Consider the following 144,179-nt stretch of genomic DNA (forward strand, 5'->3'; position numbering starts at 1 on the left):
ATTAATATTTTTTATTATAATGTATGGTTGCCGTCTATGCCCTATAGGTAGCAAAAGTAGAAGGTACAACCGTATGCAAATAATAGTTCGATAATTCTTCATGTATTATAACTTAATTGCTACAATGTGTTCCAAATAATTTTTTATTTTTGGTACGTTTCTCCTTTCATCTCGTGTTGTTACTGAACAAAATATTTTGTAATTCTTAATCGTCGTCATCACTGTCATTAGACGATAAACTATACTAGAAGAATCAAACGTTTTCGAGTAAAATATTCTTCAATAATAACTTTTCCATAATAATAATAATTAATGTTGATTAAATTTGTATATTCTTTTTATTGACTTTCGTTTCTTGTTCAACAATACGAAAAGAAAGAGCCTGTAAATACATTATATTAAATAATTATTTATACAGGGTGTCCCAACGCACGTGGACCATTACTCGTAAAAAGGTAAAAGGGATCGAGATGAACATAAAAGTCCAATATTGTCTTGGGTTAGGTCTTGGGTTAAGTCTCGGGTTAGGTCCACCAATAATCAAGGTATTAATTTTTTAAATTATGCGAATGAGAGCGCGCCGAGAAAAGAGCTCGATCCGCTTAAGCCATAACACGGAAAAAATCTATTATGAATGTTTGATAAGCTTTTATTATTTACTATTCACAATTACAATAGAAATTAATTAAATTATTTGAAAATTCCATACGTTAATATCTCGATTATTTGCAGACCTAACCCAAGACAATATTGGACTTTTATGTTCATCTCGATCCCTTTTACCTTTTTACGAGTAATGGTCTACGTGCGTTGGGACACCCTGTATACTGGTACGCTTAGGGAATCAAGGTTAGCAGTCTAGTATATTATAGAAGTTTGTGGTATTCCCACGTCCGCCATTTTTCTTCAAACTAGCAAGTAACTAGCATGAAAACTTAGATATGTTTTTACGTATATCATAGGCCGGTATTCATAGTCGGATCTTATATTTAAGATCATTTTAAGTACCGTCTTAAGATGCCATCAACCAATCACAGAGCCGTATTAGCATCTTAAGACATTGCTTGAGACGATCTTTAAATAAGATTCGACTATGAATACCGGCCATAGATATCTTATACATATAAGGCAATTTTTGGCGATCGTTTGGTACATGTACCATGGTGGAAGAATACATGGTGTGCTCTTGCGCATATGGGTCTAACAACCAATAAGAAATGTGCTCCAGATACCGCCATCTTGTCGCGGCAATTTGAATTTGGAATACGTATTATTATTGGTTTAACTTATTTTTGTGTTTAAATTGTGATTGTTTCGTTATTTTTACTATAAGATAATTTTTAAAAAATTACGATATTCTAATTTAATATAAATAATACGTTTTAAAATTACTTTCTAATTTAATTTTACATAACTTTTGATAAAGTTAGTTTTTTGTTCATACAATTTTTAATGTAATAAAATTAATTCTATAAACTATTAAATATATTTAGTTTAAAATTTGTTAATTTATACTCAATCTTGATATTTAATAATAAAAAGTAGATTAAAATATACATGTAAATTATGAAAAATAATCATAAACTAATAAAAGTAACTTTTTAAAAATAAAATTATCTAATTTTATTTGCGACTTTTTGTAGTAACGTTTGATACATTTTTAATTTTAATTTAATTAAGTAGAAATACATTGTAATAGTAGAATTAAGAATAGTAGAAAAAAAGTAGAAATACATTTTACAACAAACAAAATATAAACGAATCTAAATATTTGAATTAAATTTCAAATATTTAGATTCAGAAATAAAATAAACATAAAAATAAAAAGTTAAAAGTATTTTATTTCATAAAGAAGTAAAAATTATACAAAATTCAGAGGAATAAATATTCAAACATAATATAAAGAAACTATACAAGTTATACAAAATCTTTGTAAAAATATTCTTATACATATATTTCTATGTATTTTATGATTTATCATTATAAAAGGATTATTTTTTTAAACAAATTACATTCCAAGGTCTGCATTATTTTTTTATATTTGTAATTTTTCTCATCTTTTTTTGTTTTCACTTCATAATGCAATCTCACGTGAATAAGAATAACTTGAAATTTAAGATAATGGAATAGAGATTAAACTTACTTCAGCCAGAGGAAAACATAAGGCATAATGCTGACGAGATTTAAGAAATATTAACTGTCCTGGAGATGCGGCAGCATATGTAACATACGCGATTTTATTAATTACGCGACGTGCGACATGTGTGACGTGCAACGTCCGACCTTGGGCGGCATGGGCGCAGCCATGCCTGTGACGCTGAAATATGGCCGTACCCTGCGCAGAACTATCCCAAATTTGTCTCAAGCACACCTTACATTCTTCCACCATGACATGTACCAAGGTTGATATTGGTAGGGGTGGAGCTTATTTTGGTACGATGTACCACTATGAATGCTAAAACGGACTGGTTCTTTTCTCTTTTCTCATACTGCAGATTTGGAAAAAATTATCTTACTTCGTTGCAAGGTATAGCTGGTTTCTACCAGAAATGTACCAAAATGGTTAGCCACGCCTTAACCAAAAAGTACCAAACACGCAACAACGCTCTGGTACATATTGACGTAGTTTACACCGAGCACTTGGTACGCGTATCAAATAGTAAATAACTAGTAAATGTGTTTAATCATTGGCTGATTAAATTCACTACTTGATACGCGTACCAAGTGCTCGGTGTAAACTAGAACATTGGTACACTTTGGTACATGTACCAAACGATCGCCAAAAATTGCCTATTAAGGCACTATAAAAGTGAGTATTCTCACGTCCGCCATTTTTCTTCTAGCTAACATGAAAAATTAGGTATGTTTTGTATATACGTCAATAATCTTTGAAAACACCAAACTTTATGACAATGAAAACAAAGACACGATATTTATGATCTTGTAAAGGTTATTGCGATGTATTATATATGTAAAACATTATGCTAGTTACTTGCTAGTTTGAAGAAAAATGGTGGACGTGAGAATACCTACTTTTTTAGTGCTCTACTTATATTAACTAGATATCTGATGCCGCCATATTAATGGAAAAATTGTCACGCATGCGCACTAAACCATATTAGAGCATATATATATGTATATATATATATATTTATATTTATATATATTAATTTATATTATATATACATCATCTTATTACAAAATTACAAAATGCACAAAATACCATCACTAATATACACTCTTTGTAAAATATAACGATAAAAAAATATTCAAGTTTGATCTAAGGATCTCAGGATAAATTATTCGATGCGACTTCTACGGTAATTATAGGTAATTAGAGATAAATGTTATGTCAAGTATCGTTAGTATGGTTAACTACAAAGGATTTTCTCTTGTATATGATAGAGAACTTCAAGTTTCTTCTATCGTTAATACATTGTAAGTCACTGAAAATCTAGCGTAATTAATAATGCAATTAAAGGTAAAAGAAATTGTAAGTTTTCTATGGTTATGAAAGAAAATCCTTTGTTGTGTTAACAATACATGATTAAAAATAAAATTTTAAATTGTCGCTATATCTCACGAATGATCGCAACTTGTGCGTGACGATAAAGCGATCCTCTGCAAACTTTTCTTGGTCTCGGCGACCGTTAGAATAAGATTCCTCTTAATTATTTTTCTTACAAGGACAACGAGAAGAAAAACGTTAAGTCCACTGGACGTAAAAATGAAACTCAAATAATATTGATTGGAACTGTTGTTAAAAATGACGTATAAAAATTGCAGCAACGTTCTGCTTTATTTTTATAAAAAACTCTAGAATTGTAGAAGTGTTAGTGAAATTATCTTCTTGATATTAAGTAAGTCACATTTCAAAGCCAGTGCTATTTGGGTTAAACTAAAAATTCTACAGCATTTTCAAATAAAAACATCTAAATAAAAAAATATTTTTACTAGATAGTTTTAACACACTTATAAAATATTTCGACAACTGTTTCATTGAGTAAATAAACTGCAAAAAAATGAATGTATAGTATTAGAATCTAGACATATTCGTTTACGGCTATTAATTCATTAATTGCCAAGGAAAAAAGTTTAGTTTTTACAGTATTTTACAAGTGTTGAAACTGTCAAAGTGTTTTTTCATCCAGATATCTTTTATTTAAAAATAACACGAATAAAATTATAGTGTATTTTTTTCGCTTCTGAAGTCACATTTTCAAACTAACAATTATAATAAACCCTCACTTAATTTAGTGAGTGATATCAATTCTAACGTATTATGTTATTTAAAATGTAATATCGCTACAATATAACTTAATATTTTAATGTTATTTATATAAACGTATAATATGTCAGTAATATTTTTTAAATATTTTACTGTAATATGTAATATTGTTGATATATTGCAATTTTGGTGCGATATTACTGTAATATTCCGTGCTATGTGGGATACTTGTATATTACCAGCCTTTCCTCTGAAACGTTAGTTAGAATGGTGCAGTCATGGCAAAAACATTACGGTGCAGATATATATACTATTGTATTTCTTCCGCGGATAACGTTCTGCAGTGTTGTGCGCAAGTATAATAAGCCAACGTCTGTGCACGACGCTCTGTGAGAGAGAGAGAGAGAGAGAGAGAGAGAGGGAGGGAGGGAGGGAGGGAGGGAATTTAGGGAGGGAAGAGGGAGGGGGTAGGGATGGTAGGAATTTAGGGAGAGAATTTAGGGAGGGAAGGAGTGAGGGCTGAGGGTCTTTAGGTTATGGAGGGAGGGAGAGGCAGGGAGATTAATTTCGGAGGAATTCTTACCGCCGATTCGTCTTGCTTTCTTCAGTTCGGTTCTTGTTGGTTTTTGTTTTTTGGCCGGAGCTCTTCTATCGCTCTCTTCTCGCTCTCTCGCTCTCTCCCCTCCTCTCTCTCTCTCGCTCTCTCTCTCTGCGCTCTCTCTCTCATCTCTCGCTCTTCCTCCTCTCTCTCGCTCCCTCTCTCTATCTTTCGTTTGGCCCATCCACCTTTGCCTGTCCCCCCGCTGTTATTTTTCTGATTGTCTTCCCTTTCAATCTAGAAGTCTTACCCTATGTGAGGCTATTTGTGCTAAATCAATTTCCGTTTTTCCGTCCGGTTCGGACCTTTCCTATCTTACTTGGTATGTCCTTGGGACGAATATAGAACATCTTAAATACGTCTATCGGATGTAAATAGGACATCCATCGGATGTCCTCAGGATTTGTATCGGACATCCAAATTACATCCTAATTATGTCTGCGTGTTGTGTGGGTATAGGCATAGAATACTCTTGATCGCCTACCAAATTCCAATCAAGAGGAGAACGAGCACATAACATAGTTTTAGCTGGGGACAAAACCTTCGACATAACACACCAATGCGCTATCCACTACACCACGCTCGTTTTATGTACTATAAATATTGCATTTTGTAAAAGGTTATTTTTCTCGCCTATGAAATATCATTACCCAAATAGCACTGGATGTTCCAAGGACGTCCATTTTAAGTCCAATTCAGGTCCACATGTCCATGGATATAAAATGGACATTCATAGGATGTCCATTATTTAAATTAAAACGGATGTTCTATTCAAAACGTCTTATGCTGGATATCTGATTTATGTCCGCACTTGGATCTTACTTTTATATAATTTATCTTTATTTTTATTATATAATCTAAAAGAAATATTGTAAATTATATATATTGTGACGTGGCGCGTCCGGCCGCGCTCGTCACAAGGGCGTAAGTCCAACCGAGGGGGTCGGTTTGGGGCTCTTCCTCGCCGAGCCGAGGGGGGACGCGACTCTGTTTTATTTATTTTCTTCTTGTTTTCGTGGTACCGCATTAGGATATTTAGGATTTAAGGCGCCGAGTGAGGGCTCATTTTTTATTGTACAAAGAACGGAGGAGGAGCAGCCGTCGGAGGAATAGGATCGCGAGCGATCGACAGTGGGCGAGGTGCCCCGCCAAGAGTTTCCCCGCCGAGCCGTGCGTCGGGCCCCGCTGCTTGTTACCGCCTTGAGCCGCAAGGATACCGTGGCAGCAAGGATACCGTGGCAGCAAGGATACCGCATGGCGACATAAAAGATTCTTGGGAGGAATCACGCCAAGGGCACGGCACCGAGCTGCAGACCGGAAACCGGGAAGCGACCGTCAAAATGTCAACCGCCCGCCACCCAGATCGGTTCGGTCACGGCATGGCCAGCCGGACCAGCCGAAAATGGCAGAGTCAGAGCGCTCTCACGGCTCTCATCGGCAGAAGTCGTCACGCGCGGACCACAAGGCATTTGGAGAGGCGATGCGGCGCAGCATGGGATTGAGGCGTGCGGATCGACCGAAAATCGAGGCACGCGCATGCGCGGCGGCTTGAGCCGGCCGGCACGGAAACGGGGCTCCTCACTGTTCGGCAAGCCGTGTCAGCGTGCGTTTCGACTAGGACGAGCTCCCAAGTTACCGCCATAGTTACCGCTACGGACTTCGGAGTCCAGGACACCGTTCATTTTGTAAGGCCACTCGGCAGCCATCGATACGTAAGGTTCGGATAAGGCCGTCAACCCTCGTGCGGGACCGGATACAGGATGCCGGATGCCGTTCTAATTGTGATATCGGTCATCCGGAATCCGGTGCCGTTAGTGTTATTGTTGTGTAAAGTAACTCGAAGCAAAGAGTAGAGTTTTGTGGCTGCACGAGGGCTTGGACCAACCGGCCCCAAATATTTGATAACGTGAGTGCGTCCCTCTCGGACTACGCCGGTGCCGACAGTCATAGTTATATTAGAATCCATTGTTACCGCGAATTGTTTCCGCAATTATTAATTTTGTCTCTGTTCGAGCGGAGAGCCTCGTCGGCCTCCCGCCTCGTATTATCAATTTTATAGTTTCCGCATCTTTGTATCTCTAATTCGTTTCTGTCTCTATCAAAGTTATATCCGTGGATTAATGATGTGTAGACACTTTGAGTAGAGCTCATTGTTTCATTGTTACCGTTTTCACTATCACTACCGAAATATAATATGACTCTTTAATTGTTTAACAAGTTGAGTACCGAATCTTTCTACGACCTGCCTCGATCCGACATCTCCACAGTTTCCGTCTCAATAAGAATCACGTTACTCTACCGTCTAGAGTAAAAGAGCTACCGGCACTTGTAACGCTTTCTAGTTGGTTACCGCATTATCGCTAATTGTGTGGCGCGAGAAGTCGCGCCTGGCGCCCAAAAATTTAGAGTATTGGGAAGTTACCGTTTCTGCAAGTTACCGCTATCGTGTCGAGAGCAATCTCGCCCGATATATTTGGGGGATACCGTATGCAAGTTACCGTTACCGCTTCGAGAGCAATCTTGATCGATATTGGAGGATACCGTATGCAAGTTACCGATACCGTATCGAGAGCATTCTCGAGGAATATTGCAGATACCGTTCTCGTAAACTATCGAATCTAACTAAGAAAGCGTTACTCATTACCGTCTATAAAGATTACCGTTTAATTGGGCGTAGCCCCCTCAGACCTGGCGATTCCCGGGGGAAAGCAACATCGCAATATATTATTTACAATAGTTTTAATTAACATTAATTTATAAATAATAATAAATTATATTTTTAATTTTCAAAAGGTTTTTTTAATTGTTCTACTTTTAGATATAATATAAAATAATATGAAATATGTATTATTTTTTTATTTATTATTAACACTATTAATTATTGGTATTTTTTTAAATGTTTGTTATAATACATTATTGTTTTTTTTTCGTTTTTTATCGTTTTGTTTTTTTTATTTTTGTTTCTTATTCTTTTTTATTATTGTTTTTTTTCTTTTTCATTTTTTTTCGTTTCTTTTTCCGACCAAAAGAGGGACACAGCAATTAATCTGGGTCAAGCGCTGTCTCTGTCTAACCAGTAGCATAATGGGCGCTAGACAAAGAAAGAAATTGACCTGGACCATGTCTCCTCTTTGTCTTTCTGCCGGACACTTTTCAAAAGCTTTTTGCAGGAAATGCGCAGTCCATGCTTTATGTCGATGATTTTTACAAAATGTGGATTAACCCACTATTGCAGCAAGCCCTTTAATTGAAAAAGGCCCCAAAAAAATAATTAAATTATAATAGGTCCAAAATTTGGTTTATTTCGGACTTTCTATGAATGTCCGAAATTGTGACAAACATATATCCCATGGATGACCATTAAAGGACTTTCTATGAACGTACAAAGTTGTGCCAAACGTATATCCTATGGACGTCCATCGAATGTCCGACGGACCTTATTTGGACTCTTAATGGACGTCCGAATGTCCAGAAGCGGATATCCATTGGACATACAATGGATGTCCTTGTGCTATCTGGGTATATAATACCATTAATCAAATTATTGGAATTCTATATCCATAAGTCTGATATTATCTGTCCCAGCAAACACAGAACATGTTGTAATATTGCTGTGATGTTGCTACAATGTTACAACATTGCCGCAATGTTGCTGCTATGTTCTGTGTTTGCTGGGATATGTTTAAGTTTAGAGTTGCACTTGATAAACAATTTCGTTTGACAATAGATCGTTAATTTCATTAGACTGAAATCTCAATTCAGTTAAGATTTGTACGGTGTTTTCACCCGCTTGTAGATTTTTATCAGTTCCATGAGAAATGCCAGGTGTACGAGATAAACGAGGAGCAGGATTTGGAATTATGTCGTCTCCTATAATCGTAAATGTCTGCCTCTGCTTGTTGTGAAGATGCGACGTGGCGTCTTTCAAACTTAACATCGGTGTCACGCATGCATCAGTACTATCAAATATAGTGCACCATTCCGCTTGAGTCTTCGTTTTGAAGATTTCCGTGATTTTGCGGCGATTTTCTTCAAAATTGTCGAATTGCGGTACATCGGTGCTTGAAAGACCAAGTTTCTCTAGGAAAATTTTGTAGAACTGTGGTTCTATCGCTCCAACACACATGTAACACTTATCCTTCGTTTCATATGTTTCATAAAAATGTGTTCCTGTATCCAACCTGTGGAAAGAGTAATTAAAAAATTTTCTACAGAAGAAAAATCAAAAGCTCTTGTTTTAAAAAAAAAGTACTTACATATTTCTGCCACGTGGATTTTCCCATATACCCATTTTCTGGGATCTGAATAACCAGGATCCTAAGTATGCTGATCCTTCTACCATTGATGCATCTACTATCTGTCCTACATTACTTTTAGTTCGTTCATACAACGCTAAAATTATTCCAAGAGCGCACATCAAACCACCACCACCAAAACCTGCAGCAAGATTGACGGGTGGTGTAGGTTTCTCATTATATCGGCCAAGTAAAGACAGTAAACCTATATTAACAATTTATACATATTATGTATGTATACACACACACAGAGTTATCTAGTTATTTCGCTACACACACACACACACACACACACACACACAAACAAACACACACGCACGCACGCACGCACGCACACATTACCTGATAAACCTAAATAATTGATGTCATGACCAGCCATATCTGCATAATAGCCATTTTGACCATATCCAGTCAATCTAGCATATATCAGTTTCTTATTTGTAACCATAAGTTCTTTTGGGCTAATTTTTAATTTTTCCATGACTCCTATTAATTATAGATTTGTACAAATTAAAAAATTTTATTCTTTATTAATTATATTCTTTATTAATACAAATTTTTTAAATATTATACATTAAATTAAGTTTAAGATTAGAAATCTTTCTCATTAAATTAACAACTGTTATTTAAATTCAACACTACCCAGATAACACAGTGTCTTCTTAAAGAATTTATAAAGTAGTTTTTCTTTTTGAACAGTAATTCCTGAGGAATTCATAGAAGAATACTTTAAGAATAACGTAGAAAGTTACATGCACAATGATTCGAATTCCTCAGGACTTCTTAAAGTATTCATATAGAATTACTTGTTGGAATTCCTCAGAATTTCTTAAAGTATTTATTAAGACTTCTCCAAGTAGATATCTCAAACGGAATTAAAAAATTTATTTTCAAGATTTCTGATAAATGTTCCGATTTTTATAATATTGGAACGTTTCTCAGAAAAATTTAAAAAATAAAAAATTACAATTAATTTTGTAAAAGGAAGAAGATTATACCATATTTCAGCCAAGCCGTAGTCGTATCTGTTAAAGCATGTTTAATTTTTGTACCTGAAAAAACGGTTACCCATCCAAGTGTTAACCATCGCCAACGTTGCTTGACTTCGAAGACCGTACGCATCTTAACGCCCCGTGATGATCCATGAACACTTCTTGTTTATGCATACATATTTGTTAATATTGTTGCGTGCCGCGTGTCGCCCGATACATCCCTGAAGCGCCAGTCAGCTGACGGACCGATCGATATTTTCGATCGGCCGGTTGCCGGAAGAATTTGTTATTTAAATAAATGAATTAAACGGCTGGTTGCCGGGAAATATTTTGTAAATAAATATTGTAGACAGTTTAACGTCGGACTCCTGCCGAGGAGGACGTGTCATGCGCTTTCTCTGTTGCAATAAAGCTTTTTGAGTTCCATAGACGTTTTGATTTTCTCGACGCGAGTGTGTGTGTGTGTGAGTGCGGGAGTGTCTTTCGACGTTCCGGCGCAACATTTTGGGGGCTCGTCCGGGATCGGACGAGCGAGCGAGCCGACGGGAATTTTTCCGACGTCGTAAGGAATCAAAATGTCGACGACTCACTCGCCGAGGAAGACTCGCTCTCAGCACCAGGCGGCGAGCTCAGACGAGACTAGCGCGATGGAGGCTGTTCTCCTCGAGTTACATCAGATGCGCGAGGAGCGGAGACGGGAACGGCAGGAGTAACAAAATTTCCGCGCCGAAATGGAGGCCCGTTTCGTGGAGCGTGAGGCAGCTTTCCGACGAATGGAGGAGCGACTCAACGATACTCAGCTAAGTCGCTCCAATAATATTTCCGCGGGCGAAGCTCCGACAGACGCGGCGCGTGTGGATTTCTTGAGCGGGAGGGGAAACGCGAGCGGGGATCGGGCGTCGTTCCCTTTAAGAGTAAAGACCGACACTTATGACGAGACGGTGCCGCTGCGCGAGTTTCTCTCACAATTTTCTTTCATTTCGCGCGCGAACGGCTGGGACGAGGCCTCCCAAACGGTGGCCCTTGCGTCATGCTTGCGGGGGAAAGCGCGTTCAGTTCTGGATGGGTTGAGCGCGGAAAAAGATAAATTAACGTTTTCGGAGTTAAAATCTGAATTGGAATTGCGCTTCGGAGAAAGTGAATTGGCGCAAAATTTTTATTTACAATTCACTAATCGTAAACTCCTCCCGGGAGAAGATTATGCTACGTTGGGCGCGGATCTTGAGCGCCTTTCTCGAAAAGTATATCCAAATTGTTCTCACGAAATGCGCGATAAAGTTGCTTGCGCTTAATTCGTGGCTGCTCTGTCGGACGGTTTTGTTAAACGGACCCTCCAAGTTGAGGGGATATCTTTGCTCAGAATAGCGATTGAGCGGGTCAGAACGTTGAAATTTATAAACGAAAATAGTTTCGCACAAAAGCCGGAGAGGCAAGGGAGCGGAATTTCGGGCGTAAAAGAAAACAAGAGCGCGGAGGATCTTGAATCTTTTTAATTTTAATTATTTAATTTAAAGTTTGTGTTCTGTTTTGTGTTTTATTATTGTTTCAGTATTAATGGAGTTCTGAAAAAGGAAAGGGATTTCGGAATTGAGAGCCGTAAGAAAGTTAATTTCCTGGACTGCCTCTCCCACGGTTTTTGACCGTGGTTTTCCCGTGGGACTTGGGTGAATGCCGATGCAGGGGACGGGGAGCTCTTTGAGCGATGGGTCCACGGAAGATATTCCCCCCCCGATCCCGAAGAAAGAAGAACGAAGCGCACAAGACTCGGCGGAAGAGGAGTTCGGGGACGGCTGGAGGAATACGGACTAAGGAATTCTTTGTGGGAGCCTGGCCAGCTTCACGAAGAAGGAAGCCCGTGTGGAGAACCTCCCTGGAAGAAGAGGACTTTGGTGGACGTGGCCCGGTAACTCGCTACAGAAGTACGAGGAGGGCAAGAAATCGTCCTGGAACCAAAGAAGATCCTTTTCCAGAAGTGTCGCAAGCTGCTTTTCGGATTGTCGGGACGACAATTCAGAAGAGGGGGAGCAGTGTTGCGTGCCGCGTGTCGCCCGATACATCCCTGAAGCGCCAGTCAGCTGACGGACCGATCGATATTTTCGATCGGCCGGTTGCCGGAAGAATTTGTTATTTAAATAAATGAATTAAACGGCTGGTTGCCGGGAAATATTTTGTAAACAAATATTGTAGACAGTTTAACGTCGGACTCCTGCCGAGGAGGACGTGTCACGCGCTTTCTCTGTTGCAATAAAGCTTTTTGAGTTCCATAGTTCCATAGATTTTGATTTTCTCGACGCGAGTGTGTGTGTGAGTGCGGGAGTGTCTTTCGACGTTCCGGCGCAACAATATATTGTTTTGTTAATTATATATAGCGCATTTTGTGTATAAAAGTATAAATTAGCATTTATTAAGCGATATACCCAGACAGCACATGTAGATTATGAGAACGATAATAGGATATTGCGAAAGTATATTGCAATATTCGTATAATATTAGAGATACGTCTGTGATATGGCGAGTATATACTCATAACGTACTATGTCCGCGTTGCTTTATCCCATAGAATTTCGCTGGCAGTTTATGAGAATATACCGAATATATCTTAAGAATGTTATACGTATGTCTAAAGTATATCTTCAGTATATTCACAATATGTCTACAGTATGTTCACATTATATGGGCTCATGCATAATGAGAGGAATAAGGAACAAGGAATTAAACATACAGAATTAGCAAGAAGAAATAAGAAGAGGAATTAATCATTTCGCACATCAGGAAGCTATCGCGAGAAATGAAGCGTAATATCTGTTGAATACGCTGGGGTGCTTTGGGAAATTATGCTCAGATAATTGTAGGTTATAACCTAAATAATATATGTATATATACAATATATATATATTATTATAGTTTACGTTACTATATTATATCTTATGTACATACCAGAGTTATCTGGGCGTAATTCCTGAGAAAACCACGTTGTCCGTGAGTTCGTGTTCGCACGTTCACACCCTACACTTCACCACGTGTCTGCATCACACGGCAGACGAAAATGCGTAACGTTACAGATCATAGATAGCGTTGACATGATTCACTTTCGATATTACGCGGATATTTTGGAAATATGTGATAGATATACATGAGATATATCATAGGATATTTTACGGATGTTTTGAGTATATTAGATATAATCTCAGTATATTCGGTAGGAGTTGCGAAGTTCAGTCGCTATATTCTAAGTTTATCTTGAGGATATATCAAAATGACATTCTACTGAGACGTTATATGAATATTTTACGTATATTCGGTATGATCACAGTACATTACGTATGAGAGTATAATATTCGTACGATATCTGGTGCTGTCTGGGTATAATTATAAAAATGTAATTGAGATTATCCAAACACTCGAGTCATTTCTGATGAATACTCAAAATATTCCAAATAATAAATCGCGAAGTATTCATTGCAATAAACTCTTAAGGAATACTTCAATGTGAACTCATTGTGGCTAATTCCTCAAGAATTCTTTATGTATTCATTTTTCTACTTTTCCATTGAAATTTCTTTAGGAATTTCTGTTCATCTCTGTGTTATCTGGGTAATATATATCTTATATACATACCTCTCCTATATGTATCAATAATAACATCACTTTCGTCACTTAATTTTTTGAAAATATTAATACCCTTTTCAGATTTTAAATTTAATGCTATTGACCTCTTTCCATTGCCTAAACAATCTTTTAACATCTGTCCTTTAATCTGTAATAATAAAAGATCATTAAAATAAAAATGTTAATAAAACTTTAATTTAAAATTATACTTTTTATATCATGTGGTAAATATTAATTGGTAAATATTAATAATAAAATGAATAATTTCTGTTATTATTTACATAAATTTTAGCACAATATTCAAATTCATTTCTTAATTACCTTATCTACTCTGATAACAGATGCCCCAAAATCTGCCAAAATCATTCCACAGAAAGGCCCAGGAGCTAGCCCAGCTAGTTCTAAAACTTTGATTCCTTTTAGAGCCATCTGCTTCTATATGATAACAAAATGTCAATTTTATTTAGAAAAGGAACTTGATATTTATAATATCAAATAATTCTTTTTTTAACTTCCCCTATAAACCTGTTTTAACAAAAAACAACCCACATAGCACGGAATATTATAGCAATGTCGCAGAAAAATTGCAATATATCAACAATATTACATATTGCAGTAAAATATTACAGAAATATTATTGACATATTACATGTTTATAAATAACATGAAAATATTAGGTTATATTGTAACGATATTACATTTTAATTAAGTAGCAATACGTTAAAATTGATATCACGCATATTAAATTAAGTGAGGGTTTATAATAAGTGTTAGTATACTTTAAGCCATAAGAAATTGATAAATCGCAGACAAAAATGACAAAAATAATTGTAATTGATTAATTTTTTACGGCTTAGTTTAAAGCTTACTCTAGCTGTTTTTAAACTCAACCTAATGTTAAAATGTTATTAATCAGTACGTTTACACGTTATATTATAAATTAACTATAAATACAAAATTAAACATAGTTTGGAAATGTGACTTTAAAAGCAAAAAAATTACACTGTAAATTTATTCATGTTATTTTTAAATAAAAAATATCTGGATGAAAAAATACTATATATGACAGTTTCAACACTTGTAAAATACTGTAAAAACTAAATTTTTTCTTGACAATTAACGAATTAATGAGAATACTCACGTCCGCCATTTTTCTTCAAACTAATAAAGTAACAAGCATTTTATATATATAATACATTGCAATAACTTTTACAGTCTCAAGATCATAAATATCGTGTCTTCGTTTCATCGTCGCATAAAGTTTGGCGTTTCCAAACATTACTGACGTATATGTACAAAACATACCTAACTTTTATAGTGCCTTAGTTTCGAGTGAGGCGAAAATCTGTTAGAAATGTAGTACCAAATGGTGGCGCTGACGATGCTGATACACAGGGATAAACCGGAATTAAGGTACTATAAAAGTGAGTATTCTCACGTCCGCCATTTTTCTTCTAACTAGCAGGAAAAATTAGGTGTTTTGTATATATATACGTCAATAATCTTTGGAAGCACCAAACTTTATGCGACAATGAAACGAAGACACGATATTTATGATCTTGAGACTGTAAAGGTTATTGCGATGTATTATACAGGGTGTCCCAACGCATGTGGACCACCACTCGTAAAAAGGTAGAAGGGATCGAGATGAACATACAGGTCCAATATTTTCTTGGGTTAGGTCTACAAATAATCGAGATATCAATTTTTTTAATTGTGCGAATAAGAGCGCGCCGCGGCGCGCCGTAGGAAGACCCGAGCCGCTCGAGCCGTAGCGCGGCCCACCGTGTGAAGCATTGGCTGCCGGCAGCGGGGAGAAGGAGGAGAAGCGGCGCCGCTGCCTGTGCTTCGCCTCCCACCGCACCGCGCCTAGACTCGCGTCGTTACGCACATTCGCAATTACTTGACAAAATTATTTAGCAAAGATAGGGACAAATTAAAACCGTAATAAACTTCTGTGATTGAGAAAGTCGAAAGAGAGAAAGCGATGAAAACTTATGGAATCTTCAAATAATCTAATTTCTATCGTAATTGTGAATATAGTAAATTAATGATAGTTTTCGGTACATTGACGATATATTCTTTCTTTTTCTTAAATATCTTATTTACAGTATCATACAACTCGAACTTTGTTTCTTATTGAATTGTATCGTACTGTTAAATCCTTAATGAAAACATTGATAAAAATTCGTAAATTCATTCGTAAAATCATTATCGTAAATTCACGATTGATTCTCAAATTGATAGTTTATTTTTTTGTCTATTATAATATTTGCTACATCGAGTTCTCTCATCGTTATCTTTTTTCTCTTACACGATATATTCATAAATATTTCTTCATATTTAATCAAAATGATGCAACAATGGAACAAACTTTTCTAACAGAAAATGCGAGAACGATAGAAAATAATATCATTTCTTTAAATTTGTTCCTTTTGATTTAGAGATGGATTATAAAATAGAAATCAATTAGATTCTCGTGTTTTTATTTTAAATAAATCACTGAAAATCTATCGTAATTAATAATGCAATTAAAGATAAAAGAAACTCTAAGTTTTTTATCGTCATGAAACAAAACTCTTCGTATTGACAATACGTGATGTTGAACGTTAATCTCTAAGCATAGTTATCGTAGAAGACGCATCGCCCCTAATCTATTGTTGCACGCGTCGCCCGGCCGCGCGAGTCAGCTGGTTGTTATAGGGAAGAACGTTGTCATATTGTTGTTTATGTCGGTTCTCGAGTTGTCAAGCTCATGTATCGGAGTGTTTTGAATAAATTCCGATTTTTTAAGAAAACGTGCTATCCTATTTCGTGCGCACGAGAGTGCGCAATTGTGTACAGAGTTTGTAGAGCTGACGAATGCGAGAGCGCGACGCAAGAAGCGCAACACTATTGTGAAATACTTATCCATAATATGTTACATTCTTTGTAATAACACATAGAAAAATGCCCCCCTGTTGATGTGACGATTTCATCACGTATTGTCAATACAACTCTAAGTTTTCTTTCATGACGATAAACTTAGAGTTTCTTCTATCTTTAATTGCATTATTAATTACGATAGATTTTCAGTGATTTATTTAAAATAGAAACACGAGAATCTAATTGATTTCTATTTTATAATCCATCTCTAAATCAAAAAGAACAAATTTAAAGAAATGATATTATTTTCTATCGTTCTCGCATTTTCTGTTAGAAAAGTTTGTTCCATTGTTGCATCATTTTGATTAAATATGAAGAAATATTTATTAATATGTTACGTCCAGGGTTACAGGAATGTTGGGTAGGGTCGGGTGATTCCCTGGGTATCTTAAGAAACAAGGAAGGGCGTAACAAACTTTACTCCCGAAGGCACCCGTTCGAGGGAAGGTCAAGTGCCTTAGGGACGAGCGCACTTTTTATGGCTAGAAATGTGGGTCAGTGTGCCGGTAGGCTCACTGTAACCCGATCTCCGAGCCGTGCGTCCGTTGGTCCTAATTTTTAGTCAGCAAATTTAATTGCTTTAACTAGGGATTGGACCCGATGCAGTCTTAATCAGGAAGGAGGAGGGTAGGTTGACTAATAAATGAATAAGAAGATTTTAAAATTTAGTCCATATTTATTCTAACACTCACAAGGGAACCTTGCGAACTCGAAAATTCTGATTTTAATGAAACTTGGCATAAATGTAGAGGGGGTAAATACATGAATTTAGAAATTTATCGTAGCTGCCCATAAACGGTTTAAAGGGGTGAAACCACCCTTCAAAGATTGAGACATTTTTCGTTTTCTCGATATATCTCGTAAACTAAACAAAATATTAAAAAATGTTTTATACAAAAGTTTTACAATAAAAGTACTTCTATCTAACTACAGTAATTAAATTTAAAAAAAAATTTGTTTAAACAATTTTTTTTTAATTTTTGAAAAAAAAATTTTTTTTTTTAAATTTTATTAATGTAGTTAGATAGAGATATGGTTACCATAAAACTTTTGTATAAAACATTTTTTGATATCTCCAATACTTTTCGAGATATATCGGAAAAAGCAAAAATCTGCTCTACACTATGCACTGAAAAAAGCATGAAAGAATGCGATAGCACCGCGACAGAGCGTTAAAATATATTTTAAAGAAATTTTTTATTAAGGTTTATTTATGATATTGAATATTATATGAGATACTAAAAATATAATAAAATAAAATAATATAAAATAATATTTTGTATAATATAATAATGTGTAATAATATAATATAATAATGTCGCACGTAAATGCATGCTGATGTGAGTGAGAGAGAAAGAGTAAATAATATTAATATAATATAGCAATATAATAATATAATATAATATAAAATATTTATATCCAGACTTCTTGGTCCGGATCCATTAGCGGTGACATGCCAAAAAGTCGACGCAGATCGACGACATCTGCCAATCCAAATCGGCCATATGATTCGTCAATTAAAGCATTATTTCGCTCTCTGTCGATCTTGCGAAAGTATCGCTTCCAAAATCTTTTTCTTATATTAATAAATCCATGTATGTGGATGTTATCGAGATATATCCATGTCTAGATACAAAATTAACATATTTTAGTGTGGCATTATACATTGAACAACAATATACTTTAAATTAGGGTAATAAAAATGCAAATTAAAAAATAATGCATTAATTATAATTTTTTAATATGTAATTGTTTCTTTACTCATTAATTATTAAAACAATAATGCGTAATAAAAAAAATCGCATTACTTATTTCAAAAGTAATGCATAATTGAGAATCTTCGTATGGGTTATTAAAAAAATATTTTTTAATAAAACCGTAATGCATTACAAAAAGTAATGCATTATTTAGAACCCTACTTTGAATATATAATAAAAAACTTACTCGTTGATTAATCGGTCCGCGCACGGACACTAGACCCTCCCGTAGAGGAATGATTGTCATTTATTGGTATTTCCACTATAGTATTATTGAGGAATGACACACGCTGCATCGGCTCTTCACCCACAAATACATACTGAAATTATATTATTAACATTATTAACATTATAATTATTTTTACACCACTGCACATAAAACTTGCACATACAACTTATACTACTTACTCCATCAACAGGGTATTCGATTCTTATATGCTGCATCTTCACGGTATAACAAATGCACACTTCGAGTTAAGACTAACGTTGAGGATCAGACCCCATTATAATATATTGAAGATCGCAATTTAGATTATTTATCTTTCATTAAAGAAAAAAAGGTAGACTTTCTTATAATTCAATCACAATTAGCAATTTCGTTCTTTAATAAAAGATAAGTAATCTAAATTGCAATTAAAACTGAAATGTATGTTTACAATACGTGACTAATTTAAATTTAATAAACGATACATCACGTATTTATAAAAATGAATACGTGATGTATCATTTATTAAATTTAGATTAGTCACGTATTGTAAACATGACGATATTTTTCAGTAATTTTCTCTATTCAAAAGATTCTAATTAAAGAAAGATATGAACAAGGTTATATAAATGATAAGGCTCTGTATATAAAAGAAGTGTTACTTGTACTAACAAGTTTAACGATTCTAGTGTTAAAAATTGGCAAAGTTTAGTTTGCACTGAAAGTATTTGTATCTATAATATAACAAAGCAAAATGGTACACGTGAATCCTACAAATGTTCTTAATATGTTAATTCTTTCATTCCAAATTTCAAATATTCCACAAACACCTGTAAATAACAAAGAAATAGAATTACACGATACTATAAAGGATATTATACAAAAGTCAATGGATGATATATCATTTATGGTACAAACCGATACTACATTAGAATTTGAAAATTATTGGGACTCAAAATTATCCGAAGCAGAATTTGTCGCGGATGACGAAATAGAAGAACTTGAAGACAATGATGAATATGAAGAAGAAGATAGTTGTACATCGGAAGAAGGCGAAATTATAAATATTCACTATAAAAGGAAAGCTGTCGAATTCTGGAAAAGTGGAAAAAAAGGACGTTTTACTTTATCAACAGTGCAGCACCGTTTTAGAAAGGTAAAGTCATTACCGCAGCTATACCAGTGGGAACAATCTCTACAAAAAGGGGGTACTCATAGAGAAAAATTATTACACATTTCTGGATACGTCTTCAAAAAATTCAAATACGCTAACGAAGAAAACAGTATTATTCATGATTTAGATTTGCGACGATGGGCGTTAGAAGCAAAAGAAGAAATTAATCTTCCTCATTTTAAAGCAGGAGCAACGTGGATATTAAATTTTAAAAGAAAGCATGGGATAGTGTCAAGAAAAATAACAAAATTTATAAACCGTTCATCAAAAACAAATCAAGAACAATTACAAATTGCATGCCAAGAATTTATAAGTTCTGTGAAATCATTTATAGATCTTTTTGAATTACAAAATATATATAATGCAGATGAAAGTGGTTTCAATTTGGAGATACATTCAGGCAGAACGTTAACAAACCAAGGTGTTAAAACAGTCGAAACCATAGTTCAATCACAATCAGCAATTACACACAGCTACACTATTATGCCCACAATTTCTGCAAGCGGACAATTACAATCACCTCTTTATTTGGTATTAAAAGAAGCCAGTGAAAGTTTTGGACCACGCGTAGAAGAAACTTTGTTTAGACCTGCAAATGTTTATATCGCAGCATCAAAATCAGGAAAATTAACTACACAACACTTTCAATCTTGGTTCAAAAATGTATTTTTACCTTCAACTGGAAGTTTCAGTGTATTATTATTAGATTCTTGGAGCGGTCATTGTCCCGCTAGTCTACAAGAATTTATGCCATCTAAAGATAAAGATGTACGGATTTTAACAATACCAAAAAAAACCACAGGAATGATTCAACCTCTTGACGTGTATGGATTTAGAATATGGAAAAACTTTGTGAGGACATTTAGTGATCGAGTTACATTGTTAAATTATGATATTAATTTACATTTAAGAAATAATATCATTAAATTACAATCGTTAACTCATATACAGCTGTCCTCTCCACGATTCCATAATCTTTTCAAATACGCCTGGTTTAAAATTGGCTATATCGAAGAACGGCCGTCAAGGTTTGAAAATCCAGTCGATTTTTGTTTCTCCGGAAAAGATATACATGAAATTCCACGTTGTTCCACATGTGGTGAACCTGCTGTAATACGTTGCTCCTGGTGCATGAAGTATTTCTGCATGTATAATTTTTTTGAAGAATACCATAATTGTAAACACTACGAAATATAAGAATTGTTCGTAAGTAACAAATTTCTTATTTAGATAATTATAATGTTTATTAGTAATGTTTGTAATAATTTAAATGTTTTTTTATACATTATAGACAAACTCTATGTATAAATCGTAAGACAGAAGGACGAAATAATTTTTCCAGAATATTATACAATATATCCAAAGTCCTTCCAGAGCATGCTGAAAGTACACCACCGCAGACATTTTAGGGATGGAAATCATACTCCTATCAGGAACTCTTTAGCATGTCACCTAATGGATCCGGACCAAGAAGTCTGGATATAAATATTTTATATTATATTATATTATTATATTGCTATATTATATTAATATTATTTACTCTTTCTCTCTCACTCACATCAGCATGCATTTACGTGCGACATTATTATATTATATTATTACATATTATTATATTATACAAAATATTATTTTATATTATTTTATTTTATTATATTTTTAGTATCTCATATAATATTCAATATCACAAATAAACCTTAATAAAAAATTTCTTTAAAATATATTTTAACGCTCTGTCGCGGTGCTATCGCATTCTTTCATGCTTTTTTCAGTGCATAGTGTAGAGCAGATTTTTGCTTTTTCCGATATATCTCGAAAAGTATTGGAGATATCAAAAAATGTTTTATACAAAAGTTTTATGGTAATCATATCTCTATCTAACTACATTAATAAAATTTAAAAAAAAATTTTTTTTCAAAAATTAAAAAAAAATTGTTTAAACAAATTTTTTTTTTAAATTTAATTACTGTAGTTAGATAGAAGTACTTTTATTGTAAAACTTTTGTATAAAACATTTTTTAATATTTTGTTTAGTTTACGAGATATATCGAGAAAACAAAAAATGTCTCAATCTTTGAAGGGTGGTTTCACCCCTTTAAACCGTTTATGGGCAGCTACGATAAATTTCTAAATTCATGTATTTACCCCCTCTACATTTATGCCAAGTTTCATTAAAATCATAATTTTCGAGTTCGCGAGGTTCCCTTGTCAGTTTAAAATGAATAATATACAATAATAACCTTAACAATCGTATCTATTTTAACATAGTGCTGGTCATGAGGTTAGAGCGCAAGTTTTATAAAAAAAATGAAAAATTGAAAGACAGTGTTTATTTATTATAGCATCCGGTGTGAAGGACTACAATTTAAATCAGATTGTGGTATTAAGTTTATAGAGTTTGATTGTATGTACATGTTTGTTACACTTTGTTTATTTGTTTTATACAGTGCTAGTGACCTTACACGATAGTAAATTAAAATATAATAACTGTAAATAACTAACATAATTTGGACATGGTTTAGGCTATATATATATATATATAATATTTATACTATCTCCGTTATAATAGTGGTGGAAGGGGGGAAGAAGTTGTAAAAGAAATCTGAGGGTACGGCAAAGGGATCGTAATAGTGAGAAGTAAACACGAGAATAGGATCTGTGGGAGCAAGTGCAGGTAAAATGTCCAATAGGACTTCTAGATCTAAACCGTTAGGGTTAATAGTGAAATCTCGGAGAGATTGAAATAGGGGGTCTATTTTAACTGGAAACTGCTCTAACAATTCAATGAGAGATGTTTGAGTCCCATCGTAATGATAGTAGCGCGGCCGGGGTGGGACTCGCTCAAGTTCGTCGATAAATTCTATGGATGGTGCAGGGGAAGGTGGGGGTGAAATTTCCTCAGGTTCTGGGGAGGTGATCGGAGAGTATGAAGGAGGAAGGACTTGAAGAAAGGGGGACGGAGGTGAGGGAGGTACTATGTTTCGCGGGGGTGAATTCGCTGATTGTATTCGGGGTTCGCGAGTTCTAGGGGCAGTATCCGCGGAGTTGGGCGGGTGACCGGACCCTCTAGTAGTTGGCTTGGAACCCGTTAGCCGAGACGCCTGGTCGGACTCCTGAAGGTCCACCGCGGAATCCGCGTACCGGGGCCCTTGGCCGGACTCTCGAGCGGCTGGCTCGGAATCCGCGAACCGGGACACTCGGCCGGACTCCTGGATGATGGGGTCGGGATCCGCTAGCCCGGACGCCTGGTCGGATTCTCGAAGATCGGGATCGGTGAACCGGTCTCGCCCCGGAAGCGATGAACGCGATGTCTCGTTTAATGCCTGCGCGAGAGCCCGTCTGATTGCCCTCCTCCGAGACCGTTTGTAATTCGACCGATTCCGATGAAAGAAATTTCTTTCCACTATAAGTTGTAATTATTTGTCTAGTTAAATAAAAAGGAAAAAACGAGACCCGGAAGAGAATTGAGATTGAAGACTTACTACTTGTTGAGCTAGCGAGAACCTTGAGTGAGTAGGCGGGGTGGTCGGTTGGATCGCCAATCTCGAGGTGATCGGGTTCCCTGGCTGACTCGTCGGGCCTCTATCACTTGTACACTCAACACGACGTTAGGACAGATCTAAAACTTTAGATGGGGGTCCGAAAGAAGGGACGGAAAACAGTAAGTAATTTTCTTTCGGGTTGTGGATTTTTATAGTGAATTTCCCACGACAGGAGTTTGGGCGTGGGTGGTTCAAAGGACTTTATTGGTAGGATTACTTCTCTTAGAATTGCGTGGGGGTATCACTTAATTCCTTACTGGACGGGTAGTAGGGCTTTTGGGAAAAGATATTAATTTAGGCGCCCAATTATTGGCCGGTTCCTCCTTGTCTCCGCCCCGAAAAGATTTCAAGCTCTGACGGAAAAGAGGGGGTTAGGATTTTCGGATGTTCTTTATCTAAAATGGGGGAGGAATTTTTATGTTTTCCGGCCCGCGCATTTCCCAGGGGTGGCAGGCACATCTGGTTTCCAAAGGAAAATTTTATAGTTTCTTTGACATTTGAGGTGGTCTGGCTCTTTTTCGATAACATTTCGCCCGCAAATAAAAAGTGTTTTACCCTTAAAACCAAATGTGCCATTGCCCCTTTTCAAGTAATTTAACTTTCCATCTGGCACTTATCTGCGGTCGTAAAAGAATTCTGACAGTGCCCTTAGTCCGCTAAGGGTAAATATTTGAATCTTAACTTCGCTGGGGCCTAACCCCCACCGAATTTTATGAGCTTTTTAATGTATTGGGTCCCTCTGATTATAGGAACCAGATGCCATCGCGGTGCAGAGATATTTATTTAGTTTTCTCTCCCGCGACACCCGCAGATAAGTCTCAGAATTTTGTTTGGCTTACTTATCTCTGAAAAGGTCAGCGGGCAATAAAAAGGTGAAGTCCCCTGGACGTAACACCCTCCGCCTTAGACAAATGTTGGGGGTGTATAAACGCAACATTTGCAAAATACGTTTTCCGCTGGCTTTTTCGACTTAAACAAGATTTAATTAAGGTACTATTGTGCTTTCGCCTACACTTAATATTCTGACTTGCTAAACTCGCCTTAGGTTTTTACTAGTTTTAATATTAACGGTTTCAGAGGCTCTACTTCCCTCCACATTACATTCATTTGAATAAATCGTAAGTAGTAGTCGTTAAAATGGGCCCTAATGGAATATACCCATAAAAATGCAGGCGTCCACATGCGTGCGCGTTTCGGGCAGGGTCACAAATACGCTGACCGAAACTCCCGTCTCGAGATCTCTGCTCTCCTTCTGCCCATCTACCTTTAGGTCCTTATGGGACTGTTTCTCTCAAGAGTTGACTGGTCGGATGTTTTCCATATGTTTGTACTCCTTGCTAATAGCAAACGCATTCTTTTACTCTTGATACCCTCTGCTGCATTTTTGCAGTACCATTGTTAAAACCACAATGAAGTAATTAACCTGTTTGCCAAATACATTGCGTATGACAATTAGGTCGTAGTTTTGTACGCGAGTACCCTCTGAGAGGCTCACGTATCGGGGTGTTAAATGCTGATTTGGTTTGTGTTTGCTTGTGGAGTTATTTTCCAGAGAGAGAAAAAAAAAGAGCGAGAGGAGAGAAAAGGAAGACGAGGCCCCGATGTAATTTAACACTCATGATGCGACCCGTACGCTTACACACGCGAATGCGGATCGTTGCCAAGCATAAATATATATATAGATATATATTTTATTCATTTGTCCCTTTTTTCCCTTCTCTTTTTTTTTCTTTTCGCGGTAGAGGGGAAGGGGCATCTGAAATCCGTTATGTGAATTATAATAACGCTAAAATGTGTCGTCGCTTACTAAGTTATTGTTATAATAACGCTAAAGTGTGTCGTCGCTTACTAAGTTATTAGTTGGAATTTTATTTGTTTTACGTCCTTAGGTAATGAGAATTAATTAATCAAGATGGTATATATACATTGTATATGTTTTTATTTCACTTAGTCGCAATATTACAATTTTAATAAATTTTACTTATTAGACATTATTCTTACAGACGTAATTAATTTGGCTTATCGCAAGGTTTCTTTATTTTAATTTGTTTGTTCTACAATTATTGTGTGATAAGATACCTCTTACAAAAAATATTTTTTTTTTCCTTTTTTTTTAGAATATAGGATTATTTGATATAATTATAATATATGCGTAAGATTTTTTTCTCTCCCTTTTTTTTTTGTTCGTTTTACATTATCTTACTTATTTATCATTTGTTTGGTGGGTTGTTAGGATTGGACAAATTGGTTATTATTAATATCTTATTATTATTTGCTCGTGTTTTCTTTTTTTTTTATTTTACTAAAATTGTCGTATAGGTGCGATTTTTTTGACGCGGATAAATTGTGGACAATTTTAGTGTCTTCTTTACAAATAAAAAAAAAGAATTGTCCGATCCTGCAATCCCTACTAGGTGTAAGATAAGTGGGTATACTACTAAAGAAAGAAGAAAAAGGAAAGATGGAGAAGAAGGAAGCAAGGTCCTTTCCTTGTTCTTCTTTGTCTTATTAATCTACTTAATTTATTTGTTTCGCCTTTTTATTCATATGTTCATTATTGCTATTACACACAAATATATATATATATATATATATATTTTTTTTTTACAAATGGTGATTATTTTAAAATCCTCCTACTCCGGGCAACCCTGGAGAGGCTGGATCCTTGGCGGCCTGAGCACAGCCTAGTTGAATGAAGAGTTGCCTCACATCACGAGTCTCATCCTCGGTTTCTCGCTTTAGTTCAAGCGAGATAATCGCCGCGTCGTCTCGGATGGGCTGAATGATTCTCATCCACCCGTCTCGTTTCTCTAGGATCAACCGCGCTAGTTCGCAGGCCCTTCGAGACCATCTGATCCGGTCTCCTGCGGGCCTGACGTGGCCAAGTCCGCAAGGTATGGCTTGCCACGGTTTCTCGCAGAATCGTTCTTCGAGAGTGTACAAGTCAAAGAGATTTCGCCGGATTGTGCGACCCCAGTCTCGGAGTGCTACCGTTGCCTGGCTTCCTTCCTCTATTTTCGTTATTATTCCCCGCTGCCATTTCTTTCCTTCCTTTACGGCGACCACGGTTCCCACGAACGCGTGATGCAGCCAAAGCCGCAGGGATGCTCCTCTCCGAGTCATTCTTCCGGTGAGGTCGTCTATTAGTTCTTCGAGGTCCTTCCGCGCGTGGTCGATTTGCACCCAAAATAATGTAGGTGAATCGACCTTCAGGATTCGTACCCGTAAGGACCCGCGAGTGAGGAAGGTGGTATCGAGGGGTCTAATTTGGGTATCCATTTCTAAAAAGATGTATTAAATTTTTAGTTTCCCATTTTGTCTTTCATCTGAGAGATGGTTACGTAGGGTCGGTTTTATGTATATCGAGATTCTACATGTCGTAGCATGCGGATGAATAATTGGCTACACGTTGCAACGTGTGACTGAATTAGTGTAGTTCGATAGAGGTAAGAAAAATGCTTAGGTGTATATAAATTTATTTAACATATTGTTACGGAAGAACGTCCGGATTGTGGACGTAAACGAAATAATATAATTATACATTGTGAAAGCGTGGGGGAAGGGGCATGAGGCAAAGTCACCGATGAATTATCTTTTCTTTAATAATTGCATTGTCCTTGATTATGATAATTACGAAGGAGATTTGAGAGGTACGCGAACTACCCGGTGTCTCATGGCATGAGTCGCATGGACTCGTGGCCGTCAAGCCCTTGTAATCAACGACCTCGTGGGTTGAAAAACTCGGTTGTGAAGGTCGATAGCGTGCACGGGGACCTCGTATGGAGGACCCGGGGCCGTTCAGGCTACCGAGACGCCGGTGACGCAATAGGGAAACGATGGAAGGATGGAGAAAATTCGGGAACGAATGCCGAGTGGCTTCCCCCACGCTTACCCCAATGACCAATATGCAAGTGTGTGGGCCAAAGAGAGGGAAGAAAGGGCTGGCAGGTCGAGACACGTCCAGGCGTGAGACGTTTTTCGTTTTTAGGACAGAAGCTCAGGGACCGCCGTGAGAGAAAGGTGCGAAGTATTTTAGCGTAGAGTATTGTACCCAGTCGTTATTGTTACTAGTAAAACATTATCGTTTGAGTTTGAATTAATTTCGTTTATCACCTTCTCCTTGCCCAACACAATTTTGGTGCCGAAACCCGGGACTCATCGCCGGGAGAGAAAAGAAGTTGAAGCAAGGACAGGTTGAACGGGCGCACCATGGCCCCGAGGAAGACGAGAGCGAGGGCAGTCCAAGGAGGCCAAGCAGACGAGCCTGCACCCAAGAGAGGGCGACCCGCCAAGGCGAGGACGACGGCGGCGCAGCCACCGCGAGAGGACCAGGCGGCTCAGCCTAACCGAGAAGTACACCTCGACGATGCGAGACCCAGCGGAACGGAGGTCTCGGCCGGCAGAGCGGCCGGCTTACCAACAGGCGACCAGGGCGACGAGTGGCGTCCATCAACGTCTCGACGCAACGCCGGTCCAAGGATATCAGCGCCAAGGGCAGCGTCGACGCCAGCGGCGGTACGACTTCCACCCGATGATGACGACACATCCGCAAGTACCTTCGACGATAGCGCAGATATTGTTACGCGCGTACCATCGAGTGAGGATCCGTTGTCTCGTTTAGCGAACGTGTTAGAATCGACCTTTCATGCCATGCGCGACGCGTCTCGCAATGAGAGTAATACGCACTTGTTAAGTAGGATGACCGCCAAATCGTTACCCACGTTTTCCGGCAACCCGTTAGAGTGGTTGCATTTTAAGCAGGCGTATGAAACGTCGACGGAAGCGGGCGCGTACACCAACCGCGAGAATATAACCCGTCTTTTTAGGGCCTTGCAAGGCGAGGCACGTGAGTCCGTAAATACGTTGTTAGCGACGGGGCGAGACGCCGACACGATCATGAAAAGTTTAGAGCTTCATTTCGGCAATAAACAGGTGCTCGCGCAGAAACTCGTCGCGGAAATACACGACTTGCCCAATTTAGCGTCGGGTAAAACAAATTTGACACACTTCGCGTCGAAATTTAAGAACGCCGTCTCTGCCTTTAGGTCGTTAGGTCTGGTCGGATATTTATATAGTCCTGAGCTTGTGCAAAGTGTCGCGGGTAAAATTCCGACAGCTTTGAAATACGCGTATAATTCATACGCGGCCACGACAACGAACGTCGATACAGAACTCGAGAAACTAGCGGGATTTTTATATCGCGAGGCAGAATTAGCAGTAGCGGGTGGTATATTCTACTTCGGAACCGAAGTGGAACAAAAACGGGGTTCCGGGAAGAAATCGTCCACACAGAAGTCTCACCACGTATGCATGGCGGCCGGGGTGTCGAGGCGCAACGATAATCGTTCCATCAGCAACAACGCGTGCGTAGCTTGCCAGCGCGATAATCATAAAACAGCGGAATGCTCTCGCTTCGCGCGAGAAACCGTAGAGCGTCGTTGGTTCCTTATAAAAAAATCGGGGCTATGTTTCAAATGCCTCGAGCGAGGCCATTCACAAACCGAGTGTAAGACTCAGAATTGTTCCCACTGCGAGAGACCGCACCACGCATTGCTACATAATCCAGCACGCGCCGGGAAAAATCGAGAATCGTCAAATGCGTTACACGGCAAACACGTGGCGAGCGTTAGTTCCGCGGGGGCAAAGGGTGTCGGCGACACGCCGTCGGCGCCAGTCAGCCAATTATGACTAGACGAGACGTTGTTAAAGATAATTCCGGTGCAGGTAGCGGGGCCGAACGGGGTAGAAAAAACATTTGCGTTGCTGGATGACGGATCGACCATAACGGTCATAGGCGCCGGTTTAAGTAAAAGGTTGGGACTGCGCGGCACAAAATCCAACATAAAAATCCGTGGAATTCGAGAAAGCGACGTTGTAGATGCTTGTTACGAAAAAGTAGAATTCTATATCCGCGGAGATGAGAATGAGTTCTTGATAAAAAACGCGGTTACAGTCGCGAATTTAACATTCCCTTCGCAATCACTCTCAGAGGAGTTAGTACGCCACATCGCGAAAGTACAAAGTATTTTTGTACAACCTTATATTAACGCACGGCCGCTAGTACTCATCGGCCAAGACAATTGGCGATTATTACTGAGTCGAGAAGTGCGAGTCATGGCCGACACCGACACAGCGATCACACTCACGTGGCTAGGGTGGACGGTACACGGAAATGTGCGCGGCCGCAAGAGAGGGGGAATTTTTTCGGTTCGTAAGCAAACAACGTCGGCAAGTATAGAAGCCCGTGACGAATCGTGCGATTGTGGGTGGATGCGACTAGATGAACTCGTGCGCGAGCATTTCGATATAGATAGTCTCGGGGTCCGCGAAACCACGCGACCGAATCCGCGGCACGAACGCGCTCGAAAAATATTAGAAAACACGAGCAAACGCGTCGGAACCTTGTGGGAGACCGGTCTCCTGTGGAAAAGCGATACCCCCCCCACGGTCGACAGTCGGGCGACGGCACTGAAAAGACTTCTCTCGCTAGAGCGCAAATTAGATCGTGATCCCGAATACGCGAAACTATATTACCGCGAAATGAACCGACTCATCGACAACGGGTACGCGATGCAGGCAACGGATGAGACGCGGGAACGAATATGGTACCTGCCGCACTTCGGCGTGACGAGTGACGCTAAACCGGGGAAGCTACGGTTGGTATTCGACGCGGCAGCTAAGTCGTCGGGCGTTAGCCTGAACGACCAGCTGGAATCGGGGCCCGACCTGCTGCAATCGTTATACGGCGTACTCATACGTTTCCGACAATTTGCCGTGGCGGTCAAGGCCGACATTCGAGACATGTTTATGCGCGTCGGGGTCCGAGAACAAGATCGAGGAGCGTTACGTTTCTTGTGGAGAGGGAAGGATAGGAAATCGTACCCGGTCACGTACGAGATGACACGCCTCGTGTTTGGTGCTAACTCGTCGCCGTGCAGCGCGTTATATGTCAAAGACGAGAACGCAAAAACATTCGCGAATAGTAAGTCGGACGCAGCCGAAAGCGTCATAAAGAATTCGTATGTCGACGATTTTTTAGCGAGCCGGCCTACCATTAGTGAGGCGAAAAGATTAGTACGCGACGTAATTGAAATAAATTCCCATGCGAACTTCGTGATGCACGGTTGGGCCAGCAACCATCCGCGCGCCATCGACGAAGTCGAAATGAGCGCGCGCCTGCGCGATGACAAAAGAACGCGGTTGTGCGACCGAGATAACGAACGGGCGTTGGGACTATACTGGGACATTGACGCCGACACTTTGGGCATCAACGTAGGTCTTGCGCGTATACCGGGCGAATTAATGAACGGCGTTAGAAAACCCACGAAGCGAGAATTTCTGCGAACGATAATGTCAATTTTCGACCCGCTTGGATTGATTAGTCCTTTCATTATAAAATCTAAAATAATCATGCAAGAGGTATGGCTTAGCAAAGTCAATTGGGATGAGCCGTTACGAGACGAAGAGCACGCGAGATGGATGTCGTGGCTGCAGGGTCTGCGCGATATAAAGAAAATTCGTATTCCGCGGTGTATCACGCCGAAAGAAAATTATTTCGAGAGCGCGCAGTTACACGCGTTTTGCGACGCGAGCCTCAAGGCGTACGCCGCGGCCGTGTATATCCTCTTCACCATACCTGATCGCCCCGTTCACGTAGCGTTAATTATGGCTAAATCGCGCGTAGCGCCCGTGAAGCCCATGTCAATACCACGGCTCGAACTACAAGCGGCGTTGCTAGCCGCACGCTTGATTTGCGCGGTTGCAAAAGAATTAGAAATATCGTGCGGTAAGTGGTACTTATGGTCGGACTCGCAAACGGTTCTGCGATGGCTGGAAACGGAACCGCATACGCGTCAAACATTCGTAGCGCATCGTCTCGGAGAAATTAGCGAGCTAGTAGCTTCCGCGACGTGGCGATGGGTACCTTCGAAAATGAATCCGACTGATTGTGCGACACGCGGAATTTGCGAAGATGCGAAAATTAAAGAGATGTGGTTAGGAGGGCCAGATTTTTTGAAATTAACCGAGCCGCAATGGCCCGCGCCGAGAGAACTTACTAACGCGGAGAAACAGTCCATCGACGGGTTGGAAAAACGTAACGTACAAATATGCACGGTAAACACAGTCCGCGAATACCTACCGCTAGCAGTACGCCTCTTCGGGTGGCGCGGGCTAATTGTCAGCGCGCGGCGGATGCGTAAATACTTCGACCGATGGCGCAAAAAGTCGAGTGAAAAAGATGATTTGACCGAACTTAAACAAGCAGAAGATTACGTCATACGCGTTTTACAAAGAGAGAGTTTTTCCGACGAGATAAAAGCACTTCGCGACGGGACGACAATCAGGAAAAATAGTCGAATTGTCCAAGCGACACCCTATGTAGACAAAAACGGGATTATGCGTGTTGGGGGACGAGTCACTGAAATTATCGACGCATCATTTACTCGAGACCCGATTATTTTAGATGGCCGACACCCGCAGGTGAGACTTTTAATCGAAAGTTACCACCGACGTTATCGACACGCGAGCAGCGAAACCGTATTAAACGAGATGCGACAAAAATTCTATATTACCGGATTGAGAAACGCCTTAAAGTCTATAATCTCGAAATGTTTGATTTGCAAATTAGAACGCGCGAAACCAAAAAGTCCGATAATGGCACCGTTACCTGAGTGCAGATTGGCCTACAGGCAGAGACCGTTTAGTCATTGCGGGGTCGACTACTTTGGACCGTTATACGTCAAAGTCCGAAGAAGCCGAGAGAAACGGTGGGGGGTAATTTTTACATGCCTCACTACAAGGGCAGTACATATAGAGATAGCGAATAGTTTATCGGCCAGTTCAGCAATCATGGCTCTGCGACGTCTCGCCTCTCGCCGCGGTTCCCCTCTGGTAATGTACAGCGATAACGGGACGAATTTCAAAGGCGCGTGTACCGAGTTGAAGGACGAAATGGCGAAAATCGACAAAAATAAGCAACGCGAGTACGCGCTACGAAATGGCATAAAATGGTTATTTAATCCCCCCGATGCTCCACACATGGGTGGTGCTTGGGAGAGGCTGATAAGGTCGATCAAAACCGCGCTGTATGCTACGCTCAAAAACGAGGTACCGTGCGACGAAGTACTCTATACAGTAATGACAGAAATCGAACATTCAATAAACTCTCGACCGTTGACACACGTGTCCGCCGACCCACGCGATCGCGAAGCGCTCACACCTAACCTTATTTTAATTGGTCGTTCCTCCGGCGATGTAAAACTCGGAAGCTACGACAATACGGATACATGTACGAGAAAACAATGGCGCATAGCGCAAGCGCTTGCAGACGCATTTTGGCGCCGCTGGTTGAAAGAGTATGTGCCCACGCTGTTGCCACGCAAAAAATGGACAGAGAATGTCGAGGCAATACAGGTAGACGATGTTGTTATGTTAGTGGACCTGCAGGCCCCGCGAAATTCGTGGAAAAAGGGGACAGTAATCGACGTGTACCCCGGTAAGGACGGCGTAGTTAGAACGGCTAAGATTAGAATTAAGAACAGCGAATTTATACGGCCCACACACAAATTAATTAAGCTTTTCAATACACGAGAGGTACAAAATTGAGAGAATTTTGTACGGGGGGAGAATTGTTACGGAAGAACGTCCGGATTGTGGACGTAAACGAAATAATATAATTATACATTGTGAAAGCGTGGGGGAAGGGGCATGAGGCAAAGTCACCGATGAATTATCTTTTCTTTAATAATTGCATTGTCCTTGATTATGATAATTACGAAGGAGATTTGAGAGGTACGCGAACTACCCGGTGTCTCATGGCATGAGTCGCATGGACTCGTGGCCGTCAAGCCCTTGTAATCAACGACCTCGTGGGTTGAAAAACTCGGTTGTGAAGGTCGATAGCGTGCACGGGGACCTCGTATGGAGGACCCGGGGCCGTTCAGGCTACCGAGACGCCGGTGACGCAATAGGGAAACGATGGAAGGATGGAGAAAATTCGGGAACGAATGCCGAGTGGCTTCCCCCACGCTTACCCCAATGACCAATATGCAAGTGTGTGGGCCAAAGAGAGGGAAGAAAGGGCTGGCAGGTCGAGACACGTCCAGGCGTGAGACGTTTTTCGTTTTTAGGACAGAAGCTCAGGGACCGCCGTGAGAGAAAGGTGCGAAGTATTTTAGCGTAGAGTATTGTACCCAGTCGTTATTGTTACTAGTAAAACATTATCGTTTGAGTTTGAATTAATTTCGTTTATCACCTTCTCCTTGCCCAACACACATATATTTATTTGTGATTGTAGCGATTATTATTATTTTTGTTTATCTGCTCGGTTTTAATTTCTTAGTTCAAGAGTGTACGCGGTTGTTTCCCTTGCGGGAAGGAGGGGATAGGCACGTCCTTCTTCCATTCTATTCCCTATGCAGTCCGGTGGTTCGTCGTTCCTTTCTTCAACCACTGGAGCAGAAGGTTCATTGCCCCTTGGCTTGGTTTGTCCCTTGGCCAAGTGTAATAGAAGGTGAGTTAAGGAGTCCCATATGGCTCCTAACATATATACGGACCATCAATACATCGTATGTAAGGCGTATCCGTGCACAAGTGTGTCTAGAAGCAGCTTGAAGGCTCTCACGAGCAGGTATACTCCCATTAGTCCGGCGCTCACATTTCCAAAAAATATAAATTCTCCCCAAATCTTTTTCCAGGCATTTTCGGTAATTCTTTGAATTGAATTTTCGTCTAGGAGGTGTGAAAGCGAAATTCCTTGGGACATCGTCGGCTCCCCCGTGGCTCCTCGGGCCATAGCGTTCAATATCCCATTTTTCTCAGCAGGAAACATTATGTGATCCCGTAAATGCTCAAGATCTTTATCATTGTATATGCCGCTTTTTGCTAGCGCCCCTGGGCTAGTATAATTCCACGTCGGCTTGGTTGAGGGGGTTAAGATGGTTGGTGGCAACGAGTGTTGGGGGGTTGGTGCCATGCGATACCATCCATCATGCAGGAAATACATTGTTGGTATTATGCGGTTACATGATACTTGAGTCCCTGTTTTTATTAATATGTGTGTTTGCGGAGATAAAAAGTAGGTATCGTTGCCTTTGAGAACAGGAAGCTCAGAGTAGCACTCATTAATGTGATGAATCTTAACGTCTACTGGCATGCATTTGATAATGTGTGCCACTTCTCCTGAGATGACGGCCATGTATCCAGGTCCTTTCATGATCTGATACGCGAATTCGTCAGGTGAATTAACAGCAAGACTAAGCGCCCCCTTTAAAACCTGCTGTTCTAAATCGCAACGTTGTTTGAGGACGTCTCTGTACAGAGACTTCATTTGGGAGCGTATATGCTTTTCCACATAGACAAATTTGGCATTTATGTATGCAAAGATATCAAGATTTTCCGGATTTAAACGGCGTTTTGTCGCGAATGTTTCCCCTTTCCTGGTTTCAAAAATCAGTAATTTTTGATGCTCGGTTCTGATTAGTGTATATCCACACACGAGTTCCTCACCTGTCTTGGTGAGAGCGAAGGTTATATCCTGCGTGGATAGAGAGTAAATAATTTGTGGTCTTTCATAAAATGTGTCAAGCATTTTACTAGCATAGCCTTCGTAGAGGACGTCGTAATGAGTGAATTTGCAGTGATCTACAGGAAGTAGATTCCAGAAAGTGTGTCCTCCGTCAATGTCCATGCAGGTGGTATCTGAGTACGTACAGGTTGTGCCTGATCGTAAATGAATCTGGTTAGCCTCTAAATTTATGCGAGCGTTGTGATAAGTTGCTAAGGTGACGGTTACTGTCCCTTGTACCACGATCCATAAGGATCTGAATATTGTGCACCTGAACATCGCCCATCTGAGCTCGCAGATCCGGCAAATATAGTCGGTCGGCTCGTGGTGCTATTTGTTTTTAAACTATAAATGTAATTATTGGCACTAATGGGAAATATTCCTGTTACGTGCATTTTGATGCATTGATCTTCTGTTATGTCTAAAATATATTCTGCCTGTGCATTCGACACCGTGGAGATGTGGGAATGCATTCCACAATAATATATCTGTCGAGCGATAGAGACCTTGCATTGCAAGACATTGGTAGATTCAAATCTTGATAGCTGAAGCAATTGGATATAAGTTTTTTCAACGTGTGGTTCAATTACGGGGATGTTGCATTCGCCGACATCCAGAAGGGACAGGGTTGTAACATTAAGGTGCGCTGCACCACAATCATATCCTACCAGTCCGTTTGCTTGTCGAAGGCATATGGTCGATATTATTACAAAAACTAGATTTTTAATCCAGGGATCCATCTGCAATTTTAAGATTTTTAGCGTAAATTATATGTGTGAGATCCGTAACCGGTTTGGGTGCACGATTCGGCTATTTTTCTTAATTCGAATCTTTATATTATTTTTATTTACTATTTCTAGTACTTCGTGAGGCCCCGTATATTGATCTCCGAATTTGCCGGGCTTGGGATCTTTCAACAGAAATACTCGATCTCCGGGTTTAAAGGTCCGAGGGTTTATCTTCCTGTCGTAATATTCCTTTGACTTGGTTTTTGCCCCAATGACGTTTTTACGAGCATTGGTCTGTATGGCACGGAGTTGTGTGACGAGACCTATTATGTAATCGTCGTAAGTGGCCAGGCCATCCTTAGGGCCTGAGAGTTCATTGCATGGAATTCTCGCAATCTTTCCGAAAACTAATTCATACGGAGTATGTTTAGTGGATTCATGTACGTTAGTGTTGTAATTAAACATTGCGAGGCTTATCCACCTATCCCATTGTTGTTGGTCGTTGGCATATTGTTTCAAGTATTCCCCTAGAGCGTGGTGTGATCGTTCTAGCGATCCGTTCGATTGAGGATGAAAAGCTGTTGTGCGGAATTTACGAATTTTAAATAATTTTGCTACTTTTTTCATTAATTCACTAATAAAATTTCTTCCTTGGTCCGTTAATATTGCTTTTGGTGCTCCTAATACACAAATAAATCTATCGACGAAAGCTTCTGCTATTGTTTCTGCGATTTGATCCGGTAAGAGTATGCCCATGCTATATTTAGTCAATTGGTCCTGTAATGTGAGAATGTATTCGTTCCCTCTGTCGGTCCTAGGTAAAGGGCCGACAATATCCATTGCCACTTTGTCAAAAGAAGATCCGGGCGTGTCGGTGATGACCATGGGCTGTTTAGTTTTTACGCGAACTAATTTTTTCAGTTGACACTGTAGGCATTGTTGTATGTATTGTTGTATATCTGCTTTTAGATTTTCCCAATAGTATTTATGTTTAATTCTATGATAAGTTTTTGTTACGCCACGGTGTCCTCCCGTGGGTGAACAGTGTATTTCTCCGATTATAATGGGCCGAAGATCTTTAGGTGGGTATTTTATTAATCCATTACATATAATTAATTTAGTCGCCACATTGGTGAATGCTGAGCGTAATTCAGATTTAATATCTTGCCAAGGTACATTATTAACAAAGTCTGTTTTTGCGATGCTGATAGTTTCTAATTTTAAATTATTAACAATATCTCGTAAATTCTTTATTACTATCGTAATTTGATCTAAGGTCATCGTCGGGCTCTCTCTTTGTCCTTCACTAATCGGCAAGGCTATGTGGTAGTATTTCTTGTATTTTACAGCTTTTGCTTGGCCTAAGGTAAGGGGGTTTAAATTCGGGATCTCGTTCCTTTCGAATAATTTCCGCGATCCAGAATCTAACGGCTTTCCGTCAACATCGACAAAGTATGCAACATTATCTTTCCGTAAAAATAACAGATCGCGTGTTTCGATTATGTTACTTTTAACCGTGGCCTTAGAGTGTGATTTATTTATAATTATTTCGCAATTCTCGTCATCAGATTTCTTGTCGTTTTTATCTGTGTCTTCGTTTTTCCTGTCGTTAATTTTATCTGGCGGGTCATTCTTATCGTCTGATTCCAAAATGTTATCTTCATTATTACCATCCGTAACTTCGAGTGATCGTGTCAATTGTGTAAGTTTATTCTTTGTTTGACTTCGTGTTAACACTCCATTACCGCCAGGAGGATCATGAATCACTGCTCTTTCTTCGACTCTCTGGCTAGTTGGTTCGTTTAGTTCTTTACGCGTAAAGGGTACTGAGTCATTATTCTCGTCGGGCGGGTCGCCCTCAGGTAGAAACTCGTCGTCGTCTCTTTCATTGTCTGAAAGATATAGTTCGAAACTCTCGTCTTCTTCTTTGTCACTTTCTTCTAACATTTTGGAAATTAATTCCGCGTCCTGTGAATCATTAGGATCGAGAGTTTTGCGAAAATTGATTATATTGCAATCTGATTCTTCGAATTCTACGGGATTCCTTGACAAGGCGTCGGCATTGACGTTTGTTTTTCCCGCCTTATATACTACGTCATAATCATACTCTGCCAATTTTAATCTCCAGCGAAGTATTCTCATATTCGCGTCTTGCGCATTTTTAAACCACAATAGTGGTTTGTGATCTGTTACTAAAGTAAATCTCCTTCCGTATAAGTATGGTCGAAAGTGTTTGACGCAATATATTATGGCTAGCGCTTCCTTTTCGTAAGTATCATATTCACCTCATTGTCGGTTAAAGTGCGTAACGCGTAGGCTATCGGCCTGTCTCTGTTTATCTCCCCTTGAGACAGTATCCCTCCTACGGCTAAGCCAGAAGCGTCGGTGGTCAAAATAAATGGTTTGGAAAAGTCAGGATATTGTAATACCGGCTCTTCGCATAGCTTGTTTTTTAATATTTCGAACGATTCTTCCTGGTCGCTAGTCCATTCGAAACGAGTTTCATTTTTTAATAAATTCGTTAGAGGTTTAGTTAGCTTTGAAAAATTCGGTATAAATCATCTGTAATACCCCGCTAATCCTAAAAACTGTTTAATATTTTTCAGATTTTTGGGTCTTGGAAATGACCTAACGGCTTCTAATTTTTTCGGATCCGGTTTCACTCCATCCTTACTAATTACGTGCCCGAGATAAGTAACTTCGGTTTTTAAGAATTCGCATTTGTTGGGTTGTAATTTCAGGTTTGCTTCACGGAGGCGATCTATTAATAATCTATATTTTCTTTCATGTTCTTCTAGCGAAGTGGCGTATATCACGATATCATCCATATAAACAAATAATTCTTGACCTTGTAATCCTGTTAACACTATGTCCATTAGTCGTTGAAAAGTGGCAGGAGCGTTTTTTAATCCAAATGGCATTCGATCAAATTCGTAATGACCAAATGGCGTGGTAAAGGCGGTTTTGTGACCGTCCACGGGATCCATTCTTATCTGGTAGAATCTCGAAGCTAAATCGCATACTGAGAAGTATCGTGCTCCGCCTAATTGATCGAGAATATCAACGATGTTTGGTAACGGGTAAGCGTCACCAATAGTTTTCTCATTCAGCGCTCGGAAATCTAAAACCATTCTCCATCTCTTATTTCCCTTCGAGTCTTCCTTTTTCGGGATGATCCAGACGGGCGTATTGTATGGCGACTGAGAAGGTTTTACTATACCTCCGTCCAGTAGTTCTTTGACCTGTTTATTTATTTCTTCTTTATGGATTTGTGGAAATCTGTATTGTCGGGTGTTAATAGGTCTATCATCCGTCGTAGGTATTTGGTGTTGTAATACATGAGTTACGGTTAATTTTTCTTCTGGTATATGAAATCTATCCTGGCTGTCAGTTATAAGTTTTATTATACTAAATTTTTCTCGTACGTTTAAATGCTCTAAACGCAGCAATTCTATAATTTCCGTCAACCTACCTCTGTCAGATTCCTCTGTTATTTCGGTTATGGTGAAACATTCGCGGGGCATCTCATCCCGCCTTTCAAATTTTTCAATAAAATTTCGAGATTGATCTTGAATCATCTTTCTTTCAATAGTTGTTTCGCCCTTCGGAAATTTTACTTTTCCTTGGAAAGAATAAGAGTTTTCTTTTGGTTTCATTGAATGAAAACAATCAAGTTGTGATATTAATTTGTTTATTTTTCCGTTTTCTGTGGGAATTAGAAAGGTTTGAGAATTTTTCTTTTCCTTTATTTTATAATTATCAGGAGGTATTTGATATTCTTCCCCTTTTGTGATATCGAAATTTTTTACTGCTTCAGGAGGGGTTTGGTAACTTCCCCTTCCAATTATTCCTGGATCACTGGTCGGTCCGGAGAATATTCGAAAATTTCCCCCCTCACAGATTTTTAGATCTCTGGTTAATTCAGGAGAGGTTTGGTAACTTCCCTCTTCGAGAATTCTTGGATCTCTGGGCAATCCATGAGAGATTTGGAGATTCACATTTTCGAAGACCTTTGGATCACTACTTAATTTAGGAGGGGTTTGGTAACTTCCCCCTCCAATAATTTTTGGATTATTAATTGATTTAAGAGAGGTTTGGTAATTTCCCTCTCTAAAAGTTTTTAGATCACTGGGTAATCCAGGAGAGGTTTGGAGATTTCCCCCTCCATGGATTTTTGGTTTTTTTAACAATTCGGGAGAGGTTTGGTAATTCCCCCCTCCATTCAAAGGATCTAGGGCTTCCGAAGGGGCATGGATGTCCGCTTTTTGACCCCAGTCAAATTTTTCTTTTGAAATTTCATTTTTATTTAATTTCCTATCCTCTCTTCCAAATCTGTTCTCATTCTGATTTTTATTATTCTCACGCCCGTTTTCCTTAATTATTTTCTCGTTTTCTTGATTAATTTTGTCGTAGAAAAATAATTCGTTTAAGGTTTTTAGGCGCAGGGTAGGCACTTGAACTTCTGTTTCTTCGTCCAACGTACTTATAATTTTTATGTGTGCCTTTCTCGAAATAACTTCCGCTATGGTTTCTGTCGCGTATATTCCATGCGCTATTTTCAGCCTGCCCAGGCAGCAAGGTGACGTCCACTGGACGTCAATAATTCGTCATTTAAGGTCGCGGACGTCATGTTACCAAATTAAGACGTAATAGTAACGTCATTTTTTGACCTATTAATTACGTCAGTCATTTATCCATCCTACAACGTATTTTCGACGTCATATTCTTGACTAATTAATAACGTCAGTTAATTGATATTTTATAAATATTTTATAAATATTGCGTGCTGTTTAGAGTATAATTTAGCTTTATTAAAAGAACAGAGCAAAAATTTTTATAAGTTTTTCCACATGTTATTTCGCATATGTAAAAATCAGAAAAAAACTGTAAATTTATATTTATTTATAAAAATATTAGTTAACTACAAGTTTTATGTTTCTGACTATTGAACTGATCTATAACAAATATGTATTCATGAGCATCAAGTGTTCATGGATCATCACGAGGTGCCAGGTTGCGTACGATCTTCGAAGTCAAGCAACGTCGACGGCGGTTCAGAGTTGGATGGGTGACCGCGGAAGTTAGGCAATCCCAGATGTGACTATGGTGTGGTGGGTAACGATGCTTGTTGAGAAACAACGTAAATTTTTTTTTTACATTATAATTATGTTATTTCAATATTTTCACAATGCAAGTACTGCATATATAAAACATATACCCGAAATATTTTCTAAAACGTCAAAATAACGGTGATTTTTACTACCTGGGATAGTCATAAAAGTGACGTTAAAATGTCGTCTTTATTGTGACGTCAACGGTCTGTGACATTAAACCGTCATTTTAATGTCATTAAGACGTCAATTAGTGACGTCTGCTTCGTCATAAAATGACCAAAAAATGACGTCAATTAGACGACACCTTGCTACTTGGGTGGGTATGTATCCGATTTTTATTTCGGGATTCTCCACTCTAATATAGAATGAAGATTCTGATCGTGGCGCTACCACAATTATTTCGGGCGAAAGAAAAGGAATTTTAGTTCCGGATATATCTAAATGTCCTCCTGTGTAATCTATTTTTGAGGAAGTTTGATTAAAGAAGTCGTTGCCTAGTATGCCAGATTGCGAGATCGGAAAGTCGCTTGCTACGCTATGGAAAGTTACGTCCTTTCCGAAAAGTGATAAATTAATTTCACCTAAGGTATAAACGGGATATTCGTTTATGCCATTTAGTTTTAAAATATTGTTATGATCAACAGTTTTATTTCCGGGCAAGAAATTTTCCTTGATTATATTCGGTCCAGACCCGGTGTCTAGCATAAAAGTTACTTGAGAAGCGTCTGAGTTAAGTGTTGCCTGAACGGTGGGCACGCGACTATTTTTATTTAGGTTTACGGTTACAGGCTGTGCTACTGGTGTGTTCCTACCTACTGTGTTTTTTGTGATGCCGCCGGGTGTGAAGCCCGTTCGGACCCCTGCTGCACACCCGATTGCGAGGGTCCGTTCGAGTTTCCCTGGCTATTTGCTCTCCTTCTGTTATTACTTGCGATCCGTAATTCGCAATTTTCAAGGAGGTGCCCCTGTTCCTTACAATATCGGCAGAACAAGGCAGTTTTAGTAATCGTACTCTGCCTCACTTTAGACCGACAATCTTTTGCAATATGGCCGAAATTATCGCAAGTCTGACAAACGATTCTTAATTTAGTCTCCGAATTTCGCTGCTCATTCTGTTTTTTCCAACAGTTAGCGGCGGAGTGCCCTGTTCTTTCACACCACTGGCAGGTTACGGAGTTTTTAACTTAATTATTAAAATTATTAGCTCGGCAAGATTTAACGTTATGTCCAATTTTTGAGCATAGTTGACAAATTACACGATTATCCTGAATTATCTTAACTGATTGCCGAGCTTGAGGATCGCACATTTGGCATTTATCGGCGCTATGCCCCCGTTTTTTGCAAATTTGACATATTAAAATCTCGGTTCCCAGTTCGGGTCTATTGTAGCCCGTTTGATTAATTTTCCTGCAGCTAGCGGCTGCGTGTCCCTCCTTAGAGCAGATTTGGCAAATTTCTTTCGATCTAATATTTGACGTATTATTTTGGTCCTGTCGCAAATCTGACATAGAGCGTAGGTCTCTCTCTATTCGGAGAGCGTCTTGCACGGTTTCTTGAACGCCTAAATTTCTCGAAATTCTTTGCTCGATTTCCGGTTTTAATCCTCTGATAAAACATTTGCACATATCTTTTTCTAAGGATGCCTTTACTTCGATTTCTCCGTTTCCCGAGACTTTATATGCTTCTAGAATTTGTTTCCCCGAGAGTTTTACTCGGTTAGCGTAAGTTACAACGTCCTCAGTATTTTTTTGGTAAATGCAACCTAATTCTCCTTGCAATTGATAAACATTTTTAGAAGGGCCATAAACTTGTTTTAAGTATTTTGTTAATTGAGCTACAGTATCAAAATTCTGGTCTTGAATAGTGCGACGGGCTTCACCGGTTATTCTTGTTTTAATAATTCTGGCAAATTGAGGCTCAGCCTCACTAGGCAACATAGACTTCGCTTCCTCGCATCCTTCGATAAAGTATGATATCGGAATATTTTGGCCGTCATAGAACGGGACGGCATCGACCGCGTATTTTAAGGTCGCAAAGGGGTTGGAATTCGCCATTATCTTATCTAACTTATACTTAGGTTCATGCACGGTTCGAATAGATTGGTCGTCGGAGTCGTCGCAATCAGAATCGGGCGTGTTAACAAGGGTTTCGGATTGATCGCTCGAGATTTCGGATTCGTTTAGAGAGAAGTTAATATGTCTGGGTGTAGGTTGAGAGAGTCCAGAAGGGGTGGAAGTGTGAACCGTCGATTTTCGTTTGAATCTACCCTGATTTTCTAAGGCTGTTTTGTAAAGTTTATCGACCTCAGTTTTGTCAGAATTAGATCTTGTACTCATTCCTTCCTAAAGACTGCACCTTTTCATCCCGGACGAGCCCCCAAAAATTTTTATGTTCTGTTACGTCCAGGGTTACAGGAATGTTGGGTAGGATTGGGTGATTCCCTGGGTATCTTAAGAAACAAGGAAGGGCGTAACAAACCTTACTCCCGAAGGCACCCGTTCGAGGGAAGGTCAAGTGCCTTAGGGGCGAGCGCACTTTTTATGGCTAGAAATGTGGGTCAGTGTGCCGATAGGCTCACTGTAACCCGATCTCCAAGCCGTGCGTCCGTTGGTCCTAATTTTTAGTCAGCACATTTAATTGCTTTAACTAGGGATTGGACCCGATGCAGTCTTAATCAGGAAGGAGAAGGGTAGGTTAACTAATAAATGAATAAGAAGATTTTAAAATTTAGTCCATATTTATTCTAACACTCAGTTTAAAATGAATAATATACAATAATAACCTTAACAATCGTATCTATTTTAACATAGTGCTGGTCATGAGGTTAGAGCGCAAGTTTTATAAAAAAAATGAAAAATTGAAAGACAGTGTTTATTTATTATAGCATCCGGTGTGAAGGACTACAATTTAAATCAGATTGTGGTATTAAGTTTATAGAGTTTGATTGTATGTACATGTTTGTTACACTTTGTTTATTTGTTTTATACAGTGCTAGTGACCTTACACAATAGTAAATTAAAATATAATAACTGTAAATAACTAACATAATTTGGACATGGTTTAGGCTATATATATATATATATATAATATTTATACTATCTCCGTTATAATAGTGGTGGAAGGGGGGAAGAAGTTGTAAAAGAAATCTGAGGGTACGGCAAAGGGATCGTAATAGTGAGAAGTAAACACAAGAATAGGATCTGTGGGAGCAAGTGCAGGTAAAATGTCCAATAGGACTTCTAGATCTAAACCGTTAGGGTTAATAGTGAAATCTCGGAGAGATTGAAATAGGGGGTCTATTTTAACTGGAAACTGCTCTAACAATTCAATGAGAGATGTTTGAGTCCCATCGTAATGATAGTAGCGCGGCCGGGGTGGGACTCGCTCAAGTTCGTCGATAAATTCTATAGATGGTGCAGGGGAAGGTGGGGGTGAAATTTCCTCAGGTTCTGGGGAGGTGATCGGAGAGTATGAAGGAGGAAGGACTTGAAGAAAGGGGGACGGAGGTGAGGGAGGTACTATGTTTTGCGGGGGTGAATTCACTGATTGTATTCGGGGTTCGCGAGTTCTAGGGGCAGTATCCGCGGAGTTGGGCGGGTGACCGGACCCTCTAGTAGTTGGCTTGGAACCCGTTAGCCGAGACGCCTGGTCGGACTCCTGAAGGTCCACCGCGGAATCCGCGTACCGGGGCCCTTGGCCGGACTCTCGAGCGGCTGGCTCGGAATCCGCGAACCGGGACACTCGGCCGGACTCCTGGATGGTGGGGTCGGGATCCGCTAGCCCGGACGCCTGGTTGGATTCTCGAAGATCGGGATCGGTGAACCGGTCTCGCCCCGGAAGCGATGAACGCGATGTCTCGTTTAATGCCTGCGCGAGAGCCCGTCTGATTGCCCTCCTCCGAGACCGTTTGTAATTCGACCGATTCCGATGAAAGAAATTTCTTTCCACTATAAGTTGTAATTATTTGTCTAGTTAAATAAAAAGGAAAAAACGAGACCCGGAAGAGAATTGAGATTGAAGACTTACTACTTGTTGAGCTAGCGAGAACCTTAAGTGAGTAGGCGGGGTGGTCGGTTGGATCGCCAATCTCGAGGTGATCGGGTTCCCTGGCTGACTCGTCGGGCCTCTATCACTTGTACACTCAACACGACGTTAGGACAGATCTAAAACTTTAGATGGGGGTCCGAAAGAAGGGACGGAAAACAGTAAGTAATTTTCTTTCGGGTTGTGGATTTTTATAGTGAATTTCCCACGACAGGAGTTTGGGCGTGGGTGGTTCAAAGGACTTTATTGGTAGGATTACTTCTCTTAGAATTGCGTGGGGGTATCACTTAATTCCTTACTGGACGGGTAGTAGGGCTTTTGGGAAAAGATGTTAATTTAGGCGCCCAATTATTGGCCGATTCCTCCTTGTCTCCGCCCCGAAAAGATTTCAAGCTCTGACGGAAAAGAGGGGGTTAGGATTTTCGGATGTTCTTTATCTAAAATGGGGGAGGAATTTTTATGTTTCCCGGCCCGCGCATTTCCCAGGGGTGGCAGGCACATCTGGTTTCCAAAGGAAAATTTTATAGTTTCTTTGACATTTGAGGTGGTCTGGCTCTTTTTCGATAACATTTCGCCCGCAAATAAAAAGTGTTTTACCCTTAAAACCAAATGTGCCATTGCCCCTTTTCAAGTAATTTAACTTTCCATCTGGCACTTATCTGCGGTCGTAAAAGAATTCTGACAGTGCCCTTAGTCCGCTAAGGGTAAATATTTGAATCTTAACTTCGCTGGGGCCTAACCCCCACCGAATTTTATGAGCTTTTTAATGTATTGGGTCCCTCTGATTATAGGAACCAGATGCCCTCGCGGTGCAGAGATATTTATTTAGTTTTCTCTCCCGCGACACTTGACCGCAGATAAGTCTCAGAATTTCGTTTGGCTTATTTATCTCTGAAAAGGTCAGCGGGCAATAAAAAAGTGAAGTCCCCTGAACGTAACAAATATATCGTGTAAGAGAAAAAAGATAACGATGAGAGAACTCGATGTAACAAATATTATAATAGACGAAAAAAAAAAAACTATCAATTTGAGAATCAATCGTGAATTTACGATAATGATTTTACGAATAAATTTACAAATTTTTATCAATGTTTTTATCAAGGATTTAACAGTACGATACAATTCGATAAGAAACAAAGTTCGAGTTGTATGATACTGTAAATAAGATATTTAAGAAAAAGAAAGAATATATCGTCAATGTACCGAAAACTATCATTAATTTACTATATTCACAATTACGATAGAAATTAGATTATTTGAAGATTCCATAAGTTTCCATCGCTTTCTCTCTTTCGACTTTCTCAATCACAGAAGTTTATTACGGTTTTAATTTGTCCCTATCTTTGCTAAATAATTTTGTCAAGTAATTGCGAATGTGCGTAACGACGCGAGTCTAGGCGCGGTGCGGTGGGAGGCGAAGCACAGGCAGCGGCGCCGCTTCTCCTCCTTCTCCCCGCTGCCGGCAGCCAATGCTTCACACGGTGGGCCGCGCTACGGCTCGAGCGGCTCGGGTCTTCCTACGGCGCGCCGCGGCGCGCTCTTATTCGCACAATTAAAAAAATTGATATCTCGATTATTTGTAGACCTAACCCAAGAAAATATTGGACCTGTATGTTCATCTCGATCCCTTCTACCTTTTTACGAGTGGTGGTCCACATGCGTTGGGACACCTTGTATATACAGGGTGTTTGGTAAAGATTTATGCAATTTTTATAAGCAGGTAGAGCGCATTAAGCTGAACATAAAATCCTCATCGTTTTTCCATTTTTACAATAGTTAACGAGTTATATAGACTTGTAAAATTTTCTCTATTAGCCCGGCCTACCGGCAAATGCAAGCTTGCCGAGCGCTCGACCGCGGCGGCCGCCCCTCGCTAGCGCTTGAACCTTGAGATTGCTAGGCGTGCGGGGGGAGTTGTTACAACAAGCGGCAATGGCTACACACAATGTATACGTGTACATACATGTGTACAAAAAAATATCAGTTTTAATGCTTAAAGAAGCAATTACTAAATTTATTTTTTTTTAATAAATAATGATTATTTTTAATAAAAAATTTTTTTGTGATAGTCTTAAATGTCGTAAACTGTCATAAATTTTAAAAGAAGCTATTATCATGTGCTCAAAAACAAATTTATCCTTTTTTAAACAACATTAGAAAATTTTATCGATTAAAATGGAAATAACAACCAAATAAAATGTTTGTTTCAACTTTATATTCTTAATTAAAAATTAAATAACGACGATATTTATATTTTTAATAAAATAAATCCTTGTGATAGACTTATAATACACGGAAAAAGCTTTATGGTAAAAATTACTCTGGTAAGTAATAAACGCGTGACAAGGAGAAATTATGAAAATTTTTATTACGTTTTTCATCAAATTACGATAATATTTACATTACTTATATGATATAATTCTCTGAAATTTCTTTTTACAGTTCGTGGTTACTATCATAAATAATAAATCATACATAATTTTACTATAAAATTTTCTCCGTGTAGATTTACGAATATATGAATTTATTAAATGTTTGAAAACTTATAAACAATATTTATTTAATTCAAGAAAATTTAGTATGTAATGTGTGTGTATTTGGTGTGTGTGTGTGTGTGTGTGTGTGTGTGTGTGTGTGTGTATGGTGTATGTACGTACATACGCGAGAAAAGAATAATCACTTTGTGACAGGAAAATGAATAATCATTCCTTAGTTCGCGATTTTATATCACTATTATTATTCATGCTGATTACTATACAATACACGCACACGTAGAAAAATATGATTCTAGTTTTAAGAAAATCAATTATTCATTTTTAATTTTATTCTTTTTTAATAATTATTTTATTTTTAATGGTTGAAAAGAATATTCTATTGATAATAAACACCTCACTTTACACAAAACAAATAATGTTTAACATTTTCGTGTATGTATCACACACACACACACACACACACACACACACACACACACACACACACACACACACACCAAATACACACACATTACATACTAAAATTTTCTTGAATTAAATAAATATTGTTTATAAGTTTTCAAACATTTAATAAATTCATATATTTGTAAATCTACACGGAGAAAATTTTATAGTAAAATTATGTATGATTTATTATTTATTATTTATTATTTATTATTTATTATTTATTATTTATTCACAATTACGATAGAAATTAAATTATTTGTAGATTCCATAAGTATCTATCGCTTTCGCTTTTTCGACTTTCTTAATCACAGCAGTTTATTACGGTTTTAATTTGTCATATCTTTGCTAACTCTTAATTTGTCAAGTAATCGCGAATGTGCATAGCTGCCATCGCGACGAGTGTTGGCGCGGTGCGGTGAGACGCGAGGGCGGCGAAGCACAGGCAGCGGCACCGCTTCTCCTTCTTCCCCCCGCCGCCGGCAGCCAATGCTCGACACAGTGAGCCGCGCTACAGCTCGAGCGTCTCGGCTCTTCACACGGCGCGCTCTCATTCGTACAATTTGAAAAATTTATATCTCGATTATTGATAGACCTAACCCAAGACAATATTGGACTTTTATGTTCATCTCGATCCCGTCTATCTTTCCATTACGGGATGGCTTCTGATTACATTACACCCTGTATATATATATATATATATATAATTTTTAATTAAAAAATTAATTTTTATTCTATTTATAAAAATGTGAAAAATACATTTCTTAAACTATGGTTTTAAAAACGTTTCCGTTGAGACGTTTCTTATTGGTGCTTGATGGTTAAAAAACATTGGATACGTTTAGAAAACGTTTATAAAATAAACATGTGCTACCTGGGATGCATATGCGCAAGTGGCACGTATTTTAAATATTTCGAAATTATGTTTCAGTAATATCTACAAAATAAAAGTAAAATAAACGTATCAAAATTAACATATTGTATATCGCAACTGTAAAACGTTTAAAATATGTACTAAAATTGTAACATTACTTTTGAAACGTTTACGATATAAGCAATTATAAAATGTTTTTCTATAAAAATGTTAATGAATTATCTCATAAACATACAAGTAGAATGTATCTTTTGATACCTGTTTGAGACAATTTGAAATATTTCATGTATGTTTCATGTTTAGTGGGAAGTGTGTAATATAAGTGTGTAAGTGTGTAAAATTACACATTTATATGTGTAAAATTACACATTTATGTGTGTAATTCAGTTTTCTGTGTAACAATAACACACTATGCTGCGTAAAGATAATGAATTTACACATTTGACCGTGTAAATAAATATATCTGCGAGATAGATAGACATTCATGTATTTAAGTTAACCAGCCTAATGGGCTTGCTCTCAAAAGCTTTTTTTTCTTTTATCAGTAATACAAAAAATAAATAGATCGTAGACATCATACAATAAGCTTAGGCATTTGTAAACATAACGCCATCAAAATATTAGTCGATTTGTGTCAGCATCATAAAATTATTCTTGATTGAAAATGTCATCTTACGAGCCAAATTCTTGTCATTTGCGGAAGGCTTTAATTTTTTGCTTCAATATGAATAAATCTGCGGCTGAGGCTCATCGAATGCTCAAATATACGTATGGTGAGGCCGCTATTAGTGAAAGAACGTGCCGCACACGGCCTGGCTGACCAGCACTTCCATTTTTATGAAGAAGTGAAAAATTGGATCAAAAATTCGTGGATTGTCTTAAAATAATTTGAATCGTAAATGTATAACCAGTTTTTTACAACAAAGTCTCTAATTTCAAAAAAAAAAAAAAAACGGCGGAAGCAAAGTTGTACACTTAATAAATAAACTTTGTGAATATATAAAAACAAGAGAGATAAAAATTAATTCGTTGCAATTTGTGTAACTTTATAATCTCTTTGCATCCAAAATTCAGATAAAAAATGGCGGAAGCAAAGTTGTACACTTAATAGATAAACTTTGTGAATATATAAAGACAAGAGAGATCAAAATTAATTTGTTGCAATTTGTGTAACTTTATAATCTCTTTGCATCCAAAATTCGGATAAAAAAACTGTGAATTTACGCAATTGCAATAAAGTTTTTTCTTATTTCTCTTGAACATATATATATATATATATATATATCCTTAAAGTTTACCTATTAAAATCCAAAATATATTAGAAGCATAGTAGAAAATTAGAAAATTATTATTACATTTTATATAGGAATAAAAACTTACACAATATTCTATTATCTAAGTAGTATTATTTTTATTAAGTAACATTATTTTAATTATTGTCAAAAGCAATAATATTAATAAATACATATATATATATAAATTTCTTAGCACTAATATTTATAGTCGATTAATTGCATTTTTTGAGATTTATAATAGAACAGTAAATTGAACAATTTTTCAATTAAAAAAGTAAAATTATATATGATAATTGTCCAGTTTACTGTTCTATTATAAGTCTCAAAAAGATTATAATTTTTGGTATAAATATTGTACACAAATCCAATTATTTAAATCTCACAAAACTATTTAAAAATGTCACAAATGTTTTCTTACACGAAGTTGCACGTATATTAGAACACTTGATGCATATATTTTAATATGTATATTTTTGTAATTTTATAATAATTTTGCAACATTACTGGAACATTTTGGTGTAATATTGATATTGCATGTTTTTGAAATGTCTCTAGAATATTACATTGCGACTCGTAATATTGTAACGTTGCAGCAATGTTGCTGAAAGCTTCTGTGCTGTATGGGGTGTACCTCCAAATAATTCAAATGTGTAAAAACGCATACAGCACCGAAAAATTACAAAAACATTGCAGAAACCCCAGCAAACACAAAGTTACATGTAACGTTCCTGTTAGTTGTAATTTCCCACTCAACAATTTAATTGTAATATAACACAGGTGTTATATTACAATTACATTGTTGAGTGGGAAATTACAACTAACAAGCACGTTACATGTAACTTTGTGTTTGCTGGGACCTTACATTGAAATATTGTAATATTGCATGGACGTTGCAAAATGTTTCTGCACGGAAGAAAAGAATATTCTTCTTTTGATATCTATTCTCGTATATCTATTCTCGACACATAATTATTGAAATGAGATTTTAGACAGCCAAACGGTTAATATTTACTTGCATGAAGAAATTTTATATCGTTCCACCAATAAAAATATATTGTTATTATTGAAGAATAATTTTCTTAAATAAATTGAAAAAAATATTGAATAAAAAATAATAGTATTTTCGAAGCAAGAATTTTCTTTTTTGAAATAAGGTTAGTTTATTTTTATTTGATAATATGTTATTTTTAAAAATTGTTTATATAATTAAATTAAATTATTAAGAGTATTTATTTTCAACAATATCTTCTTCTTGTTTTAAAAGTTAAAATATTAATCGATTAATAAATTTAAGATTAATAATGTTTTACTAAACTGATTATATTGTTGAAATAAGAATTTTTTAATTCTCGCGCGAAACACGTTCGCGCTTGTTTCATCCCAGCAAACACCAAGTTACATGTAACGTACCTGTTAGTTGCAATTTCCCACTCAACAATGTAATTGTAATATAACACGTGTTATATTGCATTTATATTATTGAGTGGAAAATTACAACTAACAAGCACCCCACACAGCACAGGATATCGCAATATCCACCAGATATCCGAGGGATATCGCAATAACCGTAAGACATCCATGGGATTGCAATATGTCCAATTGGATATCTCGATAACCTAGGAATATCCTCAGGATAAAGTGTGCTGTGTGGGACGTTACATGTAACTTTGTGTTTGCTGGGATCATTCCCTCGTCCCAGAGCCTGTGAGCCGGTCATATTACGTCATACGCTCGCGTGTGCTTCTACTGGCTTCTACTTACAAGGGAACCTCGCGAATCCGTAAATTTTGATTTTAATGAAACTTGGCATAAATGTAGAGGGGGTAAATAAATGAATTTAGAAATTTTTAGTTGGTTCCCAAAAACAATTTAAAGGGATAAAACCACTCTTCAAAGTTGAGACATTTTTGCGGTTTTTTGATATATCTTGTAAACTAAACAAAATATTAAAAATGTTTCATACAAAAGTTTTACCGCATAATTTAACTACGCTATTCATTTTTTGAAAAAAAAATTATTAAATAAATAGCATAATTAAATAAAGGTATTTATACTGTAAAACTTTTGTATAAAACATTTTTTTATATTTTGTTTAATTTACGAGATATATCGAAAAACCGCAAAAATCGTCTTAACTTTGAAGGGTAATTTCACCCCTTCAAACCGTTTTTGGGCACCAACTAAAAATTTCTAAATTCATGTATTCACTCCCTCTACATTTATGTCAAGTTTCATTAAAATCTGAATTTTTGAGTTTGCAAGGTTCCCTTGTTAGTACATTTTTTGGTGATTATTTGTGCCTCATTGTGTGCTAGATGGAAAATTTATTAGAAGAATGGGGATTAGGAAACTTAATTCCTGTTTTTAAAGGTATGTATCTGATAAAATTTTATTGTCAGCTGCACTCATCGGTCGTGTAAAGCTATAATTCTTTTGCGTAAAAATACATTGTACGTATACTTGGCACGAGACACGATAGTGTCTCGTGCATGATAACCGGCTTCGCTACATATGTAAACATTGTAAAAGGCATGACGTAATTGTAGCATTCTAAGATTGAAAATAATTTATTTAGAAAAATGTATAATGTGCACTCGTATTATATTTGCTTTCTGTAAAGGACATAACTTATTTTAATATGAATTTTGAGTTAAATAGTAATGAGTAATGAGATACAATTAAGAATGTAAAGTGCATCATTATATTGTAATCCTTTGCAAAAGTATAAAATACTATATAATATTCTAATAACCTAATAAGAAAGATATTACACAGAAGAAAACGTTAGTGTTAATTCAACAATATTATTCTCATATATCTAATATATAAGAATATAAAATCTTCTTTAAAAAATTTGATAATCTTAAACGGATAATAACTTGCTTACGTAAAGAAATTATGTTTTAGTGCAAGATTATCAAATTTTTTAAAGAAGACTACTCTTATTTGCACTCTATTTATAAAATAATATTGTTTTAAAATTTATATTTATTGTACATTAAAACAAACATTATAATATTTTATAACACATGTTTTCATATATAGTTAATATTTTTAACTTTTGTATACAACGTTATTAAGAAAAATATTTGAGCAAGATATTAAAAATAATATTTCTGAATTATAATTATAAAATCAATACAAAAGTGTTTTAAAAAATTGAGCTGTATTTTACAACAAAAATTCAAAAATCTCAAGAAATGTCACTTGATTCTTTTTCGTATGTGAGTTAATTTTATTAGTTATTTATTATGGTTAAAAGTGAATAATAATATCTTTTGTGAATAATATCTTCTGTTTTTGCTTTTTATTTTTTGATATTATATGTACATAATAGATATAGATAAAGAGTTGTTTTTTTTTCCAAATAAAATGAATGGGTATGTTAGGTAATAATGTTAGGTAATAAACCTAAATAATGTGCATTTAGGTAAATTATTGCAATTTTTGAAAAATTTTTTCAGTTAAAAAAGATATTTACTTTCAATCGTGAACAAAAATTAATCATGTAATAATTTACAAAAAATGATTATGTTAAAGTTAATTGGATATATATTAAACAAAAAATCAAGTGTCATTTGACTAATTTTTTTTAAGTATATTTTTAATTAGTAACTTTTTTGCAATTTTGCATTTTGTATTTTGTTTCAGAAAATGACAGAACAATCGATAATATGAAAGATCTTACGGAAGACCACTTAAAAGAATTAAAGATATCTATGGGTCATCGAATAATTTTAAAAAATAAAATAAAAAGATTTATGGAAGAAAAAGAAAATATAAACACACAGAATTTACTGGATATGGAATTGGTATACTAATAAATTTTATCTATTATAATATGCATTTGCTACAACATAATATCTCAAAATTTTATGATTTTCATATTATTGGTTTCATACAAAGCCGTTTCCGCATGTACTTCGATACTTTTTAAGAATATTATAATTTTTGATAGATCATTGTTGCAGAATAAATGCATACACACATATATGATATGCATATATGCAAATATGAAAATTTTTATTAACTGTATTTACAGATATTGTTCTTATTAACTTTCAAATATAATATTCTGATGAAAATGTTTTTCTAAATTTTTAATATAATTTTTAAGAATTTTAATTTAGAATCTATATAATTTTGTAACTTTTTACAAAATTTCTCAGTTTTTTTTATACAAATTAAAGAATTATTTAAAAATATTGAGAATTCTACATTATTTCTGGAATTTTTTATTTGTAAATTCTGAAATATTATAACATTTCTTTTAGTTAAATATTATATAAAATCTGAAAAAGCTTTAAATATTTTTTACAAATCTCCAGAATAAGATATTTTAGAAATCTTAAAATATTTAAGAATTTACACATATAAAAAAGAAATACATACGTAAAAAATTTTTTTGTTTTATTCAGTATTTTTGTAAAGTTTCCGATTTGCATAGAAATTCTGAAAAAAATGTTTACCATGTTTATTTAGTAACAACTGAATATTTAAGAAATTTTTATTAAAAAATATTTTCTGTATGCTTTTTAGATATTCGAACAATCAAATGTCAATGAAATTGAAACTTCAGAAACTAATACTATTATAGAGACTGGTACTGAGCTTAGTACTGAGCCTAATACTGAGCCTAGTACTGACAATGAATCTTATGAAGTTTATACTTGTACCAGAAAGTAAACAAAATAGCAGTAGTGAATTTACTCACAATTAGTCTTTTCTCGATTTCAATTTACAAATTCTTCTGACTACGTCACCACATGGAAACAGCATTTTAAAATATTACAATGGAAACAAAACTTTAAATCCTTCATTAAGAACAAAACTAGTTGATATTTTTGCAAGACACCTCTACAATTACATTTGGAAACAGTAAGCATACATTAAAATAATGTCTTCATAAAAAAAATTTATTTAAATTTTTATGAATATTTTATATTTTTTAGCCGTTTGACTCATGCAAATTATAATTGTACATTTCGAAAATTTTAACCATTTTTCCTAATGAGAGCAGTTCTACTTATCACATCTCATGGATATCTAAACATGAATCGCCCACGGGAAAACCGATAATGGCTAGAGGAAAATTAGTAGATAAATGTAGAAATATGTTATATAAAAGTAGTGATAAGTATTATGTAAAAAAGAGAAAAATAGAATGCGTTAACTCAAATGAACCAAAAGAAAAAATATTTGCCAAAGGTATTTTATTTAAACATCTAACAAGTAAATTTTGTAACAATTGTGTTAAATTATTAGTATATTAATATTAAATGTATAATAATTCACTATACAAGAATAAAATAATGAATATGTTTAGATATTCATCAAGCTACATGTTATGGCTAAAACAGAATGTCGAACCTTGGACTGAAGTTCTTGAAAAATGGTCCATAACTTTTGAAGCGAGACAAAAATCTAATGTTATTAATTTTCATGAGTTTCTTAAAAAGTGGGCGCCTTTAAATTATATTAATAGAGCAGAATGCTTGGTAAAGAATTTTCAGTCATAGAGTGTTTTACAATTTATATATACAAAATTATAATATACATATAATATTTATATAAACACTTATAATTAATTTATATAATTACAATTAAAGATATTTTTATCCTTTTTAAATTATAATATTACTTTACGCATAATTTATTAATGCATAAATAATGTTACTTTTTTCAGATTAATATTGACTTTAATTTACTATTTCCTAATAGAAATTTAAAGTTATATAATAATTGAAAATGGTTTATAGAAAAAATTGTGCATGTAGCAAAAACCGAAAAAACTGAAAAAATCGAATAGATTAGTCAAGATTTAATAAATAAAAGAGACAATACATCTATTTTTGAAGGTAAGCTTTTTATAAGTAATAAAAAAAGAACGTAACTTTTTTAGGACCGGAAATTTTCCATAAAAATTTAAAATTTTTTATGTTAAATTTATATAAATTTGTATATTTTCGAGTTATTTGCTGGCTTATAAAGCCATCCCGACCTTCTAAAGATTAATTGTATCTTTATTAAATAATTTTAATGCTCTAATCTGGTATTACTATTTTATTATTTTAGCTCTATTTGTTGAAGTACATACATTAACAAACATTTACCAATTTTTTTAATTTTTAGATAGTCATTTTATTAATGATATTCATTTGTTGGCTAATCTAATTCCACCGAAGGGAAGAGTTTTTATTCAAACTGACTCTGATCGCAAACATTGGAAATTTTCTACAATAGAGAGTATTGAAGCAATTATTGTACATTGCAAGGTAAAATACTTTTTTCGTAGCTAAATGTTTGTATTAAATATCTACAGGATTATTCATTTATCTTGATTTCTTACAAAACTTTATTCTTACATATCCAAAATTAATATGAAAGAATATTTCAGATAAGTTATATGGTTTAAAGTTTAAAAGAATTAATTTATTCATTTTATGTGTTTGACATTGGGTGATGTCACAGAAAGATCAGAAAAAATTGGAAAAAATTTTTGAAATTTTTAAATAGAATGACTTGTTTTTTAAACTGATTTTCCAAAACACTAATAAAGTTTCTTTCGTAATAAAATTAAGAACTTTTTAGCTATTTAAATTTATGTCATAATAGCTTTGAAAAATTCAGAAAATTTTATTTAAAATTTTTTTAAATAAAAAGTAGCCGTTATAATTTTAAAAACGTTTAAAAACATTTTAATATCAATTACGAAAATGTTATAAAAAATAAGGTTTTATTTAAAATATTCAAGTAACCTTGACCAAACCTGACTTGATGATGCCATCCAAAATTAAATTAATAAAATCAGCATTCAATTTTTTCAATAAGCAATTTAATTTATCTAAATTATATTTTAGTATATTGTATTTATTAATTTATTAAATTAATTTTTTAGTTACCAGGTGATGTGGAACGCATAATTAAACAGCAGAGAGAAAAATTACTTAATAGAAAGCAATTACACACAATTCAACTTTATATACTTGTCGAAGTACCATTTGTGGAAGAAATAAGAACAATTTATATTATTATAAATTCAACTGTAAAGTATCAATTTCAAAGTGTTATGAAAGCATTTGACACTCTATTTAAATTGTTCCACACTTCTCATAAATGTTACCCTGTTGTTCAGTAACGTGAACAATGAGAGGGCTGGTTCGTTCTTAATAAAACACTTTTTTATTGTAGTTTGGAATCACTCATGGATAAATCTTTATTTATGAAAATATTCTAGGAACTATCGCCGACATGACTGAGGCGTGACTGACAAAAGTTCACGCTCCCTCCTTTCGCGTGGCGCCCGTGTCCCGCTTCCGGCGCACCTATCGAGAGCGTCAGGGAACCACGTAGATCGCGAGTCGATAAAGCCAAAAGCGCTCCAGGCGTGTGAATTAAAAACACAACTATAATTCCCCCTGCGGAAAATGACCAAAAAATAATGAAACATTTAAAGAATAATGAACAGACCGGCCGCCTTGGAAATAGTAATTTTCAATACAAAAAAATGAAATAAAAATATGGAACGCTATAATTAATTGGAACAATAAAGTAAATACAAATCCGAATGGATTATCAGTTGCCCAAATTCTCATTATCGAAGGGTAGAGGGCATAAACGTGTCGCTGGCCTTTTGCAAAGGCCCTTGCTGGTTTGGATCGTAGCAGAACGCACGACGCCGTCAGAACTTGGGTGTGTTTCCTTAACACGTGCTAATGGCCAACACAGTGGAGGGGTGGCGTCTTCTCGTACGATTACCAATTGACCTGGCTTCAAAGAGGAACCTCCAGTTTTCCACTTCGTACGCTGCTGAAGTTCGTTAAGATAGTCATTTGACCACCTCTTCCAAAAATGTTGCCGCATCTGAGTAAGCAATAAAGTAGGCTCTACTGGAGCAGTAAGGCTGTCTCCAATAAGAAAATGTGCGGGAGTGAGAGATGCGTTGTCGTTAGAATCAGCTGATAAAGGAACAATAGGACGGGAGTTGAGCACTGCCTCTATCTGTGTAACTAACGTTTCCATCTCGTCATAGTTTAGCAATGCGTTTCCAGCGATTCTTTTTAGGTGAGTTTTCATGGCCTTAACAGCAGCCTCCCAGATGCCTCCAAAGTGAGGCGCCAAAGAGGGATTGAAATGCCACCTTATTTCTTCTTGCGCTAAGAAATCCAGAACTGTCTTCTGCTGAAATTCCTTGAAGACGCAATTCCTTCAATTCCCTGGATGCACCAACAAAGTTGGTTCCGTTGTCTGTGTAAAGATCCGTTGGTTTGCCTCTTCTAGATGTGAATTTCCTGAAAGCGTTCAGGAATGCTTCGGTTGATCCATCCGAATAGGATCCAATAGGTCCATCACTAACTCGAGGTGTATGGCTTTGCAAGCCATGCATACAAATACAGCTATGTATGGCTTTGAACTCTTGGAGTTACGCTTCTTTGAGTCTCTGGCCGGAATTCATAGTCGAATCTTATTCAAGTTCCAGCTTAAGCACGATCTTGAGACGTCAATGCTGTTATTTCATTGGTTAAGTAAGTCTCAAGTCGGCTCGAAGCTAGACTTAAAACAATGCTTGAGCTTAAGATCGGTCTATGAATCCCGTCCTTTGATCATGAACGGCCCGGCATAATCAATGCCACAATGCAAAAATGGGCGAGACAGTGAGACTCTCGAAGGTGGAAGATTTGCCATGATTAACGGGCTTGCTTTAGGTGAAGTGCGAAAACATCTCAAACAGCTACGAGTAACATGTCTGACAGCGCTTCTGCCTGAGATTGGCCAGAAGCGCCGTCGCAGTGAAGCCAGTGTTGCCTGTGCATGAAGTAATCTTTGATGCTCGTAAATAATGAGCATTTTAGTGAAAGGATGCCTTGTTGGCAAAACGATGGGATGCTTTATTTGGTAAGGAAAATACGAATGCGATAGTCTTCTTCCTACCCTTATGATGCCGCTAGAGTCCATGAAAGGTGAAAGCCCAAGCAACTTGCTGTCGTGAGGTATTGCCTTTTGATTTTGTAGAGCCTTGATCTCAGCTGAAAAAGAATATCCTTGAATTATTTTGGCAAGACGTAATATTGCAATGTTCAGCTCAGTAGCTGTCAAGGAACCGGCATTCCTGTTTTCCTTAGAAGTTCTCATATTATCGATGAATCGTAGTATATAAGCTGCGACTCGACGCAAGCGCTGCAAAGATGAGATCGTGTAAAAAATGCTCCATTCTTCCAAAGGCTTGGTGGTGATTAGGGCAGTCTTGCGAATTTCAGGGAGATCCTTCACTGATAATGATGTTGTAGACTCAACTTCCCAATGATTACGGTCGACAGTAAGCCATGCAGGCCCATTCCACCAGAGCTGAGACTGAATTAGCTACAGTGGCGTAACTCCTCTAGAAATAGCATCCGCTGGGTTATCTTTAGTTTTTACATGATTCCAAGAATGTGGATCGGTTGACTCTTGAATCTGTCCCACACGATTTGATACAAAGACACTCCATCGTCTTGAGTCAGAGCGAATCCATGCTAGTGCGATCATAGAGTCAGACCAATAATAAGTTTTATCAATCTTCACGGGAATAATGTCCCTTATTCTTTTCGTTAGTTGCGCCAGCAAATGTGCTGCACACAATTCTAGCCTGGGCAAAGTTGTGCTTTTGGCCGGTGCTACCCGTGATTTCGCACACAGCAAGTAAACTTCGTGATGATCGAGTGCACTCGTTTTAATGTAAACGCAGGCGCCATATGCTTCTGTGCTGGCGTCACAAAAGCCATGTAATTCTATTGAGCTCGGTAGCGCGCTTCCAACAACTTTCCGTGGAATGCTAAATCCATTTAAAGCAGGCAGTTAAGCCTCGTAAGAACGCCACTTCGTTTGAATATCAAGGGGTACTGTTTCGTCCCATTCAATTTTAAGCTGCCAAAGGCGTTGTATCAAAATTTTTGCCGTTACGATAACTGGGCCGAGTAATCGCAGAGGATCAAATAAACGTGCTATGTTTGCTAGTATGGTTCGCTTGGTGATAGACTTCTAGGATTGTTGCTTTACTTCGTAATGTAGCATGTCATTGCTGGAATGCTATTGTAGTCCAAAAGTTGACAGTCTGTCATCCTTGTTTAGAATTGCAATTGAATCTGATGACGATTTCGGAAGTTTCATTAGTAACGCCGGAGCGTTTGACGCCCACTTCCTCAAATTGAAGCCCGCGTGTGCTAATACACATATTACTTCCTTGCAAATATTAGATAATTGATCCAGACAGTCTGCGCCCGTCACGAGATCATCAACGTAAAAATCTGATAATATTGTGGATGATCCTGTTGGATATTCTTTTTGTTTCATATAAGCAATTTCTTGCAACGCCCGAGTTGCCAAGTAGGATGCTGAGGCTGTTCCATACGTGACAGTGTTTAGTTGATAAACGGCAAGATCTTCCAAGGGATCCTCTCTCCATAAAATGCGTAGCTTCTTTGTGCTTCTTCGACCAGTACTTGTCTGTACATTTTTTCCACGTCGGCGGTCACGACGAATTGCCAAGTGCGAAATCTTAATATGATGTCCAACAATTCCGGTTGCAGCACCGGACCAACCATAAGTGCATCATTTAAAGAGACACCTGTAGATGTCTTACAAGAAGCATCGAAGACAACTCTGCATTTTGTAGTCTGGCTCGCATCTTTAAGCACAGGATGATGGGGCAGATAATACCCGGGCTCTGTTACCATAGAATCTTCGACCCTTTCCATGTGCCCGAGTTCTATGTATTTCTTGAGAAACTGTGTGTATTTCATCTTCAAATTGGAGTCCTTTTGTAGTCTTCGTTCTGCGTAAAATCGCTTTTGCGCTGTTGCTTTAGATTTTCCAAGCTGTTCGATCATGTTCTCCCTGAAGGGCAGTCGCACGATGAATTGGCCATTCTTACTCCGGCGAATCGTTTTGGCAAAGTGTTCTTCACAAAGTTTCTCCTCATGTGTGAGATTAGGACGCTCGCTGCATTGTTCGCCTTCCCAGAATTTGGAAAGACTTCGGTCAAGTTCCTGATTCTTATTCAAGTTGCACATTGTTGCGCCGCCACTGTTGGTACTTGCATGTGCCTTTGTTGCAATTGTTCCACCTAGGATCCATCCGAATAAAGTTTTTTGTAAAACAGGATGCAATGATGTAGCTTTAATTTGTCCGACGCATAAAATGTTCCAAAAAACATCAGCTCCCAAAAGTAAATCGATTTCTCCTGGGATGTAGAAATTCGGATCGGCAAGGCGCAGATTTGCCGGAATGTTAATGTTGCAATCCTCAGCTTGAGATGAGGGAATCTGATCAGTTATTTGTCTCAAAACCAGACAATCAAGATTCCTTTAATAATCGTAGAGTCTCGAATAAATGGATACCTTGGCCATGTCTCGAACATGACTGGTTACTTGATTGACACCTACGACTGGAACATTTACGTTTTGAAGCTTGAGTCCTAATCGTTGCGTTAAGGACTTCGTTATGAAGTTCGATTGAGAGCCGGCGTCTAGTAAGGCTCTACATGTCACCTTCTTATTGTCACGATTCAATATCTTAATGATGGCTGTGGATAGCCAGGCGTGTTTTTTGAAGTCGTTGCAATCAGAATTGCTCAAAGAAAGGGATGATGTAAGAGTTAATTTCTTGTCGTCTGCTGTAGTTGTTGTGGGCGATTTCGAATCCCCTTGCGACGTCTCTTGTAAATTAACTGACGCTTCGATATGTAATAATGTGTTGTGTTTCTTGCTGCACTTCTTGCATCCTCCAGAAGTACAATCTTTGGCTCGATGTCCCGCTCTTAAACAATTTATGCATTATCTGCTGCCTTTTATTGCAACAATGCGATCAGGTATTGACATCTTTGATAAAGATTCGCACGCAAATGTGAAATGTTTACCATGGCAAATAGGGCACTCTCTCTTGTGAGTCGCTACGTTTGATGATACCTTTGGAGGTCGTTGTTTGTCCGTATTAGAAGTAGCACTAGTTGGCTGAGCTTTCTTCTGAATGATTTCTAGTGTATTACAACGTCGATCTAGAAATGCCATTAATGCTTGCAAAGTCGGACTCCACTTCGACGAGACTGTCTTCCCATGCCTTATTAGTGACCGTGTCCAATTTACTCGTGATCAAATGAATAAGAAGGTCTCCCCATTGGTCGGTCGGACGTCCTATTGTCTTTAACGCCCGCACGTGTTTCAAAATGCTATCGCAGAGCTCTCGTAATGCTGTGTGATTTTCTCTTGTAAGAACAGGTAACCCGAAAATAGCTTGGATGTGCTTTTGGATTATCAATCGTTTCTTGTCGTAACGCACTGTGAGCATTTGCCAGGCTTCATGATAATTGGCCGCAGATACCTCGAGAGACTCTATAATTTCCGCAGCTTTGCCTACTAGCGCTCCTCGTAAGTACAGAAACTTCTGGATGTCCGGGATAGCTCGGACGTTGTGTACCATAAACAAGAACGTGTCACGGAACGGATACCATTCGTCATATCCACCTGCAAATTTCGGAGGATTAATTTTTGGCAAACGACAATGATATTCTTGATCACGTTGATCTGCTACTTGTGGTTGAGCCGCCCCTGTCTCTTGTGCAACAGCGGCTTCATGATCGATTATTAATTGGTCAAATCTTGAGATAATGCCAAAGTATGATTCTTCAAATTCTATTCGTACTGCAGCGTCGTCAACTTCTTCGATTAATTCGATTAAACTTTGAATATCGTTGAATTGATCCCATGTTTGCACGATTTTATTTTTGCGTTTGCGCAGTTGTGACAGAAAGGCATGCTGAGCATTTTCTGACTCAAAGAATGTAATCGCCAGCGTTAACGTGGCTTTCAATGCTCCACGCGAATACTTAAGTTTTCTTAATTCTGTCATTTTAATGAGGCAGTACTGGAACAAAAGTTAAGAGCGAAAAAACAACGCAAATGAAAATGTGATTGGAGACTGACCTGTGTGGTGCGAGTGCTTGCACCGGAATCGTAATGGCGCGATTCCGTCGTTGTGTTATCTGACACTGTGTGTGCGTGTGTCACGGCTGCGTGTGTGTGTACTACAGACGCTTGGCGATGCAGAACAAACAAATTCTCTCTGTCTGCTGTCGAGAGATACGATTTTGCTGATTTCCGTACGACAATCCTGCGATCCTTCGCACGACGAAAGTATTCCTTGTGCTGATTATGCACCCAAAATGATTATTCTCGATGTGTTATGGCGCGGCCATATTGTCACGCTGTGCCGATCGCTGTTGCGTATTTCCAATCTCGTTATCCGATAAAAGATCTGGCTCGAAGGACCATGTTCAGTAACGTGAACAATGAGAGGGCTGGTTTGTTCTTAATAAAACACTTTTTTATTGTAGTTTAGAATCACTCATGGATAAATCTTTATTTATGAAAATATTCTAGGAACTATCGCCGACATGACTGAGGCGTGACTGACAAAAGTTCACGCTCCCTCCTTTTGCGTGGCGCCCGTGTCCCGCTTCCGGCGCACCTATCGAGAGCGTCAGGGAACCACGTAGATCGCGAGTCGATAAAGCCAAAAGCGCCCCAGGCGCGTGAATTAAAAACACAACTATAATTCCCCCTGCGGAAAATGACCAAAAAATAATGAAACATTTAAAGAATAATGAACACCTGTACAAGCGAAACATTTATACTTGCTTATTCAACGATCAGTATATGAAATTCAGACGCAAATTGATAAATCAATTCCTTATATACAAGACATATTAAAGAATTGTGAAAGGTAATTATATATAATTAAATACAATAAAAATGAACTGTTATTTTTGTGGGAAAAAATTTATTATTTTGGATAAATTTATTTTTTATTTAGAATATGTTCATAATGTACAATATAATTATGTGTGCCTAATGACAAATTGTAAAAGATCTTTTCACAGAAGATTTGTCTACAAAAAGCATATTAAAAGTAAGGATTTAATAAAATCAACAAATGCTGAAGAATTCGATAATTTGTTCATAATAAACAATATTGAAAAATTAATAACTCCGACTTATTCTTCTAACGATAATACTGATGATGAAACAAAAAATGTACAGGAAAAACTGCTTTTAACATACAGCGGAAAACTACTTTCGATATACAGCAGAAAACGACTTTTGACAAACAGCAGGACACTCCTTTTGACATATAGTCTAAATTTGATGAATTTATTGATATTTCGGATAAATCTGTTCTAGAGATTATTGGTGCTCTTAATTCTAATATGATGTTAAATCGTCTCGTAGTTCAAGAAGTGATACAAAATTTCATAAAATTTTTATCCTCAGGTTCTATTACTATTTTATTAGAATGTATTGATTATGCTATGAAATATACAGATATATCTACTACAAACATAAAGTCTAAAATAAAAGCTATGATGCAAATGTTAATAACATCTTTCGAAAAATATGAAACAGACTATAAACAATTTAAATGTTTTTTAAATCATAAAAATTTCGTTCAATCCGTTACTTATGTTGTCGGAACCAATACCGACGAATGTAGAAAAAAACAATAAAGTTTCTTTAATATTAAAAGGTCGGACAGCTATTTATGTTTCTGTGGGAAAAACTTTACGAAATTTTTTAGAAACATCTAACGTATTTGATGAAATTATTCAATATCAGAATAAAATTTTACCATGTGATCCCTTGACTAATATACTTCAAGGTAGCTTATGGAAAAAGATTCTACAGAAATATTTTAATAAAATAGTGGTACTTTTAATATTATATTATGACGATTTTGAAACGTGCAATCCGCTTGGAAGTCATGCAGGCATATACAAATTATGTGCAATATATTTCACAATAGCTTCATTGCCTCTAAAATATGCCAATCAAATACAAAATATTTTTCTTGCATTATTTCATAGTCAAGATTGTATAGAATTTGGAAATACATCGATTTTTAACATTTTACTTACAGAACTAAAAAGTTTGGAAACTGAAGGATTATCTATTGTAATAAACGGTATAACGTTAAATATATTTTTTGCAGTAGTGCTTATTGTTGGTGATAATTTAGGCATTCATTCCATTCTTGGATATCACGAAAGTTTTTCGGCAAATTATTGCTGCCGATTCTGTATTGAAAACAAAGAAGATATTAAAAAACAAATTTGTTTAAAAACTGAATCTATCAGACGATTAACAGATTATGATAAACATGCTCAAAATAAAAAATTTGGAATAAAAAATAAATGTATGTGGAATGAAAATAAATATTTTTCATTAGAGGTACTAAATTCTCGAATTAAATATTTTTCTTACAATAATTTTGAAAAAAATAACCGCCTTCAGTAATTAAAGAACATTTGGCAAATGGTAGTATTATTTTTTCGGCGCCAGAGATGTTGTGTTTAGTAAGAAATTTTAATTTAATTATTGGTGACTTAATTCCAAAAAATGATAAGATTTGGGAATTTTATTTGATTCTTAAGGAAATAAATGATATTGCTACTTCAACACAAATATCAAGTAGTATGTTACAATATTTAAAATATTTAATATCTGAACACCATAAAATGTATCTTACTCTGTTTACTTCACATCTTAAACCTAAACATCATTTTTTATTACATTATCCAAATATAATATCAAAGATCGGACCACTTATACATTTATCCTGTATGTTTATCCCGTTTCGAAGCTAAACACAAAGAATTCAAGAACAGTGCAACTAACGTGAGCAGTAGAAAAAATTTACCATTAACGTTAGCAAAGAAAAATCAATTAAATTTCCTATACAGATGTATGTCAAAAGTAGGATTATTAGACAAAATAGAAATTGGTAAAATATTAAATATTTGTCCAAAACGTTTAATGCCTGATTTACTTTGTAACTTAACTAATTATTACGAAATATCTTGGTTTAAAAAAAAATGGTATAAAATTCAATAAATGTAATATAATATTTTTCGACATTACAGATAATGTTCCTGTATTTTTTTAAATTATGAAAATTTTTCATCATTCAAAAAATTATTCAGAATGTATTTTTTTATGTCAAGAATTAAAAACTACTGAATACAGTTCACACCATAAAGCCTATGTTGTTGAAGCCTCAAATAATCACATCTTTTTTTCTTTGTCTGAAATAGAAATTTATTTCCCACTACAAATTCATATACTAGATGTTGAAAAATATGTTAATGACATTGCAAAATAATATTTTTTATTAAAAATATAAAATTATCTTAGTTAAATGTTTCTCCCAAAATTTATTTTAGTTAAATAAATAAGTTTTCAAATCCTTTCTACAGAGTTTAGTTTTTTTCTGTTTATTATAATACATAATTGAGGATTGTAATTTTTACGTATACCAAAGAATAAAAGTTTATATTTTTTTACTAAAAATTATTTATTTTAATTGAAATTATCTATGTACACTCGTATGTAAGTTTATGTCTGTAATATTATCATCTATGTATATTCATGTATAATCGTATCGTATGTTTATAATATTATATTTATGTGTATGTATGTATGTATATATATATTATATGTATAGTTCTGTAAAATTATTTTAAATATAATATTATTATAACTTAAACTTTCATAAATATGTTTAAATTATTCGTATTCCTTTCTAATTAAACAATACTTAATTTTATTTTAAAGTAATTATAATTTTATAATAAGTATATAAAAACTTTTACTTAAGAATAACATTTCTTGATATTACTATTAATAAAATAACATAAGATTTAATATAATATATAACAATACTAAATTGTAAAAACAAGAGTACCTCACATTTGTGTGAAGACAAATATGTATTGCTATAAAAAATAGAAAATTTGTTTGAGAAATCAATTCTAAAATGTATAATATTAATTATTGTACCAACATTAAAATATATTGTACATAATATATTGTAATCTAAACTGTTTGTCGTATGAATAAACTCATATTATTGAAAAAAAGTTTAACATATACTTGGGATAGAAAAAATACAAGTAATACTTAAATCTTCTTTAAAATTTATGAAAAAATCAAAAGAATATATTATTATAATCAAACTAAGTATATTGTATTCTTTATATGAGTATTATAATATTTAAAATAAAACTATAGTATAATTAAAATTTAAGATTATGCTATCATTCTTCGAAGATTATATATTATTGCTTATATATGAAACAATGATCGCGTTAATTTGAATATATAAATATCAATTCGAGTTTTTTTTTCCGTGTGCAATGTTACTGCAAGCTTGCGGCAACACTGAAATGTCCGCCCTGAGAAATATTACAATGTAAGACTATTGCAACGTTACGATGCAATGTATTTGATGCATTAAAACGCGTTATAAATATGCATAACGCTATAAATATACATAACGCTTTAAATTTAATAGATAAACTTTGAGAATATATAAAGCAAGAGAGATAAAAAGAAATTTGTTGCAATTTATGTAACTTTATAATTTTTCCATCCAAAATTCGGATAAAAAGTTGTGAATTTACGCAATTGCAATGAATTTTTGTAAATTTCTCTTAAATATTTTTATACATTCTCAAAGTTTACCTATTAAAATCTAAAATATATTAGAAGCATAGTAAAAAATTAGAAAATTATTATTACATTTTATATAAGAATAAAAACTTACATAATATTCTATTATCTAAATAGCATTATTTTTATTAAGTAGCATTATTTTAGTTATTGTCAAAAGCAATAATATTAATAAATACATATGAAATTTTTAGCATTATTATTTATAGCCGAGTAATTGCACTTTTTGAGATTTATAATAAAATAGTAAATTAAACAATTTTTCAAGAAAAAGAATAAAATGATCATATATGATAATTTTATTTTTTATTTAAAAAATTGTTTAATTTATTATTCTATTATAAATCTCAAAAAAATTATAATTCTTGGCATAAATATTGCACACAAATCCAAATACGTAAATTTCACAAAACTATTAAAAAATGTCACAAATGTCTTCTTACACGAATTTGCACGTATATTGGAACACTTGATGCATATTTTTTAATATGTATATTTTTGGAATTTTATAATATTTCTGCAACATTACTGGAATGTTCCGGCGTAATATTGATATTGCATGTTTTTAAAGCATCTCTGCAATATTACATTGCAACTCGTAATATTGTAACGTTGCAGCACCGTTGCTGAAAGTTTCTATGCTGTATGGGAATACACGCAAAATATAACTTTACACATTTAAATCTTGTTACACATGAGTTCACGTGTAACTAGCCAAACCAAGTGTGTAATATAAGTGTGTAAATGTGTAAAATTATTATATATGTATATGCGTTTATTATATTTGGAAAAGAGATATTTTATTCATAAAATTCAACATGTTTCTGATTAATAAACAATATTAATAAACATACTTAAACATATACTTAAACACATACTTAAACATAAAAACATTGAAAAAATTTTTTAACTAATTTTTTGATGGTCCATTATATACTGCCGAGCATAGTAATTTTTTATATAAAATTTTCTCCGTGCACGAAGAAAAAAAAATTATGAAAAAGGTACCATGCTTGACATTATAAACCGAATGCAAACGTCAAGTGTAAATTTAGTGGTAAAAACATTTTTTAAAAATTACTATTTGTTATGCATAATTTCAACTAGATTTATTTTTCAAAAAAATCAGGATAAACTTTCTAATTTAGTACAATAAAATATATATAAAAACATTTTTTTACTTGATTATGGCAAAAAATTAATATCTCATAATTAAATACAAAATTTAATCCATATGTATTAATACGTATCTATAAACATCAAGTGTTTATAGATCATCACAAAAGGTCAGTTCTCGTAGGATCTTCGAAGTCAAGCAACGTTGGCGATAGTTTACGATTGGATGGATGACCGTTTTTCTGATCGCAAAAATTAAGCAACCCGATCAAAAATTTTTCATGTAAAAGTATGTAAAAATCTGTAGAATTATGTATCAAAAATGTCCATGCAAAATTTTACATTGTATATTTTTATTTAATTTTACATATTTTTATGTAATTTTATATAATTTTGATATAATTTTATAGATTTATACATACTCTTGTATAAAAAAATTTTTCTCGGGGAAAAAATTGCTTATTTACAATTATATATAATTACATATAATTATACATAATTATATTTAATTATATATAATTACATATGAATAATTTTTTCTCAATAAAAAATGTTTTATGTAAAAGTATGTATAAATTTATAGAATTATATCAGAATTATATAAAAGTATATAAAATTATGTAAAATTATATAAAAATATACAATATAAAATTTTGCATGGACATTTTTGATACATAATTTTATAGATTTTTATATATTTTTACATGAAAAATTTTTGATCGGGAATGCTAGATGTGTAACTGTGGTTTGTATTAAATTGGGAATCTTTTTTTTATATAGTGGTCACACAAAAAATTTTAGCGTAGCGTAGTGGAATTTTTTATATAAACATTTAAATATATAATTTAATGTATAAATGTGTAAAAATACGCATTAAAGCGTGTAAAATTACATAGAAATCTGTATAATTTTACACAGATAAACCGTGTAAAAAAATTACACATATACAAACGCGTAAAAAGTGACTACATGAGTTTACATACTTAAGTGTGTAAAAATTACACACTTGGGTTTGCAGTGCAATTGTCTGCATCGGATCTTACAAGGGAATCCGAAAATTCTGATTTTAATGACACTTGGCATAAATGTAGAGGGGGTAAATACATAAAATTAGAAATTTTTTGTTGATATTTATAAACGGTTTAAAGGGTTAAAACCACCCAACATTTTTTTTTTTTTTTTAAGATTTATGTATTTACCCCCTCTACATTTATGCCAAGTTTCATTAAAATCAGAAATTTCAGATTCGCGAGGTTTCCTTGTAAGTCCGATACAAAAGGAGATGCGAACTCAACTGAAATCACTTTACAGTGGCTTTGAATACCTGTGGCTCTCCTCTCGGCAGGCGGTATTTTCTCAGGTGAAGACGATTAATTTAAATCTACGAACGGCAATAATAAAACTGCTGGGGCCGTTGTATCTGTGCTGTATGAGATCTGCCAAATGACTGATGTGTGTCCAGAACCGACGCCTCTATATATGGCCCTTAGCAATTGCGTCTTGTTTCCCCACTCGAATCCTCGCTACCTAAGGAGAAATAAAAGATCGGATAAACGTCTATTAGACGTCGGAGCCATCTACATCTAAAAAAAAGTCTAGAAATATCTGATTTAGATGTAACGTAATTTGGTGTTATTGTGTTCGTTCAAAACCTTACAATAACAGTCTTTATACAATAACAATAAATTATTAATAAAAAATTATTTTAAGCTGCAAGTCATTTCTCGACGTCTAATAAACATCTAATAGACGTCTGTGAATAATAATAATTTTGAAGAGACGTTGCATTACTTTTTAAATAATTAATGCAAATTTTTTGCCAGACAGCACACAATAATTATAAAATATTTAAAAAATATTTGAGATTTCATCAAAAAATCTTAAAAAGATAAAAAAGATACGCCAAGTACATAAACGCGTGCTTTCCAAAATAAATTTGAAATCAATACAGTTAGCCAAGTATATTTCAAAAAAGACTTAAAGAAGTTTAAAAAACATTTATTTAAAAATTGCTTAAACGGGCTTGATGATTAAATGATTAAATGATTAAAATCAACCAACGGAATTATAGTGAAGCAAAAGCTTGCTGTGCCCGGCTCGTTAAAACGCTATGATTTTACTTCACTATAATCCGATTGGACTTTGATGACAGCAGTATGATTGAGTTTAACACCAATTAAATTTAATGTGCAATATTATATTGATACTCAAAATTCATGATATTCAAAAAATACCGTATTTATTTGCTAAAATACCCTAAAATGCAGTGCAAATTTCAAACTCGTGTGCAATTAACAAAAAACATCGTATCAACATGTTTTTTTTTTAATTGCTTAGAAAAGAATGAATTTTAAAAATCTGAATTAATATTAGCAAGATTTTAACGAGAAACTTGTGCAAAATGATAACAAACTTTTACTTTTTTCAATTAAAAAACACATGTTTGGTTTTTATGCGATACAAAAGGTTCGCACACTTAACAAATCAAACTTTTGCGTAAGGATTCTTAAAGTAGAGTCTTTGCTTTTTAATTTAAAGAAAAGTACATGTAATTTGGATGAATTTTCACAAAGTTGCATCACTTTGAAGATTGCCTAAAAATCGGTCAAAAATTTTGTTTTGTTTTTCTTTGCGCCAGTGTAGATGTTTATTAAATTTCTTTAAGTCTTTTTTTTAATATACTTGGCTAACTGTATTGATCTCAAATTTATTTTGGAAAGCACGCGTTTATGTACTTGGCGTATCTTTTTTACCTTTTTAAGGTTTTTTGATGGGATTTCACTCCTTTTCGTATAAATTAAAGAGTTACTTCTTTTTTTAATTACATTAAGTTTCATTATACATACTTTTAAATGTGTTAATTTGATACGTATGCCTTTATACCTATAACTTTGCTTTTATTACACTTTTTTTCCATGTCTTTGTTCTCATCTTCCGAGTAATTTATAATATGAATTTCTAATTTATAACTGGCATCCGTGATGAAGTCACATTTTTAAATATTAAAAGTATTATGTTCTTTCTTTAAAATATTAAAAGATTTATAATTAAAAATTTTTTTTTACAAAAATAATTTATTTTAGAAAAATTTAAAAAATCTTGAATTTTCAAATATGTTTTCATGTATTTAGTACATCACTTAATTTTTTCGTATTTGGTGTTTCACATTCCCAAGATTAAAGTTTGACATTATTGGTGGTCTAGTTTGTTTTCCGTTTTAATTTAGAATCTGCAAATATTGTAATGTAAATATTTATATTTTTTCGTCACTTCATTATTTTCCATGGCTAAACTTTTTCTGAAGCTTTGTTTTGGAATTATGTTTGTAAATAATTAATCCATTAATGCCTGATACAATGGGCAGTTATAGTTTTTTTTATACTATACTGACGTTTGATATTTTTATCATATTTTTTGCTTCCTACTGAATATCTAACTATTCTAATTATACAACTCTAATTATTGAACTTTATATAAACTTTTTTTAAAAGTAAAATTTATTTTTGACTATAATATTTCCTGAACATCACTGGTTTACCAAAAAATGTTTTCTTTTCCAATTATTAAACTTTATTTAATATTTTGTAAAAGAATATGCGTCTTTAAATTCATTTAAGACTATAATATTTTATGAACATTACTGGTTTTCAAAAAAACGTCTTCTTTTTTATTATACATTATTTATTGATTATACATCTGATATACATTAAAATTTAAAGAATTACATATATTTAATATTATTCTTTTTCTTACCTTTGTTATAACAACATTTTATAACAAGCAAAAATAGTAAGATGTATATAAAATTGCAAAAAAAAATCTTTAATTACTACGCAAAAAAAAATAGGGAACACTTTTTGTATACCGAAAATTTAGGCTATTTTCAAACTGCTGCAACTCAGCAAAAAATCGTCGTAGAAACGAAATCCGAAAAGCATTTTAAGGCTTAAAATTTCTTTTTTTAAATGCTTTTTGGCGATTTTAGTTATCTTTTTCTTTACCAACGTGGCACAATGATAAAGCTTGACCCTTGAAAATAAAAATTCTTTATGCAAATTTGCTGCGCTGCATTTTGCCTAAAAAAAATCGTAGAGTATTTTTGTTAGTTGCATTTTAGAGCGGAAACTTTTCCCTTTAATTTGAGTGGCTGTTCATTGCTGTACAATTTTTTTTGACCGAGTTATTAAGATTTTAATAAAAAATGGTCATTTTGACTTTTATCGCTTGTTATTCGTGAACATATCAACGTATAGCGCTCCGCAAAAAAGCGTTGGAAAGCTGAAAGTTTGCACTTTTGAATGCAGTTATCAATTTTTTCACAGATTTACTTTTTCTAATAACAAATCGCGTTCAAAGTTTAAGTAAAAAATTGCATATTTTACGGTTTCCATTTAGTTCAAGGTACTGTTGTGAAGAAAAATTCAATCACATTGCTAAAGCAAAGTTTTATAGTACGATTACTCCCCAGTAATAAACACTAACGTTCATGAAATAAAACATTTATATTCCACGTGTTTATCATTCTTAAAATTGTTGAAATTGCTTAAAACGTTTTTTCAATAATTTTTCTACACCCTTTTGACCAAGTTACAAAGTCAACCTTACATTTTTTTTTAAATGACGTTTACCGCCGGCATTAGCGTTATCCAATGCGCACCATGTGGAAGATACCGGTCGGATTGTGCACATCACGCGCGCGCGCGTGTGCGTTTGTGTGTATGTGTTTTACAGCAAAGATAAGGACCTCGCGGTTCGTCACGCGCGCGCTTGTGTCTGTTCCTTGCGATTTCTTAAAGCAAGATTCGTACTCAGCGACTTCGAAGATGTGAGAAATAACTATTCACACACATATATCGCAATAAAATATGATTTCCATGTATTTGGATGCCATACTGCATCCACCATCTTGAACTACTTAAACTACTTAAAAAAATCAATTAATAATCATAGCTTATACTTTAAAGAGGCAAACTCCGTCACTTCGATCGTTTACAACAGTCATGGACAAAATTTTTCGAAGTTTTCTACTATAAAAAGTCAATAATCGATGAAAAAATTTATATCAACTTTAAGCCGCCATATTTAATTTCCAATAGAAAATTTTGAAATTTTAACCCCGGAATCTGAAAAAGCAACTCTTTTTACGTAAAAGAGCATATTTTGTTTTAAGTTTTTATGTGATCTCATCACTTTTCTGAGCCGAAAAGCAATCGACTATAAAATCCCCGCTTGGGAAGTAATGGGTTAAGATGGGTCTTGAATAAGATTAGACTATGAATACCGGCCTACGTATTACGGTAAAAGTTCCGGTCGTCTACTACGCAGTTTCCTATAGTGCGCGGCATCGGTCTTTAATCGTCCTCGTGGCGTAACCATAGAACTTATACTAATGGAAGGGGAATAGCGTATAGCGTATATCATCCGTATGCCGAAACTGTGTCAACATCTGTGCGACAAGGATAGATAGAACATGACTTGACATGAAATGAGACGGAACTAGTAGTCTCACTTCTTGGACGGGTTCTTTTCCCCTTCCATTAGTATAAGTTCTATGGGCGTAACACGCTCATTCCCAACGCCTTTCCTGACAATATTATAAATCTACACTAAAAGGGAATTAAACCCTCTCATCCCCCCCTTTTAAATTTACCCTTGCAAATTGCAATAAATAATAATTAATGTAATATTATTGTGCAGTTTAATACCGAAATCACTTTTTATATATATACATATAAAACTGTTCACACATTATCCGTAAGATTCCTATTCCGAATTAGTGTTATACCTTCTATTCTTTATTTGACATATTTCTTAATTTGTTAAATAACGTCAGTACTTTGTACTTTGTTGATGCTTTTGTTGAGATTTTGAATCGCAGTCTAGATGCATATTAAAAAAAAATTTGCAAAAATTCCAACGTACATGTACAATTTGCAGGATATTTCATATTGAAAATGTAATAAACGGAAGTAGTTAATACTAAGAGAGATCTAACGCGGAGCTCCAAGGGCGAGCGGATGTGCGGGGGGAACTTATCGGCGCACGGGGGTATGACGTCACGCGGATCGAGGGGTCTCGCGGAGCGGGGATGCTGACGCAAGATTTTCGGGTCCGTGACCTGTGAGCCTTAGAAGGGGAATCGGGGTCCGCACCCGACGCCGCACAATGGGAAAATAAGGCATTTTTATGGACAAAAATCCAGCCACGGGCCAATTCTTCACCAAATTTGATGAATTTTTTTATTTTATTTTCGTAAGATATTCTACTACAAGATAACACTGCAAAAATTTTGAAAACGCTCAACGATTAGATCGCGCCTTCCAAAATCTCTTCAACTTGATAGCATTATATTTAATCCATTAAGGCCCATGCCTAACACAGTCGTGATAACGCCAAACTACAGGATTCATAGCATAAGCGAAAAAGAAATTACCCGTGTTTTTTCTTTTTGCAAAATTAATTGTTTTAACAATAATTGTTTAAACAAATTGTAAATCTATTGTTTGTTAAACATAACAATTATCATAACAGTAGAACTAAAGACAATCGTATATCAACGTATATGAAAATGAAGCACACGCTCAAATATACATAAAAATATAAACACACACACACACACCACACGCGCGCGCGCGCATTTATGTGCATTTACACGAAAACTGAGCAAACTATAGCAAGATTTTTTACATAAACAAAACATTGTATTAAAAAAATAACAAGTATAAAAGTTTCTTATTTTTCCACGTAGAATCAGATAGCGCATTCAGTTTTTTTTTAAATTAGCACTTTTTTACAATTTGTTTAAACAATTATTGCTAAAACAATTAATTTTGCAAAAAGAAAAAACACGGGTAATTTCTTTTTCGCTTATGCTATGAATCCTGTAGTTAGTTTGGCGTTATCACGACTGTGTTAGGCATGGGCCTTAATGTTGAAAAGTTGAAAAGATTTTGGAAGGTGCGATTTAATTGTTGTGCGTTTTCAAAATTTTCGCAGTGTTATCTTGTAGTAGAATATCTTACGAGAATTAAAAAAAAATTGATCAAGTTTGGTGAAGAATTGGCCCGTGGCTGGGTTTTTGTCCATAAAAGTGCCTTATTTTCCCACTGTGCGCCGCCGCCGCCGCCCGCCAAGCAGCATTTTTCGATTAACTTTCCGACTATGGACTACTTTTCTACTAATCACGTTGTAAGCGGTCCAAGAAAGTTATAAAATGTAACTTATAATTAAAAAATAATACTAATGTTTTTTGGACGTTGTTTTACGTTAAAATTACGACGTGCTTTTTTATCACTTTTCCAACGTCAAATATAAAACGGTTTAAGTTCTATTATCCGACGTTAAGATATTTAACGTTCGCCTGACATTATACTCTGCACCACACTTTTCAAACGACTTTAATACGTCATTTCCCAACGCTAAAGTTCGATATAGTGTCCCAGGTAGCAAGGTGTCGTCTAATTGACGTCATTTTTTGGTCATTTTATGACGAAGCAGACGTCACTAATTGACGTCTTAATGACATTAAAATGACGGTTTAATGTCACAGACCGTTGACGTCACAATAAAGACGACATTTTAACGTCATTTTTATGACTATCCCAGGTAGTAAAAGTCGCCGTTATTTTGACGTTTTAGAAAATATTTCGGGTATATGTTCTATATATGCAGTACTTGCATTGTGAAAATATTGAAATAATATAATTATAATGTAAAAAAAAAATTTACGTTGTTACTCAACAAGCATCGTTACCCACCACACCATAGTCACATCTGGGATTGCCTTACTTCCGCGGTCATCCAACTCTGAACCGCCGTCGACGTTGCTTGACTTCGAAGATCGTACGCAACCTGGCACCTCGTGATGATCCATGAACACTTGATGCTCATAAATACATATTTGTTATAGATCAGTTCAATAGTCAGAAACATGAAACTTGTAGTTAACTAATATTTTTATAAATAAATATAAATTTACAGTTTTTTTCCTGATTTTTACATATGCAAAATAACATATGGAAAAACTTATAAAAATTTTTGCTTTGTTCTTTTAATAAAGCTTAATTATACTCTAGACAGCATGCAATATTTATAAAATATTTATAAAATATCAATTAACTGACGTTATTAATTAGTCAAGAATATGACGTCGAAAATACGTTGTAGGATGGATAAATGACTGACGTAATTAATAGGTCAAAAAATGACGTTACTATTACGTCTTAATTTGGTAACATGACGTCCGCGACCTGAAATGACGAATTATTGACGTCCAGTGGACGTCACCTTGCTGCTTGGGGTGGAACGCCGATTTTGCCATTTTTATTCCTCAAAAAGGAAGACAAATAATCCGCCATTTTCTAGTACATTTAGATTAATATTTTTTAACGCATTTTATTAACAATTTAAAGGATTTAAATAATATATCTGTTAAAGTTAATTTTGACAACATGTCTATTTTAAAAGTAATTTTGATAAAAAAAAAAATAATAAAAATCTACATTTTGAGAATTTCAGTTATTTAATAAAATATTTAGTAATTTGGAATATTTTAGAAGAAATTCGTCTAATTTTGATCTATTATTTTCACATTTATCAATAAAGTGGGTTTTGTTATAAATTTTCAGTGCTGAGTTCGTGTATTTATGAAAAAATTACAATAGCATCAAAGACTACGCAAGCTACATTTTTTCTCTAAAGCCATTTTATTTGTGCCAAATTGATAAGTACATATTATGAGACATTTACTATGAGACACCAATGCCGTTATATGGTTTGTATAGAAGCACGAAAACTACACCTAAAATATTACGTGTTGTAAAAAAATAACCTCGGGTCTAGCAAAGTATACAAAATCAAAGTTTACAAAAATTACTTACACCAACATTAAAACTGGTGGAAAAAATGTAACCTCAATTTAACTTAAATAAGTCGGCTTCCAACGTTGGTATAACTTAAGTTTGATTTCCCAAATTAGTGTAAAAGAGAATCTAAACGACGTAGCAAAAACATTGGATACCAACGTTAAGTGTGTTTATCTTAATATCGGGCGGACGTCAAAATGCTGCTTGGGCCGCCATCGCCGCGGTGCTCGCTATCTCCCTCTATTGAGAATCTGTCTCTCCCTCACCCGTACGCGATATCTTTCAGCGTCCATCGCCGCTGTGCTCGCGCTCTCCTTCTACTGCGAATTTCTCTCTCTCTCGCCCGTACGTGACACATCCAATCGTACAGTTTTATCATTATCTCATTCTTTCTCTTTCATCCGTTGCGTTCTTTCATACGCGGTCTCCCATTCACATACAGGCGTTCCTACCCATCTCATCTATATATGTACCTCCTTCTCAGTTTTGCACACGCCATTATACCGCAAAGGAATAGGGAAGAGAGAGAAAATCAGTTAGAATAATTATTTATATACTTCTTTAATTATTTATTCTATAATGCGTCGTATATCTACCTTATCATCGAATTATTTTGAAATGTTTTTAAGAGCAGATAATGTAATATAATTTTTAAACATTACAACTATAGTAAAACATGTATAATTTTTAATATTTTACTAAAATATCTTTCATAACGTCATATAAAAAATGAAGAAATACATTTTTTTAATGTAAAATGTTACAAAGTCTCATCATAATAATGTTGTATTATATACATATATGTATATTATACATCACATATTTGCATTAACAACTATCTTTACCGTAGGTATAGTTTGAACATTCAGAGGCTTGTAATTTTATTATTGTTATATTAATAATATAATATTTTTGACATTTAATATATATATTATTTGTCTATGTTATTATTATTTAATTTTTTAATTTTTTAAATTTTTTTGCATACCAATATTTATTATTTACATTACAAATATTTATATATATAGGGAGTCCCAGAGCATACTGGTCACTGTTCGTAAAAAGGTAGATGAGATCGAGATGAACATAAAAGTCCAATATTGTTATGGGTTTGGTCTGCTAATAATCGAGATATAAATTTTTTTAATTATGCAAATGAGAACGCGCCTTGCGTGACGAAGGAAGGGCTCGAGCCGCTCGAGACATAGCACGGCTTAGGGCCACCGCACAAACTCTTCCATAACGCGTTACGTTACGTTAAGTACTCCATACGAACCTAAGTTGTACTTAAAATTTAACTTAAATCAACGCACAAAGAAATCCTTAACGTAAGTTCTTAAGTTCTTACGTTAAGGATTTCTTTGTGCGTTGATTTAAGTTAAATTTTAAGTACAACTTAGGTTCGTATGGAGTACTTAACGTAACGTAACGCGTTATGGAAGAGTTTGTGCGGTGGCCCTAAGCAGTAGAGCCATGACACACGAAAAACTTAAGATGCTACGTTAACCAATCAAACACAGTGCGTTGCGTATGAAAACCTCCGGAATATATGCTACTTAACCTAAAATTGTTTAATTTACAATAAATATATGAGAATACATATGAAAATGTTAGTGAAAATTGATCATTGAGCAAGGGCATATTAAATAAATAAATGTTTTAATAGTTCTGTGTGTGTATATATATAAATATTATAATTAATATGTATTAATATATATAATATATAATTTAGTAGATATATAAAGATAATAATATATAAAAATAAATAATGTATAATTTAAACTTATTAATAAAATAATTATAATAGCAAATCGATAAATTCCCAGACAGCACCAGATATCGTACGAATATTATACTCTCATACGTAATGTACTGTGATCATACCGAATATACGTAAAACATTCATATAACGTCTCAGTAGAATGTCATTTTGATATATCCTCAAGATAAACTTAGAATATAGCGACTGAACTTCGCAACTCCTACTGAATATACTGAGATTATATCTAATATACTCAAAACATCCGTAAAATATCCTATGATATATCTCATGTATATCTATCACATATTTCCAAAATATCCGCGTAATATCGAAAGTGAATCATGTCAACGCTATCTATGATCTGTAACGTTACGCATTTTTGTCTGCCGTGTGATGCAGACACGTGGTGAAGTGTAGGGTGTGAACATGCGAACACGAACTCACGGACAACGGGGTTTTCTCAGGAATTACGCCCAGATAACTCTGGTATGCACATAAGATATAATATAGTAACGTAAACTATAATAATATATATATATTGTATATATACATATATTATTTAGGTTATAACCTACAATTATCTGAGCATAATTTCCCAAAGCACCCCAGCGTATTCAACAGATATTACGCTTCATTTCTCGCGATAGCTTCCTGATGTGCGAAATGATTAATTCCTTTTCTTATTTCTTCTTGCTAATTCTGTATGTTTAATTCCTTGTTCCTTATTCCTCTCATTATGCATAAGCCCATATAATGTGAACATACTGTAGACATATTGTGAATATACTGAAGATATACTTTAGACATACGTATAACATTCTTAAGATATATTCGGTATATTCTCATAAAATGCCAGCGAAATTCTATGGGATAAGGCAACGCGGACATAGTACGTTATGAGTATATACTCGCCATATCACAGACGTATCTCTAATATTATACGAATATTGCAATATACTTTCGCAATATCCTATTATCGTTCTCATAATCTACATGTGCTGTCTGGGTTATATATGTATAACATCTGAATTGAGATTTGCAAGAGTAGCAATTTTTTTAAACAGTATATAAATTTGTTTTACAGAAAATGGATGATGAAGAAGAATTATTAATCTATACATTATTCGTATTAATTATGGGCATATATATAATTAAAAAACGACAATCTTTTCGTTGGACAAATAGAAATTATTGGGTGCCTCCAATTAATATAAGACCTAATCAAGGAGATTTTTATCAATTATTCCAAGAATTGAAAGACGATCCTGATATGTTTTTTAGATATACAAGAATGAGTTTGTCTGCGTCAATTAAGATTTCATCGTTTTCTTTCAGACTTGTTTCCACTGAAGTATTTTGCTTTTCTGAATCTTCTATTAAACATTCTGAATTGCTCGTGAAGTATTCGTGATCCATTTTGTAATACAATTATTTTTACTAATAATTCACTATTCTGTTACTTTGAACTTGACAGCTTGTCTGTTATTGGCTGACCATAAGCAATCGTAAGATAAAACGTAAGATAAAACGTAAGAATTTCATCCTTAAGGGCCATCTACAATGGAGTGTTTTAGTCGTAACAACGCTAAATCTACGACCATGCTGTCAATAATATAAACTACGTAGCAATAATATACAAGCCGGCTATCATAGAGAGGTGACTAAAAACTAACCCCGAACACCTAAACGCTCATCGTAAGCACCCACTGAAATGGCTCAATGTCTGTTGTAGGCCGTAATCAGTAAAACAGTACGTAATGAAAATATTGTCTACGACTACTGCTACGGCCTACAACTCTCCATTGTAGATGGCCCTTTATGGAATTTTTCACCTTACGTTCTTAAGTTTTAAGTTTCAAAATGGCTTCTTAAGTTCTCGGCTGTGATTGGTTCAACTGCTTACTGCTTACTGCTTACTGCTTAAATTTTTTCGTGTGCCATGGCCCTTAAAGGGCCATCTACAATGGAGAGTTGTAGGCCGTAGCAGTAGTCGTAGACAATATTTTCGTTACGTACTGTTTTACTGATTACGGCCTACAACAGACATTGAGCCAATTCAATGGGTGCTTACGATGAGCGTTCAGGTGTTCGGGGTTAGTTTTTAGTCACCTCTTTATGATAGCCGGCTTGTATATTATTGCTACGTTGTTTATATTATTGACAGCATGGTCGTAGATTTAGCGTTGTTACGACTAAAACACTCCATTGTAGATGGCCCTTAAGCGGGTCACACACACTTTCCGTAGAACGTAACAGTAAGGTTTTGACCAATCACGTACTTGATTTAGTCGCTTACTGTTACGGTCGCCCAATCCAACATGTCGAAATCTTACTGTTACGTTCTACGGAAAGTGTGTGTGACCAGCTTTACTGTCTCAAGCATTGTTTTCCGACGGCGGCGGCGGTGGAGGGGGGAAAAAGGAGAAACGTGGCGTTGTCGCCGTTCCCACGTCTCGCCGCACCGCGCCTAAGCTCCCGTCGATGACTGCTACGCACACTCACGATTATATGACGAGGTTATGAATCCTATCTAAAAAAGGAGATGTTAAATCGAATCGAATTTATTGTTGCCGCTTTTCCGAGATGCTGATTGGCTGTCTCGCTATAAAGTTGTTAAGTGCGTTGTGACTTTCTTCACTTCGTGTCATTTTCAGCTGTCAAACTGTCACTTTTGATAGTTGATTGAAATAATTACAAAAAATCAGGGAAAAAGAAAAAAGAGCCAAATAAAAAATATACGAGAGGAAGAGAAAGAGAGAGAGAGAGAAAGAAAAAATGGGGGGGGGAGAAGTAAGAATCCTTTCTAAAAAAAGGCATGGCATCGATACTCGCATCTCTCGAAGTATTGTTGTCGCTTTTCCGCGATGCCGATTAAACGTGTGTCAATAGTTTTTAAAAAAGTTATGGTGTTGTAATTAATAAAAACATTTTTTTTTTAAATTATTTTGCCCGGAAAACTTGAATTTTGAAAACTGGACGTGAAGTGCTAATTAAATATCGACAGATTTATTTATTTTAACGCAGTTTTCATATAGTTCCGGACGCGTCCAAAAATTTTCTAAAGAGTTCCAGTGATATAATTAATTAAAACATTTTTTAAACAATTATTTTGTCCGAAAAACTTGACTTTTGAGGGCTAAAGGTGAGATGCTGTTCAAATATCGACAGTTCTATTTATTTTAATGGAATTCTTATATAGTTCCGGACGCGTACAATAAATTTCTAAAGAGTTCCGGTAATATAATTAATTAAAACATTTTTTAAACAATTATTTTGCCCGAAAAACTTGAATTTTTGGGCTAGACGTGAAATGGAAATCGAATATTGACAATTCTGTCTATTTCAACGCAGTTTTCATATAGTTCTGTACGCGTATAATGGTTTTTTAAAGAGTTACGGCGTTATAATTAATTAAAACATTTTTTAAACAATTATTTTGCCCGAAAAACTTGAATTTCTAAGGCTACACGACAAGTGCTAATCGAATATTGACAGATCTATTTATTTGAACCTAATTCTCATATAATTCGGGACGCGTACAATATGTTTTTATAAATTTAGGTGATATAATTAATTAGAACATTTTTCAAACAATTGTTTTGCCCGAAAAACTTGTATTTTAGGGCTACGCGTGAAATTCTAATCGAATATCGACAGATCTATGTATTTTAACGTAATTCTCATATAGTTCGGGACGCGTACAATATGTTTCTATAAAGTTCAGGTGATATAATTAATTAAAACATTTTTTAAACAATTATTTTGCTTGAAAAACTTGAATTTCTAAGGCTACACGACAAGTGCTAATCGAATATCGACAAATCTAATTATTTTAACGTAATTCTCATATAGTTCGGGACGCGTACAATATGTTTCTATAAAGTTCAGATGATATAATTAATTAAAACATTTTTTAAACAATTATTTTGCCCGAAAAACTTGAATTTCTAAAGCTACACGACAAGTGCTAATCGAATATCGACAGATCTATTTATTTGAACGTAATTCTCATATAGTTCGGGACGCGTACAATAATTTTCTATAGAGTTTAGGTGATATAATTAATTAGAACATTTTTTAAACAATTATTTTGCTTGAAAAACTTGAATTTCTAAGGCTACACGACAAGTGCTAATCGAATATCGACAGATCTAATTATTTTAACGTAATTCTCATATAGTTCGGGACGCGTACAATATGTTTCTGTAAAGTTCCGATGATATAATTAATTAGAACATTTTTTAAACAATTATTTTGCTTGAAAAACTTGAATTTCTAAGACTACACGACAAGTGCTAATCGAATATCGACAGAACTAATTATTTTAACGTAATTCTCATATAGTTCGGGACGCGTACAATATGTTTCTATAAAGTTCAGGTGATATAATTAATTAGAACATTTTTTAAACAATTATTTTGCTCGAAAAATTTGAATTTCTAAGGCTACACGACAAGTGCTAATCGAATATCGACAGATCTATTTATTTGAACCTAATTCTCATATAGTTCGGGACGCGTACAATATGTTTCTATAAAGTTTAGGTGATATAATTAATTAGAACATTTTTTAAACAATTGTTTTGCCCGAAAAACTTGTATTTTAGGGCCAGGTGTAAAATTCTAATCGAATATCGACAGATCTATGTATTTTAATGTAATTCTCATATAGTTCTGGACGCCTACAATAATTTTTTAAAAAGTTACGGTGTTATAATTAATTAAAACATTTTTTAAACAATTATTTTGCCCGAAAAACTTGAGTTTCTAAGGCTACACGACAAGTGCTAATCGAATATCGACAGATCTATTTATTTGAACCTAATTCTCATATAGTTCGGGACGCGTACAATATGTTTCTACAAAGTTCAGGTGATATAATTAATTAGAACATTTTTTAAACAATGATTTTGCCCAAAAAACTTGAATTTCTAAGGCTACACGTCAAGTGCTATTTGAATATCGACAGATCTATTTATTTGAACGTAATTCTCATATAGTTCGGGACGCGTACAATATGTTTCTATAAAGTTCAGGTGATATAATTAATTAGAACATTTTTTAAACAATTATTTTGCTCGAAAAATTTGAATTTCTAAGGCTACACGACAAGTGCTAATCGAATATCGACAGATCTAATTATTTTAACGTAATTCTCATATAGTTCGGGACGCGTACAATATGTTTCTGTAAAGTTCCGATGATATAATTAATTAGAACATTTTTTAAACAATTATTTTGCTTGAAAAACTTGAATTTCTAAGACTACACGACAAGTGCTAATCGAATATCGACAGAACTAATTATTTTAACGTAATTCTCATATAGTTCGGGACGCGTACAATATGTTTCTATAAAGTTCAGGTGATATAATTAATTAGAACATTTTTTAAACAATTATTTTGCTCGAAAAATTTGAATTTCTAAGGCTACACGACAAGTGCTAATCGAATATCGACAGATCTATTTATTTGAACCTAATTCTCATATAGTTCGGGACGCGTACAATATGTTTCTATAAAGTTTAGGTGATATAATTAATTAGAACATTTTTTAAACAATTATTTTGTTTGAAAAACTTGAATTTCTAAGACTACACGACAAGTGCTAATCGAATATCGACAGATCTAATTATTTTAACGTAATTCTCATATAGTTTGGGACGCGTACAATATGTTTCTACAAAGTTCAGGTTATATAATTAATTAAAACAATTTTTAAACAATTATTTTGCCCGAAAAACTTGAATTTCTAAGGCTACACGGCAAGTGCTAATCGAATATCGACAGATCTATTTATTTGAACGTAATTCTCATATAGTTCGGGACGCGTACAATATGTTTCTATAAAGTTCAGGTGATATAATTAATTAGAACATTTTTTAAACAATTATTTTGCCCAAAAAACTTGAATTTTAGGGCTAGGCCTGAAATTCTAATCGAATATCGACAGATCTATGTATTTTAACGTAATTCTCATATAGTTCTGGACGCCTACAAGAGTTTTTTAAAACGTTACGGTGTTATAATTAATTAAAACATTTTTTAAACAGTTATTTTGCCCGAAAAACTTGAATTTCTAAGGCTACACGACAAGTGTTAATCGAATATCGACAGATCTAATTATTTTAACGTAATTCTCATATAGTTCGGGACGTGTACAATATGTTTCTACAAAGTTCAGGTGATATAATTAATTAAAACATTTTTTGAACAATTATTTTGCTCGAAAAATTTGAATTTCTAAGGCTACACGACAAGTGCTAATCGAATATCGACAGATCTAATTATTTTAACGTAATTCTCGTATAGTTTGGGACGCGTACAATATGTTTCTACAAAGTTCAGGTTATATAATTAATTAAAACAATTTTTAAACAATTATTTTGCCCGAAAAACTTGAATTTCTAAGGCTACACGGCAAGTGCTAATCGAATATCGACAGATCTATTTATTTGAACGTAATTCTCATATAGTTCGGGACGCGTACAATATGTTTCTATAAAGTTCAGGTGATATAATTAATTAAAACATTTTTTAAACAATTATTTTGCTCGAAAAATTTGAATTTCTAAGGCTACACGACAAGTGCTAATCGAATATCGACAGATCTAATTATTTTAACGTAATTCTCATATAGTTTGGGACGCGTACAATCTGTTTCTACAAAGTTCAGGTTATATAATTAATTAAAACAATTTTTAAACAATTATTTTGCCCGAAAAACTTGAATTTCTAAGGCTACACGGCAAGTGCTAATCGAATATCGACAGATCTATTTATTTGAACGTAATTCTCATATAGTTTGGGACGCGTACAATATGTTTCTATAAAGTTCAGGTGATATAATTAATTAGAACATTTTTTAAACAATTATTTTGCCCAAAAAACTTGAATTTTAGGGCTAGGCCTGAAATTCTAATCGAATATCGACAGATCTATGTATTTTAACGTAATTCTCATATAGTTCTGGACGCCTACAAGAGTTTTTTAAAACGTTACGGTGTTATAATTAATTAAAACATTTTTTAAACAGTTATTTTGCCCGAAAAACTTGAATTTCTAAGGCTACACGACAAGTGTTAATCGAATATCGACAGATCTAATTATTTTAACGTAATTCTCATATAGTTCGGGACGTGTACAATATGTTTCTACAAAGTTCAGGTGATATAATTAATTAAAACATTTTTTAAACAATTATTTTGCTCGAAAAATTTGAATTTCTAAGGCTACACGACAAGTGCTAATCAAATATCGACAGATCTAATTATTTTAACGTAATTCTCATATAGTTTGGGACGCGTACAATATGTTTCTACAATGTTCAGGTTATATAATTAATTAAAACAATTTTTAAACAATTATTTTGCCCGAAAAACTTGAATTTCTAAGGCTACACGGCAAGTGCTAATCGAATATCGACAGATTTATTTATTTGAACGTAATTCTCATATAGTTCGGGACGCGTACAATATGTTTCTATAAAGTTCAGGTGATATAATTAATTAGAACATTTTTTAAACAATTATTTTGCCCAAAAAACTTGAATTTTAGGGCTAGGCCTGAAATTCTAATCGAATATCGACAGATCTATGTATTTTAACGTAATTCTCATATAGTTCTGGACGCCTACAAGAGTTTTTTAAAACGTTACGGTGTTATAATTAATTAAAACATTTTTTAAACAATTATTTTGCCCGAAAAACTTGACTTTTGAGGGCTAAAGGTGAGATGCTGTTCAAATATCGACAGTTCTATTTATTTTAACGCAATTCTCATATAGTTCCGGTCGCGTACAATAAATTTCTAAAGAGTTCCGGTAATATAATTAATTAAAACATTTTTTAAATAATTATTTCACCCGAAAAACTTGAATTTTGTGAGCTAGACGTGAAATGCTAATCGAATATCAACAGTTCTATTTATTTAAACGCATTTTTCATATAGTTTTGGACGCGTACAATAGTTTTTTAAAAAGATACGGTGTTATAATTAATTAAAACATTGTTTAAACAATTATTTTGCCCGGAAAACTTGATTTTTGAGGATTAGACGTGAAATGCTAATCGAATATCGACAGTTTTATTTATTTTAATGCAGTTCTCATATAGTTTCAGACGCGTACAATAATTTTTTAAAGAGTTTTGGTAATATAATTAATTAAAACATCTTTTAAACAATTATTTTGCCCGAAAAACTTGAATTTTGAGGGCTAGACGTGAAATGCAAATCGAATATCAAGAGTTCTATTTATTTTAACGCAGTTTTCATATAGTTCTGGACGCGTACAATAGTTTTTGGAAAGTTACGGTGTTATAATTAATAAAAACATTTTTTAAACAATTATTTTGCCCGGAAAACTTGAATTTTTAAAGCTAGACCTAAAATGCTAATCGAATATCAACTGATTTATTTATTTTAACGTAATTCTCATATAGTTCCGGACGCGTACAATAATTTGCTATAGAATTCAGGTGATATAATTAATTAAAACATTTTTTAAACAATTATATTTTCCGGAAAACTTGAATTTTGAGGGTAGACGGGAAATGCTAATCGAATATTGAGAATTTTATTTATTTTAACACAGTTTTCCTACAGTTCCGGACGCGTACAATAATTTTCTAAAGAGTTCGCCAGAAAGTGAAAATTTTGAAAATTGATTGAAAATTAACAGGTAACATTACATATAATATATTATAATTTTTAATTTATTTAAAAAAGATTAAGTATGGAGATAAAGTATGTAAGAGTGATATTAAGAAACATGAAAATATAATATAATCACTAATTTGTGTTTAGTGAGTGAGTGAGGGTGGAGGGGGGAGAGTGGGAGAGCGTGAGAGATAAAGAAGAGGATTAAATAAGAAAGTAAAGTGTAAGAGTAATATTGAACAATATGAAAATAATATAATTAATATCATTAATATTATAATTAATAATTTAGAGAGTGGGAGAAAGAGCGTGAGATAGAGAAGGGCATTAAATATGATAAAGTGTGTGAGAGTAATATTACAGAAGAAAAAAAAGTGCAATGTTCAATATAAAAATGCTAAGTGGCGCGCGCGAAGCGCGCGCAATGTTGTGTTCTAGTTATTAATAAAAATAGGATAAATTCAAATCGTAATAAATTTCTGTAAATAAGAAAGTTGAAAGAGAGAAAGCGATGGAAACGTATGGAACCTGCAAATAATATAATATTTGCCGCAAATTCTCTCATCGTTTTTTATGGAATATTAAATTAACGAAGATTTATCACGATTGATTCTTTATACATTCTCCTTTCGTAACCATCTTATTACAAAATTACGAAATGCACGAAATACCATCACTAATATACACTCTTTGTAAAATAACGATAGAAAAATATTCACGTTTGATCTGAGGACTTTAGAATAAATTATTCGATGCGATTTCTACGGTAATTATAGGTAATTAGAGATGAATGTTATGTCAAGTATCGTTAGTATGGTTAACTACAAAGGGTTTTCTCTTGTATATGATAGAGAACTTCGAGTTTTTTCTATCGTTAATACATTGTAAGTCACTGAAAATCTGTCGTAATTAATAATGCAATTAAAGGTAAAACAAACTGTAAGTTTTCTATGGTTATGAAAGAAAATCCTTCGTTGTGTTAACAATACATGATTAAAAATAAAGTTTTAAATTGTCGCTATATCGACACGAACTTGTGCGTGACGATAGAGCGATCCTCTGCAAACATTTTTTGGTCTCGGCGACCGTTAGAATACGATTCCTCTTAATTATTTTTCTTACAAGGACAACGAGAAGAAAAACGTTAAGTCCACTGGACGTAAAAATGAAACTCAAATAATATTGATTGGAACTTTTGTTAAAAATGACGTATAAAAATTGCAGCAACGTTCTGCTTCATTTTTATAAAAAACTCTAGAATTGTAGAAGTGTTAGTGAAATTATCTTCTTGATATTAAGTAAGTCACATTTCAAAGCAATACGAAAAATATAAAAATTTTACGGTTTGTTTGTTCTATTATTACGTTTAAATTTTTGTATAAATTGTAAATTTCATATAAAAGTAGCATTACGATTTAAATTAAATTTTTTACATTAAAATGTAAAATTATCTTAAAATGTAAAAAATATCGCTGCAAAAATTCACTTGAATTCACTTCTTCGTTAAAAAGTTATCTATCAAAAATTATCACACACACGCGCAAAAAAAACTACAAAGTTCAATTTTACATACGAGTCAAGAGTAAATAAAAAATTTAATAATTAATAAAAGAATTCAGAATTTAAAAGTTTATACAGAAATTCAAACTTAATAATAGAACAAACCGTAAAATTTTTATGTTTTTCGTATTGCTTTAAAATGTGACTTACTTAATATCAAAAAGATAATTTCACTAACACTTTTACAATTCTAGAGTTTTTTTATAAAAATAAAGCAGAACGTTGCTGCAATTTTTATATTAAAAAGACAAAGATAAAAATATGTATTTCACGAATTTAGCAAAATATCTTTCCCTCTAAAGTATTTACAGAAACACGATAAATGTCATTTTTAACAACTGTTCCAATCAATATTATTTGAGTTTCATTATATGTCATATAAAATTTTTTTAACAAGATTACTATTTTTTAACATTTTTAACATTAAACACGATACGACGCTCAAAGAGAAAGTATTGTGCTGATTATTTATCGCAGTTTTAGTGATAAATTTTGCTAATTTTTCTCTTCGATCGTGTTTAACACTAAAAATGTAAAGAAATGATAATTGTTAAAATTTTATTCAAATTACACATAATGAAAGTAGAATAACATAAACTAAAGATGTTGTTAAACGTGGTAACATTTATAACATTAGTTTTATAAAATTGTATGTGGGCTCATTGTGAAGCCCCTTTGTGGACAAACTGGCTTTGCGTGTGTGTGTACATGTGAATCTAGAAAATAAATCAAGTGAGCTTTTTCGCGCAAGAGATTACGAGATCTCAGAAATGAGTGTACCAATTTTAATCGAAGTGGTCGCAATCAAAAGCTAACATCAATAGTTGTCGAACGCCTTATATATAGTGCTAACTGATTAACACAATATGACACTATACTACACGGAAAGAATTTTCTCTTAAAAATTATCTTGAAAATTGTGGGACAACGTAAACCTTGAAGAATTTTACTATACTTTGACAAAATGTACTAAAATTTTAATAAAATTTGCAAAATTTTGTAAATTTGACTATACTTCTAAAAAAATTTACTAAAACTTTACCAAATTTTATTAAAATTTTATTAAAATTTTAATAAATTTTAGTAAATTTTGTTAAAAGTATGGTAAAATTCTTCAAGGTTTACGTTGTCTCACAATTACCAGGGATTTTCAAGGTAATTTTTAGGAGAAAATTTTCTCCGTCTAGTAATAGGGTATATAGAGGCGGGAGAGAACCGGTCCGCGTTTGGAAAGGGAATCCGTTTGAGATCGGAAGGGGAAAGGACCGCAATAATATCCGGTCCTAGATACTTACCAATAAAGTGTTTTATTAGAAAGCGGTTTTACCCAGACAGCACATATTATTAGACATCTTTTAGTCGTCTTTTACAGTTGCATTATAAACATGTTTTTATTCTTAATATTTTTTTAAATTTGTTTTATGAGAAAAAGGTGTAAATAAAATTTTAAATCTGATAAATATATATATATACATATAATACAATATAATATAAAATTACATAATTATATTTTGTATATTATATACGTTAACGTATATAAAGTACTATTTTATATTTAGGTTTTATTCCCCAACTTGAGATGGTATCGATATCTCCCGCTTTTCTTAGCCATTCAGAGAACTTGCTGGTCAATTCGTCGAACGTTGTGCTTGAAAAGTTTAGGTTTAAAATTGTTCTTAAAATTATTTTTCAAAATTAATACCGAGTTATTTATTTTTTATTAAAAAACTAAAGCGTATAAGATTACCAATAATAATATTGGAAAAAATTATTTTTTTATTTCTTCAGTTTTCCTTAATCCGTTCCATGTTAAATTTTTTGCCAATCTATTTCTAAGAAAAATGACCAAACAATTGGTTAAATGTTTAATCGCAGTTGCTCCTCTAATGGTTTGAATTTTTTTTTCTGTAACAATATATAACACAATATACATTATTTCAAAAGAAAAAAATTACGATTATTTGAAAAGTGTGTAAAACAAAGAGAAATAAGAACGAAACGAATATATATATATATATATATATATATATATAATTTATATGATATATATATTTAAAAGCATACATATTTTATTACAAAAGTATTATATAAATAATTGTTATACGGAAAGTAATTCTATTTTTGTATAAGATAAGGGGAAGCTTAAGACACATCTTTGATTTCGAAAACTCGTATGAAATGAATTACTCAACTCAGTTCTGTTTTTCAATGCGGTTTCTCAACAGGCAGTAGTATACAATGTTGCGTGTAATATTGCAATAGTATGTATACGATGATGGTAACAATACAATGACACTAACGAGCGGCAAAGAGGCGAAAAGAGCATAGGAAGGGTGATGGAGAAAGGAAAAAAGCGAGAGAGAGATAGAGAAAGAACAGTGATTGCAAGAGAAAGACAGGGGACCAACACTAAAGGCGGAAGGATCCATTTCTGTATCCATTCATTATTTTAATTCTGTTGTTACGTCCAGCCTTATAGGATTTAACTCTTTATTTGGTAGGAAGGATATTTCGGGAAGGACAGGTAAGGCAGGGAAGAACGTAACAAAACGTGTAGAATTCCCGTAGGCACACAGATTAAGAGAGGGTAGGTGCCTCGGGTCGAACGCGCTTTTTATGACTCAAAAATATAGGTCAACGTGCCGATAGGCCCGCTATAACCTGTTTCGAGTCGTACGTCCGTCGGTCCAAGTTTTGAGTCAACGAATTGAATCGCTTTAACTCGGGATCGGACCAGGTGCAGCCTTTGTTCGGGAGGGGCGAGGTCGTTGAAACTTAAATAAATGACAAAGTTTACGTAAAATTAACAAAAGTATTTATTCTAATAACAAATAAAAATAAAAATAAAAAGATACAAGTAAGCGTCGAAGTCGTGGTTTGACAATTTTGCAATAACGGTATAATCGAATTTAAACGCATAGTGAGTATATATATAGTTGTACAAGTATTATATAAGTATGTGGTGGGCGGAGAAAAAGGGAAACAAAGAGATTTTTCTTTATTCTATAGTATTAACGGTGAACGCGGAGCAAAGAAATAGACGAAGAATTTACTAAATGGTTTCATGAGGAAAACAGAGATACTTGAAATAGTAAGAGGATGTAGAATAACGTGGGAGAGAGTGGGGATGGAACATCTTCGAGTTTTGGGGAACTGATCGAGGAACAAGTAAGAGAAGCAAGAGGAGTGGGAACGTTTCAAGGATCACACAAGGGTTCCTCAGGGTTGTGGTATGATGACGGGATATCCTGAGAATCACAGGAGGGTTCTTCAAAGTTGTGAGGTGGTGTCGGGAACTTGAGATTCGCACACGGGAGCCTTAGGTTCGTGTAAGTGTGAGGGAATTATTTATAAATAATAGGAAAGTGTCTTAAAGAATTAAAACGGAAGGGAGCAGATGAGTAACGTAAAAAACAAAAGAAATTATGATTGTTGAACTTACTCACTGCTGGTTCTCGAGCAAATCTGTCGGAATCAAAGGGATTTCTTGACCGGATGGAAAGGCACTAAAGTTTATTCGCGCACCGATTCTACATGATTATTTCTATTATTAACTGAACTAAGTAACTGACTAACCAACAACTCTCTTACTCATTGACCAACTAACTAACTCTAAAAACTCTAAACGTTACTAAACTCACAACTCACTATTCTCTTCAAGATTTAGTATTATATATACAGAGTCTTACAGAAGGGGGATCCAGATGTGGGTGGTTAAAATGTTCTAACTGGTAGGACTCTTTTCAGGATTGTGTGGTGAGTGAATTCTAAGTTTTCTTATTAAAGAAATAGTTTTTCCTCTTTGCCCAATCATACGTTGAGTAATCTGTCGAAAGTCTCTCTGTTTCCTCCCACATTCTTTCAATTTTATCGAAGGGATCCGACCTATCGCGTAGGTTATCTTCCCTTTGGGTTTAAGAGATAAATAATTTTTTCTATCGTGTTAGACGTGCTACGGTATGGTTTGCAGATGGAGGAAATGGTTATTTATTTTTTGCTTATGTTTAGGTACTTCAACACTTTATTGCTCATTTTTTTGTGAGGAAACGTGAAACTTTGCTTAGATTCCATGTTTGTTTTTGAATTTCTATCTTCAGAATTCATTATTTGTTGATTCAATATTCAAAAGGAGTCGGAATTATCAACTTGGTCGTTTCGTCTAGAGATACTATAACAGAGATTCGTCAATGTGCCGTCTTGGGGTAAAACCGGATATCGGATATGACGTTTTCGATGGCGGTTTACTCTGTTTTCTTTTGACAGGTGACAGGTGACAGGTTAGATCGGCTAGGCTTTCTCTGTCAGTTATATTTATCTTTCTCTCTCATACTTCCGGTTATACCCCAAGCGACGGGAGCCAATCAGAAATCGTTAACGCATTGGCGAATCTCTGTTATAGTATCTCTAGTTTCGTCCATCCATGTTTGTCACCACGTTTTTAACAGACTAATCCTAGACGCATAAAAAATTATCGGAGACCGTTGAAACGGAATTTCTTTTGTAAATTATTTGTTTCTCTGAAGGGAAATCCTGGAGTCTGCCGGACGTAACACTGTTTTTTTTTTACTTTAGATTCTTTGTTTTCCTAACTTTCTCTTCTACTTTCTCCTACCCAAGGTCTGTAGATGAACGACGGGAGGAGAAGCAAGGTCTTTGCATGAACGCTATTTTGAAGCTATAAAGTGTATGTGTAGTACTTGTTGTACGAGAAGAGTGAGTAGTAGTAAAAGTAGAATGTGGGAAAGGTGGAATTGATACATCGTATTGGCTAAGGCCATGTTGGAGCCAGATATGTAAATATGGATGAAAAGACCTTCCTACCTCTCTCGTCTACAGACCTTGGCTGGGAGAAAAGTGAAATAGATGGAAAAAGAAAAGAAAGATAGAGAAAGAAAAGGGAGCGAAAAAAGAAATAGAAGTACAAAAATAGTACAACAAATAATACAAACAAGAAAACTATCGAAATACCGGTTATAAAAGAATGGAAGAAAGATAAAATACATCTATAGTGTACGCAATACAAAATATAGATTTTTAATACTAGCAATGACTATCGGAATGTGGCTAAAACTAACAAGTTTTTCTAAAATTAAGATTTATTGTTTTTTTACTCTGAATTTTTTGCTCCATTAGTAAACCCCGAAAACTACCCCCAAAGTTACCAAATTTTGTTGCAAAATAGCAACAAAACGTTTTAAAATTATAAATAACCACACATATCAAATGATAATGGTTCCTCAGTTTTATTGCTCGCAATTTATAACAATTCCAATTTTGTTGCTCCATCCTTATCAATTGAAAACCATCCCTGATTGTGCTGGGACGCGTTCAAGAGCAAAGTACACTTACAGAATTTGTTCCTCGACTAATTTTGGTATTAAAGTCTTTCTCGATTTAGATGCTCAAAGAATATGCAGTTTCTGAATTTGTTGCTAATTGTTTATTGCAAAAAACTGGCTGAAAGTGTGGTTGTGGTGAGATGCGTTTAAGAACAAAATACCCTTACAGAATTTGTTGCTCGACTAATTTTGGTATTAAAGTCTTTCTTGATTTAGGTGCTCGAAGAATATGCAATTTCTGAATTTGTTGCTAATTGTTTATTGCAAAAAACTGGCTGAAAGTGTGGTTGTGCTGAGACGCGTTCAAGAACAAAGTATCCTTCCAGGATTTGTTGCTCGATTAATTTCGGTATTAAAGTCTTTTTCGATTTGTTGCTGGAAGGATATGCAAGTTTCGAATTTGTTGCTAATTGTTTATTGCAATAAAGTGACTGTTATAAACTGCAAACAACAAAATCCATGAAGCGCTATCGATATATAGTTACTATTTTCAGTTTTAGTGTCGTGCTAATAAACGTAGAGTGGTTAGAGGTAGTTTTCAATCGATAGGGATGGAGCAACAAAATCGGAATTGTTATAAACTGCGAGCAACAAAATCGATTAAGCCAGCCAGTCGAGATATAGCTTCTATTTTCAGTTTTAGGGTGTTGTGCTAATGTGAAGTGGCGAGGAGTGGTTTTCAATTGATAGGGATGGAAAAACAAAATTAGAATTGCGAGCAATAAAACCGAAGAACCGTTATCATTCCATATATGTGGTTATTTATAATTTTAGAACGTTTGATTGCTATAGGGTAACTTTGGGGGTGGTTTTCGGGGTTTAATAATAGAGCAAAAAATTTAGGAATATAGAGCAACTAATTAGCAACTGATTAGATCTAAAGAAATCCATCGCATTTGTTTCATTAAAAAAAATGATTTTTTTTGGATTGTGCTTATTTAATTTTAAGTTGGCACAGCCTCTATTTTTTACGAATCGACTGGAGTAACAAAATCGGAAATGGAGCAACTAATTAGTAACAAAAGAGCACTAAATTTCTATGTAAGTTTTATTCGATCGTGCTAAAAAGTGGCTGTGCCAGCTTTATAGACTTCATCAGAATTATTGTACAAAACTTGGTTTTACTTGCCTTGGTACGCATTTCCGAATTAACGTTTGTAGAAAAGTCGTGTTTTATTAATGTGAACAAACGTACTTCTACTTCTCTCCCTTTCGATGAATATATGACGCTTACGTCACGCGTACGGAACGGAGAGGAAATACTGGCGGAAGTAAGCATAACGGTATCAACAGAGAAAAAGAGATTCGAAGTCCTGCGATAATATTTAATATTATTCTTTTTCTTAACTTTTTTATAACAACATTTTATAACAAGCAGAAATAGTAATGTATATAAAGTTGCAAAAAAAGATAATCTTAAATTATATAGAAAGAAACATGTAATGTAAAAGTATTTAATAATTATTCTTTCCTCGTGTTTGTTTATTTTAATTTATATATAAATATGCATGATTAAATATATGTGGATATTATTATAGAATCCGACCGAAATTTCGGTTTCGGTTTCGGTTACGGCTAGTCTCGGCCAAAAATCAAGATTTCAACTTGATTTCGGTTTTGGCCGAAATTAAGAGTAAATTTCGGTGTCAGCCGAAAACTGTCGGCTGACATCGACGCCAGCGTCGCCAGCGATTGCACCATCTCTTATCTCTTATCCGTTTTCATTCAAACAATTACAAAAGGCTGCAAATAAATATTCATCAGCTCCACCGACTTCTGTAGTAAGCGAACAACTATTTAGCTCTGCTGGACAGATTTATGCAAATAGAGGCAGTAATTTATTGGGAAAAAATGCCGAGAAACTTTTATTTTTATGTTACAACATAAAATTATTTAACTTTGATTATTAAGTTTTAATATAATGTTAAATAATAAAACTGTGATGTATAACTTTACTGTTATACTATGCAATGTATCTAATATAATTTTTATTAAAAAGTTGACTTTTCAAAAGATGTTTTCCTTTTTTGTAAAAAATACATTTATATTGTAATAAAATATAATAAATAATAAAGTAATAACATATTCTCAAATGAAAGCTTATTTAATAACTGATAAAAAGCTTATTTGACATTAGCCTTCCCCCCCCCTTAATCCGAGCCTGCCTAAACCTAATAGAGGAGAAGATGGTAATATGGCCAGTGCAGATAATATGAGTGGCCATATTATCTGCACTGGCTATATTACCATCTTCTCCTCTATTAGGTTTAGGCAGGCTCGGATTAAGAGGGGGGGGGGGGGAGGGCTAAAGAGAACTATAGCCCCGGGCCTTGTTTGTTAGAGGGTCTCACCCGAGCTATTTCATTTTCGTTAAAGGGCCTCCATGGAGTCAATAACCTCGGGCTTCAAAATACCTTAATTCGGTGACCGGTCCTAGGCTTAGGCCTACCTTTCTACCAACGTAGATTAACTTTCTCGGTTCTAATACTTGACCTTTATCTATCTTTTTCTAATTTTTGAAACTAGAATGAGATAACAAGTAAGTTAACTCAAGAATAAAGCTTATCTATGTTGGAAGAAACCGATCTTAGGCTGCTTTTTTTTTAGAGAACACAAAACACAATTGACACAAGTATCGTTCTATCTTTTTTTATGTTCAATGAGTAACAAAGATAAAACGATACTTATGTCTAATGTGTTTCCTAAAAGGAAGGCAGCCTTAGTTTAATAGCATTGACCCAAATTTTACTGCTGAAATAGCAAGTTTTAATGTCTTCGAGCAGTCATCGACGCGAGCTTAGACGCCGTACAATGAGACGTGGGAGCGTACAACGACGAAGCACGGGCAACAGCGGCACGGCGCGCTTCTTCTTCCCCCCGCCGCCGGCAGCCAATGCTCGAGACAGCAGGCCGTGCTATGACTCATTAGTAGGCTCGAGCCCTTCCCTTGGCGCGCTTTCATTTGCATAATTTGAACAATTAATATCTTGATTATTGGCAGACGTAACCCAAGACAATATTGAACCTTTATGTTCATCTCGATCCCTTCTACCTTTTTTTAAGCATTGATCCATGTAGTCTGGAACACCCTGTATATAATACATAATCCTAATTTCCCAGTGAACACAGTAATATAGCAGCAGTGTAACAGCAATGTAACCGAATATAACAGGTTACGTTACTCTGAAATTACACGTAACTTACATGTAAGTTACAATTTCCGACTCAGCAATATAACATGTTATAATTACATGTTATCTAACCGTTACACAACAGTTACAAAGAAAAATAAAATAAAATAAAAATTTCATTTTTTTGAAATTATTTTTATCAACAGCACATATTACATTTAGGATAAATTTTTATTAATTAATTAAATTTAAATTGTTATTTTTTATTTTACTCTTACTTGCCGCTGCTATGTTTGAACCTGGGACCTTAGCATTACAAACCTTGTACTCTACCTGCTACGCCAATTTGACTCATCGATATGGATACTTGTTATTGTCTACATGTACCTATATGTAAACTGACGCGACTATATTATTTTTTATAAAAGCAATTAAATTTTGCAAAACATTAAAAATAAATAGCATTAATTTATTTACTTATTAATTTCATTGTTAAATTTATCTTTTTTTATAACCTTAATAATTTGATGGAAATTGCGATCTATTTAGCACTAATCTTTGAAGCGTTCAAATGATTAATTAGATGGTTAACTATATAGATCATAATTTTAAGAAAAATTGAATAGTATACATTTATTATTCTGTTTTTGTTTAGCACATGATGAATTTAGATTTTGTGCATTTTTCGTTTGCAGTAATTGTAGACAAACCGTTATTTTTGAAAACATTATCTTTATAATAATTTTTTTTATTATTAAATAGATCTGTCATTCAGGATATGTTATGTCTAATTTCTGAGTCAACTACGACGCATCGTTCCGTAATAACATTGATACGAACGTGTTATGTTACGATTATACAATTTTTGTTGAGTAACTGTAACGCCAAAACGATGTATAACAGCTAGATCACTTGCGTATAACAAATATTACGTAACAGGTTATTTCCATGTCATATAGCACCTACATATAACAAGAATAACAATGTTAAATTACATGTAACTTCCATGTTATATTGCCGCTATAAAATGTGTTCACTGAGTTGTTTTTATTAAACTTTGTGTTCGTTAAGTATACTTAATGCTATCATTTTAACCCTTTCGTATTTCTTGAATAATATATGTCCTACTTACAAAATTCATCATAACTTTTAACCAAATAGTTTTTCCATCTTTACTTGTTTACAAAAAATTCAATTAAGCTATATGTATAAAATATATAATGTAACGTATAAATTTGTACACAAAAAAATACATTTTATTATATATTTACATTGTATATGAAAATATTTTAATAAATATTAGAGATACCTGTTTGTATTTTTTCAGAAATAAATGGTGAGATATTTCCGGTTGATACAACAGATTTGATGTAAAAAACATCCCTCTTGTACCAGAAATTGAAAATCACATCTTATAACAATATATAATGCTCAACGCAAAAGAAAAGTTCCGGTTAATTCCGCAAGTACCATTGTGAATCTGAAACAGAATATGTTTTACTACACAAAGAAATAACCTAATTATGTATACATATCATCACAGAACACGGTGGTAGTGTCGTGCCAAGTGAACGCGAAGCGTGAGATGCTCGAGTATTATACATACGCAAGTATGCGACTTGCACACAAGATAACCATGTAAATCGTAATAACGACTGAACCATCTAAGTACTGACTAAGATCAATCAAAAGGATTCGATTTGTATAAGAAAACTGTGTATAAGAAAACTTCTTATTTTTTATTTTACGTGTCCTATGATAGAAGGTACAAAATCCAAAATACGAAATTTCGTTTTAAGAAAAGACATAGTTCTTGTTCAGTATATAAATTCAACATTAGAGATCTTTAAAAGTTATCTGTGACAGTTTCCTATAAAATATATACTGCATATTGAGATGATGATAAATCGCTGTCATTCGTTTTACGAGTGTAAAAAATAAGTAAATATTAAATAATTTATCTGTAAATTATACGATTAATAATAATAATCCCTTATAAGAAAAGTCGTGTAGATCCGAAAAGTGAGCGTTTTATCATCGCTTTTCCACGTACATTGACGATCGTGTCCGCAACGAGTTTCACGGTGATAATGTAATGGTCCATGGTTAATAACGCACTTATTTAAATCGTTGGTCCTCTTACCACTTATTGAGCCTACGTTTTAACTACAACATAATCAAGCAAGTATTAAATTTAATTTACTGTTTCTCTATCTCGTTTAACAATTTATTACATCAAACACATAATACGAAGAAATCGGTCATATTTACAGCGAGTAAATACATAAATTAAAAAATAAGTTGGTGCTCAAAAACGCTTTGAAAAAGTAAAACTACCCTTCAAAAATAAAGACATTTTTGTCTCGATATTGTGGTATTTTATAATATTAATCAATTTTATTTTACGATGATAATGTATAGTATTTTGGTCTCGGAACCGTTGCAAAATTCAGACAGATGTTAGCGCAAGCGAAGGACGCTGAACAGAAACATGTTATTCTGACGACGGCGCGTGACGATGTATTTTCTAACGTTCCTGTTACGGGAGAACGTTCGGATTGTGGACGTAAACATATAGTGTAATTCTATGTAGATTGTGAAAGCGTGGGAGAGGGGGCGTGTGAGGTAAAGTCACCGATGAAAAATTTTTCTCCTAGATTTCATTATTCTTGATTGTGGTAATCACGGAGGAGATTTTGAGAGATACGTGAGCCGGTGTCTCATGGCACGAGTTGTATGGACTCAAGATGGCCATCAAGCCCATTGTAATGCGATTTCAAGACTTGAAATTCAAGCCCGGGCACGCTCGCGCAAACGTCACACTCCCCCTATCCGTGAAACACGCGCGCTCGGCTGCGATCGGCGCGGCGTGAGCCGTCGCGCACTCGGCTACGTTCACAGCAGGTTCGTCCTACAGAGATATACATATAATATATGTAGAAGCAACCTTCTGTGAGCGGAGCTGTCCGCATCTTCTATTCTATGGGATAGAACGATATGTAGTTAGAGTCCTATAATAGAGAAGCGCGATCTTGTTCCTACTTTCTGATTGGTCGGGTTCACGTGACTTATATGTGTGTTGTTACACAATGTAAATAAATGCACACATGTAATCATGGTAGGTACACATATACGCAACCTACGCGGCTGTCCGATCCTAAGATGGCAGCGGGTGGCAAGGTGGAGGTAGAGTTCGCGCTTCTCTGATTATAGGACTCTACATATATGTAGTAAAGTGTTGTCTTCGTCACTCAACTAGTCTAATGGGAGAGCGCTCCCCGCTCCCCGTACATCGAAGCGTGCGTGGGATACGAAGAGCGCCGTATAATTCGCTAATCTTACGAGTTCGAATATTGACTTTTAATTAATTATTCGTTACAGTAAACAACAATCCATTGTATTTCAATAATTTACCTGTCAAACCACCATCAAATAATTTACCTGTGGAAAAAAATTAACACATGAAACATCCTCATATCTCATAAAAACAAATTTTGTTGAGAATATCTCAACAAACAAAGATATTAATTCTACGTCCCATGAAACTCTTCAACCAAGTCGTAAGTGTAATTTGTGTTATTTTAACACTATAACAAGTTTTTATTAAGTAGTAAATAAAATTCATTTTTATCATTAATTTTTTAAAATAATTTTTATTTGATTTTATTTGATTATTATATTACTTTATTTTAGATTCTCATGTTGCTGCTGTTCTCTAAGTTTTAGTAGAGGAAGACAGGAAGAACTGAATGGGAAAGTAGAACATGTAATCCTGATGCTTCAAAGAATTTATCGCAAGCTAGCCCCAAACGGAAGCCACTCGGCATACATTCCCGAATTTTTTCTATCTTTCTACTGTTTTCTTATTGCGTCACCGGCGTTTCGGTAGCCTGAACAGTTCCGGATTCTCCATACGAGGCCCCCGTGCACGCTATCGAGTTTTTCAACTCACGAGGTCGTTGATTACAATCGGCTCTGTGATGCGATTTCAAGCCGGGCACGTTCACGCACACATTGCACTCTTCCTATCCGTGAGGCACGCGCGCTCGGCTGGCTCGGCTGCGATCAGCGTGAGCCGTCACGCACTTCGCTACTTTCACGGCCGGTTCGTCCCTTTCTCCTCTGCCCCTTCTAACTCCGTTCTAACTCCGAACTCCGAGGCGGTCGCCGGCGTCTAATACTTTTTTCGAAGTATGTTTATCGCGCGGGCGCCGCCACACAGTGGGAAATTTTGGCTAAAACGTGGCCATAAATCGAGGAATCATCAGAATTGCACAAAAATTGGTAAATTTATGTTTTTGGGGTCGCTGATTATGAATCCGATGTGTAATTATCTGGAAACGAAATGGCGGTCTTAATATGGCGGAACGAACTATCAAATACTTATCCGATCTGGCTGAAAATTAATTTTTGGACTTGTCAATTAAGAATTAAATTCAAAAAAAAAATTTTAATCTATGTGCAGCTATAAGAGTTTATTCTTACATTTTTTATAAATAGATATAAATTATTATTATTATTCAGTCCGAATTGAATAATTAATTTGAAATAAATTAAATAAAAATTAATTAATCTGAATCGGAATCGCCAATTCTCTTTATAATTAGAAGTTATTTCTGTATCCAAATCTGGTCTCGACAGTAATTGTATTGCTTCAGGCAATAATTCTTTCACTTTGTTTTGAGGCAGTTTCCTTAAATTTATAAAAGGATCTGACGACACAAACAGCCAATTTAAAACATCCTCCATTGTTTTTTCGCGTGAACATTTCCAGAGAATTCTTTTCGATATTTTTTAATGTCTTTATTCCGAATTTCCTATTATCATATATAATACCTATTATATAATCATATAAAAAACATATATTTTTAGATCTTTCCATATTTAATTATATATTTTTATGATTATACATGATTATATCGCGCCAAATTTCGGATTAGATTATATATGATTACATATTATTAGATCTTTTCGTATCTAATTATATATTTTTACATCTGATCATACTAATATCCATTTTTTTGGGGGGTGGAGGGTAACGATTCTAAAAATTTGTTTAGTAAACATTCTATATATAAGACATTTAAAACTTTAAATACTTTTGACTTTTATCCGGATTTCAAACCCACACTTTCTCTATTACTGTTGTAAGCACAGATGGAATTAAGCGGGACTGCCTGAGATCTCAAACGCGCCTCACCAGGTATCTTTTTAAACGCATACATTATACTGAAAAAACAATTTTCTTGACACAACCAAAATTTGGTAGACTGAACCAAATAATTTGGTAAAAATAGGAACAAACAAATATTTTGTTGTCCTAACAAAAAAATTTGGTTCTTTTTATTTAGTATTGACAACCAAAATTTTAGTACCGATAACCAAAAGGTTTTTTTATCTGAAATATATTTAGTTATCGATAGCCAAAATGTTTAGTATCAACAACCAAAATGTTTTCTTGTCTGAAATAAAAGTATTTTACTGAACACTCGTATTTTTGGTAAAGAATTTTATTTTTATTTTTATTTTGTTACAAAGTTTTGCTTTTATTTTAAGTTTTACTAAAAAACTTATCTTATTTGTAACAAAATAAAAAAATTTGTTACAAAAATGCCTGTCGCTTATTTGGAAACAAATTTTGAATTTTTTGAGATAAAATTTCAAAATTGGCATTCAACAACCCAATCAGCAAGCAATATTTTATAAATGTTTTTTAAATATTTATTTTTGATTATTTTTACATTATTAGCGTTTATTGTACAAATAATATTTATTTAATATTTATTAAACATTTATTTTATATAAATTATTTATTTTTAAATAATTATTTTTAAAAATATTTATAAAACGTTTATTTAACGTTTATTTAATATTTAAAAATTATTAATTTTTTATTAAAAATAATAGTTTAAGAAAATTATTTATCTAACATTTATTTAATGTTTATTCAAAATTTATTTTAAATTTAAAAAAGTATTTAAAATAATATTTAAAAAATATTAATTTAATATTAATTTAATATTTATATTTTAATAATTAATTATTTAAAATAATAATTTAGAGCAAATATTTATATAATATTTAATTAATATTTATTTAATATTAATTTAACATTTTAATAAAACGTTTACAATAATATTTACATAAGATTATTTAATATTTATGTAATATTATTTAAACCTTTAAAAAAATATTTTAAAAATATTAAAAAATGTTATTTAATATTGATTTAATATTTATGTTACAACAATTAATTGTTAAAATAATGATTTAGAGCAAATATTTATATAATATTTAATTAATATTTATTTAATATTAATTTAACATTTTAATGAAACGTTTAAAATAATATTTACATATATAACATTCATTTAATATTTATGTAATATTTATTTAAACCTTTAAAAAATATTTTAAAAATATTTAAAAAATGTTTATTTAATATTAATTTAATATTTATGTTACAACAATTAATTGTTTGAAATAATGATTTAGAGCAAATATTTATATAATATTTAATTAATATTTATTTAATATTAATTTATTATTTTAATAAAGCGTTTAAAATAATATTTACATAACATTCATTTAATATTTATGTAATATTTATTTAAACCTTTAAAAAAACATATTAAAAGTTATTTAAAAAATTTTTATTTAATATTAATTTAATATTTGTTACAATAATTAATTATTTGAAATAATAATCTGGGACATATATTTATATAATATTTAATTAATATTTTTTAGAAATGACATTTATTATTCATTTTTTTACGAACAGAACAAAAATAGATCTTTTCATATTTCACATACTATTTCGCATATGTGAAAATCAGTAAAAAATTGTAATACTTTATATTTATATTTATTTATACAAATATAAGTTAACTATACATGTTTCATCCTTCTGACAACGTCTATTGAAATAATGTATACCAAATATGTGTGCGTTTACATAAAGTATTCATGGATCACGAAGCATTAGGATGCGTACAATCTTCGAAGTTAAGCAACATCGGGAGTGGTTGACACTTGAATGGGTGACCGTTTTTTCAGGCGTAGAAATTAAATATGTCTAACAGGTACTGTGGCTTGGCTGAAACATGTATGTAGTCTTCTCCTTTTTACAAAATTGTCGTAGAAATTTATTAGATTGATGAGTTACGTTGAATGTATAAAATTATTTAATAATGCAATCAATTTTTTGCTTTTGTTGTAAATATTAAAAAAGTCATTTACCAAATGTTAAAAAAACATTTTCTTAAATTTTAAAACAAATGTTTATTAAAGGTTAAAAAAATATTGTCCAAACATTAAAAAAAACATTTTTTTAATTTAAAAAAGGGAACTTATCTCATTATTTTTAACGTTTTTGGAAAGGTTTTTTAAAATGTTTTTTAAATATTATTGAAAACATTTTTTTAATATTGTTTTGCTGGGTTTTCAGGCGTAGAAATTAAATATGTTCTAACAGGTACTGTGGTTTGGCTGAAACATGTATATGTATATAAAGCGTACGACAATTATTGATGAAAGCTTTCGATTGCAACCACTTCGATTAAAATTGGTACACTCATTTCTGAGATCTCGTAATCTTTTGCGCGAAAAAGTTCATTTGATTTATTTTCCAGATTCACATGCACGCAAAGCCACAAACGGGCTTCACAATGTGCCCACATACAATTTTATAAAACTAACATAAAATTATTTCGTAATGTAAGTGGTGAATATTGTACGCAAATATGGTACGCGAAAAAAATATAATAAACTTGATAATTCTGAAATCTCGAGATCTCTTGTACAAAAAAGTTCATCACTTATTTTCCACAGATTTACAATACATACACACATACATGCAAAGCCGGTTTGTCCTTCAAAGGGGCTTTACAATATGCCTACATACAATTTTATAAAACCAAAATATTAAAAAAATTATTTTGTAATGTAAATGGTAAATATAATGGTGAAAATAATAAACGTGAAAAAATCTAATAAGTTAATAAAAATGAAATAAATATATAACATAAACAAATACATGATATATGTATATGATAGAGAACTACGAGTTTCTTTTATCGTTAATACATTGTAAGTCACTGAAAATCTGTCGTAATTAATAATGCAATTAAAGGTAAAAGAAACTGTAAGTTTTTTATGGTTATGAAAGAAAATCCTTCGTTGTGTTAACAATACATGATGTTGAACATTAATTTTTAAGCATAATTATCGTAGCATCGCGTCTAAGCTATCGTGAAATCGTTACATCAAGAGGGAATATTTTTCTGTGTTATTACAAAGAGTGTAACATACTATGGATAAGTATTTCGCGCATTTTAGTATGACACCTCTCTCCCTCCCCCTCTCTCACTCTCTCTCTCTCTTTCCCTCTCAAGTACTACGTAGTACACAAATACAATAAATTTTACCACGTTTAACAACATCTTTAGTTTGTATTATTCTACTTTCATTATGTGTATAATTTGAATAAAATTTTAACAATTATCATTTCTTTTTAGTGTTAAGCACGATCGAAGAGAAAAATTAGCAAAATTTATCACTAAAACTGCGATAAATAATCAGCACGATACTTTCTCTTTGAGCGTCGTATCGTGTTTAATGTTAAAAATGTTAAAAAATAGTAATCTTGTTAAAAAAATTTTATATGACATATAATGAAACTCAAATAATATTGATTGGAACAGTTGTTAAAAATGACGTTTATCGTGTTTCTGTAAATACTTTAGAGGGAAAGATATTTTGCTAAATTCGTGAAATACATATTTTTATCTTTGTCTTTTTAATATAAAAATTGCAGCAACGTTCTGCTTTATTTTTATAAAAAAACTCTAGAATTGTAAAAGTGTTAGTGAAATTATCTTTTTGATATTAAGTAAGTCACATTTTAAAGCAATACGAAAAACATAAAAATTTTACGGTTTGTTCTATTATTAAGTTTGAATTTCTGTATAAACTTTTAAATTCTGAATTCTTTTATTAATTATTAAATTTTTTATTTACTCTTGACTCGTATGTAAAATTGAACTTTGTAGTTTTTTTTGCGCGTGTGTGTGATAATTTTTGATAGATAACTTTTTAACGAATAAGTGAATTCAAGTGAATTTTTGCAGCGATATTTTTTACATTTTAAGATAATTTTACATTTTAATGTAAAAAGTTTAATTTAAATCGTAATGCTACTTTTATATGAAATTTACAATTTATACAAAAATTTAAACGTAATAATAGAACAAACAAACCGTAAAATTTTTATATTTTTCGTATTGCTTTGAAATGTGACTTACTTAATATCAAGAAGATAATTTCACTAACACTTCTACAATTCTAGAGTTTTTTATAAAAATGAAGCAGAACGTTGCTGCAATTTTTATACGTCATTTTTAACAAAAGTTCCAATCAATATTATTTGAGTTTCATTTTTACGTCCAGTGGACTTAACGTTTTTCTTCTCGTTGTCCTTGTAAGAAAAATAATTAAGAGGAATTGTATTCTAACGGTCGCCGAGACCAAAAAATGTTTGCAGAGGATCGCTCTATCGTCACGCACAAGTTCGTGTCGATATAGCGACAATTTAAAACTTTATTTTTAATCATGTATTGTTAACACAACGAAGGATTTTCTTTCATAACCATAGAAAACTTACAGTTTGTTTTACCTTTAATTGCATTATTAATTACGACAGATTTTCAGTGACTTACAATGTATTAACGATAGGAAAAACTCGAAGTTCTCTATCATACAAGAGAAAATCCTTTGTAGTTAACCATACTAACGATACTGGATATAACATTAATCTTTAATTACTTATAATTACCGTAGAAGTCGCATCAAATAATTTATTCTGAAGTCCTTAGATCAAACGTGAATATTTTTCTATCGTTATTTTACAAAGAGTGTATATTAGTGATGGTATTTCGTGCATTTTGTAATTTTGTAATAAGATGGTTACGAAAGGAGAATGTATAAAGAATCAATCGTGATAAATCTTCGTTAATTTAATATTACATAAAAAATGATTAGAGAATTTGCGGCAAATATTATATTATTTGCAGGTTCCATACGTTTCCATCGCTTTCTCTCTTTCGACTTTCTTATTTACAGAAATTTATTACGATTTGAATTTGTCCTATTTTTATTAATAATTCATAATCTCGTCATATAATCGTGAATGTGCGTAGCAGCCATCGACGTGAGCTTAGGCGCGGTGCGGCGAGACGTGGGAACGGCGACAACGCCACGCTTCTCCTTTCTCCCTCCGCCGTCACAGCTGCCGTCGGCAGCCAATGCTTGAGTAAAGGCTGTGGCATACAAAAAAACTTAAGCAGTAAGTCATAATTTTGACCAATCACATACTCGATTTAGCCAGTTACGGTTACGGTACCCAATCCAATGCGTCGAAACCTTACTGTTACGTCTTATGGAAAGCGTGTGTTTCTCGCTTAAGCCGTGCTATGGCTCGAGCGGCTCGAGCCCTTCCTTCGGCACGCAAGGCGCGCTCTCATTTGCATAATTTAAAAAATTTATATCTCGATTATTAGCAGACCAAACCCATAACAATATTGGATTTTTATGTTCATCTCGATCCCATCTACCTTTTTACGAACAGTGACCAGTATGATCTGGGACTCCCTGTATATATAAATATACGTAATGTAAATGATAAATATTGGTATGCGAAACAATTTAAAAAATTAAAAAATAAAATAATAATAACCTAGACTAATATACGTGATATATATATTAAATGTCAAAAATATTATATTATTAATATAAAAATAATAAAATTAGAAGCCTCTGAATGTTCAAACTATACCCAGCAAACACAGAACATAGCAGCAACATTGCGGCAATGTTATAACATTGTAGCAACATCACAGCAATATTACAACATTGCCGCAATGTTCTGTGTTTGCTGGGTACCTACGGTAAAGATACTTGTTAATGCAAATATGTGATGTATAATATATATGTATATAATACAACATTATTATGATGAGACTTTATACCATTTTACATTTAAAAAATGTATTTCTTCATTTTTTATATGACATTATGAAAAATATTTTAGTAAAATATTAAAAATTATACACGTTTTACTATAATTGTAATGTTTAAAAATTATATTACATTATCTGCTCTTAAAAACATTTCAAAATAATTCGATGATAAGATAGATGTACGACGAATTATGAAATAAATAATTAAAGAAGTATATAAATAATTATTCTAACTGATTTTCTTTCTCTTCCCTATTCCTTTGCGGTATAATGGCGTGTGCAAAACTGAGAAGGAGGTACATATATAGATGAGATGGGTAGGAACGCCTGTATGTAAATGGGAGACCGCGTATGAAAGAACGCAACGGATGAAAGAGAAAGAATGAGATAATGATAAAACTGTGCGATTGGAGGTGTCACGTACGGGCGAGAGAGAAAAATTCGCAGTAGAAGGAGAGCGCGAGCACCGCGGCGATGGACGCTGAAAGATATCGCGTACGGGCGAGGGAGAGACAGATTCGCAATAGAGGCAGATAGCGATCACCGCGGCGATGGCGGCCCAAGCAGCATTTTGACGTCCGCCCGATATTAAGATAAACACACTTAACGTTGGTATCCAATGTTTTCGCTACGTCGTTTATACTCTCTTTTGCACTAATTTGGGAAATCAAATTTAAGTTATACCAACGTTGGAAGCCGACTTATTTAAGTTAAATTGAGGTTACATTTTTTCCACCAGTTTTAATGTTGGTGTAAGTAATTTTTGTAAACTTTGATTTTGTATACTTTGCTAAACCCGAGGTTATTTTTTTACAATACGTAATATTTTAAGTGTAGTTTTCGTGCTTCTATACAAACCATATAACGGCATTGGTGTCTCATAGTAAATGTCTCATAATATGTACTTATCAATTTGGCACAAATAAAATGGCTTTAGAGGAAAAATGTAGCTTGCGTAGTCTTTGATGCTATTGTAATTTTTCCATAAATACACGAACTCGGTACTGAAAATTTATAACGAAACCCACTTTATTGATAAATGTGAAAATAATAGATTGAAATTAAACGAATTCCTTCTAAAATATTCCAAATTACTAAATATTTTATTAAATAACTGAAATTCTCAAAATGCAGATTTTTATTTTTTTTTTAATCAAAATTACTTTTAAAATAGACATGTTGTTGAAATTAATTTTAACAGATATATTATTTAAATTCTTTAAATTGTTAATAAAATGCGTTAAAAAATATTAATCTAAATATACTAGAAAATGGCGGATTATTTGTCTTCCTCTTTGAGGAATAAAAATGGCAAAGTCGACGTTCCACACTATATCGAACTTTAGCGTTGGGAAATTGCGTATTAAAGTCGTTTGAAAAGTGTGGTGCAGAGTACAGGCAATATAACGTCAGGCGAAGGTTAAATATCTTAACGTCGGATAATAGAACTTAAACCGTTTTATATTTGACGTTGGAAAAGTGATAAAAAAGCACATTGTAATTTTAACGTAAGACAACGTCTAAAAAACATTAGTATTATTTTTTAATTATAAGTTACATTTTATAACTTTCTTGGACCGCTTACAACGTGATTAGTAAAAAAGTAGTCCATAGTCGGAAAGTTAATCGAAAAATGCTGCTTGGCGGGCGGCGGCGGCGGCGCACAGTGGAAAAATAAGGCACTTTTATGGACAAAAACCCAGCCACGGGCCAATTCTTCACCAAATTTGATCAATTTTTTTTTTAATTCTTGTAAGATATTCTACTACAAGATAACACTGCGAAAATTTTGAAAACGCATAACAATTAGATCGCGCCTTCCAAAATTTTTTCAACTTGAGAGCAATATATTTAATCCATTAAGGCCCATGCCTAACACAGCCTAATTTTGCAAAAAGAAAAAACACGGGTAATTTCTTTTTCGCTTATGAATCCTGTAGTTAGTTTCGCGTTATCACGACTGTGTTAGGCATGGGCCTTAATGGATTAAATATAATGCTATCAAGTTAAAGAGATTTTAGAAGACGCGATCTAATCGTTGTGCGTTTTCAAAATTTTCGCAGTGTTATCTTGTAGTAGAATATCTTACGAGAAATTAAAAAAAAAAATTGATCAAATTTGGTGAAGAATTGGCCTGTGGTTGGATTTTTGTCCATAAAAATGCCTTATTTTCCCATTGTGCGGCAACGGGTGCGGACCACGATTCCACTTCTAAGGCTCACAGATCACGGATCCGAAAATCTTGCGTCAGCAATTCCCGCTCCGCGAGACTCCTCGATCCGCGTGACGTCATACCCCCGTGCGCCAACAAGTTTCTCCCGCACATCCGCTCGCCCTCGGAGCTCCGCGTTAGATCTCTCTTAGTATTAACTACTTCCGTTTATTACATTTTCAATACGGAATATTCTGCAAATTGTACATGTACGTTGGAATTTTTGCAAAATTTTTTTTAAATATTTATCTAGACTGCGATTCAAAATCTCAACAAAAGCATCAACAAAGTACAAAGTACTAACGTTATTTAACAAATTAAGAAATACGTCAAATAAAGAATAGAAGGTATAACACTAATTCGGAATAGGAATCTTACGGATAATGTGCGAACAGTTTTATATGTATGTATATATATCCCAAAAAGTGATTTCGGTATTAAACTGCACAATAATACTACATTAATTATTATTTATTGCAATTTGCAAGGGGATATTTAAAAGGGGGGAGATGAGAGGGTTTAATTCCCCTTTAGTGTAGATTTATAATATTGTCAGGAAAGGCGTTGAGAATGAGCGTGTTACGTCCATAGAACTTATACTAATGGAAGGGGAAAAGAACCCGTCCAAGAAGTGAGACTACTAGTTCTGTCTCATTTCATGTCAAGTCATGTTCTATCTATCCTTGTCGCACAGATGTTGGACACAGTTTCGGCATACGGATGATATACGCTATACGCTATTCCCCTTCCATTAGTATAAGTTCTATGGTTACGCCACGAGGACGATTAAAGACCGATGCCGCGCACTATAGGAAACTGCGTAGTAGACGACCGGAACTTTTACCGTAATACGTAGGCCGGTATTCATAGTCGAATCTTATTCAAGACCCATCTTAAGCACGATCTTGAGACGTCAATGCTGTTATTTCATTGGTTAAGTAAGTCTCAAGTCGGCTCGAAGCTAGACTTAAGACAATTCTTGAACTTAAAATCGGTCTATGAATTCTGTCCTTAGATTGATAGGAATTCAGGCGGACGGCGGAAAGATAAACAGATTCACTAGACTCTAAACTTTGCCGCATTGACATTTGAACGCATTTAAAACAACATAAAACGATATTTAAGAAGTCGCAAGAAACAGCCACAAGCGCGCGCGTGATGTGCACAATCCGACCGGTATCTTCCACATGGTGCGCATTGGATAACACTAATGCCGACGGTAAACGTCATTTAAAAAAAAAAGTAAGATTGACTTTGTAACTTGGTCAAAAGTGTGTAGAAAATGTTTAAAAAAACGTTTTAAGCAATTTCAAGAATGATAAACACGTGGAATACAAATGTTTTATTTCATGAACGTTAGTGTTTATTACTGGGGAGTAATCGTACTATAAAACTTTGCTTTAGCGATGTGATTGGATCTTTCTTCACAACAGTACCTTGAATTAATGAAACTGTAAAATATGCGGTTTTTTACGTAAACTTTGAACGCGATTTGTTATTAGAAAAAGTAAATCTGTGAAAAAATTGATAACTGCATTCAAAAGTGTAAACTTTCAGCTTTCGAACGCTTTTTTGCTGAGCGCTATACGTTGATATGTTCACGAATAACAAGCGATGAAAGTCAAAATGACCATTTTTTATTAAAATCTCAATAACTCGATCAAAAAAAATTGTACAGCAATGAACAGCCACTCAAATTAAAGGGAAAAGTTTCCGCTCTAAAATGCAACTAACAAAAATATTCTATAATTTTTTTGACGCGAGATGCAGCGCAGCAAATTTGCATAAAGAATTTTCATTTTCATGGGTCAAGCTTTATCATTGTGCCACATTGATAAAAAAAAACCTAACTAAAATCGCCAAAAAGCATTTGAAAAAAGAAGTTTCAAGCTTTAAAATGCTTTTTGGATTTCGTTTCTACGATGATTTTTTGCTGAGTTGCAGCAGTTTGAAAATAGCCTAAATTTTCGGTATACAAAAAGTGTTCCCTATTTTTTTTTTTTTTTGAGTAGTAATTAAGATTACCTTTTTTTGCAATTTTATATACATATTACTATTTTTGCTTGTTATAAAATGTTGTTATAACAATGTTAAGAAAAAGAATAATATTAAATATATGTAATTCTTTAAATTTTAATGTATATCAAATGTATAATTAATAAATAATGTATAATTAAAAAGAAGACATTTTTTTGAAAACCAGTAATGTTCATGAAATATTATAGTCTTAAATGAATTTAAAGACGCATATTCTTTTACAAAATATTAAATAAAGTTTAATAACTGGAAAAGAAAACATTTCTTGGTAAACCAGTGATGTTCAGGAAATATTATAGTCAAAAATAAATTTTAACTTTAAAAAAAGTTTATATAAAGTTCAATAATTAAAGTTATATAATTACAATAGTTAGATATTCAGTAGGAAGGAAAAAATATGATAAAAATAACAAACGTCAGTATAGTATAAAAAAAACCATACCTGCTCGTTGTATCAGGCATTAATGGATTAATTATTTATAAACATAATTCCAAAACAAAGCTTCAGAAAAAGTTTAGCCATAAAAAATAACGAAGTGACAAAAAATATAAATATTTACATTACAATATTTGCAGATTCTAAATTAAAACGGAAAAGAAACTAGACCACCAATAGTGTCAAACTTTAATCTTGGAAATGTGAAACACAAATACAAAAAGATTAAGTGATGTACTAAATACATGGAAACATATTTGAAAATTCAAGATTTTTTTAATTTTTCTAAAATAAATTATTTTTGTGAAAAAAGAACTTAATTTCAAATTATAAATCTTTTAATATTTTAAAGAAAGAACATAATACTTTTAATATTTAAAGATGTGACTCCATCACGGATGGCAGTTATAAATTAGAAATTCATATTATAAATTACTCGGAAGATGAGAACAGAGACATGGAAAAAAATGTAATAAAAACAAAGTTATAGGTATAAAGACATACATATCAAATTAACGCATTTAAAAGTATGTATAATGAAACTTAATGTAATTAAAAAAAGAAGTAATTTCTTAATTTATACAAAAAGGAGTAAAATTCCATCAAAAAAACTAAAAAAGATACGCCAAGTACATAAACCCGTGCTTTCCAAAATAAATTTAAAATCAATACAGTTAGCCAAGTATATTTAAAAAAAGACTTAAAAAAGTTTAATAAACATCTACACTGGCGCAAAAAAAACGAAACAAAATTTTTGACCAATTTTTAGGCAATCTTCAAAGTGATGCAACTTTGTGAAAATTTATTCAAATTACATGCACTTTTCTTTAAATTAAAGAGCAAAGACTCTACTTTGAGAATCCCTACGCGAAAGTTTGATTTGTTAAGTGTGCGAACCTTTTGTATCGCATGAAAACCAAATATGTGTTTTTTAATTGAAAAAAGTAAAAGTTTGTTATCATTTTGCACAAATTTCTCGTTAAAATCTTGCTAATATTAATTCAGATTCTTAAAGTTCATTCTTTTCTAAGCATTTAAAAAAAACATGTCGATACGATGTTTTTTGTTGATTGCACACGAGTTTGCACTGCATTTTAGGGTATTTTAGCAAATAACCCAGACAACACAGAATATCCTATGGATATCCGTTTTATGTCCATTTCTTGTCCTGATGTCCATGGACCTTATGAGGATATCCATAGGGTATACATTTGTGGAAATTGAAGGGATATCCTAAAATGGACCACTTTGTATGTCCATATGCTATCCTTATTTGTACTCGCTCCGCCAACACCATCTGCATGCACAAGTAAACTAAAAAGCAATATGGCCGTTTAAAATCAATATGGCCGTGGTAGTGGTTAGTTTTTCGTTGGTTATCGGCATGTTTTACACAGTCAGGTAAGAATCCTAAAAATTTTCAGAAATTAAAAGTTACAAGAGCAGCAAAGAATCTTATTGTGTGCCGTTAGCTTTGCCTCTGCCCGATTGATTAATTCGCTAATATCTTCCAATACAAATTTTTTCTAAACGAAAATAATGATGATGTTCGGCCGACGCTCGCTTGCTCGTAGGCTCTGACCTACGTACGTAAACAGAACGGTTACGTGTACACGGTAGCAGCGACGAATTCTAGACGTATAATCCCAAATAGCACAAAGACATCCATTGTATATCCAATGAATATCTGCTTCTGGACATTTCGACGTTCATTAAGAGTCCAAATAAAGTCCGTTAGACATTCAATGGACGTCCATAGGATATACGTTTAGCACAACTTTGTACGTTCATAGAAAGTCCTTTAATGGACGTCCATGAGATATACGTTTGTCACAATTTCAGACATTCATAGAAAGTCCGAAATAAACCAAATTTTGGACCTATTATGATTTGATTGTTTCTTTTGGGCCTTTTTCAATTAAAGAGCTTGCTGCAATAGTGAATTAATCCAAATTTTGTAAAAATCATCGACATAAAGCATGGACTGCGCATTTCCTGCAAAAAGCTCTTGAAAAGTGTCCGGCAGAAGGACAAAGAAGAGATATGGTCCGGGTCAATTTCTTTCTCTGTCTAGCGCCCATTATGCTACTGGTTAGACAGAGCCCTAATTTACACCGAGCACTTGGTACGCGTATCAAGTAGTGAATTTAAGCTGATCAGCCAATGATTAAACACATTCACTAGTTATTTATTTGATACGCGTACCAAGTGCTCAGTGTAAACTAGGTCAGAGACAGCGCTTGACTCAGACCAATTCCTGTATCCCTCTTTTGGTCAGAAAAAAAACCAAAAAAAAAAAAACAAAGAAAACCAAAAAAGAAAAAAACGAAAATAAAAACAAAACGATAAAAAACGAAAAAGAAACAATAATATATTATAACAAACATTTTAAAAGATACCAATAATTAATAATGTTAATCATAAATAAAAAAATAATACGTATTATTTCATATTACATATTTCATATTATATCTAAAAGTAGAACAATTAAAATGAACCTTTTGAAAATTAAAAATAATATAATTTATTATTATTTATAAATTAATGTTAATTATAAAGATTGTAAATAATATATATATATATGTATATATATATTAAAAATAATAAAGATAAATTATATAAAAGTAAGATCCAAGTGCGGACATAAATCAGATATCGAGCATAGGACGTTCTGAATAGAACATCCGTTTTAATTCCAATAATGGATATCCTATGAATGTCCATTTTATGTCCATGGACATACGGATCTGAATTGAACTTAAAATGGACGTCCTTGGAACATCCAGTGCTATTTGGGATTACAGATGGTAATAGACGACGGTAAAATGTACGCGGATTACGACGAAGGTCTCGATAAAAAACAGCAATGAGATTAGAAATTGCAGCAACGGGAACAATCAGAACCTACGAGCAAGCGAGCGTCGGCCGAGCACCATCATTTTCGTTAAAGGCGAGTTTGTGATAAAATATATTGGCGAATTGATCAACCAGTTAGAGGCAAAGCCAATGGCACACAATAAGATTTTATACAGTCTACTCTATAACTTATGTATATATGTATATATATGTATGTGTGCGTGTGCGTGCGTGTGTGTGTGTGTGTGTGTGTGTGTGTGTGTGTGTGTGTGTGTGTAAAAATAAAATTATTTAATTAAAATTGTTTAATGTATAATCTATCAAAAGAATAATATAATTTGTTAAATTAATATTTATATTAAATATTTTATTCTATTTTTACCTTTTTATTTAATGTAAAATTTAATTTTGAATGCCGCTTTTTATCACGTCCATAGGACGTCCATAGAACGTCCATCGGACATATTTTACGGATATAGCATGTCCACCAGTTTCATAAACCAATATCCCATGGACGTCCATAGAATATCCAAAAGATGTAAAACGGATGTTTTGTGGATATCCTTAATATCCGTTAAGGACATTTTATGGATGTCGTTAGGATATCTGTGTGCTGTCTAGGAAATACGGTATTTTTTTAATATCATGAATTTTGAGTATTAATATAATATTGCACATTGATTTTATCGCTGTTTAACTCAATCATACCGCCGTCGTCAAAGTGACCCGATGTGCACCACGTGGAGAAATGACAAATGGATTTTGTACCAGCAAATCTGCCTGCACCGCCTGCACACGAAATCATACGACTAGCTGTGAGAGAAAAGCAGAGTCGAGAACAGCTCGAGATAAAAAAAGACAGTTCGAGTGGGATAGAGACGGAGTGAGGAGCAAAGGAGACAGTAGATGCTCCCGCCGCTCGACACTGTCCGAGGAGTGGAGGCCCCCTCCACGGGCGCTGCGTGCAGGCGGTGCAGGCAGATTTGCTGGCGAAAGCATCTGAACTGACATCGCTGCTCCGGAGCGCTAGCGGCCGCTGAGCGATTTGCTTAGAGAGCCTCTGAAGGAGAGAGTAGCATACTAATCACGTGAATGCCCCCATCGAATCAAAAGAGACGCAGTCTCTCTGTTTTAGTGAGCCTCTGAGAGAGAGAGAGAGAGAGAGAGAGAGAGAGAGAGAGAGAGAGAGAGAGAGAGAGAGAGAGAGAGAGAGAGAGACAAACTGATCATGTGACCGCATGCTTAACGCCCGCATCGAATCAGAAGAGACGCGGTTTGCCACTCTCTCCCTCAGAGGCTCTCTAGATTTACTCAATCCCTTTGTCCGCGCCCTATTTAAATCAGCGCACAGAGGCCGAAGCGTCACTTTTTTGTCACCTTTCTCGTCAGTCACTAATTCTTTAATTTTCGCGTCAGTTTATAAATTCAGTGATCAACCTCAGCAGTATCAGCGTCTACCTCCGACGACCTTTTGGCTGAATCAAACTCGAACTTAATTATATTAAGTGAGTACTGTTTAATTTCTCTAACCTTTTAGCAATTGTAATTCTCTCAGTGAAAACTGCTTAGTCAAAGTGATGTCAAAATGCCATCAAATTGATAAAAAGACACGATGTCAAAATAATGTCAAAATGATATCAATATGATGGCTTTTTGACTGCAAAACGTCCCATACTTTAAGTAGATTTTGATATCGGATCATCAAACAGATGTCATTTTAACATCATGTCTTTTTATCAATTTGACGGCATTTTGACATCACTTTGACTAAACTCTACAAAAAAAAATTTAAAATTAAAATTAATTAAGTTATATTAAATATAAGCAGAAACAAAATAAATACAAAAATATATTATAATTCTTTATTTTAGTGTCAGTTATACTTTTGTTTGTATTATATCAATTGTACAATAGTTTCGTGTATTCTTTATCGCATCACATTACATCATTCTTTATTTCATACCACAATAGATATTACAAAAAAGAAATTGCACGTATAAATATTAATTATAAAATGCCATTACTAAACTATTGGAAAATCGTAATTTAACTGCACCTGCACATAAAATCAATGCAATAAAAATATATTATCAGAAGAAACACACTGATGAAATGACTGATGAAACACACTTTGCTTTCTATTATTAAATTAATTTAATATTTTATAACTTAATTACATATATTCATGAATAACTGTTCGCAGAAATATTTTTTCTTATATAAAAGTGTCCAAAAATATACATAGTATTACATATAATTTACAAAAAAATTTACAAAAGAATACAGAGAGTTTAAATTCACTAGAACAACACAGGCGCGCGCTACGCGTTAATTTATGTATTTTTTTAATAACAATTGCAATAATAATTATATAAATAAATAATTATATACAAAAAGAAAGGGAAAGGAAATAGGGAAAGTGAGAGAGAGAGAGAGAGAGAGAGAGAGAGAGAGAGAGAGAGAGAGAGAGAGAGAGAGAGAGAGAGAGAGAGAGAGAGAGAGAGAGAGAGAGAGAGCATACTTACATACATTAATTTATTATCTAATTTTCTTTCTTCTTTAAAAATATCATACACATAAAAAAAGAAAAAAAGAAAAACAATATACACAACATACATAAATCTTCTTTAAAGTAATATGATATTGACACTAAAATGTAACGAAATGTTGTCAGCTCTGACTCTTCTTTTTCTTGTTTTTTTTTCTTTAATTAGCATTAGAGATTGACGGCATAGTTTGAAAAACAAAATTACAATTGTTAATAAATTATTAAATACTTTGACATTATATGTATCTTTCTATGTAAAATAAGATCAACATTTTTGGAACTTTATACACATTAATTAATTAACTATTATTCCTAGTTATAAAATAATACGTGACATATGCATGCACACGTACGCGTGCACATATAGAAATTAATAAATTAAAAAATAACCAAATAAAAAATAATCAATAGAGAAAACTAACTTTCGAAAATCTTTCGTTTGAGTAAAATACTCCACAGTGTACACACGCACGGATGCACGCACTCCCCCCCTCCCCCCTCTCTCTCTCTCTCTCTCTCTCTCTCTCTCTCTCTCTCTCTTTCTCCGTCTTTCGAGGTCTCTCCCCGTCTCTCCCGGTCTCCCCCGTCTCTCCCCCGTCTCTCCCCGTCTCAACCCATCTCTCCCGGTCTTTTCCCGTCTCGCCCCGTCTCGCCCCGTCTCTCCCCGTCTCTCCCCGTCTCTCTCCGTCACTTCCGGTCTCTCCCCGTCTCATCCCGTCTCTCCCCGTCTCTCCCGGTCTCTCCCCGTCTCTCCCGGTCTCTCCCCGTCTCTCCTCGTCTCATCCGGTATAGATGACCACAAATTTGACAGCTGTCAAAATTCAATCGCAATGATTACTCTCGCAACATGAAGTAAGCGCAACGAGAGAACCAATCGGCATCGCGGAAAAGCGACAACAATACTTCGAGAAATGCGAGTATCGATGCCATGCCCTTTTTTTAGAAAGGACTAGAACATGCGCACGCTTCGCGCGCGCCAAATGTTATTTTTTTATTTGTTATTACACCCTGCATAAAATTACTATTGCATATAACATATACACAACTCGTTTATTTTCCCTTACTTCTCAAACTTTGAAAGGGGGTTACATGGCATGATTAAATATTTACATAGAATTTTTTATAACTATTTACGCTCATTTCTCGTCTCTAATACATTTTTACATTCCGGTCTTTAAGCATTTTTAAACAATTTTTTTATTAGACGGCTGGCACCGCACTACAATAGTAAACTACTATTTTATAGCAAGTTCCAGACGAGTACATAGCATTTTTCAATAGTTACCTATATCTACCTCTGATAACATTTTCCTAACAAAGAAATTTTGTCTTCGCAATTTTGTAAATTCTTCTAATAAGTGTTCTAAAGTCTCTACTTTTAAATTGTGTAGCAATTTAAAATTACACTTTTTCTTTTTTTCAATATCTATTCCCTAATGCCTCGTTTTCGCACTTAAATCTTGCTATCATTGACTGACTCTCTACTTTTATACCCCATTAAAATATACAAAGGCTTCTCATGTATTTTTATTGCTTTATACACTCTATTATATTTTGCCCATATTATTTTTTCATATCTTTCTTGTTTTTGTTTGTCACTGTTTATCTTTCTAACTCTTGCAGTGAGAAATAACTATCAAATTGATATCAATTTGATTTGATCAATGCAATTTATATCAATTCTCTCTTAATTTGATATCAATTCAATGAGTTATTTTTCACTAAGTGTTATGTGTATATACATAAAGTTTTTTCATGTAAAATATTAAATTGTAATTTATCATTTTAAAATTTTGCAAAATTTGTTTAACTTTTTGTTATTATAAAAAATAATTGTTTTTATTTTTCACAACAAATGATTTTATTGCAGATAGTACATCCTCAGAGTCGTGTTTAATATGTAATATGCACATAACCGATTTGTTACGTGCACATCAATATGTATATTCACATGATAGCTGTCAAAATTCAATGACAGCTACTCTCGACTAAACTGTCAAACCACGACTCTCGCACACGAAGCGAGTCAAGCGCGAGACAGCCAATCGCGATCGGAATAAAGCGGCAACAATGCAATCGCGATTAGCAGGCAACTTTAGGGTTACATGGCTATTTTATAAGAGGATATACAATAATAAAGGAATATCAATAAATCCATATAGTATCGTGTTTATTCTTTGCATGCCCATGACATTTTAGTCTCACTCTTTGCTGTAACTGTGCAAACGTATTATTGAAATCATTCTTTTACATCTTTAATTTTACATATTGACTTCATTTTTTTACACTCTTAGTTTCATACATATTTATTACTCAGTTTTATATATATATTGACTTTGTAATACCTTTTTGACACACAAAATATATAAGTCTTTGAGTTTGCTTACTAATTTTTTAGTTTCTCTTGTTTTTCATTATTTAATTTACTAAACCATAAAAATTTAATTTTATATAATTATTTTATCCATTTTTATTTTATGTTTTATTTAATTTAGTGTGTCATTCATAATTTTGTTGTTATAAACTTATCGACTATATTGTTTCCAAGTGAGTTTTATCTATTACCTATGTATTTAAAAAGGGTTTAGAACTAAGGTTAAAACATTGTACTTATATTTTAATTATTAATAAAATTACCAGTTAATCGATCACATAGAATTACATTTTTGTTAATTTATCTAGCAACAAAAAAATTGAATTTTATATTGCAGATTCAGATTTGTTTAAAATACTATATTTTATATATAAATAGAATACAGCATAAATGTTTTATGGTGTATTCTATTCTTCATTGCAATACATCTTTTCTAATTTTATTATTAGATATTATTATAAGTTTAAAATTGATATGTGATGTATATTTATGGACACTTTAAAGGAGAGAATTAAGAAAAGAAGTACAAAGAATGAAAATTTGGATCTCTGTCTAACTAATGCATTTCAATATTTCACTACCTGAACTGCCAGTACTAAAAATACATGATTTTATATATTATAGGCAATACATATATTATAGGTAAAATATATAGACTGTTTGTCTTTTAATACACAAATCGACATACTTTAATACACTTAAGCACAGTTTGCTACAGTTAAAGAAAACGTGATATAGTAACCCAGTGAACACATTTTATAGCGGCAATATAACATGGAAGTTACAAGTAATTTAACATTGTTATTCTTGTGATATGTAGGTGCTATATGACATGGAAATAACCTGTTATAATATTTGTTATACGCAAGTGATATAGCTGTTATACATCGTTTTAGCGTTACAGTTATTCAACAAAAATTGTATAATCGTAACATAACACGTTCGTATCAATGTTATTACGGAACGATGCGTCGTAGTAGTTGACTCAGAAATCAGACAACATTATAACATCTTGAATGATAGATCTAGTTAATAATAAAAAAATTATTAGAAAGATAATGTTTTCAAAAATAACGGTTTGTCTACAATTACTGCGCACAAAAAATGCACAAAATCGAAATTCATCATGTGTTAAACAAAAACAGAATAATAAATGTATACTATTCAATTTTTTTTAGAATTACGATCTATATTCATCTAATTAATCATTTGAACGCTTCAAAGATTAGTGCTAAATAGATCGCAATTTCCATCAAATTATTAAAGTTATGGAAAAAGATAAATTTAACAATGAAATTAATAAGTAAATAAATTAATGCTATTTATTTTTAATATGTTTTGCAAAATTTAATTGCTTTTATAAAAAATAATATAGTTGCGTCAGTTTATAACATATAGGTATATGTAGACAATAACAAGTACCCATATCGATGAGTCAAATTGCCGTAGCAGGTAGAGTACAAGGTTCGTCATCCTAAGGTCCCGGGTTCAAACCTAGCAGCGGCAAGTAAGAATAAAATAAAAAATAACTTAATTTAAATTTAATTAATTAATATAAATTTATTGTAAATGTAGTATGTGCTGTTGATAAAAATAATTTCAAAAAAATGAAATTTTTATTTTATTTTATTTTTCTTTGTAACTGTTGTGTAACGGTTAGATAACATGTAATTATAACATGTTATATTGCTGAGTCGGAAATTGTAACTTACATGTAAGTTACGTGTAATTTCAGAGTAACGTAATCTGTTATATTCGGTTACATTGCTGTTACACTGCTGCTATATTACTGTGTTTACTGGGAATATTTAATATTGTAATATATAGCATATATTTTTATTACTGAAACACTAATAAAGTCCAAATATATATAATACGTAAGTTTTGCATTAAAAGATTTCATTGAAATACTAAGAGCAAATGCGTTTTTCAAAGGAATACACTTCGACTCTCCTTTCGAATAGAAACCCAAATAGCACTGGATGTTTCAAGGACGTCCATTTTAAGTCCAATTCAGGTCCGCATGTCCATGGACATAAAATGGACATTCACTGGATGTCCATTATTGGAATTTAAACGGATGTTCTATTCTATTATAGAACGTCCTATGCTGGATATTTGATTTATGTCTGCACTTGTATCTTACTTTTATATAATTTATCTTTATTATTTTTATTATATATATACATATATATATATTATTTACAATATTTATAATTAACATTAATTTATAAATAATAATAAATTATATTATTTTTAATTTTCAAAAGGTTTATTTTAATTGTTCTACTTTTAGATATAATATAAAATAATATGAAATAATACGTTATTTTTTTATTTATTATTAACATTATTAATTATTGGTATTTTTTTAAATGTTCGTTGTAATATATTATTGTTTCTTTTTCGTTTTTTATTGTTTTGTTTTTTTTATTTTCGTTTCTTTTCCGTTTTTTTTTTCGTTTTTTTTTCGTTTCTTTTTCCGACCAAAAGAGGGACACAGCAATTGGTCCGGGTTAGAGATACTGTAACAGAGATTCGCCAATGCGTTAACGATTTCTGATTGGCTCCCGTCGCTTGGGGTATAACCGGAAGTATGAGAGAGAAAGATAGATATAACTGACAGAGAAAGCCTAGCCGATCTAACCTGTCACCTGTCACCTGTCAAAAGAAAACAGAGTAAACCGTCATCGAAAACGTCATATCCGATATCCGGTTTTACCCCAAGACGGCACATTGGCGAATCTCTGTTATAGTATCTCTAGTCCGGGTCAAACGCTGTCTTTGTCTAACCAGTAGCATAATAGGCGCTAGACAGAGAAAGAAATTGACCCGGACCACGTCTCCTCTTTGTCTTTCTGCCGGACACTTTTCAAGAGCTTTTTGCAGGAAATGCGCAGTCCATGCTTTATGTCGACGATTTTTACAAAATGTGGATTAATCCACTATTGCAGCAAGCCCTTTAATTGAAAAAAGCCCAAAAGAAATAATCAAACCATAATAGGTCCAAAATTTGATTTATTTCGAACTTTCTATGAATGTGCAAAATTGTGACAAACATATATCCCATGGACGTCCATTATAGGACTTTCTATGAATGTACAAAATTGTACCAAACGTATATCCTATGGACGTCCATCGAATGTCTGACGGACCTTATTTGGATTCTTAATGGACGTCCGAATTTCCAGAAGCGGATATCCATTGGACATAAAATGGATGTCTTTGTGCTATCTGAGAAACATATCGATTATATTTGCATTAAATTCTAAATGAACAGTGATGTGTGTCGACTTGTGTTAGAAATATGATCAACTGTGTTTCGTAAAAGAAAAACAGCTAGAATAAGTAAATAACAATATAACCAAGAACAGCGATAAACCTCTCGTAGGCAAAAATTTCTGCAAAAAGAATTGCATATTTTTTTGCATAAACTTCTGCAGATTTTTGTACAAGATTTTCGCCTTCAAAATTTTTTTGCAGAATATTTTGCAGAATTTTATATGTTTTCTGCAAAATTTGATGCAAAATTATTTGCAAAATTTATATAGATTGTGTGTATTTTGTGTGCTCATGTGCGTTTGTGTATATGTTTGCGCCTGTTTGTGTGTTGGTGTGTTGGTGTGTGTGTGCGTGCGTGCGTGCGTGCGTGCGTGCGTGCGTGCGTGCGTGCGTGCGTAAGCGTCTATATACCGAAAAATTTTACAGAAAAATCTGCAAAGAAGGTAAAATTAGTGCTAACATTTCTGTGTAAAAATCTTTTACAATTTTTACACAGAAAAATATTTTATAATTTTTATACAAAAAAATATTTTACAATTTTTACACAAAAATGTTAACACTAATTTTATAAAAACAAAATGTTATAAAAAACCTAAAAATGATATAAATTTATATACTTTAATTAGTAATGAAAATTCTCTGCATTAAATATCCGCATTGTGAAACAATCCCGGGAAAAAATATTCATATCTCTTCATAAATGATCATGTATATTTTTGGTCACGTCTGGTCATATATGAAAATTGGCCAGATATGATAAAAAATGATTTGGTAATATCATATATGTTCATGTTTGATCAGGTACGATCATATACAATTATATATAATCAGATCACAATATCAAAATTTTATTTTTATATTTTTTCAATTTTCGGAAGCTCTCTCTGAGTTGCAAAGGCCCACGAACTCTCTTCGTATAACAAAAACAATATATACTACACTTTGCTGCTAGTGAGGTACTAACTGCTAAAAGTAAACCGTGAGTGATGGTTTTCTTTTATAACCCTTTTGGAGTAAATTTTCTCACGAGAAGGAGAAGCGCCGTGCCTTCGCCTAGTGGCCTTCTTGCGAACTACTCGCGGCTGTATATATTTAAACAAGCTATTTTGAGATATAGTATTGGACCTGATCATATATAACTCTATATGACTATATAAGTTTGTATTTGATTATATATTTTCAGTTAAAATTATAATGCTTTTACTAATTAAACGATATTCTTAATATGTTTGTCTATAAGAACAATATATAATATTTATTAAATATATATGTATGTAATATACATATATATATATACATATGGTTGTAAAAAAGAAAATTAAACATAATTATTGACAATCGGATTTGTTTATAATTATTAAGATATAAAAGATTTTTAAACATTAAATGTTGCATAGTAAAAATATATTACATAATAAATTATTTATTTCTGTAACATTTTAATTTTATTATTTAAAAACCTTAAAGTTTAAAAAATTGTAATGGTCATGTATAATCATATATGAACATATATACTTGGATCTATTTATAAGCACGGACCAGTTATGGATAAACCTAGTATATATGTTCATATATGATTATATTTGATCATATAAATGCTTCCACATGGTCACATATGATAATATACAAGAACATTAGACCATATATGGTTATATAAGACCATACTTAAATAGGATTTACAAAAATGATTTAATCATATATTCTCATATATGGCCGTACGAAGTATATATGTTTATAATTTATCACATTTTTTGTATTTATCCCAATTGATCATATATAGAGATAGATAATCACATATGAATATATATACTGCATAAGTGGACATGTAAAACTTATAATTATATTGTTCATATTTCATTCACATATGTTCATATACTATTAAATATAAAAATTTATTCCCAGATACGGTGGCATATTTAACTACATGTATCATTATGTTTGATCATATATGAACTAATATGATCACATTTTGTGCCATGTTAAATGTGCAATTTGATCATGTATGACGATAAATAACCACATATGAATGTATATGCTCCATATATGGACATGTAAAATTTATACTGTTCATATTTCACTTATATATGTTCATATACTATTTGATATGAATATTTATTCTTCGGCACGGTGTTATATCTGAATACATGTATCATTATGTCTGATCATATATGAACTAATATGATCACATTTTATGCCATGTTAAATGTGCAATCTGATCATTTATGGCGATAAATAATCATATATGAATATATATGCTCCATATATGGACATGTAAAATTTATATATGTTTATATCTCATTTATATATGTTCGTATCTCATTTATATATGTACATATAGTATCAGAAATGAATATTTTTTCCCGGGATACTACACGTTTTGACAGATATGACGTTTATTGATACTCGTGTAAAAAAATAAAATATACATTTCTGTTATAACAGGATTTTTGATTTTTTTAGATTAAAATTTAATAAATTTTTTTGTAATAAAAAATTTTTTTAAAAGTATTTTTACACACTTTTGCAATATAGCCTTAATATAATAAAAAAAAATTTACTAAATTTTTATAAAATTTATTGAAATGATACTAAGCAAATGCAAATTTATAATAAAAATCTTAACAATTTTACATTTAGGCTGGTATTCATAGTCGAATCTTATTTCAAGATCGTCTCAAGCAATGTCTTAAGATGCTAATACGGCTCTGTGATTGGCTGATAGCATCTTAAGACAGTACTTAAGATGATCTTAAATATAAGATCCGACTATGAATATTGGTACTTAGGCTGGTATTCATAGTCAAATCTTATTTCAAGATCGTCTCAAGCAATATCTTAAGATGCTAATACAGCTCTGTGATTGGCTGATGGCATCTTAAGACAGTACTTAAGATGATCTTAAATATAAGATCCGACTATGAATACTGGCCTTAGAGTACTTATCTCAGTTTTCTTATACCAATACAACAACTGCGTACAGCCTAGCACCACTAGCACGGCTGACTACGCTAAACATAGACTAGACGATTGTATCTAGAGTTGGAATATATTCCGGTAGAGCACTAAAAAAGTAAGTATTCTCCATAGACTAACGTAGACGGAGCCTTTTGAAGAGGGGTAGCTGATTTTTGCGGTAAGGGGAGAGGCTAGGAACTTCGGTCAGTTCCGTCGCGATTCGACTATGATCGGCATTATATCGTCCGTCGCTCACTCGTTCACGCTTTCTTTCTCTCCCGCTCTCTCTCTCCCTCTTGCAATCATATTCTCTCTCGCTCGCGCTCTTGTTCTCTCTCTTTCTCGCTCTCTCTCTCTCCCTCTTGCAGTCGTATGTCAAATTATTAGTCGAATATTATCGAGCGTACCCGAATTCAACCGAAGTTCCTAGGCTATCTCTTCACCCCGAATATCCACAGACTTCTATAATATACTAGACTGCTAGGCTCGTTATATATTCTCCATTTAGTGTGTACCCGAAAAGTATGTACAAATAGGAGCTCATAGGCGGCAGACTGAATTACCGATTGGAATGTGGCTAATATTTTATAGTCCTACGACTATGGATTACTAGAGGAGTGAGTGAGATGTATGATACAATATATATATTACGTGTTATGAGAGCGTTCTCTTTGGATGCTTATGCGTGCTTATGCGTTAAACGTATCATTCTTTTTTTGTTATTGTAAAATATAAAAGAAAAAGATAAAATGACAATAATTAGGGCATGTGATAAAAGGCTGCCCAAATATATATAAGAAAGGGTATACATTTCTTTTTGTTTAAGTATTAAAACTAAAGGACAAATAATATAACCTCATTTTAAGAGCATTTTGTATAAAATAACCTAATATTAATGATATTTATTAGTATTATTAAGTATCATTCTTTAAATATATATATATATATATAAACATTTTAAAAATGTCAACAAATTACTCGTAGCAACTATATGTGACATTTATTGGCATATATATATGTACATAAACATTCCACTTGACGAACAATGTACATACATAGCAAATGACACATTCCGATCGGTTATTCAGTCATGTACAACATGTACATTATATACTGGTACGCCTAGGGAATCATGGTTAGCAGTCTAATATATTATAGAAGTCTGTGCGAATATCAGCTCCTTCTCGCCCTAAGTGATAGGTAATGCTCTGTCTACGTTAGTCTATGGTATTCTCACGTCCGCCATTTTTCTTCAAACCAGCAAGTAACTAGCATAATGTTTTATATATATAATACATTGCAATAACCTTTACAGTCTCAAGATCATAAATATCGTGTCTTCGTTTCATAAAGTTTGGTGCTTCCAAAGATTATTGACGTATATGTATACAAAACATACCTAATTTTTCCTGCTAGTTAGAAGAAAAATGGCGGACGTGAGAATACTTACTTTTTTAGTGCTCTATCAAAACCACATCGGTCCCTTGGTTCTAGTTTTCATAATTATAATATTCCGACATAGCACGGAATATTACGGTAGTATCACAGAAATATTGTTCTCCTATTACAATATTACAGTGAAATATAATATAAAAATTGCAGAATTATTACAGAAATATTACTACAATATTAAAATGTCCGCCAAAATGGATCACAGTAATATAATGGTGATATATCACAAATGTATTACTGTAATATTTACGTAGTATTTTTGTAATATTGCGAAATTTAGGTCCGTATTCTGAGCTCACATTTATCGCTAAATGTACTTTTAAATCAGCCTAATGTAAAATGACATCTTATTAACTGATTGGCACATTTAGACGTACATTTAGAGATAAATGTGAGTTCAGAATACGGACTTTAGTGTTCTGGATACTCATTCGACATTTATATAAAAAAAAAGACCTCAAAAACGAGAAATTTACACTAAAAATTCTACACCATTTTCAAATAAAAACATCTAAATAAAAAAATATTTTTACTAGATAGTTTTAACACATTTATAAAATATTTTGACAACTGTTTCATTGAGTAAATAAACAGCAAAGAAATAAATGTATAGTATTAGAATCTAGTCATATTTGTTTACAACTATTAATTCGTTAATTGTTAAAAAAAAATTTAGTTTTTACAGTATTTTACAAGTGTTGAAACTGTCATAGTATTTTTTCATCCAAATATCTTTTATTTAAAAATTGCATGGATAAATTTACAGTGTAATTTTTTTGCTTCTAAAGTCACATTTCCAAACTATGTTTAATTTTGTATTTATAATTAATTTATAATATAACGTGTAAACGTACTAATTAATAACATTTTAACATTAGATTGAGTTTAAAAATAGCTAGAGTAAGCTTTAAACTAAGCCGTAAGAAATTAATCAATCACAATCAATTATTTTTGTCATTTTTGTCTGCGATTTATCAATTTCTTATGGCTTAAAGCATACTAACACTTATTATAAACCCTCACTTAATTTAATATGCGTGATATCAATTTTAACGTATTGCTACTTAAAATGTAATATCGTTACAATATAATTGTTACAATATAAATACAACCTAATATTTTCATGTTATTTATAAACATGTAATATGTCAATAATATTTCTGTAATATTTTACTGCAATATGTAATATTGTTGATATATTGCAATTTTTCTGCGATATTGCTATAATATTCCGTGCTATGTGGGTTTTTTGTTAAAACAGGTTTATAGGGGAAGTTAAAAAAAGAATTATTTGATATTATAAATATCAAATTCATTTTCTAAATAAAATTGACATTTTGTTATCATATAGAAGCAGATGGCTCTAAAAGGAATCAAAGTTTTAGAACTAGCTGGGCTAGCTCCTGGGCCTTTCTGTGGAATGATTTTGGCAGATTTTGGGGCATCTGTTATCAGAGTAGATAAGGTAATTAAAAAATGAATTAGAATATTGTGCTAAAATTTATGTAAATAATAGCAGAAATTATTCATTTTATTATTAATATTTACCAATTAATATTTACCACATGATATAAAAGTATAATTTTAAATTGAAGTTTTATTAACATTTTTATTTTAATGATCTTTCATTATTACAGATTAAAGGACAGATGTTAGAAGATTGTTTGGGCAATGGAAAGAGGTCAATAGCATTAAATTTAAAATCTGAAAAGGGTATTAATATTTTCAAAAAATTAAGTGACGAAAGTGATGTTGTTATTGATACATGTAGGAGAGGTATGTATATAAGATATATATTACCCAGATAACACAGAGATGAACAGAAATTCCTAAAGAAGTTATTTTAATGTAGAAGTAGAAATACATAAAGTATGAATACATAAAGAATTCTTGAGGAATTAGCCACAATGAGTTCACATTGAAGTATTCTTTAAGAGTTCCCAGATAGCACACGGACGTCCTTAGGACGTCCTCAGGACGTCCAGGACGGACTTCGTGGATATCCTGAAGACATCCTAATGTTATCCCGGGACATTCTCAAGACATCCTGAGGAATAGCAAACGAGCGCCACTTTTTAGTCCTTAGGACATCCTGAGGACAGTCCATCGGACATCCTGAGGACAGTCCATCGGATGTTCTAAAGATACCATAGGATTTCCTCAGGACATCCTTAGGAATAGCAAACAATGACCACTTTTTGTCAGATTTTTTAGATTTTTTTTTAGGATTTTTGATAAATGTATCGATTTTTTATAAGAATTGAAACGTTTCTCAGAAAAATTTAAAAAATAAAAAATTCCGATTAATTTAGAAAATTTTTTAAATATTTCTAAGTATTTTTAACAGTTTTTGAGAATTGAAAAAAAACTTTAACAAAAAATTAAAAGTTCAAATTATCTCTACGATAATTTTGTAAGAGGAAGAAGAGACTATACATGTTTCAGCGACAATTGTACCTGTTAAAGCATGTTTAATCTCTGTACCCGAGAAAACGGTCACCCATCCAAGTATCAACCATCGCCGACGATGCTTGACTTCGAAGACCATACGCTTCCTAACGCTTCGTGATGATCCATGAGTATTTGCATACATATTTGTTATAGATCATTACAGTAGATGTTGTCAGAAGGATGAAACATATATAGTTAACTTATATTTTTATAAGGCCCAGTTCCAGAACTCACGGTTAACTGCTAACGGGAGGTTAATAGATTTTCTGTCTCTCCTTAGATAATAATATAGAGAAAGATAGGTAGTCGATTAATCTCCCGTTAGCAGTTAACCGTGAGTTGTGGAACCGGGTCTAAATAAATATAAAGTTTTATAGTTTTTTAAAATCATTTTTATATATGCGCGCGAAATAGCATGTGGAATAACATATTTAAAAAACTGTTTTTGCGCCGTTTGTATAAAATAAAATAAAAAAATTATTTAATGTCATTTTTTATAATTTTTTAGTATTGCTAATATGCCATATTGTTTTAATAAATGTAGACATTCAATCTGACTTTAAAGTCAACATTTTTACACATTTGATTTTGCAATACATTCTAGAAATACGTACGATATTCAAAGATTTCTCACTTGCTATATTAATTTACCCGTCTTTTTCAAAAATTACTATACGTCCAGGATGTCCCTGAATACTATTTTAGGATTTCCTGAGGACTTTCGTAGGATGTCCTGAGGACTCTCTTAGGACGTCCTAAGGACTGTCTTGGGATGTCCTGAAAATTGTTTTAGAATGTCCTGAGGACTGTCTTAGGATGTCCTGAGGACTTTCAGAATATCATATTCTTAGAACATTCTGGGCTATCTAAAATGTCTGGTATTTATACAGTCATTATATTTAGTTTATTTTCAGACATTTTGTAGCTAATAAAACTCTTTATACAATATTTTAAGAATAACGTTTTCAGCTAGAATACATATATCCTCAGGACATCCCAAGGATGTCCTCAAGACATGAGTAAAATTTTAATTTATATTAATACTATTACAGAATTTAACATTCTAAACTTACTTTAAAAGTCAAATTTATACATAAAATATTTACAATAATACAACTATTATATCCTGACAAGATCCCAGGACATCCCGGGACATATTCAGGATGATCCTGAGGACGTCCTGTGCTATCTGGGTTCATTGCAATGAATACTTCGCGATTTATTATTTGGAATATTTTGAGTATTTATCAGAAATGACTCGAGTGTTTGGATAATCTCAATTACATTTTTATAATTATATATCGCTTAATAAATGCTAATTTATACTTTTATACACAAAATGCGCTATATATAATTAACAAAACAATATATTAACAAATATGTATGCATAAACAAGAAGTGTTTATAGATCATCACGAGGCGTTAAGATGCGTACGGTCTTCGAAGTCAAGCAACGTTGGCGATGGTTAACACTTGGGTGACCGTTTTGGATGGGTGACCGTTTTTTCAGGTACAAAAATTAAACATGCTTTAACAGATACGACTACGGCTTGGCTGAAACATGGCATAATCTTCTTCCTTTTACAAAATTAATTATAATTTTTTATTTTTTAAATTTTTCTGAGAAACGTTCCAATATTATAAAAATCGGAACATTTATCAGAAATCTTGAAAATAATTTTTTTAATTCCGTTTGAGATATCTACTTGGAGAAGTCTTAATAAATATTTTAAAAAGTTCTGAGGAATTCCAACAAGTAATTCTATATGAATACTTTAAGAAGTCCTGAGGAATTCGAATCATTGTGCATGTAACTTCCTACGTTATTCTTAAAGTATTCTTCTATGAATTTCTCAGGAAACCGTTCAGAAAGGAAAACTACTTTATGAATTCTTTAAGAAGACACTGTGTTATCTAGGTAGTGTTGAATTTAAATAACAGTTGTGAATTTAATGAGAAAGATTTCTAATCTTAAACTTAATTTAATGTATAATATTTAAAAAATCTGTATTAATAAAGAATATAATTAATAAAAAATAAAATTTTTTAATTTGTACAAATCTATAATTAATAGGAGTCATGGAAAAATTAAAAATTAGCCCAAAAGAACTTATGGTTACAAATAAAAGACTGATATATGCTAGATTGACAGGATATGGTCAAAATGGCTCTTACGCAGATATGGCTGGTCATGACATCAATTATTTAGGTTTATCAGGTAATGCGCGCGCGCGTGTGTGTGTGTGTGTGTGTGTGTGTGTGTGTGTAGCGAAATAACTAGATAACTCTGTGCCCAGCTAGCCAGGTCTGTTAAAATCACATATCGTGAAAGCTTTACAGCAAGGATTGTTTCAATTTTGACAACAATTTTATGACAAGTAATTGTCTGTTGCTTTGTTTTCTAAAAGTTTCGAGCAAATTTACGGCAAAAGTTTTCATCACACGATGCTGCAAATAACAGAGAAAGACTTGTACATAAATATTACGTATAGAAATTACAAGATTTGTTCCGACATGATAAAATGCAAAATTTAAGCAAATAACAGAGCAAACCTTGCTACACGACATGACAATAAATTTATGGCAGAAACAGGAAATCTTGTTAAGCACAGAATAACGGCAAATTAGTAGCAAGAACAAAATAAAACTTGCCGAGCATACTTTCGCAACAAAATTGCGACAAGGTGTGTCCGTAAACAGCTTAGTTTTTGTTGGCAAGGCTTGTCGCAAATAGTATGACGCACATTTTATGCAAATAACAAAGTTGCATTATCGGGTTTTAAACTTTATTTCTGACTTTACTATCTATCTCGAGATGGCGCATTTCTCGTGATAAAGATTTACCTACTGGATTAATAAAAGGGGCTCGTCGAGAACAGAGAACCAAGTACGATTGCACCATTCACATTTGATATTGGACTAATCAGTCTAATATTTTATTTTTGTTGATCTAAATTTCGACAATATTTGTTCTGTTCTTGCCACAAATTTGCTATCATATTGTGCATAGCAAGGTTTGCCTTGTTTTTGCCACAAATTTGCTATCATGCTATGTACAGCAAGGTTTGCTCTATTCTTGCCACAAATTTGTTATCATATTGTGTACAGCAAGGTTTGCCTTGTTCTTGCTGCAAATTTGTTGTTATGCTTTACTAGCAAATTTTACCCTGTTATTTGCATAAAATATGCGTCATACTATTTACAACAAGTCTTCCCAGCAAAAGCTAAGCTTAATGCGGACACACCTTGTCGTAATTTTGTTGCAAAGGTTTGCTCGAGTTTGCGGCAAACTTCACGCAAAGTTTGCGTCATTTTGCTAGCTGGGTGTGTGTGTACACATACATAATATGTATAAATTGTTAATATAGGTTTATTGTCTTTACTTGGCCGATATAATGAGAAACCTACACCACCCGTCAATCTTGCTGCAGGTTTTGGTGGTGGTGGTTTAATGTGCGCTCTTGGAATAATTTTAGCGTTGTATGAACGAACTAAAAGTAATGTAGGACAGGTAGTAGATGCATCAATGGTAGAAGGATCAGCATACTTAGGATCCTGGTTATTCAGATCCCAGAAAATGGGTATATGGGAAAATCCACGTGGCAGAAATATGTAAGTACTTTTTTTTTAAAACAAGAGCTTTTGATTTTTCTTCTGTAGAAAATTTTTTAATTACTCTTTCCACAGGTTGGATACAGGAACACATTTTTATGAAACATATGAAACGAAGGATAAGTGTTACATGTGTGTTGGAGCGATAGAACCACAGTTCTACAAAATTTTCCTAGAGAAACTTGGTCTTTCAAGCACCGATGTACCGCAATTCGACAATTTTGAAGAAAATCGCCGCAAAATCACGGAAATCTTCAAAACGAAGACTCAAGCGGAATGGTGCACTATATTTGATAATACTGATGCATGCGTGACACCGATGTTAAGTTTGAAAGATGCCACGTCGCATCTTCACAACAAGCAGAGGCAGACATTTACAATTACAGGAGACGACATAATTCCAAATCCTGCTCCTCGTTTATCTCGTACACCTGGCATTTCTCATGGAACTGATAAAAATCTACAAGCGGGTGAAAACACCGTACAAATCTTAACTGAATTGAGATTTCAGTCTAATGAAATTAACGATCTATTGTCAAACGAAATTGTTTATCAAGTGCAACTCTAAACTTAAACATACCCCAGAACATATTATCTGTCCCAGCAAACACAGAACATAGCAGCAACATTGCGGCAATGTTGTAATATTGTAGCAACATCACAGCAATATTACAACATGTTCTGTGTTTGCTGGGACAGATAATATCAAGCAGACTTATGGATATAAAATTCCAATAATTTGATTAATGGTATTATATAATGATATTTCATAGGCGAAAAAAATAACAAAATGCAATATTTATAGTACATAAAACGAGCGTGGTGTAGTGGACAGCGCATTGGTATGTTATGTCGAAGGTTTTGTCCCCAGCTAAAACTAAAAATTATATTATATGTGCTCGTTCTCCTCTTGATTGGAATTTAGCAGGCGATGAAGAGTATTCTATGCCTATACCCACACAACACGCAGACATAATTAGGATGTAATTTGAATGTCCGATACAAATCCTGAGGACATCCAATGGTTGTCCTATTTACATCCAATAGATGTATTTAGGATGTTCTATATTTGTCCCAAGGACATACCAAGTACATCCTTAGAATGTCCGAACCGGACGTAAAACGGACATTATTTAGCACATAATAGCCTCATATATGTAATACTTCTATATTGCTAACGGTCCCGACAATCAGCGAAAATATCACGGTACAGGCAATATGTCTTTTTCCTCACGAATAATAGATGCCGCGGTGCGCGAGAGGAGAAGAGAGAGGAGAGGAGAGAGAAGCTGCGAGTTAGTCGCTGCTCGAAAAAAGCTAACAACTATAGCCGCTCACCGAACACACCCACCTCTAACTCTCTCCCCCCCCTCCCCCCCCTCTCTCTCTCTCTCTCTCTCCCCCTCTCTCTCTCTCTCTCTCTCTCTCTCTCTCCCTCTCTCTCTTTCTCTCTCTCTCTCTCTCTCAGAGCGTCGTGCACAGACGTTGGCTTATTATGCTTGCGCACAACACTGCAGAACGTTATCCGCGGAAGAAAGACAATAGTATATATATCTGCACCGTAATGTTTTTGCCGTGACTGCACCATTCTAAAGGGCCATCTACAATGGAGAGTTGTAGGCCGTAGCAGTAGTCGTAGACAATATTTTCATTACGTATTGTTTTACTGATTACGGCCTACAACAGACATTGAGCCAATTCAGTGGGTGCTTACGATGAGCGTTTAGGTGTTCGGGGTTAGTTTTTAGTCACCTCTCTATGATAGCTTGTATATTATTGTTACGTCGTTTATATTATGGACAGCATGGTCGTAGATTTAGCGTTGTTACAACTAAAACACTCCATTGTAGATGGCCCTTAAGGGTGCATTCGGGGAGACACTATTAACGCTACAAACGCTAACGCTATCTGAACTGTTCGTGGAGCCAATAGCGCGGTAGTGATAGCTAGAGATACTATAACAGAGATTCGCCAATGTGCCGTCTTGGGGTAAAACCGGATATCGGATATGACGTTTTCGATGGCGGTTTACTCTGTTTTCTTTTGACAGGTGACAGGTGACAGGTTAGATCGGCTAGGCTTTCTCTGTCAGTTATATCTATCTTTCTCTCTCATACTTCCGGTTATACCCCAAGCGACGGGAGCCAATCAGAAATCGTTAACGCATTGGCGAATCTCTGTTATAGTATCTCTAGTGATAGCGAGTTCCGTGAACAGCTATAGCGTAGCAAACGCTGTTGGGCAGTTGATTAGCCACTGCCAGCAATATTAACAAAATGTTTATATATATATATTAATAATTATTTATGTTAACAATGTTACTTAGTATATTTATTATTATTTTTCTTTATATATATATGATACTTGTTTGTTTACATTTATTTTATATTCAATATTTTAATAATTATAAAATAATTATTAAACAATTAAATTTTTCAATGGAAATTGAAATTATTGAAGTTCACAAAATAAAAATTATTAAAATTATTTACGATCTTATTAAATAAATTTTTTAATTTTTAAATAAATTAAATAATAATTAATAAGTCCTATATATTACTCTTTAATTAAAATTATTTTATATGTAATAAAATAAAATAATTTAAACAATTTCCTATAAATTTGTATTTTGTTCCATTTTTCTATCTCAATTCAAAATCAAATTAATTAATTATTAATTTATATTTATTTTACATAATATTATACGTTTGAAGCTTATGCCTAATATAATTTTTTTATGTAAATTTATGTTCTTTTGCACTATATCGTATACTGTCGCTCTTGAATTGCATTAATTATTTAAACTAAAATTTTAAAATAATATATGATTACGTTACCCGATCAAAAATTTTTCATGTAAAAATATATAAAAATCTGTAGAATTATGTATCAAAAATGTCCATGCAAAATTTTATATTGTATATTTTTATATAATTTTACATAATTTTATATACTTTTATATAATTCTGATATAATTCTATAAATTTATACATACTTTGACATGAAACATTTTTTATTGAGAAAGAATTATTCATATGTAATTATATATAATTAAATATAATTATGTATAATTATATGTAATTATATAATTGTAAATAAGCTATTTTTTTCCTGGCAAAAATTTTTTTATACAAGAGTATGTATAAATCTATAAAATTATATCAAAATTATATAAAATTACATAAAAATATGTAAAATTAAATAAAAATATGCAATGTAAAATTTTGCATGGACATTTTTGATACATAATTCTACAGATTTTTACATACTTTTACATGAAAAATTTTTGATCGGATATTAATTTAATTGATAATAATGATACTTAAGTCGTTTACATATTTGCAATTGGTACAGAAAAGGATTGCATTTTAAGACAAACAGTACATGCAGTGTAATGAATCAAAATAGTATATATTATTATATACATATTTTGATGAAAAATAATATTAAACTCAAAGATCTAGTCTTGATCATCTTGATAGAAATATATTAATAAAATATTTCACAAAAACTTTTTTATTTGATCCCTTTTTATTATTTATTAAGATTTATTAAAATGCATTAAAATTTATTAAAAATTAATATTTAACATTTATTAAAATTTATAAAATTTATTTACATAATAAATAACAATGTAATAAAATAAATTTTATGAATAACATTACAAGTTGCAGCGTAACATTTCAGAAATCTTCCAGAGACATACAATTGTAACATTTCATCAAAGTGTTTCAGGATGATTGCAGAAATGTTACATATGCAACATTTATTTATACTTTAATAGATACTGTCGCAGACACACGCTTTGCGCTATTTGACTTTATTTTATTTTTTAAAAATAAATTACAACAATAATTGTATCAAGGAGCACAGTAGTGCTTCGCGCTAAGTGTATGTACTCGCGCGCAGCGAGCAGTGAGACGCGAGAGTCTCGCGACGAGACACCTAATCTATACGTCCCGCACTACCGCTGTCTCTAACGCGCGCGAGACGTTGCACGAGAATCGATAAGTTTACACGGATTACACGTGATCACACGGCGATGTGATTAGACGTGTCGACGTGCTGTTACGTGTGAGATGCACGTAATGTGAGAGACAGATCGCACTGATATTTTAAAGTATTTTATTCTAACGTTTTACAGACTTTCGTCTAACTTCTAGTGGTTTAGTACAGAGACTGACTCTAATCATCGAGAGGGATCCTTATATTAAAGTCGGAATAAGTTAGCATCGTCCAATCATAGGAAGTGCTCGTAAGGCGGTAATAGCTATTGGTTGATTTCTTAAAAAGGAGAGAATTTGATAATTGATATCTATGTCATAAAGAATAGTTTGGGTGGGATGCAGGATGTTTACAAGACGAAGAAACAGACAAATATTAAGTTTAAAAAGACCGTAGATAGAAAAGATTATCAATAAGTAAGGATCTGGTATGACACATCGGGATAGTTTTAAGACATAGGCTTAGTTTACATCGTCAAAACCTTAGTACGCGTATTAAGTTTGGTGCGCACCAAAGCCTTAGTACGGGCGCGTTTACATCGAATGTACTAAGCATGTACTGTGAAAAATATAATACAAATTTAATTCATGTTGATGTCTCCTACTAAGACATTTTCACACCGATTTTTAGATTTTAGCACTGAGGTTATGCTCAATTGCTAAATTCTCTCTAAAATGCGTTTTATGCGTTTACATCGACATTTGTATCACTTGGTACGCGTATAAATTTAGTACGATACTCCTACTTGATACGCTCGTACCAAATTGATCCGGCAGCGTTTACATCGTGCGTACTAAATATTTAGTACGAATTTGATACGAATATGGTACCTGATACGCGTATCAAATGCACGATGTAAACTAAGCCATAGTTTGTACAGAGTGATTAGATAGAAATATTTTAAAGAAGAGAATTTTTATCGTGTCTAGGCACGTAACACCTTCCCCCTTAAATTAAAGATCCTTCTTGATTTGACAAATTCTTATAATCTAGCGAATTACGATTACGGTGACATGATAACTTAATCTATTAATGTTCATACATAATACAGTTACATCATTTCAGATTGATACATAAATGAAATTAAAATTGAAACCTTAAGACTAATATATGGTCTTACATACTAAAATCGCACGCAATAAAATTACACTAAATTTGTAAATCGGCTATTACGGGAACGAGATCGACACCTTCCACTATTCTTTTCACATTTTTCAGTTTCGTCGTTCTGGAAAAGTTCATCTGCCGTAGGTACTGCGGTAAAAGTTACTACATGTCGCGGGTCATTATGACGAGTTGTAACATTATTGTTGAAACATTTATAAAAATACTGAACGCATCCTTCTTTTGGTACGCAACATAGTTTAAAAATGTCGATACATTTTGTTATTAATGAACATTTCGCAATTATATATAAAATTACTAGGCCTGCGATGGTATTACATAGTAAAACCATCCTATAACTTTATGGTACAGAGTTTGAGTACGATGATGTTTGCCTAACTCTTCTGCTTCTTTATAAATTTCATCTAAAGCGGAGCTTTAACGGTTTTTAACACTTGCATGTTTAAATTAGGAGTTTTACCAATATTTAGTAAGTGAATATCTGAAATATTTATGTTATGTTTCTTGAGATCTTCGCATAATTTACTAGTATTTAATTTAACATCGGGAATATAATCCTTTTCGATAGTATTTATAGCGCCTATGGTTTGACTGCGTAACAATGCATTATCGGAAATAGCATCACAATCTGCGGAAAGCTTAATAAGTCCGGTTCGACAAATGCTAAAGGTAATCGCGGTTTTCGACCGAATATTAACTCGTAAGGGGAAATTTTTGTTCCCTCATGATATGAAGTATTATATGAGAACATTGCGGCGTCCAGAGATGAATCCCAATTATTCTGTTGTTAATTAATAAAAGGCTTTAAATATTCAGCTAGTACATAATGTGAGCGTTCCAAAGATCCGTTTGATTGTGGATGATAAACGCTAGTTTTAATTTGTTTTATTTGAAAAATTCTAGCAACTTCTTTCATTAATTCTCCGAATATGTTACTACCTTGATCAGAGAGCAGTTCTGCGGGTGAACCAAAAGTGTAAATAAATTTATTGATAATTATATCGGCTATTGTTGTGCTACTTGTATCTGATAATGGATATGCCGTGCAAAACTTCGTCAGCTGATCTTGCGTAGTTAGTATATATTTATTTCCGTTTTCCGTTTCTGGTAGAGGTCCTACAATATCTATTGCAACTTTTTGAAAAGCTTCGCTTGGCGTATCGGTAATTAACATAGGAGCTTTCGTTTTTTCACGAACTAATTTTCGTTTTTGGCAATCGTGACAGGTTCTTACATAATTCTTAACATCTTGTTTCATGCCGTCCCATGAATAATATTGTTGTATTCGCTTTAAAGTTTTAGTGATACCTTTATCACCACCGATTTTTGAACTATGTAATTCCTTGAGAATGTCCTGTTTCATTTTTGGATCAATAATTTCCTTGGGTGTGGACTCGAGTAAAAATACTTGTATTGGCGTATCCTTGAATAAATATTTAATCATTTGAGTTATTTTTGATTTATTAGTGATATTTCCTATGGGTGCTATTGATATTATTCTTTGATTGTGCGAAATAACATATTCTTTTAATTTAATTAAACAGTTAAATATTGTTTCTAATTTTATGGGTATTTGATTATTTTCTCGCGTAATAAGATTTATTTCAGTTGAGCGTTTCTTTTTTATTACGTTAATATTTCCTGGCGTAAATGTTATATTTTCTACTTTATTTCCGTCTGTTTCCGATAATTTAATTTTAATTTTAATTTTTGGAGAAGAATTTGTCTCTGTTACTAATAGTCCTTGTACTTTGCCTGAAATTTGTGGAATTATATTGTCTGTTTTCCATAATTCATCATTTAAAGCATGTTGCAAAAATAAACTGTAACTAAGATTTTTACTACTGCTAGTTGAAGCTGTGGCTTGTAAAATTGATATTTGTGGTATTCTAGAAAGAGCATCTGCATTAGGCCCAGTTTCACCAATTTGAGTTTAAACTAAGTTTAGCTAAACTGCCGTTAAATTTAACGCTATAGTTAAACCAAGTTAAACTTCTGTTGCGTCCCACAACTCATTTTTAACGAAACGTTACCTAAACCTATAATCTATTCAAAGAAACTCTGCAGCATAGAATATGATTGGTCAATTTCCAATATAAGGGAAAAGATCGAAGAGACGGAAATATTGTTATTGCACGTAATAGTGAGGTTATAAGTTGTATGAAGTTGTAAATATTTCATTATATTTAGTGTTATTAAAAATGTCCGAAATAAAAAAAAGAGAAAGACTTCCAAACTTTTCAAATACTGAAAAGCTCAAAGTAATAGAATTAATAGAAAAATATAAGAACATAATAGAAAATAAAAAAACGGATAACATTAATTTGAAAGAAAAAGAAAAATGTTGGCTAAATATATCAAAAGAGTATAATAGTAGTAATAACTCAGTATATAGAGATGTAGCTTCCTTAAAAAGCTGTTGGGATAATTTAAAAAAGAAAACACGAAAACATTATGCTGAAATTAGAAATGAAGTTTTCAAGACAGGTAAGAAAAGTGTTATACATATATAGTATTAATTTTGTTTCTTAAATTTATATTAAAATATATATTAAAAGTACTAGATTGTTGTACACATGTCACATTGAATAATTTTTTTTAATACATGTGGTGGAAAGATGAACATAAATGATGATCCCATTGCTGAAAGGATTAAAAGTATCATTCAGCCATCAATAGAGGGTTTAACAAATAACTTTGATAGCGATAACATTACAGGTATGCTATAGAATAATTTAATATATTTCTTGTAACATTTTAAATTAATACGACGTGTCGTTTTTTTAATAATAAAAATAATATGTGTGTATTATTCAATTATGTAAATAAAAGATATATCTTTTTAAGTAATAACTAATAAAAAATAACATTAATTTTTTGTTAGTATTAATTTATATATGTAATTAATATATATTTCATATTTTAGGCATCGCAGAAACAAATACATCACAATGCAATGAAGAATCAGAAGGTGAAAGCTGTTATCAATATGAGGTACGTATCTTGTTTAAAATTATTTATTATCTAATATTTTAAATATTATAGAAAAACTATTATTTAAAAACTTATATTTATATTTGTCTCACAGATACTCGAAGATTCAAGCAATTGGACTGATTGGACACCAACGAAGTTATGCTCTGAGAAGAGTAAAGAGTTGCAGGTTTCGGACAATCTTGAAACTGAAGAAACTGAAGAATTAATATTTGAGGATGTTGAAAGTGTTTTCGATAAGGAATTTTCAAAAGAAAACAATCCAGTAACAAATAAGTTACCACAATCAAATTTAAAGTATAAAAAATCGAAAAAGACCAAAGCAGCTGCAAAAAAAACTAATGAATTGGATATTTTGGTACAATCCAAAGTAGAACCAATAGAAATAATGAAAGAAGAAATTAAAAAAAGTCAGCTTTAGAAATAATTATCTATAAAACGTTAGAAAAAGAACAGCTTAATATTAAAATTCTGAAAAAACGGTTAAATTCTGATAAAGATTAAATAAAATAATTTTTTCTTTAATTCTCATAGTTCTAGTTTGGATTGTGCCAAAATAACCGAATTGTATCGAAAGCTGCAATTTTTTTTTAATATAAAAAAGTTTATATATTCGTTGCAATATTTTTTTCTTTTTTTTTTATTAAAATATTTTATAGCAGAGATCATAATATTTGTTTTTATGAAACCTCTGAGGAGAGTCGCTTAATTTTATTGTTAGTATTAAGTTTGTGTATGTTCCTTTTATATAGTTCCTAGTTTTTTATTTTTTAATTTTATTTTGTTTTTTTATATTAGATTTTATTGCAGGGATTGCAATTATTTATGTTAGTGTTAAAGTTCTGAGAGTCATAAAATGTAAGTATATAAGATTATTTATGTATTCGTAGAAATATTCTTTTAATTTGGTTTTTGCTTTATTCTTTATTTTTAAAAAATTTTTTATTAAAATATAGGATGAAGGAATACAATTAC

The 144,179-nt window shown here is 33.5% G+C and overlaps 9 protein-coding genes and 1 long non-coding RNA gene across 15 annotated transcripts in view; 5 read left to right on the forward strand and 5 right to left on the reverse strand.

Moving 5' to 3' along the window:
• Window positions 1–8,072: 8,072 nt before the first annotated feature.
• LOC118647636 (alpha-methylacyl-CoA racemase-like) lies at window positions 8,073–77,746 on the reverse strand. 2 transcript variants are annotated; one of them, XM_036292896.1, is made up of 7 exons: window positions 77,415–77,746; window positions 69,860–70,062; window positions 14,044–14,157; window positions 13,732–13,870; window positions 9,464–9,607; window positions 9,083–9,326; window positions 8,073–9,007 (listed from the first exon to the last, which is right to left on the reverse strand). In XM_036292896.1, exons 3-7 carry the CDS (start codon window positions 14,149–14,151, stop codon window positions 8,515–8,517), a joined length of 1,128 nt encoding a protein of 375 aa, XP_036148789.1. In that variant the 5' UTR covers window positions 14,152–14,157; window positions 69,860–70,062; window positions 77,415–77,746; the 3' UTR covers window positions 8,073–8,514. The 2 variants fall into 2 exon arrangements, with proteins under 2 accessions (XP_036148789.1, XP_036148790.1); XM_036292897.1 differs by lacking the exon at window positions 77,415–77,746 and adding an exon at window positions 76,293–76,408.
• Window positions 25,060–26,612, reverse strand: LOC114254650 (tudor and KH domain-containing protein-like). Its single transcript, XM_028191413.2, has one exon. It carries the CDS (start codon window positions 26,599–26,601, stop codon window positions 25,945–25,947), a length of 657 nt encoding a protein of 218 aa, XP_028047214.1. The 5' UTR covers window positions 26,602–26,612; the 3' UTR covers window positions 25,060–25,944.
• Window positions 27,532–32,928, forward strand: LOC118647528. The gene is made up of 2 exons (XM_036292580.1): window positions 27,532–28,995; window positions 29,047–32,928. Exons 1-2 carry the CDS (start codon window positions 27,532–27,534, stop codon window positions 32,926–32,928), a joined length of 5,346 nt encoding a protein of 1,781 aa, XP_036148473.1.
• Window positions 57,458–57,958, reverse strand: LOC118647529. The gene has a single exon (XM_036292581.1). The coding sequence runs from the start codon at window positions 57,956–57,958 to the stop codon at window positions 57,458–57,460; it is 501 nt and encodes a 166-aa protein (XP_036148474.1).
• On the reverse strand, window positions 58,466–59,979 carry LOC118647530. The gene is made up of 3 exons (XM_036292582.1): window positions 59,918–59,979; window positions 59,300–59,693; window positions 58,466–59,242 (listed from the first exon to the last, which is right to left on the reverse strand). The coding sequence occupies exons 1-3, from the start codon at window positions 59,977–59,979 to the stop codon at window positions 58,466–58,468; spliced, it is 1,233 nt and encodes a 410-aa protein (XP_036148475.1).
• LOC118647531 lies at window positions 60,280–62,764 on the reverse strand. The gene is made up of 3 exons (XM_036292583.1): window positions 61,905–62,764; window positions 61,258–61,675; window positions 60,280–61,182 (listed from the first exon to the last, which is right to left on the reverse strand). The coding sequence occupies exons 1-3, from the start codon at window positions 62,762–62,764 to the stop codon at window positions 60,280–60,282; spliced, it is 2,181 nt and encodes a 726-aa protein (XP_036148476.1).
• A 21,424-nt stretch (window positions 77,747–99,170) lies between the features above and the next one.
• Window positions 99,171–101,657, forward strand: LOC118647650. The gene is made up of 2 exons (XR_004964819.1): window positions 99,171–101,407; window positions 101,541–101,657. It is a non-coding gene; the product is annotated as an uncharacterized LOC118647650 (long non-coding RNA).
• Window positions 101,658–109,538: 7,881 nt separating this feature from the next.
• Window positions 109,539–144,179, forward strand: part of LOC118647631 — a 377,709-nt gene continuing 343,068 nt past the window's right edge. Inside the window, exon 1 of one of the 2 annotated variants that reach the window (XM_036292889.1) lies at window positions 109,539–109,617. The gene's annotated coding sequence lies outside the window, so the exon portion shown is untranslated. The remainder of the gene's footprint in view (window positions 109,618–144,179) is intronic. The other variant, XM_036292887.1, reaches the window with a different exon arrangement.
• LOC105834184 (alpha-methylacyl-CoA racemase) lies at window positions 117,108–135,737 on the forward strand. 2 transcript variants are annotated; one of them, XM_036292894.1, is made up of 6 exons: window positions 117,108–117,911; window positions 130,369–130,482; window positions 130,655–130,793; window positions 133,543–133,686; window positions 134,837–135,080; window positions 135,156–135,737. In XM_036292894.1, the coding sequence occupies exons 2-6, from the start codon at window positions 130,375–130,377 to the stop codon at window positions 135,646–135,648; spliced, it is 1,128 nt and encodes a 375-aa protein (XP_036148787.1). In that variant the 5' UTR covers window positions 117,108–117,911; window positions 130,369–130,374; the 3' UTR covers window positions 135,649–135,737. The 2 variants fall into 2 exon arrangements, with proteins under 2 accessions (XP_036148787.1, XP_036148788.1); XM_036292895.1 differs by having other exon boundaries at window positions 134,900–135,080.
• Window positions 142,388–144,179, forward strand: part of LOC118647641 (myb/SANT-like DNA-binding domain-containing protein 3) — a 2,018-nt gene continuing 226 nt past the window's right edge. The window contains exons 1-4 of one of the 3 annotated variants that reach the window (XM_036292907.1): window positions 142,388–142,697; window positions 142,818–142,928; window positions 143,137–143,204; window positions 143,299–144,179. The exon at window positions 143,299–144,179 is cut by the window's right edge and continues 226 nt beyond it. In XM_036292907.1, the coding sequence (XP_036148800.1) occupies window positions 142,412–142,697; window positions 142,818–142,928; window positions 143,137–143,204; window positions 143,299–143,625 (792 nt within the window). In that variant the 5' untranslated portion in view covers window positions 142,388–142,411 and the 3' untranslated portion in view covers window positions 143,626–144,179. Of the gene's footprint in view, window positions 142,698–142,768; window positions 142,929–143,136; window positions 143,205–143,298 lie in introns of all 3 variants that reach the window. The other 2 variants (XM_036292908.1, XM_036292909.1) reach the window with 2 other exon arrangements.

Source organism: Monomorium pharaonis, chromosome 10 (genome assembly GCF_013373865.1).
Source record: "Monomorium pharaonis isolate MP-MQ-018 chromosome 10, ASM1337386v2, whole genome shotgun sequence".
Taxonomy (NCBI): domain Eukaryota; kingdom Metazoa; phylum Arthropoda; class Insecta; order Hymenoptera; family Formicidae; genus Monomorium; species Monomorium pharaonis.

Excerpts from the sequence above, each read along its gene's own strand:
- LOC118647530 (XM_036292582.1), bottom strand. The coding sequence starts at position 59,979 with ATGACAGACTGTCAACTTTTGGACTACAATAGCATTCCAGCAATGACA. Across the intron at positions 59,694-59,917 it reads ATGACATGCTACATTACGAA|CATTCCACGGAAAGTTGTTG; the intron begins GTAAAGCAACAA and ends AAATGGATTTAG. Across the intron at positions 59,243-59,299 it reads ATCCACATTCTTGGAATCAT|CTAATTCAGTCTCAGCTCTG; the intron begins GTAAAAACTAAA and ends ACGCCACTGTAG.
- LOC114254650 (XM_028191413.2), bottom strand. The coding sequence starts at position 26,601 with ATGGATACCCAAATTAGACCCCTCGATACCACCTTCCTCACTCGCGGG.
- LOC105834184 (XM_036292894.1), top strand. The coding sequence starts at position 130,375 with ATGGCTCTAAAAGGAATCAAAGTTTTAGAACTAGCTGGGCTAGCTCCT. Across the intron at positions 130,483-130,654 it reads CTGTTATCAGAGTAGATAAG|ATTAAAGGACAGATGTTAGA; the intron begins GTAATTAAAAAA and ends TCATTATTACAG. Across the intron at positions 135,081-135,155 it reads AATCCACGTGGCAGAAATAT|GTTGGATACAGGAACACATT; the intron begins GTAAGTACTTTT and ends CTCTTTCCACAG.
- LOC118647528 (XM_036292580.1), top strand. The coding sequence starts at position 27,532 with ATGGCCCCGAGGAAGACGAGAGCGAGGGCAGTCCAAGGAGGCCAAGCA. Across the intron at positions 28,996-29,046 it reads GCGACACGCCGTCGGCGCCA|GTAGCGGGGCCGAACGGGGT; the intron begins GTCAGCCAATTA and ends ATTCCGGTGCAG.
- LOC118647529 (XM_036292581.1), bottom strand. The coding sequence starts at position 57,958 with ATGAAAACTCACCTAAAAAGAATCGCTGGAAACGCATTGCTAAACTAT.
- LOC118647636 (XM_036292896.1), bottom strand. The coding sequence starts at position 14,151 with ATGGCTCTAAAAGGAATCAAAGTTTTAGAACTAGCTGGGCTAGCTCCT. Across the intron at positions 13,871-14,043 it reads CTGTTATCAGAGTAGATAAG|ATTAAAGGACAGATGTTAAA; the intron begins GTAATTAAGAAA and ends TTATTATTACAG. Across the intron at positions 9,327-9,463 it reads CAATTATTTAGGTTTATCAG|GTTTACTGTCTTTACTTGGC; the intron begins GTAATGTGTGCG and ends TTGTTAATATAG.
- LOC118647531 (XM_036292583.1), bottom strand. The coding sequence starts at position 62,764 with ATGACAGAATTAAGAAAACTTAAGTATTCGCGTGGAGCATTGAAAGCC. Across the intron at positions 61,676-61,904 it reads GGCATTTCTAGATCGACGTT|AGCGGGACATCGAGCCAAAG; the intron begins GTAATACACTAG and ends AAATTGTTTAAG. Across the intron at positions 61,183-61,257 it reads ATGTTCGAGACATGGCCAAG|ATTCCCTCATCTCAAGCTGA; the intron begins GTATCCATTTAT and ends ATAACTGATCAG.